Genomic DNA, 144,179 nt, shown 5'->3' on the forward strand with positions numbered 1-144,179 from the left:
ATTTGTCTTTAATGTCACAAAAATGTCAGGCAGATTGCTGGGGCTTGATAAAACTGCAATTTGTATAAGACATAATAAATTAGCTCCAGGTAATAATAAGACAAAAAGAAATACTTTTCCCACTTAGTTGTCAGTGAATAATAGATTGTCAAAAATGTTTTCATAATTCTCTGCTATGAAATGAATGCAAATGATAGAGTATAAGATTTGTATTTAAATGTACTAATTTTTTACATTCTTGAAAATAATTTATTTTATTTTACAGTCTGAATAAAGCATTACTTAATTGGTGAAAAACAAAAATTTGCTCATATGCTTTTTTGTATTATCCACAGTCTCATCCGTTGATCAAGATACAAAGATACACAAGGCACTTTACAAACTAACAAAAATTCCAAAGACTTTGCAATTTAAGTTATTTTCCTGTTCATATTTTTAAATTATGCTAGCTTTGAAATATTCAACATCAGGATTTTCTGATTAGTTATTTTTATTATCATCATTTTTGGCAACCTAGAAATTGAATTAAAGTTTGCAGAGATTTTTGCTTCACATTTCTTAGATCACTGTATGTTTTTGCTGACTTGTATTTTTATGTGCATCAAAGGGAAAGAAAAAGAAGAAATATGTACTTGCTGCTTCCATATAACTCATGCATAAGGAAAAGAAATACTTGAATAATAAGCATTCACAGCATCCTGTTCTTCTACTGAATTCTTACAGATGCATCTCCAAAGACTCCTCGGTGTGGTCTGATTTAAAATGTTCTTTGAAGCAACTACAACTCGTCTTGAACTAATTATCAAGTAACAACACACTATCATACTTGACAAGTTGCACCAGTTTTAAGTAAACTAAGTCTCACTCTTCTGTTTTGGTTTTCTTTTTGATGATAAAACTTATCCTGACCTTAGGCATGTGAATAAATCTCACACCTGAGAGCTTGCTGAGGCAGCTTCTGGAAAGACAACTAGGCGATTAATCATATTCATAGTTGATATCTCCTGCAAAATGATTTCAATTAAATGCAGGTAAATAAAAGAGTGTGGTGAGAAAGCCTTTTAACATATAAGTGCAATTAAGAAATGGGGATTAGAAGAAAAGTACTGAGAGAAACTCTGAACAACTTGCCTATACCTCCTAAAACATGAATTATAGTGTAAAATTTAAAGAATATTTGACTAGTAGTGATGAGAATGACATTATGCCCATTGTTTTTTCTCAGATTAGTTCATGAAATAACATTTTATGCTCAGTAAGGATGAAGATTGATAGTAACATACATCCAGTTAAGGGCTGTCTTCACTGTTTGTTCTGTACTAGCACATAAGCACATTTCTCGTTGAAGTTTTAGATAGATCCTATGAGATCTATCTTTCAGGGTGCAAGGAAGGGACAATATGAGTTTCACTTCCTCTTCCTGAATTAGCTTTCCCTTCTTCTGTTTTCAAATAGCAGAAAAACTCTGTTTCCCTTAAAGATGGATTCTCCAGTCCCCTTTTACTCCTTCTCATGAAGTTAATCAGCAATTTGATTGACATAAAACTTATTCATAGATTTTCAGGCTTAGGGTAGCTGACAGTGAATTCTAGGGCACTAGAAAGCCAAATCTTCAAATTGATCACTAATTAAAGCTCCAGTAAAATACACGAAACAGCTCATTGATACTTCAGCAGTTTTATCTGTAATCATCATGTCTGTAATATACTAAGGATAATATTGATGCAACTCAGTCCAACAATGACATTTTGATTTTTACCTTCATTACAACATATGTGATACAGCAGTGTAAAGTCTCACTTAACTACTTGTCTTTCAAAACTCAGTCATAATGAGGAATCTGCTAGAATTTTTTTTGTCTTAATTTATCTTTGTATATGTAAAATAGATGTATCATTAAAAGAAATGCAATCAGATCACATTTATTTAAGGCTAACAGAAAAAAAAAAATATGGTGAAGAAAGGATCCTGACTACTTTCAGCACTGGCAAATGGTAGAAATTTTAAATAACATGGACAAAATTAGTTCTTTTTCACCTTTGGCATTAACTGATGGTGAAAACAAATAAACAAACAAACAGAAATCAAAATATAAACAGTAAGTAGACAAGTACTTGTTGTTTGCTTTAATGAAATGCACCAGTTTTTTTTTACAACATTTCCCTAATTGTTACAGCTGGAATTAAAATGGAGTCATCTAGCTAGCTAGAGATTTAGAAGTAGCCTTTCAAGTTCACCTTTAGGAAGTTATATTAGCTTTGCCTAGTAGCCTGTTTAAGAATGCAGCATACAGCATACCTAGTTTTAGACAGGACTAGAGATCAAATCTAACCTCATAAATCTCTGAATTCATGACTACAGGAAGCTGTCAAAAACTAGATGTTGTTTCAGTCTCCAGGGGTTGGTATATTGCTCTGTATCTCTCTTAAGTACCCTCTAGCAGCTGATCACCAAAATGTGTAATAGCCTTGGGAGGAACTACACTACCCTTTTGACCTCAGAGGTAATATTTTGATATGGCTTGACCTTAATAAGACTGCCAGCATAAGTGCCTAACAGCAAGAGTAAAGGAAAACCTTTTCTGAATAACAAATAGCTGAAGAAAACATTTTCTGCACACTCCATAAACTATTAAATTTACCTCTGGCAAGTATATTTAGATAAAATCATGTTCTGAATCACATTTTAGAATACTCAGATTTAACACCCATCACTAATCCAAAAAAGCCTAGGTTGCAAACAAATACTGGACAAAATTCTTCCACTTTGACTCAGTTTTATCCTTATTTGACTAACAAATCACACTGAATACAAATAGCTGGACTTGTCTCCCCTTCTGATTTATTAATTTACATTTATCCTATGGTTCAACTGATTTCATTCCAATTTAGGATGAAGTATAAGAATTTCAGATGCCTAAGGGTCACGGGAAAGACAATAATAACCTTACCACTTCTACTGACCACAGATTCAGAATCAGTATTTGAAACAAAATTACCTGGCCATTACAACTAAAATCTAACAAATCACTTTCTTCTTCCCTTCCCTTTGCAGCTGTCACAGGCAATGTATTTCATTCTTTGAGTCTTTCCGCTAACATAGTTCCCTGCAGTACTGTGTGAAAAAGTGTTGTCATCTGGGCCACTGGGTCCATGATGAGCTTAATTTCTGTAGGATGCCAGAAAAGTTAAGTGGTTTACATAGTGTGAAGAAACAATTAAACTGCCCAGAAGCTACATGATGCATAGTAAAATAATAGGTAAGAGGAGGATGGAAGCTTTGATTTAAGCCAGATTTGCTGCAAAGACACACAATTGGGAATGGCTGAAGTGATGATGAAGGACATACTGGCACAAAATTTGGCAGCAGCAAACTCTTTACAGCAATGTCAGTGTTGTGCTACTTTTTCAAGCTGATTTTTTTCATTACTGTAGTTTAAAAGCACTTGCATATGTATGTGTAAATACTATTTCATGCATTTTATTCTGTAGCAGTTTGTTTGTAAACTAAATGCAGATTTCACTCTACATTGAAAAGGTCAGGGAATTTTCTTGAACCGTACAACCTGTGGGAAGCACAGCTTGAGAGGCTGACTGACCTTGAAAACAACTAAACCACTTTCTGCCATGATGCAAGAGCCACAAATATTTGCTCCAGCTACTTTGACAGCTGCTGAGAGTGTTCAGTATTTTGTTCTTTTGAGTAAGTTCCATCAAAATTTACATAACTAAGAAGGCTAGAAATTAGATTTTGAAGAAATGCTACTTTTTAAATGTTACACAATTATTTTAACAGGTCAAATGAATTTTCAAAGAAACAACAGTGCAGTGTATAAATTGTTTATGTACATTAAAGCTCATAATCTTTACAGATTTTTCATTACAACACATATTCAGGACATGGAATGCTTAATTGCATGTGATACTTTAAAACTGCATTTGTTTTTTTTTTCTTGTTCATGAAAATCATAAGCAAAAGAATAGAGAAATAACTGAACAATCTTTTGTGTGTGTGGCTGAAATCTATCTTTTCTGTGTTTTTTATTTATTCCAGATTCATAATACATGTTCCCCAGGTTAATTAGATTAGCATAGCAGGGCTCCTAATGGAATCCTCAGCTCTGCTCTCTCAGACTATGGAAACTAATTGAGAAATGTTTTTTTGTTTATTTGTTTGTATAGAAAAAGGTAGCTTCTATTTTGAATGTCATTCTAATTATGGTGGAAAAGGTTTGTCAGAGAGGATTCATGAAGAAGAAGTGTCCAGACTTTGAATTATTCTGGCTTTACTTGAATACTCCTTTTACACTAAGACATTACTGTAAGAAATATTCATCTCTTAGAAATGCATCTCTCTTGTGATTTGAGATATCAATAATAAAAATGTTTTCCAATAAATACTCTGCAAGAGGAACTAAGATTTAGAAGTCTTTTAGAAATCAGTTTCTAGTAGTGATTCAGTCTTTGTGTTCACATGACAACATCTGGCCACACCTGCAAGAGCAAGATATTAAAAAGGAAACACTAAGTCACTAACACTTTCACTTCCAAATATGAAACATAACAGGAATTCTAGTCTGAGTATAGTTGATGCACAAGCAGATCACCATACAGAGATCTTCATCAAATGCAAAGAAAATAGTAAATTTGTTCCAAAAATGAAAGAGGTCCTTCTCTAAGTTGCTCAAGGAAAAGGAAGAATAACTAATCCTAGTTTCACATATATTTGTACTCTTACAGTCTTTGCTCATAGTTTTCACTCTGACGCTCCCAGTCATCGGAGAAGTACTGAAATATTGAGTGTGGGTCTATACCTCTGTCAGTTAATTGACTAACAAACATACACCAGCTAGAAATTTGGCTACTATCAAGTGGAAAATATGAGGCTGAGTTCTTCCTAAATGTGTGCTAATTTCCTTTCCCTACAAATACTTATGAATCAATTTATTTGATATAATCTTTTTATGCTCTTTTGGGATCTATTTACAATTGGTAAAAACCCTTACAAACAGTTCAGGAAAAATGTGGCAGACAGATGGAAAAAAGACTGCTTGAAATGGATGAATAGCAGGCAAAAGGATCATACAATTGCATAAGACTAATTTGTGCAGAAAAACAGACGAAAAATTAAAAAAAGAGAGAGAAATTATTTCTCCTCAAAGCTACTGAAATCTTATCATCCAAGTCTGAAAACAAAGAAGCTTCAGAATCCCTGTACTTCTTCAATAAAAGGAGCTGCCAACCCCAATGGAAGTATGCAGCAGTGCTTTGGAGAGTTCTGCAAGGCAGGCTGCATGTGAGATGCTCTCTTTTCATAGAAGAACTGCTCCCTGTGCATCCTGGAAGGCAGGTACAGATATTAGCTGCTGGAATTATTTATATATATAGGAAAATCTATTAAAAAATAAAAATAATTTTAAAAGTTTTTTATTTGTATGCTATAAATATTATATTTACTGTGTAAGCCAGTCATTGAACTGCCATCTTTCCATTAACCTTACCTATTGGTATTAGTGAACTGTATTGATTTTTTAATTTAATTTAATTTTTTTTTTTTTTTTTTGCTTATTTGTTTGTTTGTTAATATCTCCTCAGTTTATACTAAGATCTTCTGAGGAATTACCTTGCTAGATAACATCTATAAAGTAAGGGAAACTTGAAGGGGGCTACAGTGATGGCTCTAATGACTGTATATCTACATGCAACATGTGAAGAACTGGAAGCTGAGATCCTTTGGGTGATCAAGCATTGACAAGAGTGACCAAGAGTGATCCTGAAGATCATAGACTGAGAAGCAATTTTTTATGACTAGACAGCCACTGATTCAACCATGTCTAAAAACAGAAGAAAATATTGTCTTCAATTTTATAAGGGAAAGTGGGAGAGTTATTTGTATATTTATATACATATATGTGTATTTCTGTGTCAGTTTTTGCTGGTTGAGAGTCCAACGTACATCAACCATTAAAATCCATTTGGGTCATGCTATCTGGAAAGCTTGACACAAATATATCTAGCATTGCTACATCTCTTGAGACTGCTTCAGACCTACACAAAACACAGGCAAAACAAAGCTATTCAAGAGGGATTTCTGGGCCTAAATGTTTTCTCTTAGTTATAAAAGAGAGTGGTTGTGGGTTTGTTTCTTTGTCTTCTACAGCAAATAGGTCAAACTGCAAACATGACTGCTACCTACAAATGACCTTTCACATCAAAATGAATTATTTTCTTTTCCGCTCTTAGATCAGACCCCACTTGACAGTTACAAATAAGAAGTTATTTAGAAATAATCTGATTAAAAAAAAAAAAAATCAGGCTACTGAACCACTTTCTCATTTCTCTGTTTTCTAACTAATTTTAATGCAATTTTAATATTAAAAAAATATGATTGGAAAATCCTTTAGATAATTACCATCTTTGAAGATTTTTTCATTAGACCTGTAATGTGGAAGACGTCACTACAGTTGGAAGTCTCCAAGGCATAGAAAAAAAACCTTCATCACAAAAACTACAGAAAATGGCTCATTATGAAGAGAACAAGAAAGAGAAAGAAAAAGAAAGAAAAAGAGAGAGAGGGGAAGAGAGAGAGAGAAAGATATAGAAAGAAAGAAGACAAAAAAGAAAGAGAGAAAGAGAGAGAGAGAGAGAAAGAAAAGGAACAGGAAAAGGAAAAATAAAAGAAAAAGCAAAAAAAAAAGAAAAGAAAAAGGAAAAGGAGAAGGAGAAGGAAAAGGAAAAGGAAAAAAAGGAAAAGGAAAAGGAAAAGGAAAAGGAAAAGGAAAAGGAAAAGGAAAAGGAAAAGGAAAAGGAAAAGGAAAAGGAAAAGGAAAAGGAAAAGGAAAAGGAAAAGGAAAAGGAAAAGAACATAGCAGTCTAGAGGAAAAGATCGCTCCATTATTTTTTTCTGCATTGTTGAGATGTAAAATGCCATCACAAAGCATTCAGAATAGAAGTACACATGTTGTCATGGTAGAGTATTATGAAGATCTAATGCATATAAAGTGAGACCTAGAGATACCTAATGACTTTAGTAATCTTAGAAAGTACATAAATCATTACCCCTGGAAGATGTTTATTTTCTCAGTGCAAGGTCAGTTGTGTAGAGGTATCTGAGGATGATAAAAAACTTGCAGTAAGTGAGGAGGAAAGGATATAATTATACATTCATCCACTGTATTTTCTGTTACTGTCAGCATTTTGAATGCTATATGCAGTTCTGGTCCCTTCATCTCACAAATACAGCAGAATGAGAAAAATCTGAGACTGCAGCAAGAAAGATAAAAGATATGAAGCAGCTTCTGAGAAAGCAAAGATTGAACAGACCAAGTCTTCTTGGCCAGGAAAAGAACGACTGAAGAGAAATATGATGGAGCTGTATAAATATTGAGACTGGCGTGGAGTCAGTGAAGAGGGAATCATTTTTTGTTCCAGATTACAAAAAGAACTGGAGGCCATAAAGTAACAAGCAAGTGATGTTTTTGAAACAAAGAAATTGAACAGGGAAATCTTTACACCGTGTGTTTCATAACTAGCCACCGGTTACTGGTTACTGTAGAAGCTAAAAATTGACATTGGTTTAGAAATAGCTTGGACAAACTCGTGGAAGAAAACTTGATCCTTTGGATCAGAAAAGCTACAAACTGCTGGATAGTGCTAACAATGAAGATTATATTGTTGTCCTTCCCTTTTGCTCTTCTGTGGGCACATAGTAGAGGTAACAGAAACAAAGCTCTGCATTGTACACACTCACTCTATCAAGCTATTCCTGCAATCTTAGCTTTAGGTGCTGATTTATCTTGAATCTCACAAATGCATCAGACTACATGAAGATGCAGCCACAGATGACTTATCCTAGAAATTGTAGTTCTCCCATAATGTAAGCCTGATAAGGCTGGAAAACTTGGTTGCATTTACTCATATCTGCCATAACAATAATGCAACATTACATTTTCCTTAAAGTTCAATGAAATACAAACAGCAGTAAAATCAATTGAAAGACATATGGAACCAAATTTTTCTTCTCTGACCAGTCAGAATGCAGCAGAGGAAAAAAAGAAAAAGAAGAAGAGGAGGTTTTTTAGGGTTTTTGTTTGTTTGTTTATTTGTTTGTTTGCCCCATTATTGCTTTACACATCACTAAATAAATATTTATCAAATGTTTTGTTTCCTAACCTCATGTTTTATCTGCCAAGGCTAAAGCACGCAGACAAAAAATATGTCATGGAAATTACAAATGGGTGTATAGGCTATGGGGAAATGATGTATGTAATGAATTAAATCTGCAGATTAGATAGAGAATACTAATGAGTTTACACAATACCAGAGCAGGGTCTGCAGATTCACCAGAATCACTGAGCCAGAGCAAGCAAGTTTATACTCTCTCACTCTTTCTCTTTTTTCTTCCTCTGCAGCCTGAACAGATTAATTACTGGTTCAGTGCAAGGTTAATAATCACTACCAATTGCCAGATTCACTTAAGAATTTACAACACACTGAAACTGCAAAGCTTGGGATTTTTGAGAAGTCATCTCTTCCAGTAAAAGAGAAAACTGAGATTCAGGCAGTACTTCACAGATGAAAATCCAGATCTACTACAGCTGTTTAGCTGCCTAATAAGACAAATAAATATATTTAAAAAAAGTTAAAAATAATGCCACTTCCCTCCTGTAATGTAACTGAAGCACAGAAAAAGAGGTTGGAAAAACAGTAAACTGCAAGTCTGATGTACAGTTTTCATTATTTATTCTGAAATACTTTAAGATATCAATGCATAAGTCACTCGGAAAGTAATGTTTCCTGTTTATTTCCATGTGTTATACAACAGATACAAAGAGCACAATAACACTATTTGATATAACAAATTCTCAGCTACAAAACACTACTTTCCAACATAGTTACCACCATTAGTTATGCCTGTATGTCATGCTCATAAAAATCTGCGTGTTCAGCTGGAAGGTGAGTTGTCCTTCACACTGCTGGTACCACTGCTGAAATGCACCACCCACAACCTCATGGTGCTCACATCCACTATTTAGTCCCCATAACAGTGAATGTCAGCAAATGCTATTTTTTTCTGCATGGAGGAATTCAGTGCCACACCTCTGCTTCATGTGCACTTCCATATCAGACAACATTCTGTCAGACCACCTCTCTGCTGCTATCTGTCACATGGCAAAAAATTTAATAGAATATTGGTGGAAAGGTTCAACCTCTACTGCCTGACCACCAACATCTGTTTATGACATTATGGGCCAATGTAATAGAATAGGAGGCACTACTTTCAAAGCAGCCGTCATATTTAGAGTGGATAATTTTATGGAGTAACATGAATTAAGAAAACAGAAGGAATCAAATCACCGATTTGAGGTTGAGGAATAAAGGAAAAATATAAGATGTGCATGCATATATTTAAGTTATGCATCTGTTGGGCTAGAGGACTGAAGGAAAAGGGATATTATAAGATGTTGGGCTTCCTAGGAAGCATCTTAAAGAATAATACAACTGTAAATCAATTCTAAGCTTCATTTTTAATAGCCACAGAACTATTTCTTTTTCCTCTGTAGGAAATAATGTAACAGATCTTTTAATATAAATAATTGAGAATCTGACAGTTCCAAGGATAATGTCCTGCAGTGATTAAGACAGACCTGTGCTTCCTCCAGACACACTCTGGGGAATCTGAAATGACTCACTGAAAGAAAACCAACAAACAAATAATCCTTAATGTCTTCTTACTGATGCACTCCTGATTACTGTAACAATGGCTGAAGTGATGAAGTTTGACACACCCTTGAATACTAGCATCATGCTTGACTGAATGGAGCTTTCTATAGAACCAAGAGAATGAGATTTTTCTCTGCCTTTTCTTACTCATTCACTCCCTTGACTTTCCTTGGGGAACTGGCTGGTGCTCTCAGTGCTCTGGGACAGGTAGATAAAAAAGTTTTCATTCATTCCTGTCTTGCCAATGCCTCCTGTTGCCTGTTCCAGAAATTAGCTGTCATGGATCTTTGACAACCCTAGCGTGGAATAATGGAATAGTTCAGTTGGAAGGAGCCTTCAGAAAACATCAGATCCAAGTGCCTGACTATTTCACTGCTAACCAAAAGTTGAAGCATACTACTACCTGCATTATCCAAATGCCTCTTGAACACTGAAATGTATGGAGCATCATCCACTTCCCTGGGAAGTCTTTTATTGTCCTCATAGTAAAGAATATTTTTTCTAAATATCAATTTGAACCTCCTCTGGTGCAACTTTATGCCATTCCTGCAAATCCTATCATTGCTTACCAAGGAGCACTTCTCCCAATCTGTACACACATCTGGGATTGCCGTGACTCAAGTGTAACACCTTGCACCTGGCATTCTTGAATCTCATTAGGTCCACATGGGCCCACTTTTCAAAACTGTTCAGGCCCCTGAGTCCCTCTGAATGGCATCCCTTCTTTCTATGGTATCTGCTGTACCACTCAGCTTAATGTCATCAGAAAATTTGCACTCAATCCCATTGTCTAGGTAGTTGTTAAAGATGTTGAAGAGCACTGGTCCCAAGATGGTACCCTGGGGTACACTAGTCACGACTGGCCTCCATATGGACATAGAGTTGTTAAGCATAACCCTCTGGTTGCAGCTTTCCAACCAACTACTTATCCACCAAAGAGTCTACTCTTTAAATGCATCTCTCTCCAATTTAGAGATAAAGATGTGGTACAGGATGATGTCAAAGATCTTACACAAGTCCAGGTGGATAATATTTGTTGCTCTTCCTCTATCCACCAATGTTGTCACTCCATCATAGAATGCTTCCATATTGGTAGGCACAATTTGCCCTTGGTAAAGTCATGCTGGGCGTTTCAGATTGCCTCCTCATCTCACATGTGCTCTAATATATCTTCCAGAAGGATGTGCTCCATAATCTTCTGAGGCAGAGAGGTGAAGCTCACTGACTTGCAGTTTTCTGGATCTTCCTTTCTCCATTTCTTAAAAAAATGAGAGTGACATTTCCCTTTCCTAGGCACCAGGGAATTCACCTGACAGCCATAGCTTTTCAGATATGATGGAGAGTATACATTTAGTATCATGAACAGGTCGCAGATTTTAGCTCACCGTGCCAGTTTCCTGCTTCCTTTGCTTGCTTTCTTATGCTGGAGATGGAGAGCTGTTGAGCTCTCAGAAAGACGTTCTTAGAGAGCTGCCAGCTCTGATCTGTTCCTATATCCCAAAGGGCAGTTTCATTTCTACATTCTGGGACCATAACTGCACACAGTATTCAAGGTAATATTTCGTACCAGTGCCTAATACAAAGGGAAAACCACCTCTTTTGATCAGTTGGCCGTGCTGTACTTAACATGCCCCAAAATGCATTTTGCCCTGCTGGCTGCTAGGGCACACTGCTGGCTTATGTTGTGTTAGCATTGTTCACTGCTCATCTCCATGAGATTTCCCAACTTCTAGAACTTTACCTCCTACCAGGATTGTCTCTAGTCTTTTTTGAAATCAGTTCCTCTTCTTTTCAGCACCAGCTAATTTTTTCTAGGCCTCAAAAGGCCTCTTGTTTCTCAGTCTAAATAATCTATGTAAGCACAACATATTATAAGCCTTCCAACTGATGATTCTATCTCATGTCTCTATTACCTGTAGGAATCAGGACATGCCACATTTTTCTAATCTTGGTGCTATCAAAATCTGCAACATGCCTGTCATGGAAATTGAAAGGTTCAGTTTCAGACACTCATCTCCAGAACACATACATGAAATTATTAGCCATGAGTTAGCATTCACAATTTAAACTTTTTTTTTCTTTTTGCCTATGACACATGGATGGAAAAATCTTTATGACCAGAGAACTCTTCATATGAAGGAGATCAGAAAATATATGTTATGTCCAACAATGCCTTACAGGTGCAAAACTATCAAAGATAGGTCTTGGGCAGGGAAGGCTCATAGAGGTTTATTTTATACTTTTATGAGTTCAGATTCAGATACGTCCAAAGAAATGAAATCTCACCTAAATCTTAGTGTTTCTTTAAGGTGAGACAGCTTTGGCAGTATAAAATCAGTGAGGGTTAGGTAGACTTAAGCTGAACAAAGCCCATATTCTCACTCCATAATAAAAAGGAACAGTACTGCAGAAAAGTCATCCTTTTTGAATGACCTCCTTATCAGTGTCTCAAGAGGCATTAAATGTTTTTATTCTCCCTGTGATTAGGACTGTTCCTAAAGGTAGAATTTAAACCTGAGTGAGGCTTGAACTCGAAATCTAGTAATATGTACCTTTTTGAAATCTCTTTGACTGTCTCCCTTCCAGAGTGACAAATACATTTCTTTGTTGTTCTGCTTTGTCACTGAGGCTTTCACTGAATGAAAACCATCACTGAGTGAGCAGTGGGTCAGTGCCTCAGTCAGCATCACTGAATATTTTTATACTTTAGTTCTTTGTAACATTAGATGCAATGATGTGAAAAATAACTACAAATAATAAATAAATAAATAAATGGCAAAATTGTCTTAAGTCACTTTTGAAGAACAATTCTGCTCAGAGAACTAGATCTTGACCTTTGACCTCCCAATGCTACATTCTTCAGCCCCTTCTTTTTCAGCAAAATTCTACTTACCCAGTTCAATATACACTCTAGGTACAGAGCAAGTCACATTATGCTCAAGTTCATAACTGTCTGATGAACTCTATTTCCAGAGAAAACGGTGATTTTTGTTTTCCAATAGAGATACATGATTCTGAGAAGACAAAACAAAACAAAAACATTTTAAATGCTGTTCTTATTTGATCTTCTCCATGTAGAAGTACATAATATACATGTGTATATATGTGTATAGGTGTACAAATACAAAAATCTGTTTGCTAGTCAGTGCCTCATATTTATAGCAAACCTTCACGGGCCACTATCCGCAAACAGTTAAACTGCTTTCTAATATTCAATTTGTCAAAAAAGTTTCTTTTTATATTTTTTCAAATATGTATTTAACTTCTTGTTTGCATATGTATTCTGACTTATCAGAGATTCATGTCTCAGTTATTGCTCATCTATGCAAGGGAGGTTTTTACAGCATGACCAGAAAAAGATGGATTTCAGATGACAGAATACTTTTCTTGCCAATGGTCACTCTCCTCTTCACATTTTTCTTTCTTCATCATACATTTTGGTAAAAATAAATATGCATTATTAGTATTTCTTCAGCATAATGAAAATTCATAAACAAAAAAGGGAAACTCAATTTATTTTTACTATAGACAGGAAGAAGACATGCTGGTCATGCTCTGTGTTTGTGAGTCTTACATCATTTAGTCATAGTTCATCTCTCACTGTTACTCAACCTCTGTTTATCTTTCCTACAAATTGCTACTGGAAGAAATTCAAATTTCCAAAATAGACTTTTCCCTTATCTTCCCATATGTTTTTGATAATCACAGAAGAATTACGTAGCAGTGTCTTGTGTTTATTTCACGTTTCTTACCTTTTTCAACAATGTTAGCATTTAATATCCTCCATTTCCTTACTGAAAACTGCATTGTCTATGATACATTGACTTGCAAACGCACATTATAAACATCTCTGAAGCTCTACTGTTTCTATAGTTGATCTACTTGACAATTTCTTGTTTCTGCAGCTACACCACTTTGATTTACTACCACTGAAGGAGGTTGGTAGAATGGGAACTTTTAAAATTTAAAAAAAAAAAGACTTTTTGAATTTTTCAAGTCCTCAGAAGTTTGTTTTACCTCCAAATTCTTGGAGAGATTTGTGTTAAAAATAAGACATCTTAAGTTCATCTTAAATTTCTTTGTTTTCTGTAGAAGAGTTAGATACCCTACTCACGCCCAATCCATACGTTTAGAATGTGGCCTGAAAGGTTAGCATATAATATCATATTTCATATTAACATCAGCTTGAATTCTATCCAAAATGAATATTTAAAAGATCTAACTCTGTCTTTCCTTGTAAAAATTATATTTAGACTTTCACAGACCTAAGTCAAACCTGTTTAACCCGGCCTAACTAGTCACTGAAGCAGCATAAGTCAAGGAGGAAGGCAGATCTGCTACTTTGAGGTCAATTTCCAACAGAATTAATTACCTCTGTTTCTGCAAAATTACTGGTGTGCTCCCTCAGAGGCAAATTGGACTGGCAGACTGTAGGTGGCTAGTAGCAAACAGGTGGCCTCTTTGCTACCACGCATCTACAGAGTGTTAAGACTACCCTGCATGCAGTTATGATTGATGCTGGTACTGTCTAGGTAAACATGCTGTATGGGTAGACAGTCCCTACAAATGTGCTTTAAAAACACAACACCTGCTAGGCATCATAGGGTTTCTTAAACAAGGAAAAATCAATATTTCAAGTAACTTTCTACTGTAAATTGCAGGTTCTCATTAACCTTTTCAGTTCCATCAGGACAGAAAAAAGACTAATTTAGCAATGAATTGTCAATTCAGTCTAAAATGAATGTTGCTGAAACCTAATTTAAGAGCTCTTGGTCTCACCTTATCAAAATATCTTCATTTAAATGCATACTCTGACTTTTGTTGCTACATCAGACTAATTTGAAAAGCAAGCTTTCAACTGCAATGTGAAGGGTTCGTGGAAAATGTGCAGGGGAAGCAAGGGGAAAGAAAGGGCAAGGCTGGATTTTCTGCTAAATTCTACACTAGTGTAATTTTATTATTTTCACCTAACATTTCAGTTAATTATCCAAATAATTATTTAAATAAAACACTACTATTTTAGTGTATTTGAAGCAGAAATTTAGATTTAAAAATCATAGTGAATGTGATGTTCTGAATAATTATGTTTTCATCTGTGACACTGGAAAACTGTGATTTATTTTGATGTTTCCACTCAGAATTTATGTAGCACTAAGAGCATCTAATAATAACCTGGTGGTTGGTAAATGAGCAATACTGTCCCAGTGACAAAGCCAGTGAATTAAGCTTGATAAAATAAAAAAATTACATAATTAAGTTCAGCATTTCCTCTGTTGCTGTCATCCACTCCTGAATGTATTCCTACTGAGTTCATTTTTACAAAGTCTGGCAGAAGTAACTTTACTGATTGTAAATTTCTTCTTTTTACTACTTAAAGTGTACAATTTCAGGGCAGTGACTAGACTCTCAAGTAAACCAGATTTCTAAGCATGTGATTCACCTCAAACTGACATAGAGAAACTAGAATGAAGCTGCCAAAAAATAGCAAATGGAGATGGCAAGGCACCTGAACGAACTGGGGCCTTGGAATTTAGTACAATAAGCAGCATATCGTATTAAAGCTTCTTAAGTGATCCTGACTGGCTGGTGTAACATCTTCTGTGTATCTTCTCTGTAGGAGTTTAATTCTGCACCAGTAAGTGATTAACTAGATGGAAGAAGCAAAAACAAACAAAGGCCTTTGATTCATTGCCAGTATTTGAAGTCTGTGAATGGAGAGTTGGTAACAAAAAATCTAGTGATGATACACAGCTATAGAATGTTAGGGAAAACGTATTGTACTTTGGTATATATAGATTCTTTCTACTTGAAAATATTTCATAGTATTGTTCTTCTACTACATATCTGTGATATTCAGCCTCAGTTCCTGATATCCTAGGATATTTTATCTTTGGTGGTTTTGGTGAATTTATTTTTTATCAGGAGAGTTTGTTCCCCCCAGAAATCCGTAGGAGTAGCTATCATGTTAGGATCTTTCTAAATAATCACTGTATAATGCTTAAAATATAACCAGTGTTTTGCATTACTCTCTCATAATTTAAGTCTTACAGCTGATTCTCCATTACATCCTTCATTTATACTTTTAGCACTCAACTAAAAATGGCAATCTTTCGTAGGAGTAAATAACAAGTGTTAGACGATTCTTCTTCATTTTAAACTGAATTGAATATTTAACTGACCAGGCAACATTTTTGATTCTATAAATACTTATCACTCAAAAACAATAAAAAAAAAACTGTCGCAGTCTATTACTTTCTTGATAAAACAGTTAAGCATAAAAAGATAAAGTCCCTGTGTAAAATGTTCTGCAGTTTGGTGAATGGAAAATGCTTCTGCTACATTGAAATTCCTAATGCCTCAGTATAAGGAAGGCAAAGAAGCAAGATCTTTTACCTCCTGAGTTACTATAGTTCTGCTATGTGACCACAGAGAAGCTGGCAGTATGTTCACAGCCTTTTAAAATAAGCACTGCCTTGCTGTTAAATATATAGCTTTCAAATATATGCTTTCTTGGGACAGCAGTAACCATTTGTGAATATATGTCTGAATGCCAGATCATGAGAGTCCTAAAATCCTACATCTGTGAATGGCAAGCTCTCGGTTCAAGTGTCTGAATAAAATTGCTTAACAGATTCCTATCTACATTGGAGCTTCCTCTAGTAGGTATGACAAAAGGCATGCTGTTTGCATGGAGGGATAAAGTCAATTGAAATATAACCACAAAAGAAAATGAAAAATGAAGCATTTTATTTTAAATAAGTTTAATTTATGCAAAGATAGGCAGCAGACTTCCTGGAGGAAAGTCTGTGGAAAAGGTGAAAATTTCCTGACCTGCTATTTTTCACTAGCATGATGTCCAATACATTAAAAAGAAAAATCTGATGAAACAAAATTTATAGAACTATGAATACACAGGACACAATAAAGAGGAACGTCTATTACTTTTCTCAGACAATCCAGTCTTGTATATTTATTTGTTATGAGTATAAAGGATAAAGAAGTTTCTATACCTTTCTGCATTCTCTTACAATTATTGTGCATTATTATATTTGCCCGTATTAAATATACTTAAAATATAGAAATGAATATAGTTACTAAAGGAGAAGGAAAATCTTTCTATGAAAGTTGCTATCAGCCATAATCATATTCTATATGTTAAGAAATTGTCCTCACTGTCATGCCATTTCAAAATTTTTGGAAGTGTATAGAAAAAAAATGTGTTTTGCATGGCAGAATGCTGGCATTTCATAAGCTGATTATACTGCATAAGCTAATTAGTTGTGTTTCATTAACAAGTTAGATGGGACAAAATAATTTAGTTATTTAAGAATCTCCTGGATGGAAAACTTCAGTGGATATAGGTGTTGGTTTTTTATATTTATATTTATTTTTATTTTTTAAAGAAAGAAAGTATTTATTTTTAAAAAGCAGTTTTCCACTGGGGAAAAAAAGGGAAAAACGTGCTATACATGAGTCACCTGATTCCTTAGGAGATACCTTGATGCATGACTTGTACTGTATCACCTGCTCATCTCTTATGGAAAACTGGTGGCTTCCCACCAGAAATAAATTTTCCAATGAACTGACAGCTGATGCTGACTTTCTGCAAACTTTCAGTCAGTGATTCTCAGTCTGTAGGCTCTGTACACCTCCAAAAAATAAATATTTTCAGCTTACCTTCAGCTGCTGTCTTTCAGCAACACTCTGATGCTAACATTCAAAGATGTTAGCATCTATGTTCACTGGCTTCACCCTATTTATCCTCTTGCACTAAGTATGTTTTTTAATGTTTTGTTTTAAAACAAAGAATGTGTTACCATGTGTAAGAAAATAGTATAAAACTGCATTAAGAGAGGAGATATTTTGGGGAAGAGACCATCGCAGACAAGTTGGGAGGACATCACTGACTACTAGGATAATTTGGCGAGCCATGCATCGCTTCTCCACTAAGGTGGGCATCACTCAGAAAGTAAGCCCAGTCTCCTCAGCCTCTCTGATATCTAAGGACAAGCTAGAATGCAAGAGGGTTTATTTTCTTTCAAACCTTTTTACACTACAAGTCTCTTTGGAAGAGCTCTCAGACAAAACACATTTCTGAGACTTCCAAAACATGTTAAAAGGATTTAAAGGATAGGTATCTAAAGAAGTGTGTAACAGTTTGGGATCAAACTCCAAAGTAAGTTCATGAAAACCTAGTTTGTTACATGCCTTTTAAGTGAGACTACTGCAATAGCTAGCAATCAAGCTATACAGGAGACTGTATAACAAGGTTGGAAAGGCTAATTTTCCATAAATAATAGAGTCAGACATTGTAGGAAGTTTAATATAGTGTATATTTAAATGGATGGAGTCCAAATAGTAAATCTCTCTTTTCTTCCTCTTGGCTATTTTAGTGCAGTCTATTTGTAGACATAACTCCAAATAAAGACTGACAAAGAAACATTGGTAGCTATAGACTGTGTTTAAAAGTGCAGCTGAGTCTTTGCATGCTGCATTCATTACATCTTTTTCAAGGTCGTCTTTTCTCTTTTATTTATGGCTTTTATTTGTAATTACTGAGATCAAAATGACCACTAGGTAAAACAGAGCAACTTAACACAAAAAGATGGCTGGATAGAGGAAATATGCAACATTTTCTTTCCTCATCATTAAACCTGTAGCTTGCAAAAATATTTATTTATTTATTTATTTATTTATTTATTTATTTATTTATTTATTTATTTTAGTGAAAGTCATGTCTAGGAATCTGATGTTCCCATTTCTTTCTGAAAATAAAGACTATTTACAACACATTCAATTTTCTGGATTTAATTTTAAATCCTAATAAACAACAAAGTGACATGACTTATCTGTAACTTAAATAAAGGCAGACATATTCAAATACTCAATTAAAATGGCAGTTTTTAGTTTGTTTTTAGTTTTTTTTTGTTTTTGTTTTTTTTTGTGTGTGTGTGTGTGGTGGTGTTTATTAATAAACATAGAATGAAAGTCTGCTCCTTTAAAAGTCTACCAAGTATGGTTAGTCACAGTAACTGATGAGATCTTGTGAGAATGTGAGCATGTTTATTCCAACAGGGTTATATGATAGAAGACTTGGGTGGATAGGGATAGGAAAATGGGGAATGGTTTTAAACTGAGGAAGGGGAGGTTTAGTTTAGATATTAGGAGGAAGTTTTTCACACAGAGGGAGGTGATGCACTGGAACAGGTTGCCCAAGGAGGTTGTGGATGCCCATCACTGGAGGTATTCAAGGCAAGGCTGGATGAGGTTCTGGGCAGCCTGGTCGAGTGGTTGGCAACCCTGACTGTGGCAGGGGGGTTGAAACTAGATGATCATTGTGGTCCTTTTCCACCTAGGCCGTTCTGATTCTATGATTCTATAATTCTATGACTTCTAGGCTGGGAGAGAATCACAAGAAATTCCTAGTCAGTTGTACTAACTGATAAGGAAAGAGGCAGAATGTTGGGGGAATGTTGGGGTGAGAATGTTGATTCAAGCAAGGTTATGTGAGTGAGGATCTCTGGATCAGGATGACAAGCAGTAAAGAAGGGGAAACAATAAGCAAAACACTGAGACACAGACTTTAAAAATCAAAAATGGAGCCAATAACAAATTAAAATAAATAAATAAATAAATAAATCCCAGTCACACTAGTTGATGAGTTATCAAACTACAGGCACTGCTTCTAGGAAGATCAGCCTGGCTGGACTTTGCAGTTGATAAGATCATGAACCAGGATCCTCCAGACTGGGAGGGGATACGGTGACTACAGTGACTGCAGCTCTTGTTTGTTGCCAAATTCTAGAGTCAGTGGGTTCTTCTACTCCCATCTCTGGGGCAGGAGCAGTGTGTGTTCCCAAACCAACTACTGGGTGGGACAGTGAGCAGGGCTGCAGGTCACAATAAAAATGTGTTAGTGCTTATACGTACGCAGAAAATTTCAGGCTGGACTAGGTGGTGGGTAGGCACACTGTGAAACAGACATGAGGGAGCTGGATCCAGTCAACAGTGCTGGAACGACGGAGTACTCTGTGGATCTGTAAATGTGTGTAAACTTGGAGAGTGCTGTGTATGTGCCTTCACGAGTGAATTCCTTTCTCTGCCAGACTGGAATCATCTATTTGAGTCCTATGCCTAAGTGCTGTTGAAGGCACCTTGTGTGACCTGTTGTATCAGTGTCTGATCTCTCTCTGTGTCTGGAATACATGTTCAACTTTGCTACTGGTTCAACCTATAAAAAGGGACAGCTGCTGTCATGTCCTCCAGTCTGGGCAGGGGTTGAGTCACTGGCCACCAGGCTGAGCCCCAGCAGCTGGGAATAAGCTGGGGTGGCAGGAGGAGTTGACCATGCTTCTTTATCTCTCTTAACAGTTGGTGTGTTGTTTTGTTTTATTTTGTTTTGTTTCCCCTCATGTAGGAGTTGTAGCTCTCCAGACACCAATGGAATTATAACCATTTACAATTAAGTGGACATTTTTATTTTGTCTGTAATTAGAATTATTTCTAATTAAACATTACTGCACATAACAGAAAAGGAAACCTTCAATTGAGATTTTGGTCTTCAGGTACACAGAAAATTCAGTCATATCTTTAAATTGTTCCTTAGATATTTTAAGCCACTGTACTCTTAATTCATATAACAAAAAAAATAATAAAAGATAACATTATTCCGACTTGCTTGTATATAACTAGAACATTAAACCCATGTCACACTGAAATGGTGTTTTAATTATTGTGAAGGAGTATAGAGAAACAGTTGAAAAGTAAAAAAGGCCAAGTGTTTTGTTTTGTTTTGTTTTGTTTCTATGTTTAGTGTGTTAAGCATTTCTCCCTCAATCCATATAGAAGATATAGAAGATTTGCAAACTCAAAATGACATTGGCATTGGAAATGTGGGAATTTGACTGTGTAGTAAGATATCAAAGTTATAATCTCAGAACTTTTTTTTTTTAATTATTATTTTTATTTTTTAGGTTATAAGCACACAAGTTCTTCCTTGAATGTACTTTGAAAAGTATACATAGAAGTCTGGAAGAGCTGCCACAGAATTGGATTTCATAAGTTTTGATGAGATGAATTATTAAGAATCTTAATGTTTGGTCCAAGATAATAGCACTGTCTCTAACCACTACATAAATACACATATATTTGCAAAGGAAGAAAAGAAGGAAGGGAGGAAGGAAGGAAGGGAGGAAGGAAGGAAGAATTTTGCTTTTCTCAAAGGACAATTCTCTTCTATAAGTATGCTGCAATCTGTGAAAGTATACTAATCTGTTAGACAGAGCCAATAAGAAATAAAAGTATTAATGCGAAGGAGCCAGGATTTTTTGTTTCTTTACATGAAGTCTGCTCTGAAAATAATGCCTCCTAACTTGTTATATAGACCTGCAGCATCAGAGGTAGATATGAGTAGTATGGCAGTAGAAGTTTGACCCTCCTGTTAGTATACCATTATATTTTATCACTGTGTGAGAGATGGCAGCAGAAGGACAGTCTGACAAAATGGCGTCTGACAAAATGGCATCTGACATTGAAGTGTATAGGAGGGAAAAGTGTGTAATTAAATTCCTTCATGCAGAAAAAACTTCATCCACTGCCATTCATCACCACTTGCTGAACTTTTATGGAGATCATGTTAACCTATCCTGACATAGAATGGATTGTGTTGGAAAGTATCTTAAAGATCAAACAGTTCCAACTCCTTCCTTCTGTGGACAGAATTGCCCCTAGATCAGGCTGCCCAGGTCCTCATCCAGCCTAGTCTTGAACACCTTCAGAGATGGGGCATCCACAACTTCTCTGGGCAACTTGTTCTGGTGCCTCACCAACTCTCTGAATAAAGAATTTGCTCCTAACATTTAACTTAAATTTCTCCTCTTTTTGTTTAAAGCCATTCCTCCTTGTCCCATTGCTATAATACTGTGTCTAAAGTTGGTCTCCCTCCTGCTTGTAAGCTCCCTTTATGTACTGGTACTGGTACTCTGGTACTCAGTGAGGTACGTCACTGGTACTCAGTAAAGTCTCCCTGAAGCCTTCAAATCTCCAGGCTGTGCAACTCCAGCTCCTTCTGCCTTTTTTCATGGGAGAGGTGCTCCAACCCTCTGATCATCTTTGTGGCCCTCTTCTGAACCCAGAAGCTTGAGATCTTTTTTGTGTTGAGGGCTCCAGACCTGAATAAAGTACTCCAGATAGGACATTACAAGGGCAGAATAGAGGGATACAATCACCTCCCTTTCTCTTCTGATCACCCTTTTTTTGATGCAGCCCAGGATACTGTTGGCTTTCTGGACTGTAAGTGTGCGCTGCTGGGTCACATCCAGCTCTTTCTATACCAGGACCCCAAGTTGTTCTTGGAAGGGTGTTCTGGATGAGTTCTTTCAGTCTGTACTTTTATCTAGGATTGCCTTGACTCAGGTGCAACATCTTACACTTGGCCTTGTTGAACCTCATTAGGTTCACTGGACCAACTTTTCAAGCCTATCTAGGTCCCTCTGGGTGGCATCTCTTCCTTCTATTGTGATAACTTCACCACTCCGTTTGCTGTCATCAGCAAACTTGCTGAGAGTATAACTGATCCCACTGTCTGTACAGTACTTAAAGGGAGCCTACAACTCAGGAGGGGTATAAAACGGCAGGACAAGGGGAAATACTTTTAAGTTGAAGGAGGGAAGATTTAGGTTGGATATCAGGGGGAAGTTCTTTGCCAAGAAAGTGGTAAGGTGCTGAAACAGGCTGCCCAGAGAGGTTGTGGATGCCCCATCCCTGGAGGTTTCGAGGCCAGGTTTGTTTGGGCCCTGAGCAGTCTGGACTAGTATTAGATATGGAGGTTGGAGTCCCTGTCTTTGGCAGGGGGCTTGAGGGACCTTGAGGTCCTTTCCAACCCAAGCCATTCTATGATTCTACGATTCTGTGTTGAAGAGCACTGGCCCCAAGGTGGACATCTGGGGATACTGCTTGTAACCTAACTCCACCTGAACAGAGTGGATCCATTGATCACAATCATGTGGCTGCAACCATCGAATCAATTCTTTATCCATCACATTGTCCAGTCTTCAAATCCATTTTCCTTCAATGTAGAGATAAGGATGTGGTGTAGGACCATGTCAAAGGCCTTAATGTTCAATGCAGGATCAAAAGATGCACCAACATTTCTAACAACTGAACTAATGATTATACAGTTTATAAACAAAAGTGTGAAAAGATAGGCAATATAATTTGTTCTGGTGTCCTCTAGGCTAAACAGAAGTTCGTCCACAGCAAATACACAATATATAATAAGGTAAGAGATGTATAGGTCAGAAACAAAAAATCCCTGTAGAGAGTTCTATGCAGTCTTCTATTGCTTCTAGATAATAATAAAAGCTATTATCTATACATTTCATTCTTTATCAATTCCCATCACATATTTGCAGACTTTCATCATTAGTGTCTCTCTTTCTTCTCAAAAACAAATAGGTAGCATTTTCAACTGCCTGCTTTCTCTTTTGTTAAATTCCTATCTGGCCTTGAAAATCAATATGAATTTGTCTTCTGATCCATACCTCGGATTTCTGTGGGGAATTTTGTAGTTCATTTATCTTCTATTTCTGGTGCTTTCTCTTTCCAGAGTTTCAAATCAGTATTGTTAAAATACAGCTTACATGTCTGGTGTCCTCAAAATTTTGTACTGTTTCTGGAGGAGCAGATGGAGATTAGAAAATCCTATACAGATATACCATCTAATTAAGTTGAATGTAAAAAAGTTGATGTATAAATATCAGTATCTAAAATTGTATGTTTGAGTTGTCCTGAAAGCTGCAACAGCCAGACATTTCACATTTCACAATATATACTGTGGTTTTGATGGCTTAGTCTTTTTAGTCCTAGTCAGTAAAGTTATTGAGCAATGGCCTTTCAGAAATGGTTTTCCAGTGATTATTTAATATTCAGACTAATAATCAGTTGTTGATACAGTTCTCATTTTTATCTGTAACATTTCCCTTGAAAAAAACTGTTTTGAAAGTCACCCAGCATTAGTAATAATAGTCCCATTATAGTTTTTGCTCAATATAGGACCTTTCTATATTTTGATAAATCTGTTCATTATATTTATTGACTGATAATTTTAATGCACTATTTCTTTGCCTTCCTTTGTCATTTCTCAGTTGTCTTCTGATTAATTAAACAGTTTCAAGATTCATATTTTTTAAAAAATATTTTATTATTATTTATTATTTCGAAGTATATCTCAGAAACATTTCAATTATTACATACAATTCTAGTTTTAAAGAAAAGTTTTAAAATACTTCTTTTTATTTCATTTGCTCTCATTTGCAGTTGTAAGCAAAAAATGAGAAGGAATCAGTGTTAAGCAAAGCCTTTTGAAGTAAAATAACTTCTGGATTTGTAGTCCTGCTGAGTGGAAAAGTGAGTTTCCATGTGAGATCCCCTACTCATGGTGACCTACTTCACGACCTTCTGTCTTCCACAATTCATTCCACGGAAATTGTACTAATACATTGGATGTCTAGTGCTGCAGGGCACCAAGGGTAATGAAAGCTGTAGCTTAAAACTTATAATGGCTGAAGTAATAGTTGCACCTCACATTATGTTACACTCTTGACTTGATGTGCCTTGCTTGTTCTCCTTTTTTTGTTTTCCTCTATTAATCATCCTACTACGGTGTTTCCATTTTTTTCTTTTCAATCACTTATGTCTAGAACTCTCAGATTTTCTGAAATACTAGCAGAGTCTTATAGTGCACTGAAAACTTCTCTAAGGAACATCATATCAGGCAATTTTTTAATTAAAAAAAAGGTTTCAAAAAGTCTGAAAATCTTTTGAAATTATAAGTAAATTAATAGATAAATAAATAAATGAACTGAACAGGAAAATAATATGGTCAATTTCTTTTTTTTTCTTCTATTGTTTTAATAAAGCAAAATGAAATCAACCAAAGAAGTGTGAATAGAAGTAGAAAACTTTGTGCATCTCACATCAGCTCTACAGTTTCTCTGCATGAATCACACAATCCCTATTCATCATTATTATAACTGTAAGATCAATCAATTTCTATTGGCTATCTGTATAGCCATTTTGAGAACTTTTCATTCTGAAACACGCACAGTAATTATTCAGTGGTTCTATCTTACCTGTTCTTAAAAAACACAGTGCAATATTTTGGGAGTTTGTAATTATAGTAAATTAACCTTGAAGGGAGCTTATAAACAGGAGGGAGACTGATGTTTTAAATGGGCAGATAGTTATAGGACAAGGGGGCAGCTTTTAAACTAAAAGAGAGGAGATTTAGATTAGGTACTTGGAGAAAATTCTTAACTCAGGTGAAGCCTTGGCATAGGTGCCTAGAGAAGCTGTAATATCCCTGCAGGAGTTAAGGCCACATTGGATCAGGCTGCTGAACTGGTGGGTAGCAGCCCCGCCAATGGCATGGGGCTGGAGCTGGATGAGCTTTGAGATTCCTTCCAACCCAAGTCATTCTGTTATTCTCTGAGTCTCAGACTAGAAGTGGGAAGAATGTATCTGTGTTCGGCAAGTAACTTCATGCAGTGAAATCCTTTAAGCTTGGGAACAGTTGCAAGGAATACGAGTCATGCCAGATGAAAAACAGGAAACCAAAATACTAATAAATGTATGATGAAATACAAAACTGTGTTGGCAAGGAAATAGACAAAAGGTTCATTTTTCAAAATGCATTAGACTTGCTCCCATTTTCAAATACAACATCAGAATCTGGGACACTAATCTCCTAGCAAATTATTGAATTTACAACAATAAAAACAAGTAAGGATTTCTGAAGATAAACTAATGTGACAAATTAGGCTTTTTTTTTCCCCTTACTTTCTCTGATAACATTAATCATGTAACTGTGGCTTATTTGTGATCCTTTATTTCATATGCTGCAAGGGAGTTGAAAGCAATACAGATCATTTTGATTTACTTTTGGAAGGGATACTATTTTCACGTAAAGAAAGAAAAAAAATTGTAATAAAATATGAATAATACTGAAGAATGCAATCCTTCTTTCTTTCCTAGGTAGAAGATTGTTTTATAGGTATAATTTTGGAATTCTTTAAGACTAGAGAGAAATGATTCCACAACATCATAAAAAGAGAGTTTTACAACTTCACTAGAAAATGCCACACCATGTCCAGTGTAAGAACAGTGCATCGTTTATTTCTTTAGTAATAAAAAGCATTGAAGAATAAAACCAAAGTTCAGAACATTTTGGATATACTTCAGTGAAAATTGGCTAAAATGTTTCAGTGATTGAGTCTCAACGATTCTGTATAATGGCATAAGGGCATTGTTTAGTAAAGCTAAAATGAAAATTCAGAACATATTTCTTTTCCCAAGTCATAGAATACAAACTGGGATATCAAATAGAAATGATTTGCTTAGTATCTATGATACAGAAGGGGATCCTAAGTCAATCTCATTGTTCTACTTCAGCGTCTCAGACTGATTACAGAAAGGAAATGTACACAGTTACAATCCAATCAGTGATCCTCATTCTCTGTCTCTGTGGACAAAGCTGTGAATTATTCATAATAAAAGCATCATCAGAAGGGGAAAAAATAAAAAGAAGATAAGTTATTTTTTACAACATTTCACTTACTTATTTTCAAAGGAGAAAATATGTTTGAGTTTTTCAGTACTTAAGTAACCAAGCCCATGGTTATGATTATGCGTGTATATTCTCAGAGACATAGTTTACAATATAGTGTACATTGTGATCCAACATAATTTAGTATATCTCAATAGAATGCATGATTTACAAGCCCTGATGAATGCAGTACTTCAAGCTTTCTTCCATCTGGACTTTTGTTATTCTGGAGTACATTTGAGAACAATTTGGGATGTCATTCTGCAACCACATGATAGTTCACATAATTTCTAAAGAGATTTTTCATTCTGAAGAACCCTTGATTAATCTTTTTGTTTGCACAAATCCTTCTGCTGGCTCTTAATTGTTTCCTGTATTAACATTTTTAATGAATTTAGAGCCAATATCTATTAAAAAATAAATCTATAATTCCACAGTAAATGTCATCAGAGTAAGGGTTTTTGTAATCCTTTTAGCTGCTCAATTCCCACAATTCCTGCTTGACAGCAGTTTTTTTGGTCCAATTTCCTGTGAGAAAATCGAAATTTGTCTCAATACTCCTTGCCTGGACCTGGTGTAAAGTGATAATAAAATATCACACTGCTTGTAGAACACACAGTCGAATCTTTAGGGAAATAGTAACTAATTAAATGAGTTGGTCCTTCTTGTTGTTAATGCTGTTCACAGAGCATGCTCATTTCTGTCATGATTGATCTTCCAGTGCTAATACCAAAATGACATTTACTGTTGCTTGACAGAGCATTTATCAATATTGAAATAGTTCAGAAAACATTGAAGAAGACCAAATTAAGGGGAAATTTAACGGATCAAACATAAATAATAATGAGAATCTCACCTAGCAATACTAAATTAGTCTAGTTACCTTCTTATAACAAATATGCCAGTTTTCTATGGAATTCTTAAACACTATAATAACATATATAATGTGGCAAACATTAACTTAAAATACTTTCTTTTTTTTCTTTTATCAACAAGCAGGCATATGTTCACCTTAAAACTCTCTTTGGCGAAACAGACAACCTACTTTACAGTTCTGTTGTTAATTTACAGCACTACTGATAGTGACAAGAATGTATCTCTGTCTCTACATGGAAAGGATTACATCTAACACACAACGTTCTTTTATGATAAGGTTTTTCTATTTTTTTTTTTTTTTCCTGTTCCAGAGCTTTGGAAAGACTATATATCTTAAAAATCCATTACCTCTACTATTTCTCCTGGGATGATGTGACTGCACTTTCTGTGGCTTGGTTCTGAACTTGGTAGCATAAATGAGGCACAGAGCTACTGTAATTATTTGCTGATGGGGTTAATAAATTAGATAAGTATCCGCATTTAGCATAGCATTATTTAAAAGAGAGGAAAAATGAAATTTGCTCTTTCTGTGACAGGACACTTCAAAAAGTGTAGAACATTGCATAAATTTCAGTCATATTTGTGACATTTTCAAAACAGAAAGAGAAATCAGCAGTAAGAGTATCAGACTACAGAAACGGACAAAAAGATTCGCTAGCAATAGTTACTTCAGAATGTAGGAAAGACTTACATTTTTGTATTATTTGCTCAGTAACAAATATAATAACTAGAACATCCCTTTGATGATATATTCTTTGCTTAATTTTCAGTCGTTGGAGTTTAAATACAAATATAACTGATAAAAAAACAAAAACAAAAACAATTGGGAAGAAGCTGTTATTAATGTTAATAGGAATAGCTGCAAGGCTACACTAATGGCTTAAAGTTTGTTATCTTTTAACTTACTTGTATCATGCCTAAATGTATGCCCATCATAAGCAAAAGGAAGACTAGCAAGATGTCCTAACATGATAAACAAGTAGACTGTCCTATCTGGGGCTAAAATAAATCACTGTGTTTTAGGATATGTATGTAGGACTGTATATGTCTTCCACCTTTTCACAATTCTGTTCATAAGTATACTTAGAAAGAAAGAAAGAAAGAAAGAAAGAAAGAAAGAAAGGAAGGAAGGAAGGAAGGAAGGAAGGAAGGAAGGAAGGAAGGAAGGAAGGAAGGAAGGAAGGAAGGAAGGAAGGAAGGAAGGAAGGAAGGAAGGAAGGAAGGAAGGAAGGAAGGAAGGAAGGAGAGAAAAAAATAAAATTATAGAGCTATTTCAATTATAATATTTTGAGACACTTACAGTGGCTTGTTTTCCTGTGACCTTCCTGTGTCCAAACTGACTATGATTCCAGGTGTCTTTCCAAATCTTCCATTTCTGTTTTTAATTACCTGATGTGATGGTCATATATGGATGGACACCACACTTCTCTCTGCATCCCATTCCTCAAAAAAAAAAAAAAAGAAAAAAAGAAAACCCACAAAAAAAACAAACAAAAACAGAGGGAGAAAACACTGGTAAAAATCTCACGGACTAAGATAACGACAGAGAGACCACTTGCTTGTTACCATTACAGGCAAAACAGACTCAGCATAAGTGAGATTAATATAATTTATCAATAACAGACTAGAGCACTGAGAACTAAAAGGAAACTACAAACACCTTCCTCCCATCCACTTTCTTCTATGTTCTCCCTACAAGTGCTTTAGAGGAACAGGGAATGGGGTCTGCAATCAGTCCATAATGCTTCATCTCTGCCACTCCTTCATGATCACTCTCTGCTGCTGTTCTGGAGTAGGACCCCTCCCTAACTCTAAGAACTGTTCCAGCACAGGTAACCCACAGGCAACAGCTTCCACTAGACCTCTGGGTCCCTTTTGTAGCATCTGGAATTGACTGCTCTGACATGGGGTAGCTGTTGGACTTTTCTCACAGAGGCTGCTCCTGCAGTCTTCCTACTACCAAAGCCTTGTAATGTAAGTCTAATACATTTGGATGTGGGTACACATCACAGAATGGACAGAGTTGGAAGGGACCTCAAGGATCATGAATCTCCAACCCCCCTCTGCCACATCAGGGCCACCAACCTCCATATTTAATACTAGACAAGGCTGCCCAGGACCCCATCCAATTTGGCCTTGAACACCTCCAGGGACAGGGCATCCACAACCTCTCTGGGCAGCCTGTTCCTGTACCTCACCACTCTCTCTGTAAAGAACTTCCCCCTGACATCCAACCTAAATCTTCCCTCCCTCAACTTAAAACCATTTCCCCTTGTCCTGTTGTTATCTACCCTTTCAGAGAGTTGATTCCTTTCCTGTTTGTAGGCTCTCTTTAGGTTCCAAAAGGCTGCAATGAGATCACCCCACAGCCTTCTTTTCTCCAGGCTGAACAAGCCCAGCTCTTTCAACCTGTCTTCGTACAGGAGGTACTCCAGTCCCCTGATCATCTTCGTGGCTCTCCTCTGGACCCTCTCCAACAGCTCTCTGTCTTTTTTGTACTGGGGGCTCCAGTCCTGGATGCAGTACTCCAGATGGGGCCTCACAAGAGCAGAGTAGAGGGGGAAAATCGTCTCCCTGTCCCTGCTGGCCACCTCTCTTCTTATGGAGCCTAGGATACCATTTGCTTTTCGAGCTGCAAGAGCACACTACTGGCTCATGTTAAGCTCTTCATCTATCAAGACCCCCAGGTCCTTCCCCCAGGTCCTTCTCTGCAGGGCTGCTCTTAAGAACCCCTCCTTCAAGTCTGTATGGATGCCTGGGATTCCTCCGGCCCAAGTGCAAAACTCTGCGCTTTGCCGTGGTGAACCTAGCGAGGGCTCACTTTTCAAGCCTGTTGAGATCCCTCTGAATGGCATCCCTTCCTTCCACCATGTCAACCACACACTCAGCTTGGTGTCATCAGCAAACTTGCTGAGGGTGCACTCAATTCCATCATTGATGTCATTGATAAAGATGTTAAAGAACACCAGTCCCAAGACAGGTCCCTGGGGGACACTGCTTGTTACTGGCCTCCACCTGGACATAGAGCCATTGATGACCACCCTCTGTCTGCAGCCTTTCAACCAGTTTCTTATCCATCAAATGGTTCACCCATCAAATTCACATCCCTCCAATTTGGATATAAGGATGTGGTGCGGGACCATGTCAAAGGCCTTGCTCAAGTCCAGATAAACAACATCAGTCGCCTTTCCCTTGTCCATCGATGACGTCACTCCATCACAGAAGGCCACCAGATTGGTTAAGCATGACCTTCCCCTGGTGAAGCCATGCTGGCTGTCTCGGATCACACGCTCATTCCTCATGTGATCAGGTATGTTATCCAGGAGGATCTGTTCCATGATCTTCCCAGGCACAAAGTGAGACTCACTGACCTGTTGTTCCCTAGGTCCTCCTTGCTCCCTTTCTTGTAAATGGGAGTGACGTGACCCTTCCTCCAGTCATCTCGGACCTCACCTGACAGGCATGACTTTTCAAATATGATGGAGAGCATCTCAGCAACCACTGACATTAAATATTTACATCAACATACATTAAACACTGACAAAAGAAATGGAGTTGTAAAATATAAAATCTACTATATGTAATATATTCTTTCAGTTGGAAACAAAAAGAAGGTGGCAAATAATATTAAGATGAGCACGAGAAACAATTACATATTTTCATATGTTTTTGTTGCTGTGCATAAAAAGACACAAAATATTTCATTAAAGATTCCATTTTAAAATTAGCCAGTAACATTAAAATTGAAAATTTGCAACGGTTTTTAATAAATCTGAAAAGCTTATAACTTTGTGAATATTATTAAGGAAAGCTTTGGACAGTAGATCTATAAATGTGGTTAGCTGTCCTAACTACTGTAGATCCACTTGTACACAGAAAGATTGTGCACAAACATAATAATAATATTTTTCTCATCAAAATCTGCCTCCACTCAAATAAATGTGTTGTATGAGTTAACTGAGCAAATTAATTTCTAAGTAACATTTTTTAAAGTGTAAAATTTCATATGAATAATGGAATATCAACTGACTTTTTAATTAAATGAATTAATGCTGAAAATATAAATTAATGTTGCAAATCAAATACCATTTTAAAATATGCAAAAAAAGTGGGTTTTTCTTGTTTTGTTTTAAAAAATTGCAACTTCCAAATGTTGAATCAAATCTCATTATATGAATTGTTAAAAAATATTTGTGATTAAAAATTTTCTTATTAAACAAATAATTTCTTTAAGAAAGAAGAGCCTGAAAATGAAAATGTAATTATAAAAATGGAAAAAAAGATATTTTTCTACATACAGAATAGACGTGTTTTGACTCTTGCCGGTGTAGTAATATTATTCTGAGACTACTGAACTGTACTTAAAAATAGAAAAACTGCAGTGAACTTGAATTGAAATAACATATCTTTTTCAGCCAGCACAATGTTAGCACAATATTTCTATAGAAACGAAGTTGTAGCTAGGAAAGTCAGTGGAGCACTTGTGTTAGAAATGTTCATATTTTTATTCACAGAATTGATGTCCAAGGTCAGAAAAATGTATTTTTAGGTCCTTCACAATTATGGTCAGACATGTCAATGCTGCAGGCCAGTTCCAGAGCCTGAGTGTCTATTTTGTGTCAGTAGTGAGCAAAGATCTTACATGTTGCTTGAAGTTTCGGCAAAACCAAAATGAATAAACAAGCAAAAAACAATAAACAGTATTACCAGAGGTAGTCATCTAACTTCTTTTTTTTATATTTGAAAAGATGAATAAATATCTCACCACAGGGAGTATTTACCATCTTTTTAATTCTTTTGATCCCCGTCTTCAAACAGTACATTACTCAATAAATGCGGTCCTTGTTATTATCAGAAACTTTTCAACATTGCTTGAAGACCTTTACTGAAAAGAAATATCATAAGGAATTTACCTAAGTGAAAAATAAACAAAAGCAAAAGCAAATCTGCTTTGTTTAAATCCCTGAACATTCTTTGAGAGCTTTCTCTGAGTGAGTCAGCTGCACACCTTGTCATTATTCAGTCACAATAAATAGAATTTTAAAGGTGAGATCTTTTAATTTATAGCACAGGAATTCAGGACCAGCTGCCTACAGGAAGCAACTTTTATTGGTCCCTCTGCACATCTGCCACCAGCCTTGTTAGACCTCTTATATACCAATCCGTCATTAGATATAAATCTGCGCTGTAATATTTCACTTCTTTCTGATATCCATGTATCATGCTTTCCAACATAAATGGCAAACCCAGACAAAGAGTTTAATTCTGCCACAGACTGCATAGAAAACTTCTTGCTTTGACATCTGAAGTGTATATTATAAAGCATTAGTAGTCACAAATTCTGTTTTGTGGATGCAAGTCATAAAGACAAAGTTGTTCTCACCTCTTTTGCAGAGGTTGAGCTTTGACTACACTTTAAAAGCAGTCCTCTTGAAACTTTCTTAATTCTGGCCTCAGCAGCACATCCCTTGACAAACAAAAGACTTCAGCTTATCACTCCCTCCCTCAGAATCAAGGAAGTGTTGCAGCCAACTGTGAGACCAAGACATCTGAGGCATCTCGTGTGTCCAGATGGCTCGCCAGTCAGGCAGAACATAGTCTACAAAACAACTGCGAGCATGTCTTTCCCTATCCTATTGATTTTCCCCAATTCTATTGCAAAATTTAGCAAGGGCAAACAATAAGAAAAATAAATGAAGAAATTGAATAAATGAAGAAATGAATAAACATGGGAAGGCAACATGAGATAATTTAGACATTAAGGATGTATTGAGATAGGAAATGAGTGGCAATATGATGAAGTAATTTATATTAATGTCATCAGTTGCCAATAGTATGCACTTCTGTGATTTTCCTAGGAGGGATATGTCTACCATTTAAGGGAATTTATCATTAAGGCAAAATATTCTTCAGAGATAGATAAAATTATTTTTAAAAATACACATAAGAGATTGAACAATTCACAGTTGTGAATATCAGACACATTTGCAAAATAATAATAATTGTAAAAAGTTGCAGTATCATAATTAATTCCTGCTCAGCAATATAGAAAGAATAATTGATTGTTTCCAGATTGTGATAAAAAACAGCAGTATAAATCCCAGTTCACACTTCAATGTTGCTGAAATCAGTAAAATTTTAATAAAGGAAACATATAATAGACATTCTAATTGTTAATATATATGATGTAAATTCCACTAGGAATTTTTGTGCTGTATCAAAGGTGTTTCTATGCACACTCTGAACAAAATTCCTACCCTCTGGGATTACAGTAGCATTTGATTTATTTACATTATCCTGTGCCATTTAAATGTAGTTATTCTATCAACTATTGAGACATTTTACAAAAAGCAAATACCTTTTTGACTTATTTAAAAGAAATGAACAGCAAAAAAGAAACCTCCTGTAGAGAAACAGCTCTTATGAGAGGAGGTATGTTGGTCATGGCATATTCCCAAGATAAAAACAACTCCACCTTCAAAATCCTAATCAGTGAAAAGATTATTCCATCAAATAATGATAAACACCATATAACCTGAAAGAAGTCAAACAGCCTGTGGCGTATAAGATGATTTCATGTGTACCTTTGTGGGAATGTCTGTAGTAGCAGCAACTCATTTTGCAGACAATGATATTAAAATTAGGAGTGACATCAAGTCTTTTATGAATATTAGTGGCAACAGTACAAGATGTATAGCAAAATTATTAATAAAAGTTTTGAACAGCTACATCCTAGTGACAAATCCACAGGTGGACTTGCTTTGTTATACAGTGGCACTCAAACTACAGCAGTATCTCAGGGTCAAAGTTAATAAATGACAAGGGAAATATTTGATATGAGTTTAACTAACATGACCTATAAAAACTAACATGCCTCCTGGATCTGTTGTCCCTGTTCCCCCAAGGTCTATTCAAGTTAAAGATTTAGTTTCTGTCTTTTTCTTATCCATGATAATTAATCTGGTAAATTATTGTATGTTGGATTTTAATGTGAAAGGATATGTAAAGAAATGAACTAGATCCTGCCTTTTAACCAGAAACAGCAGCCCAGTTCACGAGGCCCAACACAGGTTCAAAGACATAAGGCATTTTTTGCCTCCTCAGATACAATAAGTGCTCTCATTCTCATATTATTAGAAGATTAGCTATTAACTGAGTTCAGTGATATTCATTCCTTTTTGTCACACAAGAAGTTAAATATTTACTTAGTTCATAAATACCCATAGTGTGCCTCTGGCCTTATGTGCACCACAGGTCAACATAGGTCAACATGTATCTTCGGAAAAGCTAACATCTTGAGAAGGCATCTAAGGTATTTCACAGAGTAGTTTCTGGACTGTTTCCCAACAAACCGGGTCACGTGGTGGAGTGAAAAATGTAAACTATGACAAAAGGAAAAATAACATGCTTTTCAAAAAGAATGCAAGTTCTTCAACACTCCAAGCCATGGATCATCTCTGACTCAATTGCAGGTGGCACAGCATAGTGACTGAGCAAATAAGTCTGTTAAATAATGTGATAATTATGTGTTTTCTGAGTCAGAAAAAGTGTGATTCTTAATGGTTTGCTGCACTGATAGAATTTACTAATACCTATCTGTATGGGAACTGTTGAGTCATTGCCTCAATCACTGATTGATCACCTGAGTCAAGGACTGGGTCAGCTGTGGGAGCAAAGGTGAAGACACTTCAGCAGTGTGACCGGACTCCTAAAACCCATTTAAGGGCTGACAACCACAATCTCTTTTTCTGGAGATCCCTCATTTTTGGAATTTTCCACTGCGAGCCTACATCCTTAGATATGGGTAAGCATTTCTTCTTCGATTGTCTCTTTTCCACCACGATAATCTTTCACCTGTAAAGCACCACTCTAACTATGCTGCTCTTCCAGCTGTACTTTTGTTGACTGTACACTATCTAAAAACAAACAAATCCACCACCTTTTGTTACATTGCCATGCAAAATGTAGTTACTCATTCACATTAACGCAGATGGCTGCAGTGAGATGATCCAATCAATCTTGTAAAAAATGAATGTTCAGTGTTTTTCATCTGCTTGTAGAAAGGAGCACTAGTTCAGTGATATTCATTCTTTTTTGTCACACAAGAAGTTAAATATTTACTTAGTTCATAAATACCCATAGTGTGTCTCTGGCCTGATGTGCACCACAGGTCAACATAGCTGGTGCTGATATTTGTGGGGTAAGTCAATTTCTGAATTCCCTCAAAAGGGAAGATCAAAATCTTCAATTAAAATTGCATATATTAAGAGAACTGAGAGGGGAAAGGCTATCATCCTGTAATAATCAGAAACTTTTTAGATATAACCTTATTGTCTCATTGTAAAAATGCCCAAAAGGCATCATGAAATGAATCAGGGTCCACAATGCCAGAGAAAGAAAACATATATTGGGATATAAGCAGATTGAAGTTTTTCTTGCTTTTAGGTTTCAAAGTTCACTTTGAAGCAGCTGAAGATTTGTCTCCAGGAATATTTAAGATCAGATGAAACTGTAGTTATACAGTCTTCTTAAAAGAAAGACTACTGTGTTCAGGTGGAGCAAGATAAAATTGAGACATCTCAACTAGCTGCTATCTCTGAAATAAATAATTTCAAAATAAAAGTCTGACAGCTTTACTATGGTAATCTAGCCTGATTACTAAATCATATGTATTTCTTGAATTACTTTTCTCCTTGAAAATTCTTCATTCCCGCAGTTCTTTTCTGAACGCTTACCTGCCACTGATACGATTTCATGTGTTCAGAGGAACACAAAACAAGAGTATGGTATTCATCTGCTGAAATACATTTTCATCCGTTTAATCTAAGAGTCTACACAGTTGTTACAATCACTAGAGAGAAATGGGTTAATAGTTACCTCATGCTTGCATAGATGTTTAAGGTAGCTGTGAGAATTCTTCTTTTTTTTTTTGGCTCAAAGCTTGTTTCCAGAGGTATATCTTGTGATAAGACTCTGATTGATTTCTGAGGAAGCAAGTGATGGGTGCTACCGTGTGACAATCGATATCACTTTGTGGACATTTGAAAGCCCCTTCCTCCAGAGCTGCTTGCCTCCAGAAGAGAGTGCTCAGGAGTGTTTACTGGAAGAAGATCTGGCCTGTGACTAAATAGCTCCAGCTTGGTGTGGAAAAACTGGGGAATGATACCATCATGTCCTGTGAAAAACAGGATGCAGGTGGGCATCCCTGCTCCCTCTTATCTGCTGGCAAGGCCCCGAAGATGGGACCAAAGGAGTTTCTCCTGAGATCCCAGAGCCAGAAGCTGTCACTCCAAAGAGACCTGACTCAATCACTTTGGACTTATAAATAAGTTGGTATTACCATTGAAAAGTGGCCATCATCACTGTGGTCACCGTTGTCATCAACAGAACAATGCCCAAAGACCCACCACTACTGAAGATCAATGACTGAACTACGAACCATGCTGCATCCATGGTGGTGACTATCTCCCTCTTGCTTCCTCTAAAGACTCCTTGCTTCTTCTTTCCTAGCTTTTCTATCACCCTCCTTCCCTTCCCCATTACCCTAATTCATAATAGCATCCATCCTCCCCTTCCCCATCTCCCTGATTAAGATCTGTAATAAACTGGTCAGATCAACATTTGAATAATTGTTTCTTAATCTCACACTGGATATACAGATATTAAAAAACCTCCTCTCCCTCCTATAAATTGGAGTAAGATAGTAGCTCATCAAATTCACAATCCAAAAGCATTGTTTTTCTTCAGTGAATATTGAAGTTAGTTTCAAGCAACTTCCTTGGTTGTTGATTTATACAAAGAAGATTTTTAACTACAGTTGAGTTAAAACTTACCCTTACTATCTGCTCTGCCTTGGAACTACTCTCAATGTACATTTTCCCTCTTTCAGTTATAAAACTGATGGTGTTTCATGAAAGCATATTTTTTTCTTCCTGAACACCTCAATTGCATAACAAAAATCTCAGTAAATGCAAGAAAAATGCATTCTTGGTGGGGAAAAAAAAAAAATAAGGCTGACAGCAGGATGTAATCACTTCTTTCCAATGTACAAGAGGCAATGATGAGTAAAGTACTAAAAGTCAACGGAAAATTAGCAGGCCAGATGGCTGGTGAAATCATGACAAAATGACAACAAAATGAAAAATCTAATAAAAATAAGAAAGTGACTGAAGGAAGTGGATAGAAGACATTCAAAATTAAATCAAAAATTCTGAGATAAAATTGAAAATACCATTAGGGATTACAGAAACCAGGAGATCAAGAGACAATTTCTCCTCTTTTCCCCTCTTCTATGATCTTTTCCTTTTTCTTCTACTTTTCTTTTCTGAAGAATCAAGAACTCCCACAGAAAAAGACAAAGAATAATGCAATCTAATGTTTTATTACATTATTGTATTATTACAGTGGTAATAATGAAGGTATTCCACCCTCCAAAATATTTATTCTAGATTTCATTTCAAAGTATCACAGAAGCCTTAATTAACCCTTATGTGATGTCTCTGAGATAAGTGGTATTTTATTACTTGTTTACAGATTGGACTATATTTGATAAGTCTCACTGTTGCTGTTATCTCTATATATTGCCTGCTCTATTGAGGTAGGGCTAATATACAAATGTGTTTTCTCTCCCAAAATAATTAGGACTTTCACACAATCAGGTTTGAAATTAATAAATAGCAATAAACCTATACATGTGACAGCATTAAGTGTTGTGCAAAGCTACATCAAGACATTCTGTTGTGAATGAGTTGCCAGAAATAGAAAGAGATAAAGGAAATGTATATATAGAGAGAAATAAGTCTTTTAGTAGCTGAAAGAAGCATTGAAAACAAAGGGAAAACATTTAACCTACAAATGTGTCCTGGGGAAAGTGTATGTTATTAATGTAAGCATGAAAGCATGAATACATGATATAATATATTAAGCATAAATGCTTAATATGCTGCATAATATAAGTGATACTAGATCTAGGGAGCAATTTCATATGAAATGAAAATTTAAGAAAAAAAATGGTCAGGTAAAAATAAATGTTTCTGCAGCTTATACACTTTTTGGCAGATATGTGAACAAATTGGAATCATAGTGTTTTGTTTTGTTTTGTTTTGTTTTGTTTTGTTTTGTTTTGTTTTGTTTTGTTTTGTTTTGTTTTGTTTTGTTTTGTTTTGTTTTGTTTAAGTGAAGGAAAGGAAATGTATCTAGTGTCAATCATAGTAAGAATAAATGAAAAGGGCTGGAAAAGAGCCAGAGACTGATGACTGGCAAGTGGTGAGAACAGGAATGACTTCCAGTGGAACATAACATTAGGAACTTGGATGATCATAGTCCCCTCAGATCTTAGCAAATTTACATCTTCCAGAAAGTCAGCTGGATTTAACAGCGTGGCAACATCCTGCACAGTTGGGGGCAACAAAAAGAAATTTGAAGTTGGTGTTCCTTCCCTGCTGAGTTTTTATATCTCCAGTTGAGAGGCAGCAGGCAGCCTCAGCAGAGTACCTTTATGTGTGTACTTGTTTCATGTCAAAATAGGGAATAAACTGTTGGTGTAGTGCAGCAACAGAGAGGAAGCTTGAGGTTTTCTGAAGGAAGATCACCAGCTGCACACATAAAAGTGTTCTGCTGGGAAAAGAGAGAACTAATATTCCAAGGACGTTTATGAGGGAACAGTAACAATATAATGAGGAAAGAATGGGCAAAACAAGTTGATAATGAGTTGGTACCGCTGTTGACATTACAGGAGACTTGAGATGCTGCAGAAAATGCTGGGTAGAGGATGAATAAGAACATGCCAAGAGGGACAAAACTGAGATTTAATATCCTATGGGAAGTGGAAAGTTTATTTCTAAAAGGACATGTTAGGCAATTGGAGATCTGTCAAGTAAGTGGGGTGGAGTGGGGTGAGGGGGAAGCAACATAAAGCATCAAGAATCTGATATAAAAAGAAAACAACATTCTTCATCTGCCTATCATTAAAGCAAAAACTTTTAAAACATATTGAATGTAAGGTACTTGAATGGACTTCTATTATGTTGGTTGCTTTTGTCTACTTTATTTTTACTATTAAGCACAGTCTTAGTAAGGCTTTATTTCTATTTATTTTTAGCATTTCTTAAACCAGTGTGCACATAGATACAGAGAAGAGATATTATGTTAACAAGAGAGACTCTTCCATCATTTCCAAAGAAATCAGCAGCTCAGACACTGTATCAATGGAATTTCAGCTGAATATTCTTGTTGCAGCACTTTGTTTCCTGGAAGCTCTGTAAAATTATTTTCAACAATAGACAGGATTAAAGTAATAAATAAGAAACTTTGCAACATCAGAGATATATGTGAATTCATGAAACATTATCATCATAGGAGACAGACCCATTGTTAGAAATAGTATCTTCTATAAGATAGTTCTGTATTGTATTCAGTTGAATTGAAAGGAAAAAAAGGCTTAGATCATTTTAAGAAAAATGTGGACCTTTAAGAAAGAGTGGATACATTTTATTTCTTCTCTTTTCCTAATAAAATAAAATAAAATAAAATTCTAAACAATGTAAACATGTAAATAATTAAATTTCTTGAATTCGTATCTTCCAGTTTTGAGCCTCACCTTGAACATTGTTATTTCTTACAAATAATTCCATAATTCTTATAGAAAATACGTACATGAAAAAGCAAATACGGATGGTTTATGTAAGGTTGCAGTTCACAGTTAGAATTGTACCCATAAATTTATTTCCCATCTGAAGAGTGCATGGAAAAATATTTATGTACATATATAAATCACATCATTAAGACCAGCAAAGTCTAAGAGGTGAAGTCAATGTAATAACTACATTGACAGTATGCCCATACCGTGAATGCTGCTATTTTCCAACTATTTTGAACCTCTTCTGAAAAAGATTATCATAGGTGTAGCTGTAACTTACATTACAAACCAGAAATCTCATTCTATCTTGAATTTCACTATGTAGAATTGCATTAATTCCCTGTGTGGCAAGTTTCACCAGCAGTCATTTTCTCTGAGCCTGTTTTCCACTTGGACAACACTTCATTGCAGTAGTATCTTGAAAGCTGCATTTAAGTTAAACTTAAGTGGTAAGGATCTAAGCACATGCTGCCAACCTTATATGGTCTACCACTTCACAGGGATTTCTTCAGCTACACTCATCAATGTTTGCTTACTTCTAAAGAAGGAAATTAAAAAATAATAAAAAAAAGTTATGTTAAAAGGAAAATATCAGCAGGAATTCTGCCTATCAGCAGGCATTTGGAAGCAGCAGGACTTCCATATTTATTTTCTATAATTTCGGTAATTACCACTTCTGTATTTGCTGTAATATAAGTATACCACCACTTGCTGTACAGTAGGTGGTAATTTGTATGTTTTAGTGCTGTGATGCTCCTTACTAAGAAGTGGAATAACATCCAAGGTGCCTACAATAAATTGAAAGTTGGATGTACTGATAGTTTTCCTGATTCACTTTCAGCATCTGATAAACAATGCAGATAGAAGCATCCACTAAATCCAAATTCTAGAAGGATTTACACCCAAGTAGCCTTTCTTTTGTAGTCTTATGCAAAACCAGATTCTGTTAAATTAAGCAAAATTTGATCCCTGGTGATTCAATGAATCTATTCCTTCTTTGAAATGTGTACTTGAACTGAAGATAGTGTTTCATAAAAGTTGCTGATATGAAAGTACTTGTACTATAAGCTTTTCCTTTCTTACCGAATGTATCCTCCACTGTACAGAGGAAGAGACATTCAACTCCCTTTTTCCATAATATTTTTAAATTAAGGGGTTTAAATGAAGATACATGGAAAATATGTTGATTTCATATCATGCTTTGTACCTCAGAAACAGGTTCACATTTTTCACAAACAATTACCTGTTAGTCTAGACTAGCTTAAACTGCATGCCATTTAAAGAAATACTATTCATCCTTTAAAATTCAGATTTTAAAAATAGACTTATTTAGTTATAATAAACCTTACTTAAGTAATAAAACCTCTCTAGAGCTTCTCCGAGAAAGTTTTTTATAGTAATACATAAAAATTGTATGCTTTTTATTTTTTGCTTGATATTAGCTGCTGTGAAATAAGCAAATTAACTAAGAAAATAGACAAAATCACATTGCTCTTTCCTATCTTTCTATCATTTCTCCTGGTTACATTAAACACTATACTTATGCACATTTTATCTGAATTGAGCTTCTAAACTCTTGAAAATTTTCTGTAAATTCTTTTGGGACATACTTTGTTATGTAACTGGCTCTATCTGCTCTTTGAAAAAAATGTAAAAAAATCTTTTCTTCAGCAGTGTGTAGGTTTTTCATTCCTTTTTTGGGAAACAGAAAAGTTAAAATAAATGAACATGAAAAATAAACAAGGAACTGTATTTAATTGCAAATAATTAAAATAAAAAGGACTAGTGAAGTATGAAAAATTTGTTCTAATGCAGAATGTTGTAGACAAGTAATATATTTGCATTTTCCATACCCTTATAAAGACTTTCCCAGGGAAAAACAAGAATAAAAACAACAAACCAAAAAATCTAACAAAATAAACCTAAAACAAATAAACAAACAAACAAACCCACAATTGTTATCAGTATCAGTTTATTTCCTGTAATATATGCATAATTTTAATCTAATTTTCACTGGTGTTATAAGTCTCAATTGAATAATTCCTGTTTAAAGATTTGTCATTGCAGTGATTATACTCCTGAGAATCAAAGTGTAAGATGAAGTCTAAATAATATGTCTAGAAGTGACAAAGTAATACAAAAGGAGATGCTAATACACCTTTCTTTTAACTGCAAGTGATTTTTTAATCATGAAACTAATTCTTCAAGATTTTGTTTGAAATTTGCTTATCTTTTTGCACTTTTAAACTAAATGTTGTGTAATTTCTTTAAAAACAAGTGTCTGGGCTGTTTGAATTGTCTGATATCATGTTATCTTTCCTGGAAGTGCTGAGAGTCATAACTAATTTCCACTGTATTCTATTAGAAATTACTGATGAGACAAACTTTTAAAAACAGATCTGCAGAATTTCCAATAGTGACAAATACTTCACAAAAACTTTGTCGTTTCCTATGTATTTAGAACTCAAAGCATAACAAAATTTAAATGTGTTTCAAGGACATGAAGCATCTTATATTCCACCACTACACTTAGCTGAGTGCCTTCACAATGCATACAAAGCCCTGTCTGCCTCAGTTGTTCCTTCTGAGTGTGTCAACCAGTATACAATCAAAACTAGCTTGCTATAGCATACTAAAATAATGTCACCAACATCACCTCATAAGTACTTTGTAACACTGTAACCACTATTTTATATAAATTTGAGAGCACTGTGACCAGTAACTGGATAAGAAATATGTGTGTGTCTAAAGGGATATGCACCCAAGAAGATGCAAGAGGAACAACCCATAAGCAGGGCATTCTGCAAAATCAAAAGCAATGTTTCATGGGGAAAGGAAAAATAAGAAAGTTAAAACACCAAGAGTGACTGGGGAAAGATGGAGGAGGCAGGGCATTCCTTTCTGACTTACTTTGTCTAAGAGATCTCTAGCCTAGTCACTGTAACTTTGGCACCTCAGAACCACCAGTGGCCATGACCTGTATGTTGTGAGCTCCAAGACACTGCAAACTCTCTGTTAACTTCAGACATAAATATTGAGGACAGTTGCGTGTGAGTAGTAAGTGTATAGTGGTAATGATTATTGATGTTTAGGAGTAAGCCATTGGCTTGCAGAGGGTTGCTAATGAATGCATGAATCTGTTAAAGTTTTTTTCTTGAAGTTTGAAGCTGGCCTGATTTATCAGTCTTCTAAACATTCCAGTCACAGCAATCTCTAATCCCCTAACTGAAATGTATGTACATATATTCAGTTGTAACAACATATAATCCTTTGTAATAAATTACTGTTTGTACTGTCACAAGAATAAATTTAAACTACATAGAAGATACAGATCCTCTAAAACATTCAGAGCACTCCTGTTTAGTAAAGAAAAATAGCTTTCTTTAAGGTTTACCCAGTACAAAAATAAATTGACAAAGCTTGACAACCATTTAGTCAGTGTTTTTCCAGTGTTTACCTCACAGAAGCAAAACTTTTTATGACATCTGTAATTCTTAAGTTATTCCCAAGAGGGACATGTACAGAGCGGCAATTCCTATATTATAATGCTCCTGATAAATGATGTACAATGAAATGACAAAGAAATAGAAGAACTGCTCTGAAAATAATACCTCCTATTTTGTTATGTTGTCCCATGATTTCAGAGGCAGATGCTTGTGATATGGTAGTAGAAGTTGAACCTTCCTGCCAGTATTCCACTACATGTTGTTGTTGCTGTGCAATGGACAGCAGAGGGGACGTCTGACAAAACAGTGTCTGACATGGAAGTGATGCTTATATGACAAAGGTGTGTAGATGAATTCCTCCATGCAGGAAAAGTTACACATTCATTAATGCTTGCCGAAGCACTTGTGGAGACCAAATAGTGGATATGAACACAGTGAGATGGTGGTAGTGCATTTCAGCAGTGACATGAAATACAAGCCGTGTTCCATACATATGCACGGCAGTCACACTGTAAAGTGAAGAGCATCTTGATGAGCCCATCCATATAAATTGGCAGATTATGACCAGGAAACTGTGTATGTAGCTGAATATCATCTTAAATATGTAGGAAATAATGGTGGCAACAACAGTATATAATTATATCACAAAGTTTAGGCCAAGCAGGTCCTATGAATGCTCACACAGGAAGAGAAAGAACACCATGTGCAATTTTGTCAGGACCTACTGAACCAATAAAAGGCTGAAGGTGACAGTTTCCAGGATCACATCATTACTGGTAACAAGACATGCTGTCACCACACCAAGTCACAGTCAAAACAACAGTCTGTGGAATGGTGACATATGAATTCCTCATAAATGAAAAAGTTAAAGACACGGTCCTCAGGGGTAGATTGAAGTCCACTGTCTTTTGAGATAGGAAAGGAGTGATCTTCCTGGGTATCCTGAAACCCAGATAATCTATCAACTCTGACCATAACACTATGACACTTACTAAGCTGGTGGTTCAAGCCAAAGGCTGGAATTTCTCTGAAAACCAGAGAAGATGACAATCTTTTTCTTGTAACACGATAATGTCAGGCCCCATACCAGTTCAAAGACCATGGAGCACACTACAAGTCTTAGCTGGATCATTCTACCACATCCACTGTATAGTCCAGATTTGGCACCTTCATATGTGCATGTGTTCAGGATGACGAAATGTTGCATGGGCAACATTTCCAAGCAACAACGCTGTCATAGCAGCTGTGATACAATGCATCACATCCATTGCTGCAGATTTTTATGAGTGAAACATTCACACTTGTGTGCATCGCTAACAAAAATGCATAATTAATGGTGGTAACGGTTGAAAATCAATGTTTTGTAGCTTAGAATTGTGCTATCAAGTAGTGTTATTGCACTCTCTGTATCTGTTGTTATTTCCTTGGAAATTACTTTCCAAGAAGGCTTTACTTTCAAAGCAACCTACGTACTTGTTTTTCATGAGTACTACAATACAATTACATTGAAATTGGGAACTAATTCTAACACTTTATGCATGTGTTTTATTATAATTTTTTTAATGAGTAAAAAAAAACAAACCAAAACATTCTTCAATTGGCATTTTTGTACTTATATTTCAATGAAGTCCCTAGACTTTCCTAAAAAAAGTAATTTAATTACTAGGTTTTTTTATCTGTGTTAAGAATAAAGATAACAAAGGAGAGGGTTTTTTCTTTTTCTTTTTCTTTTTCTTTTTTTTTTTCTTTTTCTTTTTTTTTTTTTTTTTTTTTTGGCGTTTAAAGCAGTTAAATGCCTTCTGAAGTTTAAAATAGAAAATTTCCTTTGCACGATGTGCTACAAACATTTACTGTTACACTGAGGAAAACAACAAGAAAGCAAAGTTCTAAAGGAATAATGCATTTATTCTTTTTTCTCATTTTCAAACAGCAATACAGTGTGCTTTTCAGAGAAAGATGGAGACTGATGAGAGAACTCTATTGATCCACCTCTTTCCCACCCCCAAATGAATAGTGCCCACAAGCAAACTAACTTCAAAGAGACACATTGATCTGAAGACAATTTAAATGGGAAGGGGGAAATGTGTGTGGGGGGAAGAATTCTTCTACAGTAACTAAATGCTAACTATCAACATTTAATATATTTAAGAGGTTGTAGAAATTACATTATCCAATGTCCTCGGTAGTCTTTTTACACCCCCTTTGTTTCAGAAAGTTTCATGTTGGCCGAAGATTGTCCCTGGTTTTCAAAGAACAAACTAAACAGTGGATTTCCAAAGACTGAGCCAAGAATATGAAACTTATAATCCTTTAACTTCATCTTTGCCTTGTTAATTTATGTGCTACACTGTGAGTCTCCTATAAAGAAAGACGTGCCAAATAAAAAAAAAAAAATTGAAAATGTGAAAACAAATGAAAAACCATGCACATAACATATTAATTGTATAATTTCCCTTCTATTTTCTCCATTGTGCTGTTTCAAAAACAAAAACAATTTAATAAAGCATTTATAATGGATTACAGGAGAACAGTTTTTTCCTCAGGAGTCCAGATTTCACCTCTTTCATGAGCATTCCCCTCAAAAAGCACTCTGCAAACCACAGAGAGAAAACTAATAACCACTGTGAACAATTACAAAAAATTTGAAACCTTTTCCACTGAGTCTTCAGAGCTGGTGAATAATTGTCAAGTTTGTTAGGGAGCAGTATCTAAAACTAACAATGATAGAGTCTGAAATATGTAGAAAAATAATTATAAGTCATTGTGCATTTCTAACGAGAATCAATATTTAAGCTTATGCCAAGATTTATAACCTCATCTTCAAGTGTTCATAACTTGTTATTGATATCATTTTTCTGTATTCATTTAAGATCCTGCTAATGCCAGATCATATTTTAGTTCAATTTCTAATTATTGCTAAATAATTTGTTAAATTTTACCACCTCATTTTATATTAAATTTATAAGCCCTCTACTCTGTTGAGAGTGGATAACAGTGATTGAGGCAATTTTAATTGAATCTCATTCCATGTTATTATTAGTAAGCATGTAAGTTTCTTACCAGACTACACTCAAGCCTACTCCATGAATTATTAGTGAAAATTCTGTGTAATCTACTTTTTCTTAAAAGATACTCCTTTTCATTGGATGGGAAATAAGAAAGCAGTAGATTAAATAACAATAAAGTTTATTCTGTGCGGGTGGCACAAATTAAATATCCTTCTGATATTTATGAATACATGGTTAACAAAAGAATACTGAGTGGGATATCTATTTATTTATGCACTCTTTTTAAATCCTACAACTTTAAAGTGCACAGTTGTCTAAGGTCTCTTTGTACTGCTTTGAGTAGAAGAGTTGCTATATTGGGCTATCCTTTTAACTTTTTATAACTTTAATTAGCTGGGCTTCTTTGTTATGTCTGTTCTCAGTAAAACAGTGCCACTGTCTGCATCTCTGGAAGTAATCAATACTAAAGTAAAGAGGAATGCATTCACTGTATTCAGTCTTGTGAATGAAGAAGCGTGGGTTTGTCCAGTTTCAGTAGCTTCCCAGCAACAAACCTACCATTTTTACTACTAGAAGCAAAACAAACATATTCCTATTAATTTATTCATGATCACATCTTTATTGCTTAAATATAGGCTTAAGACAGAGAACTTGTAATTTAGGTCTGAAGTTAAATCGTCAGCTTCCTACCTATCACAATATCCTCCCCCAGAGGCCTATGAGAATCTTTTACAATTTTTTCATGAAAATGGGATTTCTAGATAAATAACTTGTTTATGATAATCCTCAGATAATCTCATATTTTAGTCTTAGTTATTCATTAACTTGGCAGTTATGGGTTAAAAAAAAAAAAAAAAAAAAAAAAAACACTAAAATCTAGCTGATTGCTGTTTGTTCTTCCAGTTTCGTAAGCATTCATTCTATTAACCTCTCCTCCCCAGAACTTCAATAAACTGACTTTAAACCTTGTCTTTCCCTCCACACTGGAAAAATGGCCTTCGGACTATTCTTCTCTGCTGTGTTTTGATCTGGAAAAATGTTTGCCTTTTAAGACAACAGATTTCAGCTGGTACAGTTTATGACTCCTGCACTACAAGACCTCTTTTCCAGCTGTATTTCTGCAAAATGAGTTTTCCGGAGTATGTTTCTTGCAGAACATATTACTTCTCCCTTTACTTCCTCCCAGAAAAGTCAAGAATAAACAAGAGAAAATAGGTATAACAGGTAGGAAATATTTTTTCTCCAATTGAAATAGAATCCTGCAATTTCAGCAGTTGAAATTAGAAATAATCCAGCTATTAGAAGATTTATTCTTGGGAAATATCTTGTCCAATCAATCTCTTATTTGAAGTATCTATAGATTTTTTTTGCCTGGAATCTCCCTTTGCTATTGAATGGTTTTATTACCTGCAAATGAAACAATTGAAAGTATGAAGTGGTTTAAAACAGACCATCTGTGAAAAAGCACAATGCTGGAAGCCCAGATTTTTTTTCCTCTTTCCAAAAGCTCAACTAACTTCCTAACATTCAATCAAGAACCTACTTCTGGTGAGGAAAATTTAAAAAAAAACATTTATTTTTGTTCAAAAAAAATATATATATATAATTAGCTGATGGGAGGAAAAATAAGATTAAAAGTTTAAGAAAACACTACATTTGCCTTTGAATATATATTAAAAAAAAAAAAAAAAAAAAAAGAGCTACAGGTTTACAATTACTAATAAGGTGTTATCTTTAATGAAATAATTTGATATTCTGCAACTAAAGGAAGGTCCAACAGCATTGGGGATGATAAAGAGTGAACAGAGATTGGAAAAAGATGACACGAGTATCTGATGGTTATTTTAACAGCAGAATCTAATGCCAAATAGTCCTATAAACAATTTCTGTGAGTCTGTGAGACTGTGTCCCACTGCTTCTAACATGCAGTCATTTTTTAAACTCAAAAATCTTAGCAAGACACAGCTAGACATTACATACTAGTTACAGTGAGTCAGGAAAGGAAAGGGAAAACGAAAGAGTTCAAGACCCCTGTCAGTTAGAGCAGCATGGTAATAGGAAGTTTTGAACCATCAATCAGAAGGGTAAGTGAAGATGTTAGTATTGATTGTAAGACAAACAAAGGATCTGTTTGCTAAATACACTGCTTTTGGAAATCTATGAGCACCAAAATCTGTTAGCATCAAAAACTTTCTGAGAAAAGACAAGAAGAATTGCTATTAACTTAATTCTTCCCCCAAAAAGTGGGTGATATAAATAGTACACTGTCCAGATCAGAACTGAAAATGAGGGCAAGCTTTGCTGCTGCTGAAAATAGAGCCCACTGCCTGGATTTATGGGTCACAGGCTTTTGCCCATGTCTAGACCTTATAATAAAGAGTGAAAATGTCACAGAAAATCCATAAAAATGTATGTTCCTTATGTGTTTTACCCTCAGCTACTAAGCTAAAGGAGACATCACAGTTAAAATGTTCTTAAGAAACTAACAGGAAATTATTTTTTTTCTCTTCTATCTTGACCCTTTCTAATGTGTTTCAAAAATAGTTGGAGATAAAGGAAATAAAGCAAGAAAAATAAAGTGGTATGTAAAAACATTTTCAAACTCTTAATTCAGTCTCTCTTATACATTTCCATATATTACCTTGTTTGATTTAGATCCTATTATGCTTTGATATCCTGTGTAATTTATACATTGGACAAATTTAAGAATTATGACATGCATGATGATCTTGAAATATATCAGTATATAATTAAATTGCTGAATTTCTGTAGCAGAACAATAGGTCACTGTAATGTAAATCTGTTGTGAAACTTCAGATATAAGATCTATGAAAAGAAAAGAATATTTTTAAGAGTAGTAAAATTTCATGGGAAAAAAAAAAAAAAACAGTAAGAAAAAAATATAAAGTACTGGTGGGATTTCTTTTCTTTAAAGGCTCACCTTAAAAGAGATAAAGACAACTCTGAGAGGACTGAATAATAGAGGATAGAGAAATAGAGTCCTAGGATTAAAATTTAGAGGTTTTTTTTCTATTCAGATCCTGTTTTGATTCTCTGCATTGAGAGCTATAGTCACCTGTTTCATTCATTTCCTAATACAGTGAAAATTTGATCTATACATCCTATGGACAGACATAGCTAATCATATAGTGCGGATCATCAACCTCAGTGCCCCAAGGCTGCCCTTATACTCACCATTTCTAGCTTGCTATGTTGGCCTAACAATCATAACACTGACTTTTGATATTGGTATCTGAGTAGCTGCAGTAATTTCAAGTAAGCACACTGTATTTATAGGGAATATAATTATCATTGCAATATATCTTATCAAAAAGGCATTGCATGATTATGTACACCCAGAGGGTAACTTTAAAAGACTTTTAAAATTGAATGTAAGATTTTTTTTTTCATTTTTTTATATCCTTAGAAACAACTTCTAAGTGAAAAAGTACAGATTTCTTATTAAAAAAACATCTTTTATTGAACATATGCTTTTTGCTGATACTCTGCAGGGAGTGCTTTTCTAGAAAGCAGACAAAACAGCTTGTGTGAAAGTATTTGGGAACATAAAGCAAAACTGCCAAGATACTTTCCATTTTATTAAGTAGATAGCATTCACATAGGATGCTGTTGATTTTGCTTTAGCTTGTAATATCTGTACTGTTTCATATAACAATATCAATTGAATGATTTGAACCTACATTTTTTATAAGCCCAATTTTTAAAGTGTAAATTTTGTTTCCTTCCATATCCTATTTGCTGTTCATACATTACAGAAATCCCATGGAGGACTTCTGGCAGAATTTGTAATCCCTTCAAAACACAACATTTAAATGAAAAATGTCAGCGAAAAAAAAAAAAAAAAAAAAAAAAAAAAGTCAGTGCAAATACCTCAGATCATCAATATGCACTGCATATCTCCAAGGGAATGCTGGCACGCTGACATGACTAAAGCCATAAAAACATGTATCAGTATTTCCAGACCTGAATATTAAATTTCAGTTCACCAGTCTGTTTGAAGCATTCTGTAGAAATTTGAGATAAGCTGCAGCTCCTATCAACTTCATCAGTTGAAGTTTTGGATATACAGTGTACTTGGCCTCTTGAAGATCAAGAAATATAGAATTGAGAGGCTTTTAATGAGTAAAAACAGCAATTATGATTCATTAATATAGACGTGTTATACAATTATTACTACCTGTACCTACTTTTATATATCTGGAATGAAGTGGAGAGAATAAAGAAGGTTGGAGTGAAAATAATCAATTAAAGGAGAAAATCATCTTAAAAAATAAATTTAAAACAAACCTGTTGATAAAAATACTGGGAACACTGTTTTTCCAATCTGTTAAAGTAATGGTGGCTTCTATCTCTCCTATTAACTGTTCATATTCTATGTGCTCCTTTTCTGTAGATCATTTAGTACAATGGCCTAGTTCTCTGCCTTTGCTCTCACTCTGGTCTGCCTTTCTACATTAAGAAAAATCCATTTCTTCTACCAGCTGGCTATATTCTTAGAGTTAATATGTTTCCTTTTCTATTTTTGATTCCTATTACGTACCGAAGGTATATACAGTCTATTTAAATAGAATGTCTCCTCTTGCCCAACCTTCTCTTTTGTGTTTTTCTCTTTTATTATCTCTGAGATTTCAAGACAGGTTTAACACAGACTATGAGAATACACCTAGGGACTGAAGAAGTTAGAAAGGACAAGTTTCAGAACAAAAGAAATTAAGAAGTGTGAAAAAGAATGATAAAGCAGTTTGAAGTCCCTAGTGATAAAGACAAATTAAATACGTAAGCAATGTTGCATTTCAAGTTCTGGCATGAAATTTGTCAAACACACCTGTAAAAATAGTGCTTGCCTTTTCAAGTGCTGTTTGAACAAATGGTTGCCTGTTCTCTTACTACTATTTGAGTTTGGAGCTTTCGTTACAGTCTTGCTTGAATGACTGATGACTGTTGTTTGTGAATACTGCAGCCAATGCTAGCACAGAGCCAGTGGTGAATCAAAAGAATAGTCCTTTCTGAGGCAAACCACGCACATTTTCTAATACAGTATTTATTCAAAAAAAAAAAAAAAGTAAAAAGTTGATTAATCTCACAATTAATTAAACCTCAATTTGTCATAATTTTGAGATGAGCTCTTTATTTTCTGTAGTTGTACTAGTAATGCGGTAGCTTCATAGATTGCTTGATTAATAGTTTAATCAGAGAGAATTTAAGATTAGAGAAATACTTCATATCTTTCACTGTCTTGCTATCTGTTAATTCTTATCAGTGCAAGGAAATAATATCATTTCTTTTTCAAGTGAAAATAGAGAAATCTTCTCAAAACTGGATTAACTGTGGTTAATTTTATAAGGACACAAAAGTATGCTTTTTATGTAGCAGAATTCTGCCTTTTTTTTTTTTTTTTTTTTTTGAAACATTTCTTTACTTAAATGCATTCTGACTTTGCTACTGCCATAGCTGTCAAGAATTATGACTCATATCGACATTAAAAATATGTATCATTTTCTCTACAAAGAAGAAACATATAATTTGGTATTTACCATTTGTCAGGAAAAAAATAAATAAAATGAGAATTAGTCGCATGAAGATCTTTGAGATTACAAATATAAAAATAGATCTTATAATTCTAAACTTGCACTGCCCACAGTTCTTTGTAAAGCAAATGATAAGCACATCCAAAATTAGTGTCCTTGGTCCTAATGTCATTGCATGGCCACTTTCCATAATCTTTGAAAAATCATGGTGATTATGAGAGGTGTTTGAGAACTGGAGGAAAGCAACTATTATTCAAATCTTCAAAAATGGCAAGGAGGACCTCGTAACTGTGGACTGATTAGCCTCACTTCTAATCCTTGGGAAGGTGATAAAGTAGCTAATCCTAGAAAACATTTCCCGACTTATGAAGGGCAAGGATGTAATTGACAAAAAAGTCAGCAAAACGTGATCAGTTTGATAAACTTTTATGATGATTGTTTCTTTTAGAAATGGTGAGAGCAGTAGATACTGTCTACCTTAACTTCAGGAAGTTTTTTGACACTCTCCCTTAAAATCATCACAGAAAAACTGACCAATTATGAGTTTGGTAAGAAGACAGTGAGGTGGATTGACAAATGGCTGAGCAGCCAAGCCTAGAGGGTACTGATCAGTAAATGAAAGTCTAATTAGATGTCTGTAAATAGTAATGCACTCCAGATGTCAATACTGTCCAGTTCTGTTTAAAATCTTCATTAATTATCTGGAGGATCTGGTAGATTATACCTTCAGAAGTTTGGCTTATATTACAAAACTGGGAGGAGCGGCTGGTAGGCCAGAAGTTGTGTTGCCAACCAGAGGTTCTGTAACACACTGGAGAAATAGGCTGAGAGGAACTTCATACAATTCAGCAAGAACTGTAATTTCTTTAACTGGAGAGAAATATTATCATACCAGAAATTACTTGGGGGCACTGAGCTGGAAGGTAGCTTTATAGAGAAGGATGTAAGTGTCTTAGTGGACATCAAGTTGAGAGTGAGTTGGTAATGTGCCCTTTCCACAACCGTTATCCTAGTCTACATAGGAACGAATTAACATAAAAAGGGAGGAGTTCCTTCTCCTTTGTTCAGCACTTGTGATGCCACACATGGAGTAGTCTAGCCACCTCTACGCTCCCAGTAAACATATTGCCACTGGGGAGAATCCAGCAAAGAGCCACAAAGGGGCTGATCTAGAGCATATCTCTGGTTAGGAGAGGCTCTCTGTTCTAGAGAGCTAAGAGTTCAGCCTAGATAAGAGGCTAAATAAGACTCTGGGGATCTCAACAATGTTTATAAATACCTGAAGGACGGATGCAAAGAGGATGGAGCCAGGCTCTATTCAGTTGTACCCAGTGCCAGAACAAAAAGCAAAGGACACAAACTTAAATGCAGAAGGCTCGGTCTAAACATGAGGAAATACTTTTTACTGTTACAATGATACTCTGGAACAAGCTTTCCAGAGGAGTTTTAGAGTCATCCCCCTTGGAGATATTCAGAAATTGTCTGTAAATTATAATGGGCAACCAGTACTGGGTCACCCTGCAATTGTATTGGAACAGGTATCCAGATGTCTCTTTCAACCTCAAACATTCTGTGATTCTGAGGCTTTTTGCAGAGTGCAAGTAGAAAAATAAATGATGAGGATCATACTACAGATTCAAAGTAAATATTTATTTTGTAAAACTAGAACTCAAAGGTTAAGACACACTTGTAAGTGATGTTACTTTGCCTTCCAGGAAGTAACAAACACCTAGAAACAAATCTAGCATTTCTCTCTTATGTCTTTTGCTTTTGAAGTGGACAGCATCTATCCAAGACTTAAACTTTGTTTTTATAAAAAATCAGAAAAAAAATGAAGTATTATTTTTATCATACATAGGCACAGAAAGACAGATTTGAGACAAAGAGGATAGAGCAGTATTTCTCTAAGTTCAGGATTGCCACAGTGACTAGCTAGCCATATCTTGTTCCTTGATTAGGGAAGATATCTGATCTTCTCTTGATTTTCCAGCATGAAAGCCATGATCACCTGTCTCTTGTTCCTATGAATAATAGGCAATATTAATATATTCTCCAAAGTTTTATGATGAATTTCTTTCTAGTACCTTTTCTTCTGTTAGAAGCATGATGTTAAGGTCCTTTTCCACTGCCACTGAATTGGTGAAACTTACATGTTCTGAATATGGATGGGATGAAGTAGTGAAGTTAACTTCCTTTATAGTTGCTTTACTTCTCATTTATAGATAAAACAATATTAATAACATGCTGGTATTTTGGCTACTGTTGAACTAATGCTAAAACTTTGTATTCCTCACCGAAGCTGAATAGAATGGGGTGGGCAAGAGGAAGGGGACAGAGAAAGGACAGTTGACTCCAAGTAATTAAAGGGATATTCCAAACCATACATCTGCAATAAAAGCTAGCAAAAAGGAGGAAAGGGAGGACATTAGGACAAATGGCATTTGTCTTCCCTTGTAACTATTATCAAAACCCACCTGAACGCAGTCCTGTGTGACTTAATTAGGCGTTCCTATTCCAGCAGGGGGATTGGACTAGATGATCTTTCAAGGTCCCTTGTAATCCCTGACAGTCTGTGATTCCGTGATAATTATGCATGACAAAGCTCTACTTTTCTGGAAATTTGCCTGCTGATGGGAAGTAGTGAATGAATTCCTTATTTCTCTGTTCCTGCCCAGGCAATTATTGTGTTACCAATTATACTGTGTAACTCAACTCAGAAGCTTTCTCACTATTACTTTTCCAATTCTTTTCTCCAGCCATGTGGAATGGATTGAATGAGTGGCTGTGTGCGACTTAGCTGCACACTGCAGTTTAGGCCACACTATCCAAAGCAATTGCTACATGTGCTGGCACTCTGCTTTTCAGGAAATTGCTGGACATTTCTCTGTTGATGGGAAGTAGTGAATGAATTTGTCTTTTTGCCTTGCTTCTTGAAAAGGTTTTGCTTTTATCCTGATTCATGAGATATTTTTCATCTTATTTTCTCTCCTTCTATCCAGTGAGGAGAGGGTGTGAGGAAACAGCTGGATGAGAATCTGGCTGCTTCCTGAGGTCAACCTGCTAGAGGGAAAAAATCTCTCAGTTCTTGACAGCACGTTTACTTTGCCCACTCAAGATAAATTGGAGATACTCCTATACATCCACTTCAAGCCCTCATTACACAGTCATAAAATACCTTCTCAGAGTTTTCCAGTACTTTACCTACAAAACAAAGACATTATGATTTCCATGACAATGCTGTCACATATCCTAACATACTCACTGGTTTATTAAGCCCCTCTTCAGAAGAAAGAAGTGTCTAGCATCTATGACGTCACCTAGAGGAGGGTCTTTTACAAATGCAGACTCTTATTATTTTACAACAAGCCAAATTAGATTAATATCTTTAGAGTAAGTGTTCTTAAATAGCATCCATATTCCGCCATGTTGGAATTCTTTTAAAATATTTCCTTCAAGAAACTTTCTTACTTCATATAATATGGATTTATATGTGATACAAAACACATGTTAAAAAGTCAGATTGTCAAGTTTCAGAAACTTACCTGTTTCTCTCAAGCGTTATATTCAGAAAGAGTCTTTAGTAACAAAAAATAAAAGCTAATCTCTGAAATACCACAACTAGAGGGCATATTTCCTGAAGAGATTAAGATCTGGTTGTTCGTCTGAAAATATGTGATGGATATGCAAAGGATAGCATAAAAAATCTTTCCTTGACAATTGTGTCATCCAAACTAATAAAAATATTAGAAATGGAGCAAATTTGGATTTTTATTTCTTTTGTGCTAGTTCTCTTACTTAAAAGGAAAACTATCCTCATCACTATCCCCTTGAAATATGCCATAGTATTCTTCAAAAGATTTTGCTATAGAGGCCTCAAACTACAATATGAAGAAAACCATCCCTGAGGACAAACTGTAACTTTGAGAAAGCATATGTCTGAATGCCCTCCTTTTTATAGATAAACTTTTGATGGGTACTATGGTATTTTGTTCAAACTGAACAAAAGGCCATCCAAATTCTTTTCCTCTAAATTGATTTCAGGTGCAAGCCTACAAGAAGATCCAACTTTTCACACTGCCAATAAGGAATATAGAAACACATAATCTACTCCATATCTCCATCTGATGATAATATAGTTTGTAGCACAGTAAAGGGCTGAAACATGTGTAATGAAGGAAATGATCATCGGTTTAACTTTGTACATAGCATACAGCCTTTATTAAGAGAACACTGTTCCATGATTGATTTATACCATGCAATGCTTTCTGTCCCCCCCCAAAAAACAGCATCCTAACTTAGTTCCATAGAAAAATGAATTTCAGATAAATTCATATATTTTTTTAAATCATCTTCAAATTCTCTGTTGTAACGTTTTATTTTTTTTTAAGATTAGAAAAATCTTATTTTCATACGTAGTTCTTACTGTGAGAATCAGAGATCAACATCCGAATGCAGTTTTTTATACTTTCAACAAATTTTATGACATTTTTACTGCATTTGTCCTTTAAAAAAAAGCATAAAAATATGGTGCACATATTCACTTTGAAATGCGTGGCTGCTTTATTTACAGAGTTACCATTAGCCCTTTTATGGGGTATTTTAAATAGCAATAATACAAAGCACTTGTATTATATTAAGACTAAAAAATGTGGTCTCTCTCAAATTTAGTCTATCTATATCTGTCAGTGCAAGCAAGGCACATTTACATTCTCTTTACAACCATCAAGAATATTCAAATGCTTGCTTTATGTGTAATTCGAAAGGAACAAACAAAAACAAAAAAAAAAACCACCAAGGACAATTGACTAAAGAAGAGAAATTTTTTGATTGTGAGATTGTTTTTCTTTTTTACTGTTGCTGGTTTAGTTCACATGAGATGCTAAGTATATCAGTTGGAAGTATATAAGAAGCAATATCTCAGGAAGAAGTCTGTCTCACACACAGAATTTATACAAATGTGTTTCATGTCAGTCATAAGATAAATTTGATTAAGAGGGAAATTTAAAAGCAAAATCATACATTGACTTCTTAAATCTTTCAGGGAACTTTCTGTTCTAATTTACAGAAATGTATTTTACTCTCTCACTTGTTAGAAAATTTAGGCATTTGTTCTCTTTTCTCCTAGAGCGTCTCCAAATTTTGACGGAAAATTCATTCTTAGTAACATTAAAATGTTAAGAAAAAAATAGTGAAACTATAATTTTTATATTAATTAATCTCAAAACAAAGTATTCTACATTGATAAAGAAAATGAAAAAAAAAAAATTGAAATAAAATTTTGTATCCAAAGTCCACCAAAACTTCTTTTCTTTGAGGACTTTTAGTTTTAATGAGCTCTTCTTTCCTTTCACTTGCCTCCTTAATTGTCATACATTTTGAATAATTAACTGTGGCTGATTCAGCAGGAAGACTATGATAGTATTGAATGTGAAGTCTGGCTATCTAAAATGTTACAGTACACAAGTAAAACTAAGCAAAAATAAGTATGTTTCCTATACTGCTACACATCCACAAATCTAGCCTGCCTGAAACCAATAATGTTTTTTCCACTACTTTCAGTGCAACCACTTCTCAGAAATATCTATAATCTTTGTGTAGTTTTTTGTCAAAGGAGGTGACATCAACAAGAGATTAAACTACAAATGAAATCTGTTATTGATGTTTTCATTCACCCATATCTTAATGGGAGAAGTTCAGCCTCCTAGGCTTACAATCTGGTAACTTTCAGCAATGTTAAATTCAAGTAAGTTGCACAAGAAATAAAACCGACAACCTAACAAAGCGTATACTCAATGTTCTAGTCTGAGTCAGGGTTTTTGTACTGGGGAAGGATGGGAGCAGTACGCTGATGGGGTGAACTCTGTAAGCAGAATCCAGCACTGTTCCACGTCATATCAGAGCTATGGGACCCACTGCTGCCAGAGCTGAGCTGTGAGCAATGCTGGGAGTGCTTTGGGAGGGCATTTTTAGAAACGGGAAAATCTGCTGCTTAACAGCAGATGGAAGAGAGAGGTGAAAGTGAGAGAACAGCCCTGCAGGCGCCAAGGTCAGTGCAGAAGGAGGGCAGCAGGAGCTTCAGGCACACAGCAGCAGCTCCCTGCAACCCAGGAGAAGCCCACAAGGAGCAGGCCGTCCCATTGCTGCCCATGAGCACTGCACAGAGCAGATCTCTAACTTTAGTTTGCACTAAGTTTCTCATATCTCTAGTCTGTTAGAAATAGGTAGTAAATTGCATTAACTACTTTATGCTGAGTTTGTTTTGTGCCTGGCAGTAATTGGTATGCCATTTCCCTGTCCTTATCTGAACCCCTAAGCCCTTTTTCACTGTATTTTCTGCACCTCTTCCTTTAAAAACGAGATGTGAGAGAACACCGTAGTGGAGTTCAGCTTCTGTGAGTGCAAAACAACCACAGAATTATGTGAATTTAAATCTTTGTGAGAGATGCTATTGAAGAAAACAAATGTTAACATATGTCAGTAATAATTCATCTTTCAAAGTAACTTTATAGCAGCTAGCAGAAGATGACTGAGGATTTGCAGATACTAAATAACATAGAATTATTCTATTATTCTCCTGAAACAGATAAATATATGTATATATGAGAATTAATATCTTATTACTTTAATAGCAATTTTATATTTCTTTAATGTCATATACATGACTAAAGGATGTGTATATATATAATTTTTTCTCACTGAACAGTTAACCTTCAGTTCTAAATACTGTTACTACAAAATATCATTACTTTTGTTTTTGTTTTGTGTTTTTGGGTTTTTTTGTTTGTTTGTTTTTTGTGGGGGTTTTTTTTTTGCAACCAAAATAAATACATCAATGAGACAGCTTTCAAATATGGATTATGAAGGAAAATGGAAAATGGACTCTCAGATGTTTTTACATTCTCTTTATATTCTTGAGGTTTTGTAGTGAGAAAGAAAATTCTTGGCCTTTCATAGTATTTAGATAACAGAAATTTCTTACGGTAAACTGCATTTTGACTGTATCTCTAGCAGTACAAATTGATGGAGTTAAACTGTTAAACTGTATCTGTTTACCAACTAAATGGCTAACAGTGAGATATCACAGACCAATAGTTACTCTGAGGATACATTTGTTCCTGTAACTCTTTCAAACAACATCTGTTGTTGGAAGTAAGAATATGGCTGCATGTTTTGGTTGCACGGTTGAGAACAATTCTGTTTAATTGCATACAAGATAGAAGCTGTTCTGCATTGAAAACTCATGTGATGCTCCATAATTTATCTGTATAGGAGGCTTTTCAATACAGTGCTGACATAATTAAGCAGCTGAAGATATTAAGTTACTTTGACATGCAAGTTTTGTTCCTTTTTCTTGTGGTTTATTTTTAACTGTTTCAGAAACAATAAAAACTTAACTTGAAGGATCTTCAATGACGTGACAATGAATACTCACTGACATGAATACTCCCTGTAATTAAGAAGATCTTAAAAAATTAAAACAAACCCACACAAATAAAAATAACTGTGGTCTTCAATTCACCTAATATCTAAACTACAGCTCAAAAAAATCTTTTGGATGCTTTCAAATGTTTGAGACACTTCTTTCTGAACTCCTCTACTGAAATACTTAATCTCTCTTTAGATTTTCTTCATTCACTTCTGTGATAACCTAATATTCATCTTCTTTCCCTGTCCCTAGTTTCCCAAAGTTACACTGTCCTTCCTGCTTTTCTCCAAGTGATTCTTGGCTTATAGTTAGCCATATATCAGGCATTGCATCTGTCACACCACAAGAAAAAGACAAGAATGTGACCCTAGGGACAGCACAGCAGGTGAGCCATTGGAAGCATTAGCAGAATTCACCTAGATAAGGGATGAAATGTTCTCATTTCTAGGTAATGGAAGGGTTTTCTTTTTCTTTTTCTTTTCCTTTTCCTTTTCCTTTTTTTTTTTTTTTTTTTTTTTTTTTTTGTTCTGTCGCATGTTAGTGAGGATGGCAAGTTCTATTGCTGGTTTCCTGCAGTTCATATCTGCATAGAAGGTTTGGAAGAAATTTTATCTGAAATGATTAAAATGATGTATCTTCCTGTTTCTTAAAGCTAGACATCTAAATGTTAATGAAAATTAGAAGACACTGTAGCGTAATAAATAATACATGACAAGGTGTGTGTTACTGTGAGATAACATGCATCTCGGAGGCACAGTGACATATGCCTTGGAGTGTCTTCGCGTAATTATAAAATGGCTCAAAGTTAGAATTTTAAAAAGATGATTCCTGTGTTCATAGCTGTCCAGATGAGAAACATGACTAATTTGTTACTGTAATAATTACAGGCAGATTTAGAAAGGGAAATATAATATTGGCTTGCTGCTCTGATAATTGCCATAGTTTTCTGATACGAGCATTACATTTATTGTTCTAGGGGACTGGAATCCTGCCAAGGTCTCTTTGGACAGACTTAAATAGTACTATAGCTGGTATTGGCAATCTGAACTGTTTCTCACTAGCAAAACTATTGAATTAACTGATTCAAATTTACTTCCATTGGGCAACCACAATTTGATTGTCATGTATTGATAATCCTTGATTTACTTCCAGATTTTATCTCTTGCTTTCTTAAGAACAATGATATCACTCCTAAACTTCTGGATGTTAATGTAAGTAAGAGACTTCCTTAGAACCATTAAGTTATGTTCAGTATAGCTAGTATAAGCTAGTATAAATAAATATAAATGCTTTATATCAATTTAACATTGTTCCAGACACAAACAAACATTATAGAATCAATATACTGTATTTTTTTTTTATTACTTGTTTTAAAAATAAATAAATAAACAAACTTGATGACACTGGAATTGATGTACGGAAATTCATCCAGAATGTACATGCAAATGAAAAAGCATTACAATGTTCAGTATGATAGTAGATCAGAATAAATATGTCTTATTTAAAAGTTTGATTATACTACATTAACCAACCTGACAGACTTTCTATGAATCCCGACATTATTTCCATTCGTTTTTAAACGGCTAAGCTACAGTGGATTTTTCTATTATTCAGAGTCCAGTAACAATAATCAGATTATATAAATACTAAAATGTATAAATAAAAAATGAATATTTTGGTCGTAGTAATCACCATTTTTCACTTTAAAGTTAATACCTCTTCAGGTCAAATACAAAGTCAGAACCAAAAAAGAAACTGTATTTAAGTGCAAAAAAACCCTCAGAATTCATGAGTGACCCCACGGAGAAGCTCAAGTGCCAATATAGTTGTAATATAGAAGTATATATATTCTAAATATATATATATATATATATGCTTAAGATATATATATATATATAAGTCCTGCTCCAGGCTATTACCCGGTAGTTTTCTTGAATGTTTTCTGTGATTCCTTGTTTGCACCTATGCAACTCTATCATATAACAGAAAAGCTCTAGACCAAATAGCTGGTTTTCTGCCTGACCATGTAGATAACCTTTGTTTATAATGATGTCTTTTCTTCTTTCAGCTAGATTATGAATCTAGCTGAAAGGGAATGTATGTCATCATACTTACTCAGAGTGGACAACCAGCCTCTATCAGCTCAAAGTTTTCAATGTCTATGAAGATACTGTATGTGGCTGATAGTTAAAAAAAAAAAAGATGTAGTTACTGTGAAGAGATCTTTGATGAAATGACATTTCAAAAGAAAGATATTCTACTATTTTCTATGAATACTCCCTAGTAATTCCAATACACAGCAAAGGAATACTAAAATCACAAGATTATCCCATCATAAATAAGATAAATTTAATGAAATATCTTTTTTTTCCTTTGATCTTAGACCACTGAATTTGGGCATATATTGATCTTGTCAGATAAGTACAGGAAGAATCTGTAAATTAGAAAGCTTGAAATACATCAGCTCTGCTGTTTCAGGAGACAATTTGTTAATATAACTGTCAATTTGTTAATTTAACTCATCACTGAGCTGGTATTATAATATAGCTGAAAAATTGATAGCTTCATAGAATTTCATCTTGGGAAGAGCTTTTAAAAATGTGAAAACATAAGCCATATGATGTAATTAGTCACAGGTTTGAGCCCTTTATTTAGCAGGACAATCATAGTAACTGAATTTATACATTATTCAACTGATTTTCAGGAAACATTCAATTTCCAAAACATTGTCTCTGAAAAAAATTAATCCAAAATTACAGCAAATCATAGAATCATAGATTTACCAAGGTTGGAAGAGATCTACAAGATCATCCAGTCCAACCATTCACCTAATACTAATATTACCCCAATAAACCATGTCCCTCAGTACAAGATCTAAACTTTCCTTGAACACCTTCAAGGACAGTGACTCCACCACCTACCTGGGCAGCCATCTCCAGCACCTCACCACTTTTTTGGAGAAGACATTTTTCCTACTGTCCAACTTGGATCTCCCCTGGTGAAAGTTGAGGCCATTCCCCGTAGTTCTATCACTAATTATGCAAAAGAGACTGACCACCACCTCACCACAACCTACTTTCAGGTCACTGTAGAGAGTAATAAGGTCTCTCTGAGCTTCCTTCAGACTAAACAATTCCAGTTCCCTCAGATGCTCTTCACAAGAACAGCTTACAGCAGGTGAGAGCTAGCCATCTGAGCCATGTGTTACTCAAACATCACATGTTAACAGACAGATTTGTTTATATTTTATGATCAAGGTAGACCCACATATTTTATATATATATATGATTCTAGCCAAACTCAATAATTAAGGTTAATTAAAGCTAAATATTCTTTGATGCTGGAATGTAAAGGAAGAAAGCAATGTTACAAACCAAATCTTACTATTGGTGAACCCATGCAGCTAGTAGAGCTAATTATTTTTATTAGTCCAATTAATGTATTAATAGTATAAGAGTTTGCATTATTTAATTAATATGGAAAAGTCTTATAATTAGCACAGTTGCATTCCTACATCATAAAATTCCTTGCACGTCCCACTTTTCTACCAGGTGTTTGCCCACATCCTCTCTGTCCCCAGAGCAAGACTGACAGTCAGAAAGAAAGGAAGGAGAGTTCCAACTAACATCTTTGCTAAGAGGAACATGATGCTCTGTTAATACCATCTTTCTCAGTACCAAGCCCGCATGGAGCTATTTTTACATTCTTTTCTTAATACAGTCTGCTTTCTTTTTAATGGTTCCCAGATAGACTTTTATAATTACACAGCTGCCTCTTCAAGTCTTGTATCTCCTACAGGGTATTTTTGTCTTATACTAACTACCTAGATGACCAAGCCATTATCATTTAAGGTATTTAGAGATGTTAAAACAGGTAAGAAAATAATGCTCTCAATTACTAGACAATTCTCAAAACAAATGAAAGTCAGCTTAGACAGAAAGTTCTGAAAGTTCCTTAAATCTGCTGATGCCAGGTTAATAGGCCTGTATCTTTCTGCTAATAATAAAAAAGTCATATTTAATTGGCTGCAGGAATATGCTTCCCCGATGATGGCATAAGATTAAGAGACTTATATTTGATTAATAACTGCCATAGGCTACCAATCTGTCTGTGCCTCAGTGTCCTATCTTCTAAATGGGAATGTTGGTACTGCTTTACTTCAAAAAGATGTTAAAGATTAAAATAATGTCATCTATGGTAGGAAGAGGCCTATGAGTGTATAACATAAATATCTGACTCAAGAAAGGCAATCAACTAAAAGCAATACACACAAATAGAGTTATGGCCCTTTCAAGAGCATATCTTGGGAAGGATGACAACTTCCTTCAGGGTGACCTCATCTGCAGTGGTAGGACAAGAGGTACAGAGAAGGGCAGCTTGACAAGAATGGAGCAGCTGTCATATGAAGGGAGGCTACAGTTCAGAGGAGCAGACCGAGGGAACATGGTCTTCTGAAGTGTTCAAAATCATTATTAGACTAAATAAGATGCAGAACTGTTGATCTACAAATCCTAGAGCACAAAAACTAGGAGGCACTTTACAAGGGTAATCAGAGAGTATTTTAAAATTGATAGAAGAAATTACTTCTTTATGTAATGGATAATGATTTTCTGGAGCTTGCTTCTGTAGGAGGCTGTAGAGGTAGATAAAACCTTCAGGTTCAAAAAGAGAAATCTGCAGCCAAATTGTAAACAAATACTGGAATACTGTCCACAAATAGTCACTTCTGGATGCTAAGGGATCACAGGAAAAGAGCAGTCTTGCACGACCTCTCTAAATTGTTTTCTACTGCAAGTGTCCAAGACAGAATTCAGGGCGAGGCTGAGCAATGTTTACGCTTTATATTTTTAGGTACTGAATTGGTAATCAAGATTGTGTCTGTCTAGCCTTTCCTGATATCAGGTATCGTGGCAAACTTCCTGAAACAAACCACCTTATTTCAAGCCCTGCTACTACAAAGGCTATGACTCAGTCAACTGCAGGCAGGTTCCCAAGTTTCCCATAGCCCCACCAAGCCATTCATTTCCTTTTATCTATAGTTCTGCATGTGTGACAACAACTGCTGAATGTGATTTAGATCCATTCAAGTGTAGTGAAACAAGCATTCAAGGCTTCTTGTTACATTCTAATCTCAAACATTGAAAGACAGGATGGAAACAACTGCCACAGGTTCCCTTGTGGCAATAAGCTCTATGTTTTGCATTTTCCTTAGAACATTTAATTCTTTTTTAAAAAAGAAATCTGAAATTTTAAAGTAAATGCATCTGTATCATTCAATAATAAAAATGTTTAAATGCTTTTTTATGACAGTTTAATGTCAGAGGATTTACTACAATTTGTCAAAGGAAAGAATTAATGTAAAGCAGAAGCCTTAAATCATACTGTCCCAACAGTAAACCCTACAAAAACTGTGTCGTTATACTCCTTGTATACATGTCCTTATAAAAGCCACCACTTAAGATAATTTTCAGCCAACTTTAGCTTCCGAAGTCACATGAGCCCTGGAGGATTATGTGAGCATTTGAAATTTAATTTTCCTGATGTATTGTCATAACACCATCACCTTGCAAAGACAAGAAAAGCACTGAAATGCACAGCACACTGTCTTAGTTCGCCTAATGATTATAAGCTGTCTTTAGCCTTATCTGTGGGAAGTCTTTCTTCACAAATCATTGTCGCTGCTGCTCTTCAGGCCAACATTAGATCTAGCTGTAGATAATATTCAGTAAAGATTTTATTCCACAAAACTTCTTTACAAAATGTCTCTCAGTTAGGTTAATCAAGTCCATTGGAAAACCTTTGCACTATGGACCAACACAATAGAAAATGGGGCTAAGTAAAAATGCATAAATCATAATCTTTCAGAATAGCAATACTGCATATACCATAGAGGGATAGCATTTAAACTGCATGCTAATCAGACTTGCACTACACAATTAATGGTTAATTCTCTCTTTCTCTCTCTCTCTCTCTCTCTCTCTTTTTTTTAATTAATGTATCAGACACCTTCTATGTGAAAAGAACTGAAATCTGGTCTGTATCTGTTGTATAACATGGTGTAGCTTTTTGTGAGTTTTCACAACATCACACATATATTTTTCCCTGCTTAGATAAGGTCACAGCAAAGCGTGTAATTCCATACTATTAGAACATCTCAAAACTAACAGTATTTGGAGAAAAGCTGTTTCTTGTTGCCAAGCTACATACTAGATTACATTTTGTTATAGTGATGTATAGGACATATTTTGTTTTATTTCTGCTTTCTATAGATAATGATAGATTTTTTTTTTCTTATTATTCACAAGGTCCTTTAGTGAAAAGTAATATCACCTGACTGTCCACCTGTACTTCTATGCATTTGAAGATCATGCACATATGAATTATGGCCCTGCTTTTGCAACTATTTTACAGGCACACTTAAAATGCTTGCAAAGTAGCACCAGAGTTTGTTCCCAAAAAACTGTTTCACGTTTTATGCATTAAAGAACCTCCCCAGTCTGTTTTGTACTAAAGGAATTTAGTATTTGGATTCCATCAACCCCTTTCTACTACTGAGCACTTCTGTGAGCTAGGAAAAATTAGTTATTAAATTCCTTTTCTTCTCATCTACTTATTATTCAAGAGAATTGAACGTTTTAGAAGACAGTAAATTGTATTTTACCTTGTCTGACATCATATCACCTCAATGCAGTTCATTTTCGAAAGGAACAAACTGGCATTCTGGCCAATTGGAGCCAATTCTTCTGATGATGCAAATTAAACCAGTTCGAGTTGTCTTATTTTACACTGACTTGGAATATAGCTTATAAATTTTATGTTTGGTCAGAGATAAAATGCATTTCAGAAGCTTTAAGTGTTACTTAAACATTCTCAATTTTATAACAGAAATCCTTGTACATTGTTATATCTAATAGAGTAAAAAATATACAGATCAATTTTTTCTGATCACAAATATGAGTTAGTAAAACTAGAAAATTACTATATGTTGTTCCTGCACATTTTGTATGAGTAACAGAAAGTAGCATTTGGAGATTCTTGGATTTTAAATGATTAACTTGCAAAATCTGTGAAGGCTTTGTTTTTAAGCTTTCTGATAATCCTCTCTCCAAATCTGAATAATATCAAGGGAGATTGTTCCATTATTTTAAAGACTGCTTTCTTCTTTCAGTATAAAGTTTTAAGTATCTATATGTTTCCTGGGTTGCTAAAGTTAACTTTTCTCTTGGAATTGCTGTAAGACATAACTGTAGTGATGTGAGAAATAACAAATTCCCATCCATTTCAAGGTTAAAAGGAGCATCAATTATTTTGCATAACGGCCCAGTGAGGCAATTTGTATATATATCACAAAACTACATATCCCTATTCCCCAAATACTCGCACACACCAATACTTTGAGTGGATTATTTATCTCAACCCTGAAGCAGATTTTCATCATTATCTGATATACCTAGTGGTAGCTGAAAAAAATATGAGAACAGTCTCTGAGACTGGAAGAAAGCATTTAGTTGATATACATTCCCAGCCATTTTTTTATATTCATAAATTTACAGTCACACAGATATATTCGCTAAAGCACATTCAAATCCTGCAGCCTGAAAAGTGACTGGAAAGCACAACGATGGTCTTCAATCCAAAAATAGACCTTCACTGCATTTTGTACTGTCCTGAATGAATGCTCAGCATAGTGCAGATTTAAACATAGTGAAGAGTGATTTAAGCTTCAATATTCCTCTCCACCCTGCAGTTCAAAAAAGTTCTTTTCCCCTAAATTTTCTTGCAAGACAATGCAAATGGTACATACTTTTCGAGGAAATGAGAGGCTAGTTGCTGACACTTTGAATATGGCAATTAATTAGCATTTCCATAGCCACGTAAATAGCAGTCCCTGAAGGCATGCAATGGAGATAATGAACATCAAGATTAACAATACACATTACAGACACTGGACTATTATTACACTTTAATGACATGCAAACGAAAAGTCTTCAAGTAGTCAAAAGATGCTGTGTAATAACAGGCTTCTTCGAGCTATAAATTGGATTAGGGAAATACAGTGCTGGTTCACATAGATATGCAGCACAGATTGACCTAGCTGACTATCTTGCAGGGGAACCTTTGGGAAAGTGAGACAGTGGAACATACATAATCATAAATATTTCTCACTCATGTCCGGACTTTTACTAGTGATTTGGGTTGTTTTGTTGTTGGTGGTAGTTTGGGTTTTGTGGGTTTTTTTGTGACCATGTAACACGTTAATTGCAAATAGTAATCAGTTTGCTGATATATGCAAAGTAATGTTGTGTTATATCCAAACGAATATCACAAATTCCAGATATTATATTTGTCTTTTCTCATCTCTATGACCTCACTGGCTACGGGCTCTGTTTCACAGTTAATCTAAACACTTGCTCCAAGTAGGATTTTTTAAATTAACCTACTTTAGTTTATTCACAGCCTGATTAAACAGATAATTAAAAGTTACAGATGCATAGCAGTACTAAATTACTGTAGCTTGAATGCATTTGTGAGAAAGATTATTAGTCTTTCAGATGCTGGCAAGGGCCCGAGTGGCTTTGATGATGAAGATCCACCAAGGCTCAATATTTTGCTGTCTTCAACACATTTTTCTCAGTTTTTTAATCTTTTAATTAATTTGAGCAACAGTAGGAAACCTGCTGTACTTGTCAAGACAGTATGAGGTTACCAAGATTCGAGTTTCAGTTATTTCTCACCAAACTGCACCAAGAAAGAGATGTGTATATATATATTCACAATACAGCTTCTGCAGCTGAATTATTCTGTTTAACTCTACAGAAAACTGACTTGTCTTCAAATATTTCCTACACTCTGCAGACACTTATTAAGAAGTACTGACAGAAAATAGCCTTTATTAGTGTAGTTCAAAGACAAGATTCAAAGCAGAGATAAAGTAGGTGACCCCCATTTTTCAGTTTCTGTGATGTTAGCCTGCGGAAAAAAACCTGTAATTGGGATCCACAGGATTCTGCTTTCACTGAAGAAGCAACAGTGAATCTTTGGCATAGACACAGATTTGGGCTGACACAAAAGGTAATGTGCTTACAACACTTTTAAAAATTCATTTGGTAGCAATTACAGAGACATTTTCCTGACTAGTCATTCTGAAGCTACTGACTAACTTGGATAGATACTCTTTTCATTTCTGAAAGCCCCACGTACTCAAGTCCTTCAATTGCCTTATTTAGAAGAGAAGCTGATTCCTATTCTATCTGCTTTTCAAAAACTTGACAAGAATAAGAAATACTAAAATTTTAAGTGGTAGACAGAGAAACTAATTTATTTACCCAACTTCCTGTTTCAGATTCCTTTGTTCTAAACTACAAAATGCCATTAAAAAATAATAATATTTTTTTTAAAAAAAAGCAACAAAAATCCAGAAATCCATCAAAATAGTGACTTTGCAATTTTTCAAAATATGAATCAGAAAACAAGAGATCTCTAATGGAAGAAAAATACGAGGAAATAAGAAATCTACATATTACGAAGAGTTTCCTTTTTAAGAAACAAACTTTGTTCTCCAGGAGGATATGACAGGAAAAGTCTCAAAAAAAATTATCTGCAGTATATTAATTAAAAAGGGCCTCATGTGATCCATAGGATATGATTTTGTAATCCCTAGCCAAATGTCATGGGTTCTCCAATTATTTGATAGTGCTGATCTCTGGACTTCCTTGGCATTGCTTAAGACTGATCTAGTTTCAGTTTGTTTTGAAAGTGCTAACAGCTCGACAGGAGCATTCTCCTGTTTCAAATTTGATGGTGATTTCCAATTCTGGCCAAGGTGAGCAGTCAGAGTGTGACAAATAGCTGCTCCATTCTGAGAAGGAAGCTGAATGGGGAAAAGAACAGGGAAAAAAAAAAAAAAAAAAAAAAAAAAGAGAGAGAGAAAGAAAAAAGAAAAAAAATTGCCTCAAGACAGAGCCAAGACAGAGATGAGGAAATCCTTGCATCATAACTCTCATATGGAAATACCTAGGATGCTGATAACCTGGTACAATCCTGCCTCTTATTCTTGAAGAAAACTGAGATGGTCATCTTAAGGATATAAAAGGGTGAGCTGAAAGTCTGATCACCCCACCTGAGAAAAAGTCTGTGAAGAGTTTTCTAATCTTTTAAACCATGTTAATATTGAGGCATTCCTGTGGTCCTTAGATATTTAGACTAATGGTGAAATCTTGTTTATATATATATATGTATGAAGAGATGCTTTATGCCCATAGCAGCATTTTGAATAATAAATTGTTTCTCACCAACACTGCGACTACCATCACTGGAAGTAAAGAAAATGTCTTACAGAGTAAATTCTATTTTCCGTTGTTAAAATAGCACAGGATCCAGACATAAAGATTCTTTATGGATTATAATGGCCAAGATACTTAAAAACTGCTCATCATTTCTAATTCTTTGATCATTTTAATATATGCTATAGGATAATCTGTCAAACTGTGGAAAATTTTTAGCTAAACTCTAAGTACATGAGAAGGCAAAAAAACCTTCCACTTTTCTTGCTTACACTCCCTTTTTATCACACATCTAGCAATTGTTTATAACTGACCCTATTTCTACCAGGTTTCAAATATATCAGTTATGATGTGAAGGAACCTGCTTATTATCCAAGAAATCTTGCATTAGACAGGAAAATTTTAAAAGTCAAGGTGTCATCAGGTGTTCATTGTAAAGCTTAGAGTATTACTAGCATTGATCAGCATTATACTTTTAACTGTTCATTCCTGTTTTGCCAAAGAATTTTGCAATTCCACAAAATATTGTTCCCTAACACAGAATGAAGAGGTCAGCTTAACTTCACTATATGAACCAAAAAGAAAATTATGCAGTGTGCCTGTGGCATTTTCGTTCATACACATGAAGAATGTTACCTTACAAATAGTGTACTTTAAATTACATTTTACCTGCTGTGACGACCTGTGTACTTCTGCAGTGAAATATGTTTTCATTTGGAAGTTGTCAGTTCCTCAAAGGTGAAATTACTAGGCATTGTTCCAAAAGGAATCAATATATAATATTTTGTTAGAAGGTATTTAGGAAGAAAAAACAAGTAGGACTGGCAAGCATGTCTTTATGAAGATGTCAGAGATAAGACAATTCCAGACTGTTTTATTTATGGTATCATTTATTGCTACGCAGAATATAAAAATGTTGTATGAGACTAGAACATTTATCTGTATTGATGTCATAATACTTCAAGGTAATACATAAAGTAAATGAATTTTAATTTCCTCTTTAAAATTCCCGTGCATACATTTTGGATTGCTAAATGTGAATGTTATTAATTTCAAGTTCCTTCTCATCAGATTTTACTAAAAAACTACTTTTTCTAAGCATTATTACAATCTTTCCAGTAAATATACACTAAGGAATTTGGATCTTAGGTCTAATGTTACGAACGTGAACCTTGATTCTGTAATTTCAATCAAATGTATTTTTAGGGTAATACTGGTGCACTGATTCACAAAACCAACAAGTTTATGAGTGATAAAGGCAACAACTTAATTGGTACAACTATTACAATATATTTCCTAGCTCCTGTCTATAATTCAACACACTGATATCTAAAAGTTGTCATAAAGAAAAAACATATTAGATTTAAACGGAATATAAATTAAATTGTGGCCTTGTTGCCTACAAATGGAGTCAGTATTGCTTATTCACAGTTTAAAAAGGCCCAAAAGATACAACTGTGCTGTAAAAGTAAAAATCTAAAGTATGTTTGTATTAAAGGAAGGATGCAAAAAGGTATTTTAATACACATTATAACAAATCAAGGCCAGGAATGTTTAAAGTAATAAAACTGTCTCAAGGGGATTAGCAAATTATTCATACTTTATACTTGTTGCTCATCCCACCATCTGCTATTCAAGTATTTCCTATTAAGTATGGCCACTAGTGGTTTAAGAGTCAGCATCTTTTAAATGTTTCCATGAAAGGAAAAAAGAAAGGCAGATAACTGGGATTAAATTATAAAACCAATTTCCAGTTCTGTATTCTTCAGCTAATAGGTCTGTCATCAATTAAATAACGGCATATGTTGGATGAGTTCTATGACCAAATACTTTCCTCTGATCTGAACCCATCCATCTACATTGCTAAAAGGCCATGAAATAGCTTCTTTGATATTTTATTATCACTGAGCTGTAAAATTTAACAGCAGAGCCAACAGTAGCTGAAATGTCCAACTTCAGGGAAAAGGACAACATGCAAGATTTAAAGCCTAGGTGACAAGATATTCAAAAGTAGAAAATGGATGCTCAGAAATAAACTTTGTCAGTAAAAACCATTAGTGAAACATGCCAAAATCAAAGGGCTTTCCTTTCAACAAAATATTCTTTTGACAGTTTTCAAATTCTGAATACTAATTTCTTCTCCAGAAAAAGACTATGCTTAATTCAAATGTGTATTCTATTCTCTAACTTAGCAAAACACTTAAGGAGAACACTGCAATTCAGATTCATTCACTGCATCATCCATCACTTGCATAGACAAAGCGCTGAGGATGTTAGAATTATCACAAGCAAATGTTTTCATTCATGAAAACTGAGCATTTAGAAAAGCTATAAAAAAAACTAAATTCAAAAACTAATACATAATAATAAACATACAATAACATGATATTTGACTAGATTGTTTTGATGCTTATAGCAAAGAATTACACAATAACAGAAGCAGTTGCCAGGGACTTCTGGAGATCATCGAGTCCAACCCCTCTGCTGAAGCAGGTTCCCTACAGTATGTTGCACAGAAAAGTGTCCAGGTGGGTCTTAAATGTCTTCAGAGAAGGAGACTCCACAATTTCTCTGCTCAGCCTGTTCCAGAGCTCAGTTACTGTCAGGGTAAAGATGTTTTCATAATGTTCAGATGGAACTTCCTGTTCTCCACTTTATGCCCTTTGTCCCTTCTTCCAAAACTAGCCATCACTCAAAATAGCCTGGTTACATCCATTTGACACCCACAGTTTAGATATTTATAAACAGTGATAAGATCCTCTCTGTCTCCTCCAGGCTGAACTGCACCCTCTGTGTGTTTGCTGATTACACTAAGCTGAGTGGGGCATATGACACAACAGAAGGGAGGGATGCCATCCAGATGGACCTGGACATCCATGAAAAGTTGGCACAATGTAATCTAATGAGTTTCAACAAGGCCAAGTGCAAGGTGTTGCACTTGGGCTGAGGCGATCCCAGATACAAGTACAGACTGGGAGAAGGACTCGTTGCGAGCAGTCCTGCTGAGAAGGATCTGAGGGTCTTGATAGATGAAAAGCATGCACGTGCAGAGTGTGCTTGCAGCCTGGAAGGCCAACAGTATCCTGAGCTGAATCAAAAGAGAGGTGATCAGCAGAGAGGGATCTTATTATCCCCCTCTGCTTGCTCTTGTGCAGTCCCATCTGAAATACTGTGTCCAATCCTGGGAAAAGATGTGGAGTGGGTCTAGAAGAGGACCACAAGGATGATAAAAAGGATGGCTTCTCCTATGAAGAAACACTGAGTGTGTTTGTTTTCCCTGGAGAAGGTGCTGGGGAGACTTCATTGCAGTCTTCCAATACTTGAACGGAGCTTACAAGCAGTAAAAACTGACTTTTTACATTATTTGATCATGGTAGGACAAGGGGGAATGGCTTTAAACTAGAAGAGCAGATTTAGGTCAGATGTTAAGAAAAAAAATGTTTACTGAGAATGGTGAAGCAAGCACTGTAAAAGGCTGCCCAAAGAAATTGTGGATGCCCTATAATTGGGGTAGAAGTGTTCAAGTTCTAATTGGATAGGATCTTGGGTAGCTTGATCAGTGGGTGGCAATCCTGCCCATAGCAGGGAGGTTGGAACTATATAATGTTTTTCTCCTCCAACCTATGCCATTTTGTTATTATTCAATGAACTCTCCTATATCTCTCAACATTTCCTTGTATGGGAGATGCTTCAGGCCCCTATGCTGGACTCTCTCTAGAAGTTCCCTGCCTTACTTTAACTCTGGGGAGCCCAGAGATGGACACAGGATTCCAGATGTGCTCTCACCAAGGCAGAGTAGATGGGGAGGATCAACTGCTGACCAAGCTCTCTTTAGTGTTCACCAAGAATACCATCAGCCTTCTTGGCAAGGCACGCTGGGGCACACTGCTGGCTCATGGCTAATCTGCTGTCCATCAGGTCACCCAGGTCCTTCTCTGTAGAGATCCTCTCTAGCAGGTCAGCCCTTAACCTCTACTGATGCATACTGTTATTCTTCCCCAGGTCCTAGACTATACTTATTCTTTTTGAACCTCATCAGATTCCTCTCTGTCCAACTCCTCAGGCTGTCTAAGACTTGTTGAACAGCAGCACAGCCTTCTGGTGTGTCAGCCACTTTTCCCAGCTTTGAATCACCAGTAAACTTGCTGAGAGTGCAGTCTATTCCTTTATCCAAGACTGGGACCTTTGTCCTTCCCTGGGGAACTCCGATAGTAACAGGCCTTCAACTAGACTCTGTGCCAGTCAGCCAGTTGTTTGGCCTCCTCACAATACATCCACTCATGTAACACATACTTCCTAATCTTACCTTCAAGGACGCTGTAGGAGACTGTATCATATGCCTTGCTGAAGTCACAGTACAGAACACCCATTGCTCTTGTCTCACCTACCAGGCAGCTATGACATCATAGAAGTCTACCAGATTGGTCAAGCATGATTTCCCTTCCCCAGGATGACTACTCCTGATTACCTTCTTTTCTTCCACTATCCTGGAAATTAAATCCAGAATAAATTGTTCTATGACCTACTCAAGAACAAGAGGTGAGTCTGAGTGGCCTGTAGTTTCCTGAGTCCTTCTTTCCCTTGTTGAAGAAGGTGCAGATAAGAGAAGTAGGAACCTATCAAGTCCTGTAAGTCCTGTTCACTCTTGTCTCTTCTCAGTCTCCTTTTATTGATTCAGATCTGGATTATTATTATTATATTTTTTTCATTAAGGGTCATTTGGAAGTAAAAAGATGACATCCTTTCTTTTTATTTCAAAGATCAAAGAAGTCTTCATAATTCTTCCACTGCTTATTTAAGGTGAAGGATACCATGTAGTTATGGCAACATTGTTTTCCGTCCTTTTTTTTTTTTTTTTTTTTTTTTTTTCAGAAGAAGAATAGAAAAATTTATCCAAATTATTTATTGGTGCCATATCAAATGTGTGATTACTTTCAAATAAGGATTTACATAGATGATCAGTTTGCAAATTCCACTAAGGCTTCTTCTGATTACAGTATATTTACCATATCTTTTGGTTAATAGAATATATCAAATAATATATAGATATGTTGTACATCTATAGTAGATTTAATTACATTATCACAAAGAACTGGCTTGAGAGTCCATGGACATTAGTGAACCATCAACCCAAAGTGATTTTAGATAAATTTCGGAGGCTTTTTTGATAAATAACCTATTTCCATTTTTTTTTGGCATCTAGTAGCTTACCAATCTTTATGAATGGGCATGAAAAATACTTATCTTCGTAATGACAGTTAAATAAAAAAATATGTATACATAATACTTAAATTCCACTTTCATTCTGGTTAAACAGACAAACAGGTTCATTTAGTAATAATAATTATAAAAAAATCCATCTCACAAAGTATTTAAGGTGAACCAATGACCAGAGAAGAAAGAGCAAGAAACAAATGGAGAAGGAAAGCAAACAAACAAGCAAGAAAACAAGTAAAAAAATGAGTTTGGTTTTTTTTTTTTTTTTTTTTTTTTTTTTTTTTGATGCTTGACAATTATGCTATATGTACAAATCCAGGTTAGCTGTCTTGTATTAATTAAACCTCAAAGTCATGTAAGCAAAAAGGAAATATATTAGTTCAAATGTTTTCAGGAATATGGCATATGAAATATATCAACTATTTCTGCCATATCTAAATTATATGTTGTATAACTGCCTCTAGCCCAGTTCAGTAAAGCAATAAAAGATATGCTTAATCCTACAGAAGTAAACTCACATGCATAAGGTTCATAATTCACACACAAAGCACAAAAAGATTTTGTTTTTCTCCAACTTGAATAAAGAAATGTTTTGTTATTATGGGAAAGTAACTTGTACCATCTCTTGATAACAGATTTCAAAACAGCCTTTTAAGGTAAAGCTGGCTTTAACGTAAATCCTAAAAAGACTAAATCTTGGAATTTGGGAGTGATTTTATTTTATATGACTTATTTAGAGTTACAGATTCTTTTTTTGATTTCTTAAAACAATGTAACCAGTGAATTGTGAATATCAATGAATATTTCCATTAGATCTTTCCATATCTGATAAACCAAAATTAGTCAGGATCTGATCTATACTGCAGGTAAATAGAAACTTTTTAGAAAAACACTAGGGAACCAGATTCATAAGTGGATTTGTAGTGGAAACACTTCTTTTTGTCAGTACTGGTGAAATTGCAGAGCACACTGTTAAAAAGAAATGTGTTGTTGAATAGACTTTAATCTTTTCTCATGAGATATGTATAACTGAGATCTTGATCACTGTTGGTCATTATATGTTCCATAGGTGTGCCATGGAAGAGGTCATGTCCCAATCGCATTTCATTTTCTCCACTTAATTTCTGAACTTTCTGAACTTCATATTGATAGAACAGCCTTTCTTCTTCTTGGTCCATCAGCAGGTTTTCTGGGTGTTGTTTGAAGAACTGCTCTGTGGAAAGATTTCATAGAATCACAGAGCTGTAGAGTATGGAAGGGACCTACGCAGATCTTTTAGGCCAGCTCTCTGCTAAAGAAAATTCCCTACAGTAGGTTGCATTGAATAGTATCCTGGTGGGTCTTAAATACCTCAGGGAAGGAGATTCCACAACCTCTCTGGGCATCCTCTTCCAGTGCTCTGTCACCCTCAAAATAAAGAAGTTCTTCCTCATGTTCAGATGGAACTTTCTCTATTCCAGTTTCTGCCCACTGCCCCCTATTTTATTGCTGCTCAACAATGAGAAGAATCCACACCCATTGATTTGAGCGCCATACTTACGAACAGTTATGAGATCCCCTTTCAGCCTTCTATTCTCCAGATTGAAAAGTCCCAGTTCTCAGTCCTTCTTCATAGAAGATACGCTCCAGGCCCTTAACCATCTTCATGGCCCTCCAGTAGACTCTTGCTTGAAGATTACTCTTTCTTTGAGCAGACAAGTTCAGAACTGGACATTGTGTTTCAGATGTGGCCTCACCAGAGCAGAGTAGAGGGATGCGATCTTCTGGCCATGCTCCTTTTAATGCACCCCAGGATACCATTGGACTTCTTGGACACAAGGGCAGACTGCTGGCACATGGCCAACCTGCTGTCCATCAAGACACCCAGGTCCTTCTCTGCAGAGCTCTCCTCAAGCAGGTCAGCCATTAGCTTCTACTGATACACGTGGCTATTTCTCCCCAGATGTAGGACTCTACACTTGCCCTTTTTGAACCTTATCAGCTTCCTCTCTGTCCAACTCTTCAGGCTGTCCAAGTCTTGTTGAATGGCTCCACAGCCTTCTGGTGTGTCAACCACTCTTCTCAGAATTGTACCATCAGCAAACCTTCTGAGAGTGTATTCTATCCCTTCATCTAGGTCACTGATGAAGACTGTGCTCAACAAAGTCTTGTTGAACTTAATTCTTTAATAAGTGCTGGGTCTTGCTCTTTCGCCATAACGACCCCAGGCAACGCTTGGGGAACAGTGGCAGGAAGATGGTTTGGAAGAAATAGATCTGGGGTGTTGGTCAAAGCTCAGCTAAACACAAGCCAGCAGTATGCCCAGGTAGCCAAGAAGGCCAAAGGCATCCTGGCTTTTACCAGAAATAGTGTTGCCAGCAGGAGTAGGGAAGTGATCAATCCTCTATACTCAGCACTGGTGGGCTACACTTTGAGTATTGTGTTCAGTTTTGGTCCTTTCACTAAAGGAAGACGTCCAGGCCCTGGAGTGGGTCCAGGGAATGTCAACAAAGCTGGTGAGAAGTCTGGAGCACAAAACTTAGGGGGAGCAGCTGAGGAAATTGAGACTGTTTAGTCTTGTCATGGTTTTATGTTTTTTGGTTTTCAGTATTCTGCATCATAACATCATGTAGTGCACTGGGAGTTAAAGTGTTAATTCTCCAATTCCAGGTACCTATCCCTATATATTATGGAAGTCATGGGATCTGGCCCTTCCAGGTGGGGCGGTCTCTTACTGCCTGGCAGTGGGTGCTGGAAGGTGCTTTCCTAGCTGTTCCAAGCTTTTCAGGTTTGACTCAGTCTCAGGAACTCTCTCTCTCCTATCTTATTTGATTTATTAGTCTCAATTTCAATTAGATTGTATCATATTGTGTTATCTTGCATTCTGAAATCATAGTTAATAAAATAAGTTTTCCTCCATAGATTCTTGCCACTGTTTGTTTTTTTCCTCCCTTTCTTCCCATTTTGTAGGGCCGGGGGGGAGCAGGGGCTACTTCTTCCCTGTCTCGGGCATAGATTGATCTAGTTAACTCCATGACAAGTCTGGAGAGGAGGAAGCTCAGGCGAGACCTTATTGCTCTCTACAACCATCTGCAAGGACATTGTGGAGAGGTGGAGGGTCAACCTCTTCTCTCACATAACTAGCTATAGGACTAGAGGGAATGGCCTCAAGTTGCCCCAGGGGGGATTCAAGTTGTATGTTAGGAAACATTTATTCTCCTAAAGAGTTGTCATGCGCTGGAACAGAATCCCCAAGGAGATGGTTGAGTCACTGTCCCTGGTAAGAAACATTTAGATGCTGGGATAAAGGACATGGTTTAGTGGGAAATATTGGCAGCAGGTGAATGATTGGATTGGATGATCTTGGATCTTTCCAACCTTGGGGATTATATGATCCTATGTTCATCAATACTAGACTCAGTACTGATGCCTGGGAAACACCGCTAGCTACAGGCCTCCAACTTGAATCTGTGCCATTCTTCACAACCCTTTGAGTTCTCAGTCCACCTCAGTGGTCACTCGTCTACCCCATACATTCTAAGCTTCATTACAAAGATATTGTGCATCAAATGCATTGCTTCAAGGTACACAACACCTACTGCTCTTGTCTTATTTACCCAGATGGTCATGACATCATAGAAGGCTACCAAACTGTTGAAGCATGGTTCTCCCTCGTTTAATCCCTGTTGACTTCTCCCAGTAACCTTCTTTTCATCCTCTTTCCTGGAGATGACATCCAGAATAAATTGTTCCATCCCCTTCTTAGGAGTGGCAGAGAGGCTGACTGGCCTGTAATTTCCTGGATCCTCCTTCTTCCCCCATTCCCATTCTCCAAGTCCTTTCAGAGATGATAGAAAGTGGTTTGGTAATCACTTCTGCCAATTCCGTCAGCAGTTGTAGGTGCATTCTGTCCAGGGCCTGTGGATTTGTGTTCATTGGTTTTGCAAAGAAAATGTCTGACCAGATCCTGCTCAATCAAAGACTCTCACCTCCTGGGCCAAGGATTTCCAAGAGACAGTATTTGCAGTAGGCACTGAAGCAAAGAATACATTCAGTAACTGTCTTCTCAGTGTCCCCTGTTACCAGGGCACCCATTTCACTCAGTGGCTGGCCTACATTTTCTCTAGTCTTCCTTTTGATATTGGCACACTTAAAAAAAAAGCCTTTCTGTTTTCCTTTATCTCCTTCACTGGATTTAATTTCAAGTTAGCCTTAGCCTCTCATGTTGCATCCCTGCAGGCCCTGACAGTATTCCCTCCAAAGTGACAAGAGACTTTTCTACATTCCACAGACTTTCTTCTTCCCTTTGAATTTTTCCATGATTTCTTTACTCATCCATATATCTCCTGCCACTTTTGTCTGATTTCCTACTCTTAGAGATGCAACAGTCTTGAACTTCAATATGTGAATGTGCCAAGCTCCCAAGGATGCCTGGAAGGTCCACATAATACACCTGGCTTGCAGCTGACAGGACACAGCCTTCTTTTGGTAAAGACCAGGAAGCTGGGAGCAATAGAAATCGACCCCAGGTCAAAGCACTGGGCATTTTAATAAGCACTGAACTCAAAAATAATCAGGAAAGATGTCACAGTTTTATGTATTAAAATATTTTTCCTCCTCAATGTACATTGCAGTATGTTCTCACTTGAAATAGAGGTGTGTAGATTCTTACTCTACAACCATAAGTTATGCTTTGTCCCACTAATATTTCAACAGCACTTCTTGTGAATTTATCTAGATGGCATTTATTTCAGCCATTCATACATGTTGCAATAGAAGATGCATTTTTCCTTTCTGAAAATAACATATATGTATCAACTAATTTTGCTATTTTCATATTGATTTATTTTAAAAAAATACATTTTTTGCCATTTCAGGAAAAATCAGTGGATTATGTTTTTAAATTTTAAAATGTATATTTCCTTGTGATTTGTACAATAGTTTCATTTAGCAACAACCTCCCAAACTTGCTTTTTAAAAAATTTTGCACTAAACTTTTTTTTAAAAAAAAAAAAACAAATTCTGAGTGATACATCTTATTCTGTTGTTTTATAGTGATGTAGTGATACAGACAGAGGCAGTAAGACTTTGCAGAGCCTCAAAAAAAAAAAAAAACAATTTAATTCATCTATATATAACAATAATTTGTATAACAACAGATTACTACAGGAAATAAAGTGGAGACTTTCAGGCATGAAAACAGCTCTTAGTTCCAAGTTTAGCAGTGATAATGCGTTTCATTTAGAGTTCCAGTTTTTGTTTTCTCAGACACAGAATATCAGGCCATGAACTTTAGTTTCAACAGATACTTGATTAGTCTCAAGGGATGTTTCTTTTCACTTATTGTTTTTTTTTTTAATAAAGTAAATCTCTAAATATTTCATTCTTTCCACTTGGAGAGACAGTCTTGCTAGCTATTGAAAATATACACAACTCACTATGAATTTAACTCTGCTCTAAAAATGACATATTATATTTGTCAAACACAATAAAAGTATCTTGATAACAATATAAAGTAAAAGAGACCATCGATGTAATATGTGTCTGTCTCAGGAATGTACATAATGAAGATGTCAGAGCCAAAAATAAGCCAAAAGTAACTTCACACATCTGGCCTCTTACGCATTCCAAACAAACATCCCACTCTAAATCTCAAATCTTCATTTATTCTGCAGTTGCTTCTTGTATACGTACTGCAAAAGCTATACTAATTTTATTTTGAATAAAACTAACATTTTAGTTTACAAATTTTACACAAATAATCTTTACACAAAATTCTGTCTATACTTTGAGGAAGTTTTGCTAAGTGATTATCTTATTCTGCATGAAATTTTTGTTTGCCTTAAATTCTCATCACAAAAAACATTTTTAAGTCTGTAATTGAAGCTTTGACCTTAATTTCTCAACCATTATCTGGATTGTAATCCAGTTTGAATTGTTTTCTTTTTCACGTGAATGTGAGAGGGTTTTAATTTACAGCTCATTTATAAGCTAGTGAACTTTCTGGTAGATAATAGAAATTTATCTGCATGTGTTACATGAATAGTTTTTAAAAATAAATAAAAATATTTTTATTAATCTCAATATTTGTAACAGCATTATAGGATGTGATTCATCATTTCTTATTTGAACAAAAGTCTGCTGCACTGAGTAGCACATAAAGTCTGTAGAACTGAGCTGAACAGATGCAGGCTTCATTCCTCACTTATACATTGCTTACTTCTGTTTCTAGAAAGTCTACAACTAATCCTTCTGAAACTGAATTCTAATTCATAGTTCTTTCAATTTTTTTTCTCCATCCAGGATGTGGTAGAAATATTACCATCAGTCTTTGGGATATATACAGCTTTATGTCTTCTGCCATGAATTATGCTTTCAGTTTTAACTCATTCCTCCTGACATAAAGTTCTTTTAAAAACCATATCTTTCAGTTCTACAGAACCACCTACACTCTGATCAAAGTTTCACTACACCATACCTTCTGTGCTTTTCTCAGTATGCTATTTTTGACTATATTTTAGCTTTTCACAGAGATGTAAAGCTCAAAACACACAGGACAATCATCACTCTTGCAAACTTTCTAATTTATAGTTTTTACTAGAAGAAAAGTGAATGAAAATTCAATAGACATAGAGGCAACGAAGGTGATGAAGAGTCTAGAGCACAAGTCTTACAGGGGGGAGCAGCTGAAGGATCTGGGATGTTTTAGTTTGGAGAAGAGGCGGCTTATGAGAGACTTATCACTCTCTGCAATGACCTGAAAGGAGGTTTTGGAGGGGTGGGGGGTCAGCCTCTACTCTCAAGCAGTGATACAGTAAGAAGTGTTGGCCTTAAGTTACACCAGAGTAGGTTCAGGCTTAGGTACAGGAGGTTCAGGGCTTGCACAAGTTCAGATTGATTATATCAGTTGTTCTTCCTTTGTCCATTGATGCTGTTACTCCATCAGATTAGGCAGGCATGATCTAACTTTGGTGAAGCCATGCTAGCTGTCTGAGATCACCTTCTCACCTTGCATGTGCTTTAACATATCTTCCAGGAAGATCTGATCCATGTTCTTCCCAAACAAAAAGATGCAAAATACATAATTTCATTAGAAGAAGTTTTATCCAATCAACGTGGGAACAATGAAGCAGTGATTTCCGTGCCATTGGTCCTTTTATTGAGAAACCTTTTTTCAAAAAGGCTTTTGAAAATCCAGGTGGGCTTTGTTGTCAGATGTTTGCTGAGAGCATGCTTAGAGCTCTCCCATACTTCCAGTTTTTTCATAGAGGCTTTTCTCCACTTATTTGTACTGTTCACTTTTCATTACAAAGCAGGAACAGCAAATGGTTTTGAATATCTTTGATAATCATTTTCATAAAGTAATTACAAACTTTCTTGTTTCTGGTGATTTTCATATTTTCAGTCTGGTCTCCACAGGAACTCCTTCCAGTGTTCCCAGCAAAATTCGAGTTTGCTAGGGGATATGACTTTGGTGTGCAAAGATAGCCTTCATAGCCAAATGTGCAGAGAGTGCCTCTTCACAGGTTTTCACTTTCATTTCTCATTTTCATTACTCCTTTAAAGATTAAATAAGCAAAACATATTTTATAGAAGGACTGTACAAATTTATCTCCGATAAAGCACATATTGAGATGCAGATCATTTTTACTGCTCTGTATCTGAAATTGAGCTGGATTAATTTTGCAATAAAAGCAGGAGAAAGAGAACTTGGAACCATAAAATTGGTTTTCCAAGATTTGCCCATACCAAGTTGTATGCATACTGCATTACTGATTTTCTATTTTTACTTATGAATTTCTAATTCTCTCCTTTGTATCTGTAGACACAATTTAAAAGAAAAGTTTCTTATATGTCATATTAAACCCCCAGCTATTAGGATAGGGTTCTTCTTTGTGACTTAGAGACAGAGAACAGGAGCAGGTGCAGGTTCATGTTCTGCTACTTAACTGTAAAGGGTCTGTGCAGTCTTCTTTATCACTAGAATATATTGCAAAGCATGCTTTAACTGGATTCAAGATCTTGTCATTTTGTTTCCAATGAGTTCCTATTCTTTAGCTTGGTTTAATTATACAAACATCATCTGACACAAAGCTGATAAATTTACAATTATTTATACACAATTCCTACAATAAAATAATTAAAATACTTAGATTTCATGATTTATTTCACATATACATAATCTGATGTGTATATCCTACATTTCAAACACTCTTATTTAAAAAGTACAAATTATACTGCAGAATCATTGGAAATAAAGATCGCAGTTTAAGAGATATAAAGCAAAGAAAGAAGTATAAATGTTTGCTTAAAAAAAAAAAAAGAAAGAAAAAAAAAGAGAGAGAGAGAAGTACAACTTTTCATATGCAAAACATAGATTTTTTAATTCTTCTTTTCTTTGTTTTATATGGCACATTTTAGTCCTCTAGTTTACAGAAGCATGAATGGTAAGAAGATTCTGTTAAGTACTAGATAAGAACTTCAGATAAACTTTACTATGATGAATCAAGAGATATGTTGTCTGCTTATAAACAGTCACATGAAGTCAAGCTAAAAGAATTAGATGCAGAAAAGAAGACTTGGAGCATCATTTCTTTTATTCCTCCCCGCCTCAGTAACAACAACGAAAACAGCATCCAGAACAATTTGACTTATTAGTTATGATAATATGTAATACATATATATAAAGAAATATCAAGTGTCACTGACAGCACTTTTATTTCTACTCCATCTACATTATTAAAAGTGCATTTTCTAAAGATATTGCAGAATTTTCGGTTACACTGATTTCTGGGTGATGGAAAAATAAAAAAAAAAAAATCAGTGAGACTTGCTGAGATTGATTCTAGGATAAGCTTTAAAGGCAGATGCGCAAACTTTTATGAAACACTGATCTGAGGCAGATCACTAAATATTAAAATAATTTCAATGCAGTATTCTATTAGGATTGTGGTAGAACTATCAGATTTATTTGAATTAAAAGGCAAAATAAGTAAAAACTCATTAAAAAAATCCATACCTTTTACTTGAATGATACCAGAGGATAATGAAGTAAAATGTACTGCTTTATTGTCATTAGCAAGTTTTCAAGTTTCCTACAGACTCCATGCCTGTGAAAAGTTTTACAGCAACAACATATTGGGAAAATTACTTCCTCAAAATTCAAGGGCAAAATCAAAACCATATTTTCTTTCAAAGCCGACAAAGATCAGTAGAAGGTGTTCTTATACATAAATCAAAAAAATTGAAGCATTCAGTACTTACCACTGGCCTTCTCCACTGCTTCCTCTTATCCTCTCTCACTTCCCTGGGTAGACCATTTGCAGCTGATAAACATTTTATGTAGAAACAACATAGCAAGAGAAAAACAAAATAACAACTGCCACAGGGACACTATCTAGAATAAGATATGCAGTCTACCTGTATACTTTTTTTATATATACTGTATGTATTTTCTTATGCACATCATTTTAAGAAAAGCTGTGGAACAAGTGTACATATTCAGTATATAAGATTGTCCATGACTGTACATTTCTAAATCTCATGTAATTTATCAGTTAAATTTTATTTGTTATACTCAGTTCTAGACTTATTTAGCAAGCAGGAACATTTCCATAACATCAAAGGCAACAGAGACAAAAATTGAGAGCAAGATCCTGTCATTTCTTAACTCAGTGGGAACTTCACTGCTGTGTTAGACAGGTTTTCGCTCCTATTGTTTAACACTCTTTAACAGGAAATATACAGATGGCCACCATAAACAATACTACCCTGAAATTGTAATACATTATATAGTTTCTTGGCCATAACTTTATAATCTATACAGGCTTTAAAATCTACCACGATACCAAAAATTATCCAGGAGATACCTGTTTTCAATAAGGATAGTCTCCTATGAGCAATGATAAAATGGATTCATATTGAGGCATTTGATTAAAGAGCTTTGAAAAACAGTTTGTTAGAAGCAGAAATCTGATGCTGATCGGGTTCACAGTGAGAAGCATATGCATTAGCAAACAACACCAATAGAGAAATAAATTTTTAGTTACAATCATTTTTTGGAAGAAAAGCAAAACAAAAGCGGAGCCATATGGACTTGCTTAATGAGAATTTTTGGTGTATAATATGCTTCTCTGATTATCTGTAGCTTATGTGACCTTTTTTTTTAAAAAAAATAATAATAATAATAATAATCTAATGAATAATATATATATATCACTCTCACCATCTGCATTAAGGACCACACCAGCAGAAGTGCTTCAAAGCTTCATTCTGGTTGAACTTCTTATAAAATAGGGTTCTAGTGATTGTCTGTTATTTCAACAAATATAAAGAATTGAAAGGTACATGAGGAATTTTTGCTTCATGCAGGTGAAATACTGCTAAGCAGTATGTACTTCTCACAGTTGTTTGAAAGAAAGGTATTTCAAATATGACTAGGAATGTTTATATTAGCGAACAATAATGGGGTACCCATGCACAGTAGTCATGATTGCAACAAAGAAATATCTTCAGCAGTTGCCTTCTCACTGACTTTAACCTACCTTGCCCATAAAATCTCTGGAAGCAGTGACAGATTTTAAGAACAAAGAACAATGCATTCATATGTCGTTTACAACTGAACAGTTGTTCAGCAAGGTGTCCATGAATATTTGTTCAATTTAGCAGACAAAATTGCATGCATCAGTATTAATGACCCTTTTCAATTACTTTATCTAGGCAGTTGAATTCTGTTAACATAGCTCTGAATGATAAGCAAATGTTTTAATGCTTTGACCTCAGCCTCAAATGATACAACTGGAGGTTACAGATCATGGGAAAAAGGAAGTCTGTTAAGAGCTTGTGGAGCTAACAAGGTGAATATAAAATCACTTGCTTGCTCTGATTCCCTTCATGACTTTAGGCAAATCTTTCAGGTGAAGAAGCACAAAAAAGAATTTAAGTACATATAAAGGCTTTGGTCACTAATCTCTTTGTCACTTTGGACAATTCTGTAAACTGGCAATGTTCTATGCCTTTGCCTCTCAGGAATTGTTGTGTAAGATTAAATAGACTATAAAAGAAAAACAGGTTTACATACACCAATGAGAAACATGAAAACATGCAATAAATATGGAGAGATTGTGTTGGTTACTCCTTTCTCTAACTTTGCTTAGTCTGTTTACTTTGTAAAGCACCTGCATACATTTCACTCACACAGCAACTTGTTAGAAATTCTGAGCCCAGTGCACTAGCTAGTATAGCAAAATGACCATTTCAACCAATTTCTCTAATGACAAAATATATCTTTGAAAGCTTACTGGCAATCTCATTTATTTTAAAGCTTTTCAGTGCTTACAAGGTTTTTAGTCAGCTCTCAACTACCAGAATTAGGACAGAGATGAGTGTTTAAAAAGGGCTATGCAGGAAGAAGTGTGCCTCAGTCTCCTCAGATCTGTCAAAATTACTGCATACAGTTTTATTTTGAAAACTGACTAGATGTTTCCAAAAAGACAACAAAGTTTTACTAAATACGTGATGAAAAGTGGAAAAATGTACTTATTAGTTATAATCATATATTCAGTGGGAAAAAAATTGGAAGCATAATAGTGTTCTAAAATGCACCAGCAAGCAATTAATATAAAGACCTATACAAAGCTAAGTGATATAGATGTATACAGTTCAATCATTCAACAAAATATCTAATTTCCTAACAAAACAACATATCTGTAAATTCATATCACACTGTCTTCTTTCTACTGTTTATGCTCTTGAAGTGAAAAATAACTAGTGAGTTTCCTTCATATTCATAGAGAAAACAAATCACCACTGTTCAGTTGCTTTCATTTTTATTGATTTCTTCTCAATATTTTTTATGCAAGCAACTGTTTACATACTATTACAACAGAATAATGCAACCTTACATAGCACCTTTTTTATTACTACTTTTTTTAAAAAAATATATCTATCATATAAGCTACCAAAAAAGAGACATGAATCAAAATCACATTAAAATGTACTGCTTTGTAGATATTGAACAGTCAACAGCAATTTCTAATTTTCAGTTTAATTTTATTTGCAAAACACTAAAATCAAATTAATCCTGAGTACAAACACTTTGGATGGAAAAATGAACTTGCCCTACTGATTGGAACAAAAGAATTTAGTCTTTCGTAGAAATGCAAGACATATCTCTCATTGCCCATTTCAGAGATTCATTCTCACATACAAGCACAAAGTGAAACATATGCAGAATAAAATTCTGACCCTCTTAATCTGGACTTTTAAAAAATGTGTTTAAAATGAGTCATTATGAAGGACTGCAAAGAGTTTAGGGGAGCCTATGACATTAAGAAAATATACTAAACAAAGACCAGTGACACATTTTGTAAACAGATACAATGTATTGCAAAAAACAGAAACATTACTGCCTGGTGAGTTCAAATTTGTGAAAGAAATTCTGCTACTGGTTTTGCCGAGGTGTCATTTCCATTCAATTTAAAGAATTACAAGTTTACTTTTTCCAGCTCTAAGCTGCTGTACATGTGCTATGATGTTTTTTCTGTCTAACTCTACTATTGGTCTCAGTCACCACAGGATAAGATGGGAGGGAAAAACCTATTGCTGACAGAGAGAAAATAGCATTTTGTATGGATAGCAAAACTGTATTTAATGGAAGAGTCACATAAGCCTTTAAATTTCTTTATTTTATTCTGGTTTATTTTATTTTTTCATTTTTATTTTTTCTCTTCTGATCAGCCTGTATAGAAGTACAATAAGAACTGTTATTAAAACTATAAGCAAAGTCATCAAGATTTAACATTTTTTTGTTGAATAACCTGTGTAATGAAGCACTGAATTGTAACATAAGTTTAGGATGTTCATACCTGAAGATAATTAAATTACCAAAGAAGGGATGTAAATCTCTATTCAATTTTAATGGACTTTAGAGACTAGCTTACAGAGATTAAATCTAGTTACATAACTTCACCAAAAGGTTCCCACTAGGGAAAAAGGCATTAGATTTCACAAACTAACTGTATATAGCTGACATCTATATATGCAGCTCTTTAGATTAAGAAAGTCATTCTAGTTTGAATACATAAGCTTAAGAAATAATTGCAGGGAACAGAAGCAATTTCTGGAGCTTTATTAATATCAGATTAAACGTGTTGAAAATGAAAAACCAACACACACAAGGTACTCCCCTCATTTCTTTTCTCATTAGATCATTTCAGTCTTTACTGTAGATTATTGTAGATATCCAGGATGATCCCTGCAATCAAGAAAATTCTAAAAAGTTGGGGAATGCAGGTGGAGTCACCTATGATTTTTAGATCATTAAGATTTTGGAATATTGATATATATAAAGAAATGGATGGTGATTATCTACTGAACAACATTAGTTAATGGTTCAGCATGCAGAGTAAAATGAAATTCAACATATAATATTAGTATATGCAAGATTTATGGTAGTAAACATTATCCAGTAGAATACAATTATGACTCCTTACTGGAGATTTATGATAGAGTCATAGAATCATATAATATTTTGGGTCAGAGGGGCCATTAAGATCACCTAGTTCTGATCCCCCTGCTGTAGGCAGGGACACCTCCCTCTAGATCAGGTTGCTCAAAGCCCCATCCAGCCTGGCCTTGAATGCTTTCAGGGAAGGGGCATTCACAATATCACTGGGCAACCTGTTCCAATGTCTCACCACCCTCACAGTAAAGAATTTCTTCCTAATATCTAGTTAAATCTACCCTCTTCCATTTAAAGCCATTTTCCCTCATTCTACCACTACATGCCCTTATAAAATGTTCCTCCCCAGCTTTTCAGTAGGAAAAAGTATGCAATACCCTTCAGCTACTAGAAGGCCACTGTAAGGTCCCCTCAGATGCTTCTCATCTCCAGGCTGAAAAGCCTCAACTTTCTCAGCCTGTCCTCACAGGGGAGGTGTTCCAGCCCTCTGATTATCAACTGATTATCTCAAAGTGAAATCAGCTAGAAGGACATTTTTGGTTTCATTGGATTTTGGATTTGCAATTTTGTTCTAGTCATCTGAGAATAATTTATTTAAAAATTTGTCTATTCCACTAGGTGAAGTTCACAAATTCATCCATTAAGTTCATTAATTTAATACAAAATAGTCACCTTCAATGCTTTAAAATAATGTCACTAGCATTAACTTTGTTGCATGTTTACAAAGTTCAACAAAATGACTATAGTTTCCTTATCCAAATACACATTTTTAGGGTAATAATGTGTGAGTATATTCCTTTCAAATTCTTTTGGCATTTTTCAGAAAAAAATCAGTGTTAGAATTAAAGAATTTGTGATTTCTAAATCTAGCCTATAACACATTGTAATCTACTAGATTGTATGTATGTATGACCAGCAACAAAGACTATCATCAAAAATCTTGCATAGTACCTGGTTCTTAACATTGCCATATAGTCTTTTAAGCTTTTAAAATAACCTTAAACATGGTGTATCCACTGAGTTTCTCAGTGGCACTAATTTGTGTCTAAGCCATTAGGTATGAAGTATCTGATACATCTAGTTTTCATAAAATTGTCTTATATTTTTTGAACTGTTAATAATTTCAGCCCTTATATCACTTTTTGGCAGAGTTCCAAGATTCAATATTCGGATGTATGAAAATCTTTCTTCTGTTGTTTTTCAGCCTGACATCCAGTAATTTCAAATATTGTCCAGAAACTTTTTCAATATGAGAGAAAAATTTTAAGGGTAGTCTCTTCTCTCACTTCCTCTCATCCTCTCTCTTCCCCTCATTTTCTTATAGAGTAAATAAAATCTATTGCATTGGTATGCAAAGACTGCAACTAATAATTATCAGTACAACAAAAAATGCTATGGAATGCTGGGTTGAGATTGTATTAGATCTAGCTGGGATATAGCTATCTTACTTCACAGTAGCCTGTATGGTGTTGTGATTTACATTTTGGAAAAAAGCAGAGTTGAAAGCACACCAGTATTTTTTGCTGTTTTTTAACAGTATTTACAGTGTTGAGGTTTTTTCCCTTCCTTCTACATTACCATTGTCCTGAGCCACTGGACTGGAAGTGGACTGAAAAATGAGAGGAGACAAAGTCAGGAGAGGTAATTCAAAATGAATAAAAAGATATTCTATAACATACAATTGCATGGTCTGCAATGAAATCCCAGGGAAAGATAGAAATGATTAACATAGATATGAAACTTATGGAGCTCTTAACGCTTGCTGAAGTCCTGTTCCCCAGTGAGGAGTTGCACATTTTCCTGCCTGTAGGAAGTAGTAAATGAAATTCTTTGTGCCTTCTTTTTGGTTTCCCTATTGACCTGCCATTTTACTCAATGCACCAATCTTCTCACCTTTCTATTTTTAACTGGCCCTACATCAGATAGGAGGGAATGAGAGTTGTCAGGGTGAGTGCCTGTCTGTCTGTTGGCCAGGGCCTACCCACCAACATCTTTCAAAGAAGTATTTCAAAGGGTGTTTCACAGCCTCTGAATGATCATATCATAGAAGAATAGGAAAATCCTGTAATAATAATCTCATAACCCTTGAAAAAAAAAAAAAAAAAATCGAATTTCCTGAAGCAGTTGCATGAGGGCAGCAGCTTAGTGAGACAAAGGACTTAAAGATCCTTTCTTCCAATCTTATATAAATATATTCTGTATTTTAACCCTAATGATTTCCTACCAAGGAAGAGTTAAGTGTTTTATGGTTTAATTTAATTGCTAAAGTCTTAAACTTTCTATGATACTTTCTAAAGGACAAAAAGCAAATTCCACACTTCTGGAAATTCTTAATTGACCCGTCCAGTATTGTGGCTTTTAGAGGGCAAGTCTAACTGGAAGATTTCCTTAATTAAGATCACTAAATTTTAGGTCAGCTGTGACAGTCTCTCTTTTTGGAGTTATCATCCCTCAAAAAGACCTTGAAAATATCTTTTGAAAGTATCCACTTTATTCTCAGCCCTACTACAGTGTTAATATTAGATATATATTGGAGTATGTATTCCACAGTTAAATATTCTGCCAAGATCTTAAATAATACATTTTGATACAAAGGATATGCTGGCCCATTCCAGAAGTTTCTGTCATCAGACCTTTTTTTATCCAACCTGAAATCTTTTTTAGACAGTTTTCCTATATTCTGGCTTGTTAATATTTTCCTATCTGATGTTCTGCCATTCTTCTGTTTCTGCCAAGCAAATTGTTACTGATACAATTTCTCTGAAACACCGTGAAGATGTGACAGAAAAAAAAATATATATATATATGAAGAAGTCGTGCAAAATTGTCATAAACATTTACTAGCACAGGCAAAAAAATGACATGCTTGCCATCAGTAAAATGATTGGCAATAATTAAAAAGGCAATATTATTTTGCCCAGAAACATGCTTCTGTGAGGAAAAGTTGGTATAAATATTTAGTCTCTCAAAAAGTGAATGAACAGAAGAGATGTATGTGAAAAAAAAGAAACCTAACAAGACATTTTGCTTTTCAAATTTCTTTATGAGCAATCGTTTCTGCAGAGACAATTATTGAGCCTCCTTACACATAATAAACAAGTATTCTGTATTCAATTTTAGAAAAGGAATAAAGGACTTGTTCAAGTCACAGTACATGTCTATCTCCTTCTAAGCAGTAAATTGTCTATAATATTCATGGCAGGCTTGGTCTTTCATTTTTCCATGCATGAGAAAGAAAACGTAGCAGGGGATGGAGTGTGTTCAGATTCCATCCCAAAATAATGTTGACTAATCAAAACGAGCAAACTAGAAGAAATCTAAGAGAGAGAGTTTTGTTTTCCTTTTCTATCTACTGGACAAAAGTACTTCTTTAAAATGTGCAATAATTCATTATTCATTTTAAATAATTACATCTGATAGTTTATTGTCTTCAGTTTTATTGCAAATATTAACATGAAGTAGACTGAAACACAACAAAATTTTTGGAAATGTATTCTAAACATTAAGTTCCATATCACCTGTTGCTGTCATACCTAAGAGCTATCTAATGTCAATGCTTTTTCATGGATTTACTGCTAGAATTTTCAAGGTATCTTTCTGAGTTAAAATAATCAATCTATATAAAAATTATATTTTTATATATATATATATATATAATTAAATATAATTAAATATAATTTTATATATATATATATATATATATATATATTGAATTTTCATAGTATCATTTGAGCTGAAGACTTCAATCATACAATTATAAATCATAGCATGGCTTGGGTTGGAAGGGGTCATAAAGATCTTGCAGTTCCAATCCCTGCCACAGGCAGGGTTGCCAACCACTAAATCAGGCACCAGATCAGGCTGCCCAGGATTCCATCAATCGGTTTTGAACATCTCCAAGACGGGGCATCTACAACTTCTCTGGGCAGCCTGTTTTAATGCTTCACCACCCTCCGAGTGAAAAATTTCCCTCTAACAACTAACCTAATGCTGAAAGATATCACTGAGATAATATAGTCTGATTTCTTCAGAAGTATGATTTTTTTCTTTCAAAAATATGATTTCTTCAGAAATATGATAAAAGTAACTTTAGTTGATTGCTGTCATAGTGATGAGATCAAAAGATCTCACAAGAGGAGCTAGAAAGCTCATAAGTTATCTATAGAGTTATTTCTGTGGGAGGAGAAGCAGCAGAAGCTACATTGGAAAATTCATCCTGAAGGTAAAATTTTGTCTGTGAACGTTACAAGGTGAGAATTAATAGAATAAAAAAATCATAGGATCATAAAATGGTTTGGGTCAGAAAAGGCACATTTAAGATCATCTAGTTCCAGCTGCTGGCTATAGGCAGGGACATCTTCCAGACCAGATTGCTCAAAGCCCTATCCAGACTGGCCTTGAATGCTTCCAGGGAGTGGGCATCCACAACCTCACTGGCAACTACTGTTGGTAGTCTCACAGAGATTTTAGTGTTGCTTTTGATTTCATTTACATATTTGGACAGTGAGAATACATGATAACACAACTTTTAGGCATATGAAACAGAGAAAGAGATAAAAGATGCATAACTCTTTGATGTTTTTCAACAATATGTCTTTGGCAGTATTTTTTTTTCCATTTCTTTTCACTGTCGTGACGGTATTGACCATATCACTGACTCTTCTTTTTGCATTCTTTTTCTTTTACTTACCCACACCTCTAATATGTCCAAGTAGACCCATCTTTGCAGCTACTTTTGAACTTCATACTTCCTTCAAACATAAATTCTGTGGAGAACATCCATACTTGGTCTAAAATATAACCTGTTATGTCATCATTTTTTTTCTTTTTAGTTCTCAAGCTTTACACTTTCTAGTGTACACTTTTCTAGATTTGCTTATTTAAAGTACATGTACTATTAATAGCACTGAAGGTTTGAATCAGGATTAGTACCCTTGGATTATGCACAAATTATTGGTGTCATGGTTTCATGTTTTTTGATTTTCAGTATTCCGCATCAAAACATCATGTACTGGAATTAAAGTGTTAATGCTCCAATTCCAGGTACCTATCCCTATATATTATGGAAGTCATGGGATCTGGCCCTTCCGGGTGGGGTGGTCTCTTATTGCCTGGCAGTGGGTGCTGGAGGGTGCTTTCCTAGATGTTCCAAGCTTTTCAAGTTTGACTCGGTCTCAGGAACTCTCTCTCTCCTATCTTATTTCATTTATTAGTCTAAATTTCAATTAGATTGTATTATATTGTGTTATCTTGCATTCCGATATCACAGTTAGTAAAATAAGTTTTCCTCCATAGATTGTTGCCGCTGTTTGTTTTTTCCTCCCTTCCTTCCTTCCCATTTTGTGGGGCCGGAGGGCATGGGAGGCAGGGGCCTACAGCTCCCTGTCACAGGCATAGATTGATCTAGTTAACTCCGTGACAATTGGAGTGTTAAATGTATTAGAACATTCAAATTGCCATTCTCAGGTCTTTGATGAAGATAATAGAATTTTGGACAGGAAGACAAAGCAAATTATGAAAAAATCTCTGTTCGGTTTAGTTGATTCAAAGCATATGCCTTTACCAGTCCTGTCTACATCTACTTTGCCTTGCTTCGTGTCAGCTGTAACCTTAAAATAAACATTTCCATTCACTGAGTCAATGACAGAAATGAAGAATCATCCCTTTTCTGTGTTTCATTCCACTTACAGAGTGCTGCTGCTGTGCAGCCAGTTGCTAAAGAATATCATCTTTCTAATTTTCTTTATTTTTCACATTGATCTCATCAACATAACTCCATTAATAGCAACTATTCAAGCAGTTAGTCAAATTCCCAAAGACAATACCACTTTTAAGAACTAAAATAAATTCATAGCGTATGTAAGATAATCATTTCAGTACAGGCTATATGAAAGCTTACAGATATCAAAATGTAACTTGCTATGCCTAGGAAAACTGTAGCAGTGCAATAGTACCTTCATAGACAATTGCAGGTAGGAAGGTATGGGATAAACGAGCTGAATGTATGCAATCTAATACAGAATCAAAGGAGATGTGTGTAAGGCAGTAGTTGTATTTTGAGGGAATGTGAGTCAGAAACTTTCCAAATATAGTATTTCAACTCTACACACTTTTTCTGCTAATGACAGAAGTTTGAGTGTTTGCCTAGTTTATGGACAAAATAACCTACTAATTAAATTTGCATCTGATATATGGATGACAGATGGCAACACAGAACATAAATGATTTGATATATAAACAACTGATTTAATTTTGGCCACTATTTTGAGCCCAAGTAGTGGTCACAAGACTCATGCTGACTTGTGGTTATTAAGTGGACAATTACAGCAATCTGCAGTTGATACATACAATGAGATAACCATAAGATACCTAGGACTAAGCAGAAGCTTCTGTTGTTTCAAAGTATTACTTCAATACTAAGCTGCATGTTTTATGGCATTGCACAGCAAATATTGTGACTCTGCATCGTGTGCAATAGAAATGATGCTCAAGCCAGTAATTATAATTCTCTGCAAAACACACCCATTACTCTTGACTGACATAAGAAACGAGAAACATAATGATAAAATTTTTTAGCTCTGTGGACATATAATACATATTAAAGTCATTTATACATGTAATAGATAAATATTAATAAAAATTGGACATCAGGATGACCAGGAGGAAAAGAAATAAAGCCAAAAATGATGATAGAATATTTACTTAATCATGGATCAAAGTACATCACAAATTGCATTCTGTGCATCACTGAAAATTTACCATCTTAATAACTGTGGAATATCCACTTATTTAATTACAGGGATCCATCTAATCTTTCCTGGAAATTTGAATCATGAAATGATAATCAGAAAATTCATATTTCTTTAAAAAGCAGCATTATAACATTATAGAATTTAAAGTAACTTATGAGTTGATATTGCATTCACAAATTCAGTTATGTGTATTTATAAGAAGGATTTGGCCATCTGTTTTATTATTCATACATAAGTCTGCATGGATAAAAGTTGTTCAGAACTACTTAATGCATTAATCTGACAAATAATTAAGTTGTATACGTATATTGGTTTTACTTTTAGATTTGCACCGTATTTACATTTAGTAAAGAAGTTTGGATAAACATAAGTGAAACATTTTCATTTAATTTAAATAATCTAAGCCATATTTACTGTGCATCTTCCTCGAGCTTCTGAATTTTCTTATCCTGAGTATTATTTCATTATCAACACAATCTGCTGTCATATTGCAGGTAACTACTTTTCAAACTGCAAAATAATGTCTTATTAGGTTAAAAAAAAAAGAAAACAAACAAACAAAACAACAACAAAAAAAAGCACCTCCTTTGAAGCAATGACACAAATATTTTCTGATAACTGTGTCTATGCTATAATTTGTGCAAATATCTGTCCAAATCAACAATTTATGAAACAGGATTTTTTTTTTTTTTTTCCAGTTAATGTTCCTATAACGTCTATGGTGGATAATTTACAGTTTATTTATCCTACAAGGAGTCCACGAATGGGGGAGAGGTAGAAACAAGATTAAATAACTATTTTCTGTGCTATTCGTCCACATCAACTACTTAATGTTGCTGTGAAAAGTAAGAGTCAGAGAAGATAAATATAGAAGTATGTCTTATTTTCCTTCCTTCAGTCCTCCAAACACTTGGTTCTTTTTGCCTTCTCTAAATTGTCCGGCTGACCTCCATCACATGTTGAGAAAGTGTTTATCAGTGCAGAACATGCAGGAAGAATTATCAGTGCAGAACATGTAGGAGGAATTGTGTAAGCAGACCATCTAGGAACCACGGGAAAATAACAAAGCTTGTAGATTGTCATAGTGTACGTAGCTCTAGGTTCAGAAAAATCTGGGGGAGGAACAAAACAAAACAAAACAAAACAAAATTAATTAGAAAAATCCAGAAAAAAACCTTCCGTGGGGGATGCAAATGTACCTACACAAAAGAATGAAATTCAGAACAATTTTTATAATACGAAGAAAACAAAGAATGTGAGATTTTTTTTTTTTTAATTTAAATTTAATTCAAATACTTCGGATTTTTTGAAGAAAATATAATCTAGGTTGATGTTATCAGAAGTTAAATATTTTGCTACTTCCCAGTGGGAAATGAAAACACATAAAAGAAATGAAAATCTCTTTTGGAAAATGATAATAGTGTGAAAATTATGTTTTACTTCAGAAAATGAACTCCAAGAAAAAGCCTGAGGAACTATAATAGAAGTCTTTCTTTATTATTGAACTTTTAATAGGTCTGAACAGTAAACGTAGCCTTTTTTTCTTTGTTTGCTTGTTTTTTCCCGTATTGCTATAGTATGTGAGCACTTTTCTAGTTATTACAGAATAATTCTTTCAATAAGTACACTGAAATGGAAAGCTGTAATAATTCATTTTTCATTTGAGTATGAACCAGGTCCAAATATTCAATTGGAAGTTTTTGTAACTTACTTCTTTTTGTCCACTAAGTCTCAATTCAAAAATGGAAACAAAGGCAATAGTGGCTGCTCTGAAAGTAATGTCTCTTATTTTGTTATGTTGACTCATGACATCAGAGGTGGATGTTGGTGGCATGGTAGTAGAGGCTGAACCTTCCTACCAATATTGTATTACATTTTGTTGCAATGTGACAGGTGGCAACATAGGAGCAGTCTGACAAAATGACATCTAAAATGGAAGTGTATATGAAGCAAAGGTGTATACTGAATTCCTCCATGCAGAAAACATGGGACCCATTGACATTCATCAGTGCTTGCTGAACATTTATGTAGAGCAAACAATGGATGTGAGCACACAGAGAAAGGGAGGGGAGGGGAAGGGAAGGGGGAGGGGGAGGGGGAGGGGGAGGGGGAGGGGGAGGGGAGGGGAGGGGAGGGGAGGGGAGGGGAGGGGAGGGGAGGGGAGGGGAGGGGAGGGGAGGGGAGGGGAGGGGAGGGGAGGGGAGGGGAGGGGAGGGGAGGGGAGGGGAGGGGAGGGGAGGGGAGGGGAGGGGAGGGGAGGGGAGGGGAGGGGAGGGGAGGGGAGGGGAGGGGAGGGGAGGGGAGGGGAGGGGAGGGGAGGGGAGGGGAGGGGAGGGGAGGGGAGGGGAGGGGAGGGGAGGGGAGGGGAGGGGAGGGGAGGGGAGGGGAGGGGAGGGAAGGGAAGGGAAGGGAAGGGAAGGGAAGGGAAGGGAAGGGAAGGGAAGGGAAGGGAAGGGAAGGGAAGGGAAGGGAAGGGAAGGGAAGGGAAGGGAAGGGAAGGGAAGGGAAGGGAAGGGAAGGGAAGGGAAGGGAAGGGAAGGGAAGGGAAGGGAAGGGAAGGGAAGGGAAGGGAAGGGGTGAAAGGAGGATAAGAGGAAAGGAATAAAGAAAGAGAAAATCATAAGTATTACCGATGGAACATCTTCAGGGACATACCCCAACATTTTGATTCATTTAGTTTTTAAGACTATGAAATATAAGCTGCAGTTTTAAACTTGCAGATATGGAGAGCTGATATGCAATTTCTAATATAAAATTAGAAGTTACATAAAACATTTCCCTGCTTCTGGATTAGAGGTGTACATCGTGGAGCAGCCCAACTGCAGGGTGATAGTGAAATGGGACAAGGTCAGGTACCTGCGTGCATGGTTTATCTCCTTCACCCATAGGAGGTGGAGCTGGGGCTCTACTACCTATGCTGCACCATGTCTTTGTTAACAGAGCCTCCATCCACTGACTTGCTCCCCCTAGCCATGCTGACCATCCCACAGCTGCTTCTGACTCTGATTCCCAGCAGCAAGTCAGGCCTTCTCTACTTGCTCAGGAGTTGTATGAACACTCCCCATCTTCCTGCTGTCTGTGTCATCACCCACGGCTGTTAGTCTGCCTTCATCATGGCTACATCTGCCGTCATTGCTCGCTGACATGCTATACCCAAAACTATTTTAGTGGAAAAAGCAACTCCCATGGAGTGCATGGGATCTCCCTTTGAAACATGCAGAACACCAGAACACATCTAATATATGAGGAATCTTTAATTAATTTTAGATATACAGGCTAAGTTTGGAACCTTTCTATAGCATATTTTGACTGCAGCATATTTGAGGACTGAGACTTCCGTGAGAAAGGGAAAAATACGTTCTTTTCAACTCAATCTGTGTCTGGCCAGAAGACAATGGAATTAAGATGTAATACATTATCAGAAGCACACAAAGCTTTCATGTATCATTTGAGCTAGGTACATTTCTTACAAACTAATTTACTAAATATAGTATTGGAATGCATGATAACACACTATAATACAATATAATTAGAATTAAAGCTAATAAATCAAATATAATGAGAGAGAGTGTCTGAAAGGTGGGTAGGCTTCACCATAACACTGAGGTATGATTCGCAGTCCAGTTGAGCAGCAGGGAGGAGGGCCTGACGAATAAGAGCACATCAGGTGACCTTGCCAGGGATTATATCTCCTCTCTGACTGCAAAGCCCCCTGGGGTATGTAGTTCTTTTTCGGACAGGTGCCCAGAACTGGAGCATTAACACCTTAACTCCCAGTGCACTACATGATGTTATGATGTGGAATACTAATAATCAAAAATCATAAAACCATGACAGCAACAGTCTTTAATTTGCAGTCACTATCAATTGATTTATATAAATGGCCACTGATAATAGAGTGCTTTCCCTCCTTTTGCAGCAGACACACCATTTTCTTCTGTAATTTGTATTTTTTAGCAATGGAAAAGCATTGACAGCTTTATTCTTAGAAGCTCTGTTGGAATTATTTTATGATGGCCTCCATTGGAATATTGTCTTTGTTAACTACAAGTAAGCGAGTAGTTTCTTCTGAGAAAATAAGAGAAAATCTCTGTATAATTACTCGTTCTGTATTTATCAATCACTTTTACATTGAGTTTGTTTAATCTGTTTTATTAAGGAGCTGTGTGTAGAGTTGTCGATGGAAGACTGCTGTTGTAGGCCTGCCACAATGAAATAACTGTATGAACACAGATCAGTGCAAAACAAGTAATACTCTGGTATCTTCTGTTGTAGCCACACCAGTTCTCCAATTCTTATTTTCACAAGGTCCAATGTATACTATAGCCTACAGAAACATCATACAAATCCTGAAAAAAGTTTTCAACATTCCTCTAGTCATTGAAGTAATTTCTGTGGAAATAAGGATATTTATTATCTTTCGGATCAAAACTGATGAAGAATAAACTGCTGTTTAAAAGCAAGCACTATAACTATGCATTTAATATTTTTTCGACAAATCAACAGGAATAATGAAGTGAAAATTGATACATTTCTCTTCCATATAAGACAAAAAAAGGAACAGTTCTCTTTTAAATAAGAAAAAAATGTTCATTCTTTGTTTAAAAATTCTTAAGTGCAGCTGTGTGACAAGAAATCACTCTGATTAAGTGTATTGCAATATAAAAGATTTTGCCCGTTGTGTCCACCACCAGTCTTGCAGGGTTCTGATTTGCAGAAAATTACAAGGTTTCTCAGTACAATGCAATTGTATACTGTGCTGATGGACCTGAGCTCTTCCAAGGCTGACTAAGTACAACTGTAGTTACCACAGTCTGATAATTCAGGCAGCTTCTTTTCATGACAGCTAAGCAAAGCAAATATTTTGTATTTTCAATAATAATAGAAGATACATTCTACAAAAGGGATTTTTTTTTTTTTTTTAAAGAAATTTCCATGGATGCATTAAAAATAGCTCTGGCTGTTGGAGTATGAAAGAAAGAAATTAAGTATGACCAATATATTTTGTGGACAATATTTGTTTGATAAAGAGGCACTTCACAATGTCTATAAAAATTATCCTGGCGTAGCCAGGGATTATTATTTGAAAAGAAGTTTCATTCTCAATAAAATAAGGTTCTCTCTAGTCCAGGATTTTATTTTCTTTTTTTAATATTTTCCTTCACAAGTATTTTCTGTAGGCCTTCTGTATAAATAACAACATAAAGATTAAGTTTATTCTTCTTATATGCACAGGAAATACTCATAAATTTCCATTCCATATCCAGCAGACTGAACAGCTTTAATTGTCAGTGACTCAGATAACAGAAATTTATGAAATTGCTCATTTTCTTTGATTAATGACAAATCTAGTGCCAGCAATTATCCCTGGATAACGTCAAAATATTGAGGAAATAAATTACACCTGTAAGCAACCAAAGAGGTTTGGGGATCACATGCCCTATGCAGTTTAAATGAATTCACTCCATCTTTCCCCAAAAGTGTGGTGTTCACATCTACTTTCTTTTTGCTTGCATTTATCAGAAGAACAACAGTTGCCAAAGAGAATTTAATAAGTGCAAACAGAATAATACTGTTCTTTTATTGACAACAGTGAAGAGTAGTAAAATAATGTATTTGAATCAGACTGTGGTTTAGCATATCAGGTACAGTTCGGTGCCAGCTCTACACCCATGGATATTGGATACCCTTGCCAATATGTAGGAGGTAGTTTTTCAGAAGCAGCATCTGGCTTTTTGGCAGACTTCCGTCCGTTTCACTGATGGCTTCAGTTCCCACTATGTTGGTGGTCATCATCATCTATGCTGGTGTCATCATTCCAGAAAACCCTCTTCATAAAGGTAGAGATTATATCAACGAAAAGGTATTTTTTGAGCTAGGATTAATATCAGATTCCCAAATAAAAGTTATATCAAACACAAGGGTTTTTTTGTTTGTTTGTTTGTTTCTGTTTGTGTACCTGCACCTCTGCTGTACTGTTTTCCAATGCAAGTTTATTGACTTAGGATTTCTGCCAGTAGACTACATCCCAGAATATGCACAGGTGCCCTTTAAAATAATTTTATAGTCAGAGTAGCATACAATTTAATGAGGCAAAGGAAATCTTGTTCTAAAAGAGCCACTCATCCGTAGAATAAGAAGAGGATATTGCATGCCACAGAGCAATCTTTTCTAGATATCCCTGTCCACAACACTGATAAATATAAAGCACTTGGTTTCTGTTATTTGAGATTCTAGTATTTATTCCTATTTATTTATTCTTTTCATACAAGAAAAATAAACATATCATTGCAGAATTTACTTTTTCTCTCCTGCTTTTTTTCTACTAGATCTCTTTCTTTCTAGATAAAATGGAAATTGGTTTTAAAACAAATGTAATTATTTATAGTGAAAATATTTTATTTATCAAAGTAATACTGACAGAAATTTAAGAATTTTTTTTTGTCAGCTTAATATGAAATCACATACAAATACATGCTTTTCCATAGTACTGTGGAAATATTTAGATCTCAACACTCTCTGGGAAAAAGAAAAGAGAAATACAAAAAAATAGAATTTTTAATAACAGTATTTCTTTCATGTTTTAGTACTACATACGTGTTAAATACATAACTATTTCCTTTAATGCTCATCTCACAAAATATCCTGGAGTTCTCTAATATATTGGTCCTGGCACCGTGAATAGCAGAATGCTAAAAACAAGGTATGTTGCAGTTTCAGATGCTGATGAATACACAACTTCAACTCTACCATTGTGGGAAGGATTCATCATGCTCTGAAAACTTGCTATTTGAAATTGATGCCAATATATTCCAATATATATCCCAATAGCAAATAGAGCAAATAAATAAATAAATAACGCCAGCACTGTTCTTAGCATATTTTACAAAGAAATTCTGTTTTGAGGTTGGGTTATTTTTTAATGTGTTTTTTGTTTTGTTTAGATTTGGGTTTTTTAAGTAGCCCAACGTACAGAAAGACAATTTCTCTACCTCACAAATTATAAAAATGCTTAAAATTCTGTACTTTGTAGTACCTTAGGGCTTTTTCTTCAAGCAACTAATTTATGCAACTACAGGTTAGAAATACTAAATTCATTTTAATAGTGACTGACAAGCTGTGGGTATTTTTTCTAAAATATATTGTGAAATTCTTTTTTGTGCAAGCCAATAAGAAAAAATTGATAATATTAGTACTTTATATATATCTCTATTTAGAAACAAAAATTACCCATGAAGTGAGAGATTTGAGATTAAAAAAAAATGGGATTCTTATTTTCCCATTTATTGCTGTCAGTAGTAAACTGGATCAATAGATGTCAACTGTTGCTAATCAATGGAATTCTTAACATGGAATTTGATAGAAAATATTTTTTTAAATGTGAGATTTCAGACTAAGTGTCTACACAGTGATCAAAAGTTGTCCACTTAAATATCTTGTATGTTTACACCAATAGCAAAGACAAAACATTCCATCAAATAAGAATATTTTTATTGATCATGATACACGAGCATGGGTTTGAATCAGGAAAAATAAAATATTTTCTAGAGATGCAAATCTGTCCTATGTAGATAAAAAGCACTGTGGCTGTGAACTAAAGTCTCTATAAAACAAAGATTTAATGAAGATGGGCAAAAAAAGCATAATTTGCATTCTGCAGTTTTAAGTCAGATAATAGGATTCAGATCACCTGGGACAGATCTACTTCATATTCAGGAGTATCATAAAGCATATTCCTGTTTATTTGGAACTATCTTTGCTGATGTTGTGCACAATGATGCAAAAAACAAAAGATAGTGAAACCGAAAACCAAGATATATTAGATTTTGGAGGACCAGAACAGTACAATGACAGCAAGGTTCTATACTCTATGTCCTATTCAATATGATTCCTACCCAGCCATGAGAACCTTATATAGGAATAAAACATTAAAAAATATGGAAAATAATTTTTAAAAGAATGGAACAGTCCTATTTTGACATTTTAGACATAAAACATTCCAGTGTCTAATTTCAAAAGGATTGTGTGTAAACATAAAATGAAATAAAATGATCCTTCTGAAATTATTGTTATATTCTCCAATCAACACAAAACTATTTTTTATTTTTCACTTTGATCAAAGTATCAGAAAACATTAATTGATACAGCTCTAAATGCATTACAAGCAAGCTCTATGTATGTTACAAGCAAGAACTCAATCTGAATATCTGTAAAACAGAAAATTCATGGCAGACTTGATTACCATTTTCATTAAGAGCAGATACAACACAAATCTACACGGTTCTTTATCAAAAATACACAGGAATATATTCTTATGACTTCTGTGGGAGTATCTTATTAGATGCTCACTGACACATACTCCTGCCTGCCTCAAACTTCAGATATTTAAGCCAGTATGGCATTTTTCTTATCTTTGAAACTTTAAAGCAGTGATCTTGAGATAATTTTCTTTCTTACACAAAATGGAATAATTAAGCTATATAGTTAAGAAATGCAAGCTCATGCAAATGTATCACTGGAAGAGTCATTAGATCAGATATCAGACAACTTCAGTGTTTTCAGAATTAACGTACACTTCAGAGAAAAATAGCTGTTTTGGCATATTACATTAAGCAGATTGGATTACAAGATAAAATAATAGGGCTGAAACTATATTAACAAACTTCAGTAGAAAAACCTGAACTGCCCACAGCAGCATAATAGTTTATCCAGTACTGATCATATCACTACTGGCACATCTTTCCCAGCAATTTTACATATGCCTAAATGTATAATAATTTATAAATTTATATATTTGGCCAAAAGCTTTTCCACTGAACTGAAAACCAGTAGTTTATTTCAATGTAGTTTTATTGTGTCCAAGCCCAAGGTCTCCAGTACAGGAGAGATGTGGAGCTGTTGGAGTGTGTCCAGAGGACAACCACAAGTATTATCAGAGGGCTGGAGCACCTCTTCTGTGGAGAAAGGCTGAAGGAGCTGGTCTTATTCAGCCTGGAACAGAAAAGATTCTGGGGACACCTCACTGAAGCCTTCCAGAACTTGGGGGGAGCTTATAAGCAGGAGAGGGACCGACTTTTTACACAGTCTAATAATGATAAGACAATGGGAAATGGATTTAAAATAAAAGAGAGAAAATTAGGCTAGATGTTAGGAAGAAATTCTTCACTCAGAGGGCAGTGAGGCACCAACACAGGCTGCACAGAGAAGCTGTGGTGTCCCATCCCTGGAGGTGCTCAAGGCCAGGTTGGATGGGACCCTGGGCAGCTGAGCTGGTGGGTGATGCCCTGTCCATGTCAGAGTGGTTGGAAGTAGATGATCTTTAAGGTCCTTTCCAACCCAAGCCATTATATGATTCTATGATTTTTAATAATGAAACTAATGGAGTTAAGTTCAGCCCTAATACATTAGATTTGGAAAAACTTCCTAGTCAGAGCCTGTGAATATTAATACACATCAGTGCTGACATTAAAACCTGCAGTTTGGAGAATAAAATTTCTTAGGTGATAGATGATACAAGATGGGAATTTCCAAAACCTGAACTGAAAGTGCTGAGAAGATGTATGAGAATTTGAGATGGTAAGTTTTGCTAAAATCATCTTTTCCATCCTTAAGACATGCAAATCCTGTTGATCAATGTTCAAGAGAGAAGATGACAAGTTTGAGGACACATTAAAAAGTCACCCATTTCATTTGCCTGCTCTAAGTTGATGACACAATGACTCACTTCATCACATAATTAAATTTATATGCCTTGAAGAAAGCTAGTGTCCTTTTTCATGGTGAGAAAAATAAAGATATGACTTGAAGGTTTAAGAAGTTTAAATTGTGTCAAAACATAGATTTATTTTAGAATTGAAGGCTTTACCATAGCTGTGAAATGGTATAAATAGAAGTCTTTCAAATTATTTTTTAGAAGATCAAGAAAAAACTAATTTTATTTTCATCACTGTTACAGATTACCAAAACAGAAATGATAGGTTTAGGATTAAAAAAATGACTATGAGAAGCATTCTTTATCAATTCCTGATGACAGTGAATTCATATTTAAACTTTTAAAACAGAGAAAAAACTTTTCTTTTTTACACTGCTTTTTGAAATCACAGGCTGCCTGTTGTTTGATTTTCACACATTAATGCAACAAATAGAAAAGTTTAATTTCCACGAGAATGCAATTTATTTTTTATTTCCAGATGCCTGTAAATTCCATGTGAAGGAAGAGATACATTTCTAGTCATTAAAATCCCTGGTAGCAAAGGTTTTCTGAGAAACATGTTGATGGAAAATGTCTCATGAGCGCCCTGCTCCTGCAGGTTTTGTCCTTAGTATTTAGACAGTGCGTAGTGCACTTCCCCTTCCCACTTGCCCCTCTTATCATAAAGCAATATTTCTACTTCTATGAATACATCAGAATTGTATGCTGCAGAACACAACTAATGTTTCAGCTGCTTTATATCTTATTCTTCCCTTTCATTTCCCTCAACAGTATAGGAATGTAACTGCCAATATTAGCAACACCTATTAGATATTATATTTCATGTCACAAGGAATGATTGAGAAGGATTTTACTGTTCTCTACTTGCTCTGAATTCTGAATGATCTACATCCTGTTTTCCTAATAATCACAAATAAACAGTCCTAATGAGAAACTGTCACTTTGTAATCACTTTTCTCCTCCTTTTCATAGAATATAAATTCCAGAAACGTGATCTTCCAGCCATCTACTATGTGATCATTGGAAGTGATCAGTGCACTTATGAATCTGGTAGCTTGTGTACTGTCATTGGTATTGACTTGAATTCCAGCACAGTATTTAGAAGAGGTCAAACAGGCAAATTGAAAGTGTCTGAGAAAAAAATCATGCCAAAGAATGCCATTGTAAAATCGTGTCTATGTGCATGTTTATATCTCAATGCATTAGAGACACTGAATTGATATCGTAAGTTTTAACATAGGCAAGAAGTGGAGGATAATTCAACAGATCAGTTAAGAAATGCTCTGGACAGTTGCAGGTTTTGGGCCAAGTCATTCTGTCAAGTATTACAAGCAATGCTGAGTAGTCTGTCTTGGCTAAATCCTAATTATGCACAGGACACTCCAAAGTTATTTACACATTCATTTTCAGATTTTCAGTTTCCAAGATTATTCACTACATCTTCTCTACAAAACATACAACTAGCCAGTACAACAAAGATTGTGCTTGGTGTTATAGAGACAGAAAATATAGATTGTTATCAAGATATGTCTGTATATTAGACTTGTGTGTAATAAGTTTATGTGACATATATGGTCATTAACTAAAATCCTAGTATTGTTTGATTGATGCACACTTGCAAGAGTCTATTAAATTCTTCTATTTTTTCTTTAATACTCAAAATATCTAAAGTGTATCAGTTTACAATTCAGCTATATGCTGTAATATTCTCAACAAGGACAGCTAGTGTTCGATTGTGGTTGAAGGATAAATTTTTACACCTTACTTTCAAAACTGGCAGAAGAGAGCTTTGTTTAAATATTGTTTCTGACACATTCTACAGTTATTATTTATAGTGTTCCTTCTCTAAAATTGTCCGAATTACAGATTAGTACTGCACTACAGGTAGGACAGTTAAAGTAACCATTCTGATGCAAAAAAATGACTTACCAGCAAGCAAGCACATCTAGTAAAACAGTAGCAGCTCACCCACCAACCATTGGCCACATTCAGCTGGAAGAGATGATGACTGTTCACAACAACCACAGAGGTTTTCATGATATGTTCATGTTATGTCACATGAAGAAAGCTCAAATTTTGTAACTTAATGTTTTGAGGCTCAATAGGATTTTGCAGCATGAGAATCTAGAACTTATCTTTAGCACTGACTATGCTAAACACCATAAGGCAAAGATGTGGTGCTCTGCAAACTCATGGTAGATATGCTGCTTTATTTAGACACAAATGCTAAAGGCAAAAGAGTATTGCAGGTGGCAGTTAGGAAGGATACAGAAAATAGCAAGGGAACTTTATTCACAGTTACAGGGAAAGGTTGATCATCCAACTGATGAAGGCACTCCTCTTCCTGAGAATGTCATAGATCCTACTAGTTGTGTGCTGTTTGAAGTCCAAATCCTCTATAGTCTTATAAAAAGATTCAAAAATTTCAACAAATTCTTTTATTTTTTAACCTTTTATACTCCTACCCTTTAAAAGCAGATCTCCTGTACATTACAGAGGTTTATCTCTGTATGAGCATCTGTAAAATCTCACTGAGTTATTTTGCAGTCTCTAATGTGATCATTGTTTTACTTACAGCCCGTGTATCAACAGTGGCTCTGTGTATTTTTACCTCTCAATACCTGCATTAGAAAAAAAGAAAAAAAAAAAAAAAAAAGACATTTCTAAATGATTTTAATAAGAGTGAAATTATTTGGGATACAGAATTACTCTTCATTCTTATGGGTAGGACTGAAATTGCAATTTGAAGTAAAACAGAATTCCTTCTCCTTATGTGCTATATGGCTATATAAATTTACTGGTCATTAAATGTCTTACAAAGCAGATGGAATACACTTATACCTCCTTCTAACCTATTGATGGATAACAGCAATGAAAAGACTGTGATATAGCTTTGCTTCCACTTTTATGGTGTGAAGTGCATTTCAGCACCTTATATTCTCATCTATTGGCTTTAGCTCAACAAAAAAAGTTTTTAGTATAAATCAGTGTGTTGTACTCTATTAAAGTCAGTTGTGTCAGTTTAAATCCACCAAGTGTCTGGTCCAGACAAATAGCTCAGGCAAAGTGATTTCCATCTTTCATTTGCATCTTGAACAAACAAACAAACAGACAAAACAAATAAAACCTCATAACTTTTAATATTTAACTGCTTAGATTTGAATGTTTTCAGGAATCTCATGATTTAAGGTTTCACTGTAAATACTATCTTTATTTCAAAAGGTATAGAATGAACAAAACTTAACAAATTGAATGTCTTTAATCACTGATTTGAAAATAGGTATGTTCATGTTTTTGTTGCTTTCCCCACTGTTTTAATATTAAATATATAAACAAATAGATTTGTTTATATTGTTTATATATAGATTTCTCTTCTCTCAAAGAGAATATACACAAATTAAAATATTTTCATTACAAAAGGAGAGAGATTTAAGAGATATTTCTTGTACCAGGGAAAGCAGGAGAACCTACATATGGATGGATTTTCTGATCACTAAATGTTTATGTAGTTTAGCAGTATCAAGGCTACCACAAACATGCAGAACTTCTTTATGGTGCGGATGACGGAGCACTGGAACAGGCTGCCCAGAGAGGTTGTGGAGTCTTCTTCTTTGGAAATATTCAAGATCTGTCTGGATTCCTAACAGTGCAACCTATTGTAGAGTATCGGGAGGTTGGGCTGGGCAATCTACAGTGGTCCCTTCCAGCCCTGCAATTCTGTGATTCTATGATTCTGTGAGATAGCATACCACATTAATACAACATGTGAAGGTATGTTGTTACCTAGAAAATACTTCTAGGAATTTTAAAATAAATTCTTGTCCCAAATATTCTAATATTTAATTGACATCTGTGATGCCAAATTCAAAAGTGACAAAATGAAAAATCATTCTGTTTATGACACTTCATTTCTTTATGAGAATACGACCTCTTCCTATGATATCATCGACATCATTTTTTTGGACAATATCAGAATGGCAGTTAGCTTTGTGCATCTTGTTTATCTGAGGTAGAAATGTTTTCTTATGTCAAATTGTATTTCTAATGCATGTAACTTTATACTGAGAACTACATATAAATTATGAAAGCCGTGGTAATTTATGGATAGAAATTACACATATGAATAGCAGTAATATAGGAGACTTCTCTAGTAAGAAATGCCAGATGATATGATGTCGTAATTACTGGTCTGAGGAGTTAGCAAAAGAATTGTTGCTGTAACATGGCTGACATAAGGGACTTAGAATGGTGCTGCTTCTGCTGCTAATTTATGCTGAGCAAGTTAATACAAAAGTACTGATGGTGCAAAAGTGCTGAAGAATCACAAGCATTTATTCTAATGTGTATGGTATTTAAATTAAGAAAGGGATGACAAATTAGGAAAGACAGCACATTTAGTGTCTTACGCTATTGAGTGTTTAAATTCAAAATGTGATAAGAACAAAATGAAGAACTGTGAAATATATGGAACAAAGCAAAACAAAGACTGTGATGACACTGAGTTGAAATCACCAAATTCTGCCTTCAACTCAACTCACTCAGGAAGAAATGAAAAAAAAAAAAAAAAAAAAAAAAAAAAAAAAAAAAAACATTCTCTGATGTTTAACTTGAAACTTTTCGAGAGAAAAAAAATAAATAAATAAAATAAAGATTGTACAAAATATTCTCCAATTATTAGTTTCATTTTTACCAGCTTAGAGAGAAATTAACCAAAGGGGAAAAATGCTCTGCTGCCATTGTTCTAATTTTTGTTTGTTTGTTTGTTTGTTTGTTTGTAACTAGATTTATAAGAAATACAGTACACTCTGGATACTTGGTAGAAAAATGAATGAACTAACAGCATGTAATCCCCAAACTTCAAACTGACAGATGGAGGAAGAAAGGGAGGAAAGAAGGAAGGTTTTTCCTAAATATGAAAGTATAAGCCACCACTCCCATAACAAAAGGCCCTGAAGTATATGACAGACCGCACATTAGGTTTTGTCATGAAGTTTATCCAACTAAATTTCAATTTTATATTTACCTTCACTGATATACAGAACCAAGAACAGACAATCAGGTCTCAGCGGATGGCACTACCCATAAAAATGCTACATTGTAGCTGACCTTTCTAAGGTATTTAAAAGAAAAAAATATGAAATTACTCAGACATACAATTTTTTTTCCTGAGCTAAGACTGTATGTAAAATTGCTGATAGTGACATTTGTAGATAAGTGCATTTGGCAGTGAATTTTGGATATTGTTCTTCATTAAAGTTTAATGAGCACTGTGCAGGAAGACTGCAAATACTGCTTTGTGCTAATGTGTCACTGTAAAAACTGTCATGTGCCAGACAGCTCTAAGATAACCATGCCCAGGGATAAAATTTATTTCCATCTTTTTTTCTCCCTAAAATTTTGTGGGCCAGATAATTTATCTCACTTATGTCCCCATACTCCACTTTCAGAAGTTTTCATTAAGACAAGTAAGGAAAATACATTTGTTAAATCTCTTTAACCTGTTAACAACATCCAATCTAATTCTTCTGTCACTGAGTGAGCAGTCTTTATACATTGGGTATTAATGTAGCTGATGTTTGAGGCAACTCTGTAATGCATTGCATTCTTGTTGGAAAAGATTGCCATACTACCAAAACATAAAAATGGCATATGTGTGTACCTGTGTCTTTGTTTTAAACCAAGCCCCACAATACTTAAAAATCAATAGAAGGCTGTACTGGGAGTTCTGTTGTGTATTTTTGGAATTTGCTTTATAAGCTTTTGCTATCATTCATTCAGAGAGTTAGATTTAAAAGGCAACCTTCCTGCTGCTTTCTTATATCACTTGCAGAAAACAAAGGGTTGTCAATATGTGGGATAATGGTTCACTGCAGTTATTTCACAAGTAATATAGATTACCAGAAAGTGGAAGCAGTTGTCAAGAGACCTGACCAGATATAAATAGGATTCATTTCTCCTCCATACACTGTTGCATGTAAAAGAACTCAAGAAAGAAATTTCCTGATAATTTAAGGATATATATGTGTCGTTTTAAACACGCAGACTGTGAGTCTGTTTGTAGCTATATAAATCAGAAAGTACATAGTCTAAGTAAGCATGCTTCATCTTGTAGTAGGTTGAGTTGTTTCCTCAGGAGCTGCACAATCATCGGACTTTACTTAGGAGAAAAAATGATAGTCAGTAAGCTTATATTATACAGAGCCTGTGAATTGATGTCTTAGACATTTGGATTTAAATAATGATTTTAATTATTTAACCATGAATTTTTAATAGTAATTAGGTTTTAAAACTTCACATTTTAAAAAAAAATTAAACATTGATAATTTTCAATATTTTCTTACCTCTTATTAAGCATTAATATTTGATTTGTTTAAAACACTTTCCAGTAAGATATGGAATTTTTAAACAATGCTAAAAAGGAAGTTGGAGTTTACTCAGTAAAATACATATTTTAATAACTGTCCGGCATAGATACAGTATTCTTGTAAAATACATTAAAATGTAACATTTTTCTCCAGGAAAAAAAAAAAAAAAAAAAAAAGGGAAGAAAAGTAAATGCAGTAAATGAAATCCACCATATGTTTCTCGTATAATGTACTGCTCTAGACATATTCTGCAGGAGCAAACTACTGAGCTTTCTGCTGCATGGCAAGCACTTTATTTCCGAATTGTAGTGAATTTAGTAGAATACATATGTAAATGCACTGCACATGCACATATCAAGCACATGTGCAAAATATGTGCAAATACATCAGTACTCATTTTCTGAGGCTATGATATATTCTCAATATATCCTCAAGGTTGTGATTTACCCCTAGCTTTCATCCAATACTACTTGAGTTGCCTGCCTGAAAGGACTGAGGACTTTCATGGAAATGATCTCACAGCAGGAGGCTCCCTGCAGTGCATGGGAGCTTAATGTTCATTACAGTGATATTTTTCCCTTTCTGTTGTTTTTTTTGTTCTGTTTTTTGTTTGTGGTTTTTTTTGTTGGTTTTTTTTTGTGTGTGTGTGTGTGTGATCATCATCATGAAACAAAGGTAAAATTCTTGAATCAATCAAAGTGAGTGCTTTATTTTTATAAGGTTGAGATGCTTTTTAGTCTTTCAGGAGTAGTTTTAGCAAAGGGAGAAGTTTTGCTTTGTACTGACGCTGCCTAGGGGTATTGAATGTTAAGTCTTTAACTTATTTTTCAATTCTGAATGTTCTGAATTCTCATGAACATGTACACAAAAAGTCTATTTCTGTCATTCCATTTCTATCAGTGACATTTTCTTTTCATTCATGTTTACTTCATATATACTTAGCATATAGCTAAGTATAACAGCTCAAATAACTTCCAAAAACAAGCTGGGTTCAAATCTTTGTAGATGCTTTCAACACTGAAGGCAATACTCTCCAAATTTCTGAGCAGTCCTATGCCCTTCATGGGAGACATCATTCCTGTTGACATGGAACTGTTGCCACACTTCTTCAGAAGCATTGTATGTCATGGGATTTTTGCCCTGCTTGAGATCACAGTAGAGTTCTCATACATTGTAGAGATAGTGGAGTAAACATTTCTGGAAGCTTTGAAGAATATTTTTCACAGATTGCATAATGATTTTGATTTCGTTTATATTATTAGTTGCAGAGGCAGAAACAGTGGACAAAGACAAAGCAGAGGATATACGAACACTTCTGAGATACTTGGCCTGCAACATCCCTCTTGCATGTGCTGGACAGCCCTGCATGAATACTGTCTCCTATGTATAAATATCCCTGGGAAAAAAAAAAAACCTTAGTATGAGAGTTGTGTTTAGTCACCTCAGAGAAACACCATCTTTGCCTTAGCAAGGATTTTTGTCAGTATGATAATTAACAAGGTGATAACAAGCTGATGTTATAGTAGAATCATAAAATATTCTGAGTTGGAAGGGACTTACGAGAATCATCAAGTACAAAACCTGTATGTATCCATACATCAAGTTCACTCCTGTTCTACTGACTTCTTAAGGATACTGTTTAAGATTCAGAAACGCAATATACATATTACAAATTACATAACTTTTTTTTTTTCCAATATCCAATAATGTAGTGGTGGTTAGGAATCCAATCATGCCTAGCTCTGATCATGAACATCTAGCCTAGATTTTGGTTTAACATAAAACAAAAGCAAGCAGACTTCCAAAATTCTCTATATTAACGTGAGAAGATGATAATAGAAATAATCATCATTGCATTCAGTCCCTATATTAAGTATGTGATAGCTTTAAAGTAATATTTGGATATTGAAGTTTTGTAACTCAGTTTTGAAGATAGATTTACCTGGTATACAAGAATTTTCAAAACAAGACACCTGGCATGCTCAGGTTTTAAAATCTTGAATTATTTAAGTGTTTAAAAAATGCTTTAATGAAGCAATAAATGTTATAAAAATTATATATTTGGTAAAACTGCATTTTTATAATTCTAACAGAAATATATTAACTGTAGATTACATATTAACATCCTATTAACATCTCAATATGGTCTTTCAAATAACAATGTAAAAAATAAGTTGTTTCAAAAGCTGTCTTGTGACAGAAAAAGAAAATTGCCCATATATATGTGGGCATAACATTATCTGTTGTGCTGGTTAAAAGGTAAACTCTGGGCACAGGCAATTAACCTTCTGCATGATATGCATCTGACTAGAAGTTTTTGTACTATTCTACCTAGAGTGCAATATAGGATGTTCTTATTTATGTGACTTGATCAATCCAGGAGAAAATTCAATTGAGGAAAGAACATCTAATCTACTGATAATAATTTCTCTAACTATTGTTTTTTAAAATCAGACAAGTATCTCCTGTTGAACTCTTTGTAGAAGAGATTTTGAGATGTATTTATAGAGAGAGACAGATATCTACATCTCCATATTTTCCATATGAATTGTGGAATTTTCAAAATATCTTGAAAGTAAAAATAATGGAAGTTAGAAACAGTGAGAATAACAGCTTATTTTTTTGAAAGTCGAGCAATTATTTGACCAATGTCCAGTCACTGATGGTTCTTTTAAGATGACTTGCAGTACTTCATAGGAATATGTCAACAGAATCAAATATCTTAGCCTCAGTTGAAATCAGTTTTTGACTAGATAAAAATGGTAAATATATATTAAGCCAAAGATAAAAAAAAAAACAAAAACTTGTTTATGTTTTCTTGCCCATCCTCACTCAAAAAAATTACTGTGTTTTTCATTAAGTAGACACTGCAGGCCAAGAACATGTCTGCACACCACTTCAGCAAGAAAAAACTGAACTCTATAAAAGAAAAAGACACTAGTTTTAGTAAACATTTATTTTTCAGTTTTCCATCACTTGTGATCTGAATCAATTGATAGTCTTAAAATATTTTAGTAGTAGAAAAAAAAAAAAAGTATGTTTGCCTATCAAATAAAAAATCCATATATATATTTTAGTATAAATCATTCATATATTTTCATGTTTCATTTAATCTAATATACTTGGAGACAATCGCATATAACTCAGCATTCTGTGTAACATAAATTCCCCACAGTTCTCTAGAATAAATGCTTAAAGTAACTGAGAGCAACAAGATAAATCTCCTCTAGGCACACTGGATTAATTGAAATAGCTGTGTTTTCCACAGAGGATTTTTTACATCCAAATTTGAATGCTTTGTTATTATAAAAGAAATGTAATTAACACTTTATATATAACACACACACACACATATATATATATAATTTATAATCTTAAAGGATCTTGAGGACATTAATTTTTCAAAGCTATGTTGTTATGTCTCTTCAACATATAGCCAATACTAGACATGGAGAGCCGGAAGGCTCCAACATAACTGGCCACACAGACAAAAATGTGTGCAAGAGAACTCTTTAGTTCACATTCCCCAACAAATGTGCGTGGAAGAAAGGCATGCTAACAAACTGCCATTGCCAATATAAAATAGTGTAATACACAACCATGTCTTCTTTGCTTGTATTCAAATGAAGATGAGCTGGTAAAACAAGAAAATAGAAATTCCTAAACCAGCAAGTTTTTATCTTTTTATCTAAACCGAGGCCAAAGGAATAAAGATTTTAAACCGTGGATACCTAAGCAGCAGATTTTTTACTAGGGACCAATTGGAGATTTATAATGTAACGTTAAGTGATTTGCAGAAAAAGATGATGAGGGTAATAAGTGGGTAGATTTGGGAAAAAAAAAACAACTGAGTTTTGCAGAATACCTACTCTACCTTTATTCTTGAGATTATTAAAGGTGAGAATTTGTTTGAAATAAAATGTTCATATTTGTTTTCATAAATAAATAAATATGCTCTTCTAGATGACCTCTGGAATGCTCTTCATCCTGTCAGAAATCACCTCACTTTTATCCTGTGTAATGTCAGCAGGGGCTTGAACAGAATTTTTTTGCAAGAACGATTTATACCTGTGACCTTGATATGGTACTGGCCTTTCTATTTGATCTTTTTTCTTCTCTCTGTGACAGATTTTGAAAGCATGGTATAAGAGTTTCAGGTGAATGCAGTGATCTTTTCTTGCTGAGATCTCAGCCTTTTTTGACAGGTAAGTGAGTCACTTTAAGAAAATCACGATGCTGCCTAGATGAATCATAGTTACCTTTATTGCAGTCATTTATTTCTACTTAGCCACAGATGAATCAGTTTCATTCATTCAGCTAAGATCACAACAGAATTGATTTCTTAATGTGTACCTATCAATAAAATTACTCTATTTAGAACATTATATCTGAGTCAACCTGAGTGTTATATAACTAATTATGGCTTGTCTAATGGTCACTAGCAAGAAATAGGCTTGTCGTAATCCATGCTGACAGCAATAAGGGAATTCAGACAATCTGAATGATCTCTTAACATCTTGACATTGAGCCAGTGAGCTATTACAACACCTGATGGTACAAAGCTTGATTTGAGATGAAAGTGTAGAAGGTATCCATTCCAAAGATAGAATATTTTCTGTGGACTGTGCCTTAAAACTAGAGCAAGGAGAGAAAAAAAGGAGGTGGTGCTGGGAGTGTGAGCAAGGAGAAAGATTTGCTAAGCAGAATATTTTCTTGATGTGCAAATCCAACACCTGCAATGGAGCAAATACAGAATATCCACTCTCATGTAACAGCACTGATATAATCTTATATCCAAAAAACAGTTGTATCAGTGTTAATCAGTGGAGCTGCATTCAGATGCAGAAGCATTTTAAAGTGATGTGTATAATTAAGGAAAAAAACAAGTGCTGAACTGGCGATTTCTGTACCTTGCTTTTTTAAGAATGTAAAGTTCTGAATGAACCGTGGAAGAAATGTTGTCACAAATACTTGTACTGCAATGCTATCTTGTTAAAAAGTGCATGACCAGCATGTCCAGGGAGGTGATTTCTCCTTCTACTCTAACCTAGAGAGGCCACCTGGAGTGTCATTTTCAGTTCTGGGCTCTACAGTTCACAAAAAGACAGGAATCTCCTAGAAGGAGTCCAGTGGAGGGCCACAAAGATGATAAAGGTCCTGGAGCATCTTCTGTATGAGGAAAGGCTGAGTAACCTGGATCTGTTCTGCCTGGGGAAAAGAAGACTGAGAGGGGATCTGATTAATGTTTATAACTATCTAAAGGGAGGTGGAAGGCAAATGGATGAGGCCAGGCTCTTTTCGGTGGTGTGTAGTGATGACCTAAAACTTGAACATAGGAAGTTCCATACAAACATGTGAAGTACCTTCTTTATGATAAGGGTGGTTCACTGAAATGGGTAGCCTAGAGAGCTTGTGGATTCTCCTTCTTTGGAGATATTCAAGACCGTCTGGACATCTGCCTGTGCAACCTATTGTAGGCACCTGTTTTAGCAGAGGGCTGGACTTAATGATTATCTCTTGAGGTCCCTTCCAACCCCTGCAATTCTGTGATTCTGTGTAATTAATTCACTGCATATTGTAACATATCAAACTTTTTCTAAATAGTTTGTTATTCTTATGGTTTGACTGGCAAACATCTTCAGACCAAGGGATACAGGACTCTGGTAAAATGAACTAAAGTTCCAAATCTCAGTACATGTAGATCTGGATATTTCTATTTGAAAACATCCTGTAGTTCAGGATGTTTACTTTTTCATAAGTGAGATTTACTTTGAAATTAACTTTTAGTCTAGAGACATTTTTTTTTGCACAAAACTTAAGCAAATAAGGCCACTCTTAACTATTGTTTCTTTGTAGTCTTCTATTTTCAATTCCATAAAATCCCTGTGTACTTTCAAAAGTCTGAAGATAAAGTAAGTCTAGTCTTGAAAATGATTTTTTTCTGGTATTAGTGAAACCGTGTTGTATGTTTTACGGCACACTGGTAGTAAACTAAACTTACATACTTATTTCATTAGCATAGATATATGTGGTATATTGGTGAACAGTCTTATTAATATTCATTAAATTCTAAGTAGCTCTCTTTTAATGTATCTATTTAGGAAATGAATAATTCATGCATGTATAGGAAACTCAGTGCTGTCACTTAAAGAACAGACCTTTAGTGATCTAAGAAAGTATTTGAAGTGAAGGACACTCTAAGGCACGCGCAGCAATTGAAACACTCAATACTACTCAGTTTCCCAACAACAAGGGCATATTTTTATGTTGAAATTTCCCTGAATCATCACTTTTCTTAAAGCATGTTCTCAAATGTACTTCAGTGAAATTGGACATTTAATTTACATAGTCAGTAATACTTTATCATAACTTAAATAGTTTTGATTTGTTCACTGTATAAGAACAATGGGAGATACGTTTAAGGCTTCATATCCACATGTGTTGGTAAGTGGTGAGAATGTTCTGGAGAACATGATAAACGTGGTAGCTACTGTCACTGAAGATAGATCTGCATTAGAGAAGATATTTATGTTGGTTTTAGTCCTACCCTATGCTTTGTATGTCTTCACTTCTCAGAGTTTGGGAATCTCAAAATTTATGCTTAATCCCAGCTCCAAAAACACAAGGTATATGTGTTTAGGAGTGGTATTTAAACCTATGCAACAGCTTCTAAGTTTTTTTAAATACCCATGTAGTTAGCTTCTGGTTTTATATTTAATATGATTGAGACTCATAATAATGATTATGAATAATTATGTATGATATAGAGTTATGATTAATCAAATAACATTTATGATTAAGTATCTGTAAAGCAAACATCTGTAAAGCTGTTGATACTTCTATGACAAATCAAAAGTTATGTCTGGTGATATATTCATATGTGAACAAATGATAATTTTGAATAAATTATTCTTCTTCACTGATGTCTTACATACTTTCTTTTCTTATATAAAACAGCAATCTCAATGTGGCTTCAGATGCTCAAGTGAAGAAAGACCTGTAGTCAGCAACCACGAACATCTCTAGTATCCTTTGAATACACAAACATTATTAGAAATCTTTGAAAGCTCTTCTGTACTTCCAAGTGATGACAAATCAGAATTTCCAGAAATATTGATACTTAACACAGGAAAAACACATTATCTAAAAATATTGTTCCAAATTATAGAGCTCAAAAAATGAATTGGTCATGAATGTACAAAATTTGATACCTCAGAACCTCTTATCTTCCCCCTTACCCCCCCCTTTGCCCTTATTTTTCTTTCCTTTCCCTTCCCTTCCCTCCCCTTTCTTTCTCTCTATTAAATAACAGCTTTTGTTTGTGCTTGTGAAGAATTAAAATTTCATCTACTCTTATTGTACAAAATATTAGAAATTATCTACTCCGCATGAATGTACTTATGCACTTACGCCGTTTCTGAAATGTGCTCTTCTCACACTTACTTAATCATAGTAGAATAAGTTCCTCAATATTTTCACTTTTGAGAGTTTTGTTGGCAAATCCAGCTTTGACATCTAAGCTGAAGGTACACAGTGCATATTTCCATGGTTAGTGTGCAAAATTTCTAATTTCAAATGTTTGTAGTTTAGACATTTCTAGACTAGAAGCAAAGTAAAAGTATAATATCCATGTTCAAGTAACTGAAACAAGAACAGCAAGTTCATAATATAATAAAATATTATATAATAAAATAATAATAATTAATAATAATAAATAAAATATATAATAAAATATAATAAAAATAATTTTGTGAATGCAGAACAAGAAAAAAAATAGAACTATTTTTTTTTTGGCATATTGCGAAGCAGAAAAAGAAGAGAGAAGGAAGAGCTCCAGAATACTTGCAGTATTCTTGTACTTTCAATTTCTACAAAAGATTGACTGACTGTTCCTTTTCTGGACTGTTCTTTAACTCTTCTTAAAACAGCCTCCTACTATGTGCTATGAAGATCTTTTCTGGTATATTATCTTTTCTGTGATGTTATTATGATCTCAGAATTCCTTCAGCAATCTTTGCATGGCTTTTTAGCAAATGAATACCTGTGTTATGTCCCAGTGAACTTCCCACAACTGTGCCCTGTTATTTGTGTCAATTCAGTCAGATCCATAAGACCAAGTATGAAAAAAGTATGTGGCACTTCTGTGATGAAGGTCAGAAATTGAATGAAAATTTAAGAAATGAAAGTTCTTGTGAACAGCAAGATGATGTCCAGGAATGTGTTTGTTTCCTAGAAGAAGACAGAAAGAGAGAAAAGGTCTGAAACCACAAGAAATTTGATTAAAAAAAAAAAATGTGTGACAGTTCTGTCACAATTCACAGAGTCACCAAACAGCAGAAAACATTTGCCCATAAAAAAAATTATGCTAATTTGACTTGGAATATCTGTAGAAACTACTGCAATAATAATGCAATGTCGAGTTATCCTGGGGGAATTTCTATTCCAGCTCTGCTGAAAACTTCTGTCAGATCATTAGAGGCTTTCAAAGACAAATCTGACCTCTATGCCTTATACTGCAGTGCTATAGAAAGCAAACGAGCTAGGCAAAACCAGAGCAGTACTTCAGAGGGATACATTTTGTGCCCTCATGAGCAGTGCATAATTCATCATATGAGGTAATATCAAAGTGTTTTTATTATTGTTACTCCTTGCTTTATTTATTTATTTATTTATTTATTTTGTTGTCTTCTATTTTGATCTTACATTAGTATGTGTATAGGGCAAGGTTCCTAACAGCTGTGTGAAACAGAAATGTTTAGCTCTGCTAAAACTAAAAAATAAAATCAGTCAGTCAGTATAGTTCATTATTATTTTTTTTTGTTTGTTGGCATGTAATGTTCACGGGAAAATGATCACTTCCTCATGAGATGGCACTCTATTCTGTAATATACGGCAGCCCACAATTTTCTACAGCACCACTTTATGATTACTGCATCAGTGCAGCTTAAATTGAGAAATCTTTCTTGCCTGAGTTCAGCCTGACCAGTTAGAAAGATGTAAGAAAACAGATTGTTTCGCAGTGCCTATTTCCTACATAAATAGCTTGGAGGCAGACAGGTTGCTTTGGGAAAAACTCAAATGCTATGACTCCGGTGAACCAGGGCTTGAACTCCTGCTACCGGGTATAGAACAGTCAATGCACTATGCCCATGAATGCTTCAGTGTCTTGTCTGGCACTGCAAACTAAAACCTGAGTAAGAACAGAACATGTATCACCTTGAATACCAAAAGGACGATCGAGCATTTGTTTCTGGTTTCTGACCAATTGTTAAAAAAAAAAAAAAAAAAAAAAAGTTGCATGTCTCTGGTTTTCAGCTCACAGAGAGATGCCACAAAATTCAACATCCTCCTCTCCCTCTTGCATCTTGTAGAAGCAATTTGCATTCTGTCATGTTCTCTCACACATGGTGTTCAAAACAATTAAAAGAAAATTGCACCCATTTTGCTCAGTGTAGCAGGCTGAAAATTTCAAAGATAAGAAGCACTTCTCAGCATGAATAAACTGTGAAGTGCTTTTGAAAATAAGGTTTTTAATGATAATTGACATTAAAACCTTTATTTTCTAATACATTTCATGGTTTGTGCTTGTCAGGGAGTGTGTGTTTTCTTTGAAACTTTCTGCTTGCTACAGTGAGCAGAAGTGATACATTTTCTTTCAGATGAAAACTAGTAAAGCATTTTTTTCTTATGAACAGAAAAAAAGATGATTTTCCAAAGAAACTCTCTCAACCTTCCTTCACACACATCCCAAATTCATATTCATCCGAGTAGCTGTAAAACACAGAGAACAAGCAGCTAATATAAAGTGCAGTGCAGCTTCTTTCAAGTGCTAAAGAGAGGAAAATAACTTCTTTACTCCATAAATCTAACTTAGCATGAATAAAAATATGATTCTTTCTCCTTCCTTCAGTCAACAGCCCTCCTTGGCAGTGCTGTGATCAACAATGTACATTGATGACTGAGTAACTGTAAAATCAGTAGCAAATGAAGATATCTTTTGAGAGAAGTTTTGCAAATAAGAATCATGATTTCTTTCTTTTTTTTTTTCCTTTTTTTTTCTTTTTTTTTTCTTTTTTCTTTTTTTTTTTTTTTAAACCAAAAGTGATAGCTTGTATACATAATCTCAGCTGTGTAGGTAAAAAGCACCTATCATAAAAGAGACAAAGTTAACATCTTCTGAGCATAACTAGGTTTGATGTCACAAATCAGAAAAACAGCAATTGAAATCTTTAGCATTCTGATAAAGCCAGATGAAATCTTTCAAAATTTGGTTTAACTGATAAAGAAGACAGCAATAAGAAGAAAATCTGCAACACTGCAGTGAGGGCTAGACATAACGACCTATCATCACCAAATGTAAATATCATCATGAATAAAATTGGAGGAGGAGTGGACAGTTCTTTGATTTCTTTGTCAAAATACTCAATGATCTTAATGAATTAAGGAAATACTTTGAGAATGAGAACAAGGAAACAGTCATTCCTATTCCCAATTAAAGCTAAAATAGCACTTGTTTGAACAGACCTTCATTTTCTGAGACAGAAGACCTTAAAGAAAATTACTGAGTAAATTAACCTCTAGGACATTCAGATGTTGTGACAACAGAGAAAAAAATGCTTGCTGAAGATTATGAAAGCTAAAAAAATGACCCTTTCACATTTGTGTCAATGGTTTTGGTGTTTCACAAGATTAAAAATATCACTAAAAACATATTTAACTAGCCAAAAACAAATGTTAAATTTATTTTACTTTTTTTCACTCCCTTCTTACTAACAGAAAGTCAAATTAAGCGAACAGTGTTTATCTCTTTATTCTGCATTTTTCTACAAGACTTCATTTGCACCTAGGAACTAAATTTGTATTTCTCTGAAGAAAATAAGCATTCTTAGTGTGTCTTTTATATAAATGTAACTATAACTTTTTAATAGGTAGGTGTCTTACTTCTGGTATTCATTTGATATATCATAGCTTAGAGTACTGAGAATCCTGGTATACTCATTGAGTGATATCTTAAATGTTATATCGTCAGTGTTCAGGGCTATTAACATCATAATTTACAATTTTATTACCTTTTGGCTTTCTTGGTGACTTTTAAGATTGAAAAGGGAAGCTTATAAGGCATGCGTAGTAAGTAAATGTTTTCCTCTACTGTGTAAGGATTGCAATAATATCAGTAATCTACCCTGGATATAAGTGATAAAAATCACCCTTTAGTCTTTCGCCTGTACATACATATGTATGTGATATAGATACATATGTGATATAGATTTTTATTGCGTTCAGCTACAGCTAAAGTCCATTCTCTTGCCATGAATATTATTGAGTCTATCTAAACCGTTTGTGCAGATATTGGTCTAAACTTCTCTTAAAACTCCCATAATAGGAATTTTGGAATGTCCTAGGTGATCTGTCTCCAAGTTTAACTATCTGTACCACTAGTCTTTTTCTTGACTTCTGGCCCAAATCTCCTCACTGAAGTTTATATCTGTTACATCTGATCCTATCCATAGTGGTCACAGATTTATTCCCATCCTTTTTAAAAGTAACTTCCATTGGTTTGAAGACTCTTATCTTTTTCCTTCAGACTTCTTTAGATTAAATCAGCACCAACTCATTAACTCCTAGAAAGTTTTCATGTTTCAAGCTCTCTTCTCACTTTACTGTGTAGGAAAGAATCATCTTTCTTGAAATATGGTGTCCTGAATGGATTTACTGGTGCAGCTGGGGGCTATTATGGCCCATCTCACTGCATGTCTTCTTCTGCCTTATCTTTCTGACTTTTTCCTCCATATACTCATATAATTCTTTTATATTTATTCTATACTGTGATTTAGCCTTGTTTCTCTCCTGTGTGCATTTCATTAATAAATCTTACCAAGCATCTCATGGGTTGACTATCGGCTATTCCTTCCTTATTTTCATCTTGTGCTATATAGTTGCTTTTTAAATGCAAAAACAGGGCATTATTTGATACTTCATAGCTTCTAGACTCTTGATTTACCTGATTATATTTTAATCACATTTAATTATTGTTTAATTTACTTTTGCTTGATTCTTCAAATCACAAGTTTACAAAGAAAAGTCCTGTCAAAATACAAAATAAAGACAATTCAGTCTTAAGATTCTTACATTTTTTCTTTCTTTTTTTTTTTTTTTTCATTTTTATATAATTCATTTAGGGAGGAAACATAGAAATTCAACAATTTAATTGATATGTATCTCAACATTAATAGAGTCACAGAATCATAGAACTGCTCAGGTTGGAAAAGAACTTAAAGATCATCAAGTCCAACCCCAACCTAACCACACTACCCTAAATCTAACAACTGTCCGCTAAATCATGACCCTGAGCACCGCATCCAAATGGTTTCTAAACACATCCAGGGGTGGTGACCCAACCACCTCCCTGGGGAGCCTATTCAAGTGCTTAACAACACTTTCTGTAAATAAGTTTTTCCTGATATCCAACCTAAACCTCTCCTCATGTAACTGGAGGCCATTTCCCTTTGTCCTATCACCTGGCACCATAAGAAGAGACCAACACTGCTCTCACTGCAATCACCTTTCAGGTATTTGAAGACAGCAATAACGTCTCCCCTCAGCCTCCTCTTCCACAGATTAAACAGTTCCTTCAGTTACTCCACATGCGGCATATTCTTCAAGTCATTCACAAGCCTTATCAGCCTTCTTTAGACCTGCTTCAGTACTTCAATGTCCTTTCTACATTGAAGCGCCTGAAACTGAACACAAGAGCTGGGTCTAGCTTCATGTTTAGTAATTAATATCTATTTCCATATCTCTTCTCACTTTTTCAGTGTGCTCAAGTATTTCTAATGTTTAAAGTGATGACAAATGGCTCCAGTGGCAAAGAATTGTGAATGCTGGAAAAACATCTGCTTAACAGCACATAACAATTCTGCAAAACATGAAATTACAGATGTTACAGCATATGAAAAGAGGACACTTCAAAGAATACAACTCAGCTTTCATCTTTGGACAACAGACAGTCTCCACAGTCTCTGAGCATCTCATAACTGGGAGTCAAAGAGAAGAGGCAGCTCCCTGGAGAGCACAGCCACTCCAAAAAAGCCCCACAGCTCCAGTGAAGGTCCCTGTGTCAAGGACTCAGAAAGCTACTTTTCCATTTGTTATTTTGCTAGGGAAGGGAAGAAAGGCAGTGGCCTGCTAACTAAATATCCTAAGTATTTCTATAAATAAGGATGATAGATCCAGAACACCTGCCTGGATTAATTTGTTTAAAGAGAGAAGAAGAAAATTAAAAAGAGCCATCTGTGTTCAATTCAAGCAACTTCAAGAAGTGGAGCCAAGGCAGAAGTCATTCCACAGACAGGAGGCATGCTTGCTGGGGAACAGAAATAGTATTTCCTCTGGGAGAATGCAGTAAAGAAATCATGTCTGTTTGTCTCTGAGTACTACAGTTATGAGTAAATTTTGCCAGTCAAGAAATTCTACATACCAAAGACTAAAGGCTGTAATATTTTCTAAAAGTAATGACAAATTCAGCTTTTTCATACCAATGTTAAAAAATAATTATTGTATTTGTTTTATGAGGCAGGGTTTTTATAGCAGGAAGACTATAGAAGTGGTCACTGTGATCAGAGCTGGTCAGTGTGAATTCATCACAGTAATATAATACTTCTGGATTTTCTACCAGATCTGAATATTCTTTGAATGCTAATAAAAGGCACTGTACTAATGTGTGAGTTCTGAATCACCTGTAAGAAGGGAAGGAAAATATATATCCAGAGACATTATTATGTATTCCCAGACTTTGTCATGTTGCTATAACATTATTTTAATAATGCTTAAACACTGAGCATGAAATCAGATAACCTCTTTTATATTCTAATAACAGGGCTGAGGATTTCTTTTACCTCTTTTGTATTAGGAACATGTATAGAATTCAACTTTTTTCATATATGATTTCATTAGTGTTTAGTGTATACATGTATGTTTATAAGCCAATAAATAGATTCTGAAGAAGAGCCTAAATAAAAGAATTTCACATTTGGAATACCACCAGGCAGAGATCCACCTCTGGAGTGGCTTTGTGAAGAATTCTTCATCCCCTGCTGCCTGGAGGAAGTTGGGCAGCAGAGAACTACTGTCTTCTTCACAGATCAGTCTTTTGTTTCATTCTATTTAAATAAGAACAAGGAGATATGGCAGCCATATTCAAAATATGTATGAATGCAGAATAAGAATGAGGATTTTTTATGTCTAATCATAAAAAGACAGTAGAAAATCATAGCCAAGATTGAAAGCAAAAAGAAAAATAACTAAAAAAAAAAACAAACCATATAGTAAAGACCATACAGAATAAACAAGTGTTTAGTGCAATTAAAATAATTTTACAAACTTTGAGACTGTTTCCTTTGGGACAGTAGAAGTTGGGTACTTTTAGCTTTAGTTAATTAATTTGTTCATTATTAAAATCTCAGCAAAAGCAGCTGTTGGAGGGGGTTAATGAAACTGGTAATCTTGGAGACAAATCTGCCACAACTTCATACTACCAGGCCCGACCAGTATTGAGGCTGATGATGTGTTCCTGGTAGATACACACCCATGCACATGCATACGCACACAGACATGTACGCCCAGACAAGTTCAACAGAGCAGCACTGACATGCACAATCAGCACCCACACAAACAGCATCAATGACCTGATTCCTCCTGTTCCTACCTGCACAGGATCAGAATGGACAATGTGGATCCTTCAGTATTCAGGCTAAGATTTTGGTCTACCCAAGAGCTGACTAAAAAGCCTCAACAGTAGAATCAATGTGGATTTTTCACATCGAGATCCTGATGGCTTCCCGGGTAGGGGCTAGGGATTTTTTTCCAAACCCATTATTGGCATTACTCACCCGGCTCTTTGCTCCTTGTGTTTGTGGAGATGGGGTTATATGGGCTAATTGTTCTCTTGTGATGGCCATGGGAATTGCAGGGTCAGAGTATCATTTGGATTCCCCCACCTGCTATTGTTCCTCAGTGCTTCTGTGTGCATGCATTTTGCTTGTATCTGAACAACAATCTTTGATCAATGAGTAACTTGTGGAATTAAAAATAGTAATCTTTATTTGAACAAAGTTTGCACATATATCTTTGTATTGGAAAATATTCATTAGCTGCAAGCCTGTGAATAATAGGTTTTTAGGTAAATGTCAAAGTCAAGTTGTTTTAGTTGGAATACTTCAACAATCAAAGTGGTTTTTCCATGCATTTCTTTATTTTTTGCATTTATATAGGAAATATGAAATCAGTTTGCATAAAATTGACAAACAGATATTTTTATAGAAGTGGACTCCGTGTGTGTGTGCTATTTTTTTGTTTTGCTCGATTTTTGCTGTCTTCTGTCTGAACTAGAAGACAATCATGTTATTTATCCAAGTCTTGGCGGGTTATGATACTGCACAGAACTTAGACTGAAAATCATTCCAAGAAATCCTAAGTATGAACAATAGAAATGCAAAATGTACTTTGTGTTTAGAAGGATTTTTGCAATTAAGTTATAAAAAAATAAAAAAACAAGAAGCTAAGGAATAGACCATTACATTGCACAAAACTAGTAAAAAGTTTGTATAAGAACTCAAACAATTTTCTAATCATATTTAATTCTATCTTCATCCATCTGCATAAACATCAAGTATACTCAGACAGCCATGCAAGAATATAAAATGTTAGACAAATTATCAAAATAAATTGGCTGGAGCACAATGCATGCTTTTTACTGACCTGTTGTTTTTCTTTATGTTTACTGACTGGATGCACACAGGCATAAATCAAAGCACTTCCAAATAAGATTTTTTTTTTTCCTCACTCTACCTGTACACAGAGATTTGCCTTTACATCTCATTTTATTCTTTCTCAGTATAAAATGATTGATTGATTGCTCACAGCTTGCATGACTCCCCGCCGCCCTAGATCCATCTCTGCTCTTCACACTCCGTACAGTTCTTGCATCATTGACTTTCTGCCAGCCATTTTGCTGCCAGTGCATGAGCTGACATTTAATGATCTTTAGATGCAGTAATGTCACATTTATCACTCTTTATCAGTTGTGACAGACCTAAATTCAAATGCAAACATGAAATGCAGACTGAACCCAATCCAAACAGTGATATATGTTTGAGTGGCACCCGTCAAAATGTGTTGAGAAAGAAGTGAAAAATGACCTGTTTCCTATTATTTTATGACTGCAGATATCAGTTTTCTAGGTTTACTCTAAAACATTTTCCCTTGTAGTTTTCAGGGAAATCCCTTTCAGTTTATGTCATATCTATTTCGATATTTCAATGTTACTGAACTTTCAGCATTCCCAGTCTTTATACTCTCAATTTAATTCAGTCCCAGGTTTGCCATGTAGAATTCCAGGAGCACACTGATTGCTATGATCACCCTACCTTTGTCAGAAAAAGTTTCTCCTTTTTGAATTTAAGCAGTGCTATCTGACACAGTAGCTGACACAGCTCCTTTTAGTGCAAGTTCCAAAGAATAATTATGTACATATTTAGTCTGCTTTTATCCTCTGTCTTCCCCATACTAGCACTTAAATTTTCCAGAAGCATCCACAACTGTGTTGGTGGAAGGACCTTCGCATTATTTTGCATGTTGTCCTGACTAGTAAAGATTAACACACATTTACTACCTGGGCACCACTTTCCAGTTATTACCATGCCCTTCAAGAACAGATTCAGGTTTCCAGGTTGCAAATATGGCAATTAGTATTTTTGGACATTTGTCAGTAGTAGAAAAGAAAAAAAGAAAATTAAGCTGAAAGGAGAAAGAGAATGGCAAATACACATTTCTGATTTCTCCAGCCCTAGAGAAGGCCAGTCACTGAAAGATTTCTAAAGAAAGCGTGATGGTTGAGCAATCATGACTTGTGCAAGAGGCTGATCAAGTTGTATTACTGCAAGTTTCAGCATCTGCTATGGCTTCTTCATAGTATCCATCACCATGGCATCTCTGTTATACTGCTACAATCTGAAATCAATCCTTAGCAAGACTTCATGGACATGTCCTTCATCTCAGATAGTGAGATGAAAACATTAGTAGTATTAAAATGTTTACTTATAAGTTACTCATAAGTTTACAGATATAATCAATCACCGTTAAGATAGAGTAGAAATGCATAGCTTCCTGATTTGTTCTACAGATTTCCACCTGTACTAGAGTAGTTTGCATTTGATGTCTGGTTATAACTAGTATGCTGTCTGTGAGAAAGAGCCTTAATACCAACCTTCAGACAAAATTCTCCTCAAACTATGTATGTTTTACCAAAGCATAACTAATTTTAAAAGAAAACATTATAGAATAAAATAAAAGTGTATGGTGGATTAAGGAGATGTATTTGTAACCAAGTAAAGCTGGATCTCCTGGGGTAAGTAATGTTAAAATTATCTTACTGAACTAATTTTTGATAGAACTCAGTGTTGTATATTCACTTGTCCTTTTTACAGCATGCATAACATACTGCATTTGCATTGGTTAAAATAGTTTTCATTCTTCTCTTCATGTCAAACACAACTACACTTTAATTTATTTTTACATAAGTATCAGAGCTGACACAGCGTGCACTACAGAGACATAGATGTTGCCTGAGAACACTAGTTCCATGATTCTATGATTCCATGATTATATGAATAATATTTTTTCTGAGTATATTTCTTGAAACTCAGTGGTACTTCAGGCTGCCATTAATTATTATCTATATTTTCCTACATTTTAAGGAAACTGTCTAATAAAAACTTATTTTTTAAATGACTGAAAGTGACATTTCTTACCAATGGAGAATAAAGGAATGTTTTAATATTTAGCTCTTATTCAAAAATATCCTATAGCTATTTCCCAAAGATACTGTTGTTGCTCTCTACAACTCCCTGTAAGGAGGTTGTACTGAGGTGGGGTCAGTCTCTTTTCACAGATAATTAGTGATGAGAGGTAATGGATTTAAGTTGTACAGGGGAGGATCATATTGGTTATTAAGAAAAAAAATATTCTCAGACAGAATGCTGAAGAACTGGAAAAGGCTATCCAGTGATGTATTGTAGTCATTATTCCTGGGAGGTTTCAAAAAATGTGTAGACATGGCTATGAGGGACATGGTTTTCTGAGCATGATGATGATGGGTTGATGGATGGACTAGTGGTCTCTTAGTTAATCTTAGTGGTCTTTTCCAATCTTAATGATTCTATGATTCTGAGAGTAGAAAGCAAGAGATGCTACACTAACATGAAAAGTTCATGTCCCCTAGTAGCTATATAAAATTGATGGCAATTACTGTAGAACTATGTAAGTGATAGGAATTTGGATTGCGTTATTTTATTATTGTTTACTACAACACATCATCTTTATTGAGGTATTAAGTGAATACATTCTGTAAAATGATTACACATTAAAAACACAACATTTACTTCCAGGGAACGGAAAGAAAGAAGAAAAAGTTGTCTGTTTCAAAACCCAAATAAATCAAATTTTCAGTGTAATTCTATGTTCCAGCCATCATAACATTTCCCCACACACAGTTTCCTCCACACATCTCATGAAAGTCCATGGAAAAGCTCAGGGTTGAACTACAGGGCTTGGGAATCCCTACTCTCTGCTCAGAATAGATCAGAGATGAATGCATCATTGTAAAGAAACTCTTCTTAGGGCAGATTTGCTTCAGAAGTGTTTCCCTCACTATATCAACATCTTGTTCCACTTGCCCTTTTACTTCCTTCTCTTCCTGCTTACAACACAGTCACTGCTTTTCAGCTTTTTTTGATCTTCCTATACTACAGGATTTCTTCCAGCTATTTTTCACCTTATCTGTTTGGGTTTAAATTTTTCTAAGGGAGGAAATACCTTCAATCCATTTTTGTGCAGTGAAAGTATCTGCAGTTTTCCTCGTAGCTGTTGCATAGATAGCAAGAGAAATAAAAACATATTATTTTTCAGAGACCCAACTTTTTTCAGCCAGTCACTAGTTACAATCTTTACCAGAATCTTAAAGTGTTCAAAGAGCAAACAGCCATCAGCTTCTGATTTCTGTATTACTATTGAGGTCATAACTATTGCTTTTCTTACATTCTGGCAGTAGTTACAGGTTTATTCATTATTCATTTGTTATTTTATTCAAAAAGCTTTCCTTCTTATGTGGTTGGGGAAAAAGTACAGAATTCTGGAAGCATTGGAAATTTATAATAAATAGCTGTGTTTGGCACAAAATTTCATCTCTGAAGATGTCACTGCCCTTTGAAAGAAGGTATTTGAAATGATTCATAGAGTATTCTTGGAAGAAAAACACATCTCCCCTATTGTTCAAAGTTGACTGACACTTCTGTTACAATATCTTAGTTTATCCATCAAGACTTACATTTTCACATCAGTTGATCACCAGTTGACCAGTCTTCTCCAATTCTTCATTTGGAAACCAGAATATTCACATGATCCAAAAGAACTTCTGGAAAATAAGTCTGAAAGCCAGGAACTAACCTGGGATTAAGAGACACCAGTGCAGACTTCCCTGCTGTTGCTTCAGGACTCATCGGTCTTCCCAACTTTTACTCCTTTATCATGATGATTTTACATCATCTAAAAAAAAAATAAATAAATAAATTATTTTTTTTCATCAACCTGTCTGGTTTGTGAAACTGGTTTGTGAAAATGTGAAAATGTTTGGGCATTTTAAGAAACATTTCTCTTATGCCTACAGAACAAAGTCTTGTAACTAAGCAGACATCAAAAGGATCTTGTTTTCCTAAACCTATATTTATTTAGGTTAGTGATTAATATGGCTAAAAATATTTACAAAGTGCCCCATACCAGCACAACTGATGATCCTTAGCTATCCAATGAAACACCTTGCTTTTCATACCAGTTAGTACAAGTGTTTAACTCAATTTTGCAATGCCTGTTGATAATGATTGCCATAAATAATGATATATTTTGCATTGGCTGATTGTAAAGTTTTGATGCCTATAGTATTCTAAATAGAATGTTCATAAAAATGACTTTGCATATGTGCTCCTGAGGTTTTCATCAATCTTTGCAACCTGTACTTACAATAGTCCATTGTAAGACCAAAGGATATAAAAAGAAAAGAAAAAACAAACCCTCAAATAATGTCACTGTGGACCTCGGTTTTAGCCATGAAGCTCAAGCATGTGTACTCAAAATGGTAATAAAGCCTTTTTTAAAGTACTTTTAAAGAAAATGTGTATGTAATGAACAATCATTTTTTAAAAAATATGTAAATAGAGACTTATTAAAAGAAAGCAGAATCAAATTCTGAAGGATATTTCTATAATCACTGCTCTGACAGCCTTGTTGATTTTTGGATTTAACTGTTCTCTGTTAATGAAGTATGGATACAATGTTAAACTACAGGTGACAGCACTCATGACACTTAATTCTAGAGGGTAGGTTGCTAATTTTTTGTGACTTTTTTCATAATGACTAAATCATTAAAATATTTTGTTTTGAAAATATTCTTTTTTATTGTTTGTTTGTTTGTCTCTGCACCCTCTTAACATATTTCATTATACTCCTTGAGAAAAAAGATTTAGTACAAAACTATGTTTTGAGTGTTGACTGACGTATTCCATTCTCTTCAAACCGGGTTCATTTATCTTCTCTCCCTGCTGCTGTCTACTGTACCAACTGCAAGATATATATTTCTTTTATGAGAAGAATAATTATTCAGGCTGAATATTTATTCTCCCATAAAATTATGTGCTTTTTAGTCTATGACTCGATTTTAAACTATAAATCTTAAAATTCTCCATCATGAATCCTATGTTTAACACAACAAATTCAGTAACTGATATCTGTGATTTGGAGTGCTAGATATCTACTGTGACAACATGCTTAATTTCTTCAAAGATCTAGCTTCTTCATTTCCCCTTTCTTTCAGGATATGGCATGATGTTATACAAAATCATTTCTGCTTTGTAATAACAAGGAAATTGATCCAATGACCTAAATACTGGATGTACTCACTACAATGGAAAGTTCTAGGAAGTGGCATTCAATATTAAAATGTGATTATGCATATTTTATGGTGCTGTTGCACTTTGTGTCTGACGCATATTGTGATGATATAGCAGACTTTAAAACATTTCTGTTGGTTTTCCAGGGTCATTCAGTGTATTGTTTTCAAGCTAGATTAAATCTAGTCAATTTCAGCTGAAGTGTGTAGAAAATTTTTGTATACATAGAAGTAGTCTCGTAGTCACAATATATTTTGACAATTAAAATATTTACTTAATTGTATCATTTGTATTAAGACAACTACTTAATGTGATTTCTAATGACGGTAACCCTAACATATGATGTACAGTTTCTGACCTCAGAAATATGAATCACTTCTATTATTTTATGTATATTTTGGAGAGAAGTTCTTCCCCTTTTTTATTACACTTTAGGCAATAAACCTTTACCATGCTTGCATATGCCAGATGTCTAAAGCCTCTCTGCTGGATGTAAATGTTTTCTGAAGACAAAAATCAACAGCTCATTACCATACCATGAACTTTAGTTAGTCTTAAAGTCACTGCAAAGATGACTATGGTCTATTTCCTCTTGGAGAATAAGTGTGCATAAATTTTCTTTCAGATGTTTCATTTAGGTTCTTATTTTCCCATTCTACATGCTGGAAGCATCTGACTGATACTGAACCGAACCCTAAAATACAGAACAAAATTTCTATATTTATGTCGAAATGTTGAGGAAATAATATCTTAGCAACATGGAAATTACTTTTTTTTTTTTTTTCTATTGATCTTACTTAATTTAGTTTTGTCATGCTTTTTCTATTATATTAAATTTATATTATATTAAAGATAATCTATCAAATCAATCTATCTCACAGTAGAATGGACTATCTGAATGGGAAGTTTTTTCTTACAGTTAGGTTTCGTGGGTGTCTGCTTTTATCTCTCTCCAACTGTCCATCTCTATCCTTGTATTATTACTGAAAAGTATTTCTGAAAGGGAGATTAGTGGTTAACTTGGCTGAAAATGGAAGAGATCGCTGAATGCACACTCAAAAATTGGTGCATAATATTTCACAAATAATATTTCATATTATTGCTGCAAAGACCTGAAAACAAGTTTATAATTTGTTGGGATTTTCTGTTAACTTTTCATCCCGCTCCTCACCAGTTAACATTATTCTGACCATGCAGGAGCACAAAATTATGTAACAGACATAAGTGCACATAAGAGTCCTTACAAATAAGGACCATAATTTTGGTTTAACTTGGCAGCAGCTCAGCTCAGCAACACACAGCCAATCACTCATTCCCCCTTCCCACTTGGAAAAAAAAATGAAAAAAATAACAAACAAAATATAGAACTCGTGGGTAGAGATAAAAGCTTTTTACTATGACAGAAATGAAGAGAGGGAAGAAAAAAATAGCATCTCTGTCTCTCTCTGTCTTTCTGAGTATATATATATACAAATGTATATATATAAATACAGTGCAACATCTCACCACCCACTGCCCAGCATAGCATCATACTAGACACTGTGAAGAAAAATCACTCAGCTGAAACCAGGATGGCCATTTTTCTATGCTGACTGTAGGAAGTGTGAACTACAGGTGGTTCTTTCTGTGTGCCAGATATGACTGCACATCCCTACCAGCAGTACAGAGCTGCTTTTTTGTTCTTGATCAAGGAGAATATATAGCCTCGTTTAAACAAAGCCTCAGAGGTTAACTTTAGGAAGGAACATAGAAACCATAGGAATGCGATGTCTATTGAAGATAAGTGAAGATAAGTAGAGCTGCTGTTTGCAACTCAGTGTGGTTGGTCTCGTGAAGATAAGGACGCAGAGTTGCTGTTGTGAGACAATGCAATCCCCTTAATGTTTCACAAGGGTGACTAATAGCCTTCATCCATCGACCACCAGATAGGCCCAGAGACCCTCCCCACAATCTAGGGTGCAGGCTCACCGGGTCATCCGATGTATATGAAACCAATTTATTGGAAATGTATGGAATATGTATACGCTATGCCTATGAATGTGTAGTCGCTGCTTTCCTTGGTGTGCCTATTAGGTGAAGCGATTCCCCATGCACCCAGTGCTGTAATAATGTGAATCCCTGCTGGATATAACTCACTGGTGCAACAAGTTAGTCTGTCGGATTTCTCGACTTCAGTTCCATGACCCACTCACAGGCCTAACAGATCCCCCGTCTCCCTTATATCGGGACATCAGGAGGGCTACACCAACAGAAGAAAGTCTTTGATTTGGCCATTCACGAGCAAAAAATGCTGGCATCAGGGAAATCACAGGTGTAAAGTAGTTATGTTTATTTTTCTCTCGGTGAGACTTGACAGGGATGCAGCTTCAGTCAGTGAGGAGGAAAAGGGACACTGAGATGAGCTGTAGTGCAGAGGAGATGCTTGCTAATTACTCCTGCTGGTGGCAGGAAGGATGAAGAGAAGGTGTGAGATACTCAAAATCTCAGAAACGTGCAGGTCTGGAGAAATCTGCTAGTGGGAAGGACTGGAATTACTAAGCCTATTACTGTGGACAGGGGGAGGGCAGGGAGCCTGCCAACTTCCATAACTATACCAACTTATTACAGTGTTTGCAGTGTTTGCGTCACGTAATTAGCATACGAAAGACAATCAGTTCCCATTCATTTAAAGACAAAGAAAACACAAGCAGTCACAATGGTTTTCAATAGCATATTCTCCACAGATCATCACAGTCTTAGCCCCTGATGGCTCCTTTGCTCCTTCCCTCAGTGGCGGGGAGGTCTGAGGTCTTTCTTTCATGTGTTTTTATTTTCTGTTAAAGACATTTCTACAACATCTCATAAGACTATCCATTCTGTGGGGAAAAAATATTATTTGCATATTCGAACATTTAAAATGTCATCTCTTCCTTACATTACATCTAATCAATGTCACCTACAAAACACAACATCCAAGGCTTCTGCAAGAGCCAAACTCTATTTGCCAACTGGACAATGCAAGCATTGTCCTCTATGACAGTATTCACAAGCTTCACAACATAGTAGCTCCGGTAATTAGGAGACAACTTCAGTAAAGAAGCAGACAGGCCACAGATTTCAGATAACATTTTAGCTGGAGCAGTAAAGTGCTTCAGTTCTTGCCACCTGAATGAAGTACTTCACTCGAAGTAAAATAAGCCATAACCCATTTCCTGGAGAACAGGACATACGGTTCCCTGCTCTCTTGAAACAAAGACAGATGATCATTTTGCTCACACGGTTTTGTAGAGACACATTTCAGAATAAAAGAGGCATACTGGATTTGTTCAGATAAACTTGTCATTCCCGGTTTGTGGAAAATATTATAAATACAGGGAACAAGCATCACAGTGAGGTCAAAAGAAAACCATATGACATGCAGAAAATGGCAGAGAGAATGGGTAAGAAAACAATAGTAAGAGGACAGGAGATCAGAGATCTGGATTATAGGATGAGAAAAGATTATGAAGTAGAGAAGTTTAAGCAGTAAGAGATTTCAGAAGAGTAGGTCAGGAGTATAGGAATGAATGAAAAAGGGCAAAAAAATATTACAAAGAAAAAATGATAGCTCTCCAAATTCAGGATTTCTTTGATGTTGAAATATTTAGAAAAAAAATATTCCATGAGATTTTCCATTCATAAGACAACTTTTAATTTTTGCTTTCCAAATTTTTATGTAGGTCAAACCACAGATTTGATCAAAGCACATGACTTGGAGAGATTAATGATGTGATATTATTATATTGACATTGACTTTATTTAGTTAACTAGTTATGCTACCAAGGCCTCCAGAAAGGAATTCAAATGCAAATTTTCAGAAAATATTTCAGCTACCATTTAAATTCCAGCGTCTCCTCTGTGACATCAGAAAGTCATGTATAACAGGTTTCTGAAACATGTGTCTGTGGCTAATGATCTAATGATATTTTTAAAATTGTCTATAAACTTCTGTGTCTATGAACTAAAGTGCCTATAGACTCCATTGATTTGAAATGATTGAAATATCTTTAAGAGTTAAATGTCTAGGTGCCATCTGCTTTTGAGAAACCATATTTTTTGTCTTTTGACCTCTTTAAAAATCTGTATTTTAGCTTTGTGATACATTGTATTATTTCTAAATGAGAAGTAATAACATTTCTCTAACTCTCACAGACAGAGAGATTGCAAAATCCTCAAGAATGTATTGTGTGAAACGTTTTTATCTATTTCTTCCTCTCTGAAAACAAGTGTAGTACACAAATCTCTTTACAAACTTTCCTTGCAAAATTAAACCATACACACCCTATTTTTTTTGTTTGTTTGTTTGTTTAAAAGATATACTAGCTGCTTTATAGCCAGCTCTGTTGCTTTTGGAGCAGTGATTTCAGCAGAAGATACTTTGGAAGGAGAAACTACTTACTTTTTTCATTGATAAATAATTTTCTTCCTGGACTAAAAATATTTTCTCCATACCAAACATAGGATATGGCTTTTTTTTTTTTTCTTTCTTCCTTTCCTCAGTGGTGTAATAGCTCACTCTCTATCCCTAATCAATTTCCTCTATAATTTCTTGACTGACAGTCATTCAAGTTTGTAACTGTCACAATCTCTCACTGATATCTTGCTGATAATCCTTATCAGTGAAGACAGGCACCACCACTATGTATTATTTAATAGCCACTAAATTAATTTTATTTCTTTTACTGTTTAAGCACACAAGAAGCCTAAGTTAAAATTGAGAGCAGGAGAATACACTGTTTGTTGTTGCTTGTGATGGTATTAAGCCATTGCTTATTACTTGAATAGAGTGACACTGTACTGTCTCATGGAATTTATGGCATGTCAGAGCTGCAGCTGTGGCACTGAGCAGAATATTGACAAACACCAGAAGTAATGCAGGCCATTAGCAATTCTTAAATCTTATGAATAGCTTCATTACAGAGATGGTATAAAGAAAATTAAATATTTTTTTTATGATATCCAAATTCAAGTCTTCTTTTTCATAATGACTTTTTAAGCAAGAAGTTCGGTGCATGTCTATTAGGATTCTATCTGAGAGATTAAGTGCTTATGTACCACAAAGCAAAGGCAGAGCTCTACGGCACCAGCAGGAGATACAAAGAGATAAGGCAGAGATTTAAACAAATCATATTTTGACTTAGCAAGCTGATATATCTAACAGAATCTTTTTTACTTGTTCATGAATTAATATCATGAGACATAATTCAGAAAATGTTGTAAACCTGTATTAACTGTTTTTTCTACCACAAGTAACAGTCAATTTGCCACTGACCTCTCTACCAGAACAAGAATTGGTCTAGTTGTGTGATGAACTGGATAGGTTCAACTTATCCCTAGTCACTCAGAAATCTCTGGGGGAAAGTATGCATGTAGTTGGGCTAAATCAGCTTTGCTACTTGTTTGTTGAACGTCTGTACCACTCCACTGAATGAAGACATTAAGCTGTCTCTGAAGTGAGCATAATATATACACATACATATATATAATATATATATTTTTTTCTCAATGTAAGCTTGCTTTTTACGTTATATTCTTATTTCAAATTAAGTGCAATGTACCATCCAGAATGACAATTTAGCTTCAGAGACATGTACTTCCTTGTTAAGTATTGAGGCTTTTGGTTCAACTTTTAGCTATCTCTTTACTTTATTAGTCATAGGACAAGAAAATATCATGACCCATGTGATAACGAGCCTTTCCAGCTAAAAAGTGAAGAGGAAGTCACTGCATTTACACCCAGTGTACAAAGTACCTCAATACAATAGCTGAAAATAATTAATCATCGAAATGAAAACTCATTCTTACGGAAAAATACTTCCTGTTGTTCTTAGCACTTAATGGGAATGAAGTCCTTGTCTTAAATGAGCTTTTCAATCAGTTATATGAAATGTGAAAATTCATATTTCAGCCATCCTCCTCTTTTTTCCTGTGAAGATGAAACTAAGAAGTGGAAAAGATTAAAGATTTTGTCTAATCTTAGGATTTGATGCTTTGTTGGTATGAACAAGAATAAATATCCTGCTCCTCTAAACAATGTTCATATTGACACTGCACAGTCAGAAAAGCAGAAAGTAGGGTTTCCTTCCCATTTTCATCCTGATCTAAACCATTCATGACACAAACTGCTTAAAGTCATAACAGTTCATTGGAGGGTATAAGAGGCCTACCTGCACAGAACCATTTTTCGAATGAGAACAGTAGATTGCATGAAAGACAGAACTTAATTCCTTTTTCTTGTCTTCCTAATCATATAAAACAGAGCAAGCCTTCAAAGATTTTATTATCTAAACTATTGATTCTGCAAATGGTTGCTTCAAAAAGTAGCTTTATTCACAGAAATACCTTGTTGCTGTAAGGTATTTATAGGATCAAGACTAGCCCTAGGTAGACAGGGAGAAAAGTAAGAGTTTCCCTAATCAGATATATATATTTTTCAATTTCCATACAAGATCAATAACAGCCTATGTCACCTGGAATATATCTGGTAATGGAGAATGAATTAAAGTAACCACTGTCTGTATCTAACATTTTATTTTTTTTTTTTTCACAAAGATATTTCAACCTGACAAGCATAGATGTTCCTTTCTGGAACCCAGCCTCAGTAGCAGAAATGGGATGGAAGTTATCCTATACAAAATTACTGTATAGAGCTGTAAAGACTTTCAATTTATTTTATCGTCTTTTTATTTAATACATACTCATCTTGTAAAACCTATCTGTTCAAAGACAATGTTAAAACATCTGAGATTATTTTCTTCTTCTTTTTAAAATATTAAAGCCCTTCCTGACATTTCTCCTTTTACCTTTCCCACCTAAACTGCCAATTAAAGCATGTATTTCATGTGTTGTCAAAAGCCTTTTCCACGTGGCCAGGCTCAAGCATCTAGGCTACTGCCAAATTTAATAATTTCATTAAGATAGTATATATTATCACCAGTTTTCCTGTGCGTATATATCTGTATCTATTCATGTGCAATCTATGTACAGGTTTTCAGATGCTAACATACGAGCAGGAAATAGCTCTTTACAAAGGACTTAAAGAGCTCCTTGAAATACCATTTCTGAGACAAGGTTATTGGTAATACTGATCCTTCTTCTAATATCAGAATACATTCATTTTGATATTGTTTAATTTATTGGTTGTTGCTTTAACCATTCATCATAGGTATGTACTTCAGTAATTCATTGATATATGGTTGTCATCAACTCCAAATATCTGTGATAGAAATATGAAATACTCCTGTTCCATAGATCTGTCACAGGAATTAGATGTTGTAGGCAATGTGCCTGGTGTCCTAAAAAAGGATACCGACTCATAAATTCAGAAAAATCTCAACAGTTAAAAGGACTTGGGAATGTTTCTATGGCATTTGCTATTTACACAACGAAATACCTAACTAGATTCTACAGACTCCTCTCCTTCTGCTCTTCCTACTCTCATGTGAAGATGCTAGTGGTGGGCCAATATTTCATTAATAACACTTTCTCCAGACCTTTTTCCCTGCTTCCAGTTTTCACTGAAACTACTGGGATTTTGACTGTAAGAATCCACACATATAGGAAGCTAGTGATAGTTCTGGAGGCTCATTTCAAGATACTAATGCCTCTGAGAATGTTCAGCCCTAACGCTGTTCCAGTAGATGACTGGATAGGTGTTATAGGTGCTATCTCATAGACAATGTTAATTTTTTTTTTTTTTTAATTATTGTTTAGCATTTTTACTTTCTCAGGAGGAAATTTTTTTGTTTTTCTCTCTCACTTTGAATATATATAAAAATATATGGAAAGCTGTTTATCATCTCTTAATGATTTACTATTTTGTATTGCAGAATATGTGGTGAAAACCACATCTTCTTTTGCCATGGCAAAACACCGAAGCATCATCATTAGCTCAGGTGTGTGTACTCTGCAATTTAAGTTTGCAAGCACATCATTTTACTTTGTTCTTTGCATTCCCGAGGAAAATTAATTTTCAGCTTTTTCAGGTACTTCAGTGGATACACCAGCTGCTGGAAAAATATCAAGTCCTATGAGAATTAAATAAAGAAAATTCATTTTAGTTGTCTGCCACTTCATTCTAGAAACTGAAGTAAACTTTACTTGCAAATTCCATTTGATTTAAATTAAATGAAGATGAAATACTATTTTACTGAAAACACATTTAAAATGGGAAGGAGCTTTTCTAGTAACAGGAATGATGACAGCTCAATTGGTGAGGTATGATTAGAGGAATATTTCTGAGGTATAAGAGTATTTGTAAAAAAAAAAAAATAATAAAAATAAAAAATAGCCTAAATTTACAAGGAACAGACAGATAACTCCAAAACACAGATCGTAAAACATTTAAGTATCAGGGAAGTGATGCTATGATAGAGTAGATATGAACCTAAATCATGTTCAGTTTTCATGCTTTTCAGACATCAGTGAGAGACAAGCAAGCAACCACTGAGGTTACAGTTTGTTATTTACCTGTTGGCAATAAATCCTGACTTCAGTCAAATAATCCAGGTATACAGTGAAGAAGCAATGGTGCCTTTTGTGGTAAGCAGCATGTTCTTCTTCAATCTTCAGTCAGATTAAATGGACTTTTTCAGAATTCCAGTCTTCTGTGAGGCTTAATCTAATTCCGTTAGATGCTTACAAAGATTTATGGCACCTTCCACACTTTGCTGCTGTTTTATGTTTCTTCTATCTGAAGACACTGACTAGAAGGAAGCTTAAGGAATTGTTTGATAATGGGTGAGATGCAGCATCAATTTTAATAGGGTTACGATGATTGTAACCCAAGGTGAGACTTAGAATAATTGTCAGTACCTCTCACAAAATATGTGTTTGCACACCACGAAAACCATCAAAACTGAAATAAATTCAGAAAACCAAGTAATGTATAGACATACTGTTATCTTAATGCCTGACAATTATCTCCAAACTGCTAGGAGATACAGTAAAAATACACATGAAAAGGCGGAAAAAGTTTGAAAGTGACCTAACTAAATTTTGGAAAGAGTGCCAAATTATTCCATAAGACATAAAGAAAAAAAATCACTATCAGTGAGGACAGAAAAATCTGTTGCAGCAAATGATTAATTATGGAAGTTGTCTTAAATGCACATTCTGCATTAGTTTAGTGGCGTGGCCATAACAACTTGGAGAAATTTAGTACCATTCAAAATACATCTGTATTATCGATGTTTTGAGGAACGCAAATTCAAGGCTTTAAATTGAAATCTTATAGTGAAAAATTAGCAATGCATTCAGCACTTTGTCTTTTATTTAAGTTCCCAGTGGAATGTATATATTTCTGTTGATCTGGTAATTCTGCATCTTAAAAGAACAATTAAAAGGAGACTAGTTTATGCAAGTGCATTACAGTGGATGCTAGTTATTTTTATTTCCTTGCTAGTTACTAAATACACAAATGAATTTTTTTTAAATTTATATGGCACTTCTTGTTATTAATACTGTTCATATTCAAATACTTTATTGGAAAATGTATTGGCATGAATGTTCTACTCAGAAGATAAAAAGCAAAAAAGAAGATCTTGAAGCTCAGAGAAATCTGTAAAAAATCATGAGCTCAAAAATGCTTCATCTAGATAAACAACAATTAAATAAGGCAAAGCATAACAAAAGTATAGAAAAATGTAGAAAACCATAAAACCAACCAACCAACCAAAACCAAGTAAACAAAGAGAAAGGAGAAAGCAGTACCAGGCAAAACAATCCTCATCAAAATTAGAATGAATAGCTTTTCTCCATTGTTACCTGATGTTTCCTTTTAGCGTTGCTTTTGTTTATTTTACTCTTTTTGTTTTTAATTAAAGTTACAGCTTGTGTTTATAGACATGTTTATAGTACATACCTACATGTGCTGAATCTGCACAGACTTGGCAGCATCAGCACATACTTCCTCACAACTGCTTTACATCCATCCATTCTCAATCTATTTGACTAACAGCTGAGCAAATGACCTGGTTTTCTTTGGCCTCTCTTTTGATATAGTCCACAAGGATACCAATTAATTTCAGCATTGATGATTTGGTCACAAAATATATTTTTCTACCTATTTTTTTTATCCTTAGAGAAGAGAAAAAGAAAGGAAGACAGAAAGTTGTTTTTCCTGTTTTGTTTTGTTTGTTTGTTTGTTTAACGAAAAAGAATCTTTGTTAAGAATGAGAAAGCAAAAGTTATTTCTTCATACACACAGGGGTAGTTATTTCTGAAGTGTTGATTTTCAGGGCCAGATCCCAGTAGGTGTTAATCATTACATTGCCATTCTCCTCAGTCTACTACTGGCTGAGGACTGGTCTTTGAGTTTTACTTTTATCTGTTTAAGAACTCAAGAAAATTAAATGCTTTAAATATTTTTTAAAAATGCCATATTTGTGCAGTGTCCAATCTTTTTGAGCAATAGCAAGAAAGAGGTTCAACAATCCATATCTCTTTGAAAATGAGAAAATATTTTTGCATGTAGACTAGCTAAGGAATCTGATTTGCAATGTAATTAATTCTTTTCTGATAGTTGCCCCAGCCAAAGAAATATATTTGTAAATATAGAAAAGAATGAAAAAATTACGACTGCATGCTAAGCCTATATATTTCTACTCATCAAAAGTTTTTCATATAATGTATGAGTTTGTTGTGGCTTAATCCAGCAAGTGGCTCACCACACAGTCATTCACAGTCATTCACCCCCTTCCCCCTACTTTCGCACTGGGATATGGGAGACTATCAGAAATAAATATATATATATATATATGTATATATACACACACATACATACATACATATATATATGTATATATGTATGTACATATATTTATATATAGTTCTATATGTAGTTTTGACTACATATATATACACATATATAACAAGTGATGCACAAGAAATTACCATCCCAAAATCCAGCTAGCCCCCTGAGCAGTAGAGGAGAACAAGGTGAACTCCAATCCTCATTCTGCTTGATGTCAAATGTTATAGAATTTCCCTTTGGCCAGTTTAAGTCAGCAGTCCTAATTCTGTTCCCTCCCAGCTCCTTGGGCACTTCACTGCAACCTGCCTTGGCTCTATACAGCACTGCTTAGCAGCAGCTATAAAAACTGGTATGTTATCAATATTGTTTTTCACCTAGAACAAAAAACATAGCATCATACCAAACACTCTGAAGAAAACAATTCAATCCCAGCCTGAAACTAAGACGGAGTTTTCAGGTGAAATAAGATTATTTGCTCAAGATTGGATTAACGTTTTCAGTGCTACCTACATGTCTTTTCATGATTCCCTCTAACATCAATGTTTTTTATTTGTCTACTTAAAAAAAACCCAAAAACATAAATAATATACAATCATGTGGATGAAAAGAAAAATCAACTTTAAGGAGTCAGGTGGAGTTTATATTCTAACATCAATGAAGTGAAAACTAATGGATTGTCATTTAGTTAACACACTGGTAAGACAATGAGGTTTGTACCACAGCAGCAGTTAAGAAGAATCCTTTTAGAAATGATCCTTTGTCGGGTAAGCAAGTTAACTGAGTTTCAAAGATTCCTAAATGTCTAGTTCCACATAATTTGTTGGAAACAAGGCAACTAAATACTTTGGATGTTTCAATTTAGTGTCCAAGTGGGCAACCACAGAATGAAATGGAAATACTTCAAGAAATCACCAGTATACACACACTGCTTTTTTTTATCTTGTAGGAAATTATGTGGATGAAAGGGGAGTAAGATGCAGGATAGAAAATCAAACTTCTTCCAGTTAGTTATATGTTGTATGAGTTAACTTTGAATGCCTAAGTTTTCAATTTATCCTTCACTGAAAAAATATGTGGCTAAAATAAACGCTTTCAAACAAGGCCAACTCAAATATACTACTTTCACACAGAGAGATAAACAGCACAAGCCATGTAACAAGAACAAAAATTTAATCATTTACCTCAGAGAATTTATTTCTGAACTGCTCTAAAGATGAGCTTTGTAGCTTGCTTACTGTTACGTCTATCTTTTTTTTATCAAGACTTCCCACTGTTGAGGTTACTATGACTACTGTGATGTTTAGGCCATGTGTAAAGTTTCTTTTTGAGAATCATTCTTACCATGTAAATAATTGTTTTCATGAGGGAGAGAGAG

At 35.0% G+C, this 144,179-nt stretch overlaps 2 long non-coding RNA genes across 2 annotated transcripts; one reads left to right on the top strand and one right to left on the bottom strand.

The window, feature by feature from the left end:
• Nucleotides 1–26,761: 26,761 nt before the first annotated feature.
• Nucleotides 26,762–73,902, bottom strand: LOC149918535 (uncharacterized). The gene is made up of 3 exons (XR_016465551.1): nt 73,857–73,902; nt 28,502–28,644; nt 26,762–26,853 (listed from the first exon to the last, which is right to left on the bottom strand). It is a non-coding gene; the product is annotated as an uncharacterized LOC149918535 (long non-coding RNA).
• A 77-nt stretch (nt 73,903–73,979) lies between these two features.
• On the top strand, nt 73,980–96,999 carry LOC149918536 (uncharacterized). Its single transcript, XR_016465552.1, has 3 exons — nt 73,980–74,089; nt 95,659–95,734; nt 96,854–96,999. It is a non-coding gene; the product is annotated as an uncharacterized LOC149918536 (long non-coding RNA).
• Nucleotides 97,000–144,179: the final 47,180 nt, after the last annotated feature.

This window comes from Phasianus colchicus, chromosome 3 (assembly GCF_987193195.1).
Source record: "Phasianus colchicus chromosome 3, bPhaCol1.hap1.1, whole genome shotgun sequence".
In the NCBI taxonomy this organism is placed as follows: domain Eukaryota; kingdom Metazoa; phylum Chordata; class Aves; order Galliformes; family Phasianidae; genus Phasianus; species Phasianus colchicus.